General features: G+C 42.0%; 1 protein-coding gene across 1 annotated transcript; it reads left to right on the forward strand.

Moving 5' to 3' along the window:
- Positions 1–6147: 6147 nt before the first annotated feature.
- On the forward strand, positions 6148–110356 carry PRTFDC1 (phosphoribosyl transferase domain containing 1). Its single transcript, XM_070382041.1, is given in 13 exon segments — positions 6148–6177; positions 8514–8606; positions 8608–8621; positions 13958–14141; positions 75673–75738; positions 87272–87289; positions 88614–88720; positions 89205–89251; positions 93342–93418; positions 95877–96582; positions 98378–98455; positions 105697–105812; positions 107339–110356. Coding segments are annotated over 10 exon segments (684 nt in total). The 3' UTR covers positions 95925–96582; positions 98378–98455; positions 105697–105812; positions 107339–110356.
- Positions 110357–121896: the final 11540 nt, after the last annotated feature.

A 121896-nucleotide genomic window follows, 5' to 3' on the forward strand; every position in this document is an offset into this window, starting at 1 on the left:
CTTGGCCATATTTTGCGTCTTTGAACAGAGAAAGCATTGTTCTGAAAAAACTTAGAGCGTATTATCTGTGATACTGAAACTATTTAAAGACTTGTTTTGATTTTTCAAAAAGCAGATGAATAACATAATTATCTGCAGTTCCCAACAGCCTCCATTCCCTCAGGTTTGGGACACATTTACAGTGCAATTTTGCATGCACTATTAAGGATAAACCAGCAGTTCCCTCATCTCTAATTGTCTTTAATCTCAACAGTGAAAATGAACTATTTCAGACTCATTTGGAAATAGACTGGTTTGGCTTATAGAATAGTGTTTAGAGAAACACGTTTCTTCTACTTTTAAATTTGCAGCTTTAACTCAGGCCATAAGACTTTAGCAAAGAGGTTTGAGGCACTTTTTTAAGTTAATTAAAACATAATTTTTTTTTTTTTTTTTTTTTAATTTTATTTTATTTTTAAACTTTGCATAATTGTATTAGTTTTGCCAAATATCAAAATGAATCCGTCACAGGTATACATCTGCTCCCCATCCTGAACCTTCCTCCCTCCCCATACCATCCCTCTGGGTCGTCCCAGTGCACTAGCCCCAAGCATCCAGTATCGTGCATTGAACCTGGACTGGCATCTCGTTTCATACATGATATTTTACATGTTTCAATGCCATTGTCCCAAATCTTCCCACCCTCTCCCTCTCCCACAGATTCCATAAGACTGTTCCATACATCAGCGTCACTTGCTGTCTCGTACACAGGGTTATTGTTAGCATCTTTCTGAATTCCATATATATGTGTTAGTATACTGTATTTATGTTTTTCCTTCTGGCTTACTTCACTCTGTATAATAGGCTCCAGTTTCATCCACCTCATTAGAACTGATTCAAATGTATTCTTTTTAATGGCTGAGTAATACTCCATTCTGTATATGTACCACAGCTTTCTTATCCATTCATCTGCTGATGGACATCTAGGTTGCTTCCATGTCCTGGCTATTATAAACAGTGCTGCGATGAACATTGGGGTACACGTGTCTCTTTTCCTTCTGGTTTCCTCAGTGTGTATGCCAATTTTTAAGTAAACTATTGATGTTTCAGTATGTCTTACTGGTTAGCATTTATTGCAGGGCCATGTGGGAGACCCGGGTTCAATCCCTGAGTCGGGAAGATCTCCTGGAGAAGGAAATGGCAACCCACTCCAATATTCTTGCCTTGAAAATCCCATGGATGGTGGAACCTGGTAGGCTACAGTCCATGGGGTCGCAAAGAGTCGGACACAACTGAGCGACTTTAGGGACAGTGTAGACCAGATACTGATGTAAGAGTTTTATATCCATTATCTATCTTATTTAATACTTCAGTATTCTTGCCTTGAGAACCCCATGCACAGTATGAAAAGGCAAAATGACAGGATACTGAAAGAGGAGCTCCCCAGGTCAGTAGGTGCCCAGTATGCTACTGGAGATCAATGGAGAAATAACTCCAGAAAGAATGAAGGGATTGAGCCAAAGCAAAAACAATACCCAGTTGTGGACGTGACTGGTGATAGAAGCAAGGTCCGATGCTGTAAAGAGCGATATTGCATAGGAACCTGGAATGTCAGGTCTATGAATCAAGGCAAATTGGAAGTGGTCAAACAAGATATGACAAGAGTTAACGTCGACATTCTAGGAATCAGTGAACTAAAATGGACTAGAATGGGTGAATTTAACTCAGATGACTATTATATCTACTACTGTGGGCAGGAATCCCTCAGAAGAAATGGAGTAGCCATCATGGTCAACAAAAGAGTCCGAAATGCAGTACTTGGATGCAATCTCAAAAACGACAGAATGATTTCTGTTCGTTTCCAAGGCAAACCATTCAATATCACAGTATTCCAAGTCTATGCCCCAACCAGTAACGCTGAAGAAGCTGAAGTTGAACGGTTCTATGAAAACCTTTTAGAACTAATACCCAAAAAAGATGTCCTTTTCATTATAGGGGACTGGAAGGCAAAAGTAGGAAGTCAAGAAACACCTGGAGTAACAGGCAAATTTGGCCTTGGAATACGGAATGAAGCCGGGCAAAAACTAATACAGTTTTGCCAAGAAAATGCACTGGTCATAGCAAACACCCTCTTCCAACAACACAAGAGAAGACTCTACACATGGACATCACCAGATGGTCAACACCGAACTCAGATTGATTATATTCTTTGCAGCCAAAGATGGAGAAGGTCTATACAGTCAACAAAAACAAGACCGGGAGCTGACTGTGGCTCAGATCATGAACTCCTTATTGCCAAATTCAGACTTAAAGTGAAGAAAGTAGGGAAAACCACTAGACCATTCAGGTCTGACCGAAATCAAATCTCTTCTGATTATACATTGGAAGTGAGAAATAGATTTAAGGGCCTAGATCTGATAGACAGAGTGCCTGATGAACTATGGACTGAGGTTCGTGACATTGTACAGGAAACAGGGATCAAGACCATCCCCATGGAAAAGAAATGCAAAAAAGCAAAATGGCTGTCTGGGGAGGCCTTACAAATAGCTGTGAAAAGAAGAGAAGCGAAAAGCAAAGGAGAAAAGGAAAGATATAAGCATCTGAATGCAGAGTTCCAATAGCAAGGAGAGATAAGAAGGCCTTCCTCAGCAATCAATGTAAAGAAATAGAGGCAAACAACAGAATGGGAAAGACTAGAGATCTCTTCAAGAAAATTAGAGATACTGAGGGAACATTTCATGCAAAGATGGGCTCGATAAAGGACAGAAATGGTATGGACCTAACAGAAACAGAAGATATTAAGAAGAGGTGACAAGAATACATAGAAGAACTGTACAAAAAAGATCTTCATGACCCAGATAATCACGATGGTGTGATCACTGACCTAGAGCCAGACATCCTGGAATGTGAAGTCAAGTGGGCCTTAGAAAGCATCACTACGAACAAAGCTAGTGGAGGTGATGGAATTCCAGTTGAGCTGTTCCAGGTCCTGAAAGATGATGCTGTGAAAGTGCTGCAGTCAATATGCCAGCAAATTGGAAAACTCATCAGTGGCCACAGGACTGGAAAAGATCAGTTTTCATTCCAATCCCAAAGAAAGGCAATGCCAAAGAATGCTCAAATTACCGCACAATTGCACTTATCTCACACGCTAGTAAAATAATGCTCAAAATTCTCCAAGCCAGGCTTCAGCAATATGTGAACCATGAACTTCCTGATGTTCAAGCTGGTTTTCGAAAAGACAGATGAAGCAGAGATCAAATTGCCAACATTTGCTGGATCATCGAAAAAGCAAGAGAGTTCCAGAAAAACATTTATTTCTGCTTTATTGACTATGCCAAAGTCTTTGACTGTGTGGATCACAATAAACTGGAAAATTTTTCAAGAGATGGAAATACCAAACCACTTGACCTGCCTCTTGGTCAGGAAGCAACAGTTAGAACTGGACATGGAACAACAGACTGTTTCCAAATAGGAAAAGGAGTACGTCAAGGCTGTATATTGTCACTCTGCTTATTTAACTTATGTGCAGAGTACATCATGAGAAACGCTGGTCTGGAAGAAGCACAAGCTGGGATCAAGATTGCCGGGAGAAATATCAGTAACCTCAGATATGCAGATCACATCACCCTTGCGGCAGAAAGTGAAGAGGAACTAAAGAGCCTCTTAATGAAAGTGAAAGTGGAGAGTGAAAAAGTTGGCTTAAAGCTCAATGTTCAGAAAATGAAGATCATGGCATCTGGTCCCATCACTTCATGGGAAATAGATGGGGAAACAGTGGAAACAGTGCCAGACTTTATTTTTCTGGGCTCCAAAACCACTGCAGATGGTGACTGCAGCCATGAAATTAAAAGATGCTTACTCCTTGGAAGGAAAGTTATGACCAACTTAGATAGCATATTCAAAAGCAGAGACATTACTTTGCCAACAAAGGTTCATCTGGTCAAGGCTATGGTTTTTCCAGTGGTCATGTATGGATGTGAGAGTTGGACTGTGAAGAAGGCTGAGCACCAAAGAATTGATGCTTTTGAACTGTGGTGTTGGAGGAGACTCTTGAGAGTCCCTTGGACTGCAAGGAGATCCAACCAGTCCATTCTGAAGGAGATCAGCCCTGGGATATCTTTGTAGGGAATGATGCTGAAGCTGAAACTCCAGTACTTTGGCCACCTCATGTGAAGAGTTGACTCATTGGAAAAGACTCTGATGCTGGGAGGGATTGGGGGCAGAAGGAGAAGGGGACGACAGAGAATGAGATGGCTGGATGGCATCACTGTCTCGATGGGCGTGAGTCTGAGTGAACTCCGAGGGCTGGTGATGGACGGGGAGGCCTGGCGATTCATGGGGTCGCAAACAGTTGGACACGACTGAGCGACTGGACTGAACTGATCTTATTTAATCCTCAAGTTAGCCATATGTGGTAGGCATTGACTGTTTTATAGAAGAAAACCCCAACCCAGAGAGGTTAACGCCTGAGGTCCCATAGCTAGTAAATACACCCCCAGGTGTGTTAGGCTTCTGATCCATGCTCTTTACTGTTACTCCATGCTGCCTTTGAGCTACAGATTTCCAGTATGGTTTTTGTCTGTAGGTTTGATTGTTGTTGTTTTTTATTTGGCTGCACCGGGTCTTGGTTGCAGCATGTGGGATCTAGTCCCCTAACTAGGGATCGAACCTGGGCCTTTTGCATTGGGAGCACGGAGTCTTAACCACTGGACCACTAGGGAAGTCTCTATAGGTTTATTTTGTCATTTTATCATTCTTTTCTTTTTGGGAGGCATCATTTATTAAGCATTTATCATATATGGAAATGGAAATGTACTAGGAATCTAAGTACATTATTTGTTCTTTTTATCCTGAAAACAACCCTGTCTTTGGGTTTTTATTGTGTTCTATTTAAAGGAGGGGGAAATGAGTCTCACACAGAATTTTCCTCACATCCATAGTAAGTGTCAGAGCTGTGCCCCAGAACATGAACTAGAGAGTGGTCTCAGATTCAGCTGGGCAGGGGCTACCGCAGGATTTCACGGTGGGAGGAACAACCCCCAGTTCGTGCTGCCACTACTGCAAGGGCTCCAGGAGGTGGTGTATGGGTTCTGGCAGGGGAGCCAGAAGGTGCTGTGTCCCTGGGTGATCTTCCTGAGGCCAGGTGCTGCTCAGGCGTCTCTTCTGGTCTCTATCATGGCCTGCCAGCGAGTCTTCTGGAAGCTCCTCATGTTCAGCTGGTGGTTCCAGGCACTGACCAGCGGTGTTGAAAGTGAACAGCTGGCCCTAGGCCATCTCGGGGTGGAAACCAGCGTTGCTTTGTAAACAGATTCAATTGTGCCCCTAGCCGATTTGCTGGTCAAGGCAGAGCCGGTGTGACACTTGCAAATACACAGATGACACATTGTTTGACCACCCGTCTGCCCTTGGTCAGGTAAGAATTTCCAGAGCCGTGAACAGTGGTGCTCTTTATCACGAGGAGATAGACTGAGGGTTGGGTAGCACGTGGGTGGAGACTGTCATTTATTCACTCAGCATTTTTGAGCACCTGTGGTATTCCGGGTTAGTGTTCTGAATGCTGGAATTTCAACAATGCATGAGACAGACAAAGTCTCTACCAGAAGGAGCTAACATTCCAGTGCAAGGAGATAAAACACACAAGCACATGTACACATGTCACACCCAGTGGAAATACATGCTGTGAAGGACAGTGAGGCTGAGTAAGAGAAGTACATAGATGTGTGGCAAGGAAGCGGTGTTTTTTTACATAGGTGTCCAGAAGGCCTCGCTGTGGAGGTGATGTTTGAGGGGAGACTTGAAGGAAGTGAAGGGTAAGCCATGTGGGCTTCCAGGGGATGAGCGTTGTAGGCAAAAGAAAAGCAAGTGTAAAGCTCTTGGGGCAGAAGATGCTTGGGACATTCAAGCATCAGGAAGGAGAATGGTGGCTGAAGCAGGACGGGGTTAGACAGCTCCAGGGATGAGTCAGAGGCCGCCGCCCCTGCAGGCCATGGTGGCAACTCCAGTTGTACTCTTAGTGAAATGGGAAGCCCTTGAAAAAATCTGAGCAGAAGCCTGCTATGATGCACATGAGGTACGTTTTTCAAAGGAGGACTCCAGCTGCCACGTGGGGGTGGAGGATGGGCGGGATGCCAGCACAGTGGAAGCAGGGAGGCAAAATTGGTAGCCATGGCAATGGTCCTGGAAGAAGTGGTGGTGGTAGGGACTGGAAGTGGGGCAGTGGAGATGCTGAGAGGTGTGTGTGCATGCTAAGTCACTTCAGTCATGTCCGACTCTGCGACCCCATGGACTGTAGCCCACCAGGCTCCTCTGTCCATAGGATTCTCCAGGCAAGAATACTGGAGTGAGTTGCCATGCCCTCTTCCAGGGGATCTTCCCAACCCAGGGATCCAACCCGTCTTTTATGTCTCCTGCATTGGCAGGTGGATTCTTTATCTCTAGTGCCACCTGGGAAGTCTGCTGAGAGGTGGTCCTGGTTAAATTCTGAAGGATCTGATGATAGGATTTGCTGCTGGGTTGCAAGAGGGGGATGATAGAAAGGGGTCAGTTACAACTCTGTGACTTTGACCTCAGCAGCTGAGAAGAGTTGCCCTTTACTGAGAGGGAAGGGATTCATCTGCACTGGGTTTGATCTGGCCAGCGTTCCAGAGCCTGGAACCAGGATGGGAGTCAGTGGAGTCTGGACCCTGTGTGGCCCTTCCAAAACCTGGGTGGAGGAGAACTGGTTTTGAGTTCCAGGTGAGGAGGCAGGGGAAAAGCAGGGGGATATCCCAGTGTTCGATGAAGTACAGATGGGTTTTAAAACAATAGAAAACGGATGAGATGAGGGAGCCAGAGGCAGGAAGAGACAGGAGTCTTCTCAAGGAGCAGAGAGCTCTGAGGGATACAAGGAGTTTGGGCGACAATATCACACAGAGGTGGGAACAGTCAGCAATTACTGGGGCCTGTCCTGAGTTTGTGCAGATGATGTGGAGTTTGGGATACAGGTGGGGGAGTGGATTAGACAGGGAGAGGGTATAGGTGAGAGACAACAAATGAACAGAACACAGAACTAGGGAGGATCCTGATTCGACCACAGACCAATCTGAGAACAGGAGGACAAGGTATAGGGAGTTAGACTGGGAATTTAGGATAGGTCTGCATTAGGAGAGTCTTTGAAAGCATACAGCTGCATGGAGAAATCTGATGGAGGTATGTGGGAGTAAGCAGAAAACCGGAGACTGCAGTTCAGCTATGGTTTAGCTTGAGTGTCTTTCTGGATGATCTGACAGTAAAGGGAACATGGTCTTCACTGGCATTTTCTCTCCTGCCTCTTTATTGTCTTAACCATCAGACTTGCACATCCAGTCCTAAGCAACAGGGAGGCTTGCTAGCAGTCTGTCCACTATCTGAATACAACAGTTTTCTGGAGCAATCGGTTCCCAACAGGACTGACTGACGTTCCCACCACAGCACATCCTTTTGAAGTCTTTACTAAAACGACCCAACCACTCAGAAGTTTGGGTGCACAATAACCCCAGGAGACATGTACTTTTAGTAGGTAACCTTTCCTAGGCAGGTGAGGTGATTACAATGCATAGACATGTAATAGTATATATAATAATATATTATAATAATGTGGAGTGATACTGTCTGTGTCAGTGGCCAGACCTCAGAAATAGTGTGGGTTCAGTTCCAGACCACCAAATTACAGCAAATATCTCAATAATGCAAGTCACAGATTATTACTGTTTTGGTTTTCCAGTACATATAAAAGTTAGGTTTAACCTATACTGTGGTCGATTAAGTGTGCAATACCATTATGTCTTTGGCTTCCCTGGTGGCTCAGAGGTTAAAGCGTCTGCCTGCAATGCAGGAGACCTGGGTTCAATTCCTGGGTCAGGAAGATCCCCTGGAGAAGGAAATGGCAACCCACTCCAGTATTCTTGCCTGGAGAATCCCATGGACGGAGGAGCCTGGGGGCTACAGTCCACGGGGTCGCAAAGAATCGGACACGACTGAGCGACTTCACTTTCACTTTTCACCATTATGTCTAAAAACAATGTACATACCTTAATTTAAAAATGCTTTATTGCTAAAAGTGCTAAGCATCCTCTGACAATGCAAGGTTGCCATAAACCTTCAATTTGTAAAAAAAAAAAAACTATCTGCAAAGCCCAATAAAATGAGGTATGCCTGTAATTACAAAAATAATGTTACTTATATTCATGATAATATTTATAATGTAAATATACACTGTATCTTTACGTTTGTGCACTCTTACAAACAGTGCTGTCAGGTTAGCCATAGGTCGGGGTTTTATTTTGTGATACCAGAAGTCAGGAATGGCGTTCCCTGTTCACTTCAGTAGGTCTTTACCTTGTTCCACCTGGCTTCTCACAGGTTGATGGAAGACAATTTAATGCCATTATGGATGGTCAGACCTAGTCTCTTATTTTCAATGGTACTCGTTTTTACAAAGCATGCTCTTATTTACGTTTTAAAAAATAAATTTCCAATGAAAAATATTGTAACCAAAATCAGTTGGTTTGCAGATTACGGATGACTGGCCAGGGTATGATTTGAGCTTATTCACGTACCCACAGCACTACTATGGAGACTTGGAGTACGTGCTCATCCCTCATGGCAATCATTGTGGACAGGTGAGCGCTCTTTGCTGAGTCCGTTTTCTCTAGTCCTCTCTTGTGTGAATCAAACAATAGGCTCAGGGACCCTATTCCGGAGTCTCTTCTATACAGTGGTGGATAGAATGTTTATAGGACAGAAAAATTGGAGTAAAATAAATCTGTGATTTCCTTGGATATTTGTTCCGGGGAGACAGAGGGTTGTACATGCAAAAGATAGTAATGACTACAGATAGTAAGGTGGTAACGGCTGTACATACAAGATAGATAGCCTCAAAATAACCGCGTCCTATACAGGCTGATAAAAATGAGGGCCGGGAAAGCATTTGTCTCACGTTTTTCACAGACTCTTAACGGGGAGAGTTAAGAGGTGACCTTTACCTTCATTTGCCTTCACAGGCCATACCCCGGAAACCCTGGCTTTTCCTGCAATTTGCATTTATCTCGAATAAGTCCCGTCTCACAGGTTGGCCAATCTGTGGATGTTTTCAGTGGTAATGTTTTGGAAATAAGAATATGTACAGCTTAAAAATAGCAGCACGGAACTGTTTCTCCACTACTGTTTCTCGTTCTTCTGAAGCCCTTGACACAGATGTCCTCTGGCTCCTTCCTAGTCACTTGACTCTCCTCTTCTAAGCCCCTAAGTCACCCTCATTTGTTTCTTGGTTTTCAGAGAAAAGAAAGTAATAGAAAGTTAGTCACTCAGTTGTGTCTGACTCTCTGTGACCGTATGGACTGTAGCCACCTGCCAGGCTCCTCTGTCCATGGAATTCTCCAGGCGAGAATGCTGGAATGAGTAAGAGCCTCTTCCAATTCAGCCTACCACAGGCGTCAGCACTTACAGGTCTTATCCCTTCAACAAAGCTGCCTTAATGCCCCGACTCTTGCCTTTCCGTGGACTTTTGATTTCTAGCACAAGATCAAATACGTAAGCCTTCACATTTATATGAAAAGCAAGCTTCCTGTATTTCACACTCAGAAATCGGGGTGGGAGAAGCTCTGAGAAATAAGGGCAAGCTGAGACTTGGGGCTCCCACTCTCCCCTTTTCCTTCAGCCTTTGTACTTCTGCTTCTATTTTCTTAAACTGTGACTTTCTTCTGAGTAAAAATTTAACTTATAAAATAGACCTTCAGCCAAAGGAAAGTTTGAAAAGCACCAACTGGTCACTATTCCCAGGATGTTATCTTTCCATCAATGCCTGTCTGTAAGCAAAAGGAAATGTCATTCTTTCATTCAAATTCTAAGATTTCCCATTGGTTAAGATCTGCATGTTGCATGTTCTCTCAAACTATAAAATATTACTAAAATAAGATCTAGTTTGGGATTTCTCACGGCCTCAGGTGGCCTTCCATGGAGTACAAGTTTTGATCCTTAAAGGGAAAAAAGGTTCTGAGAAGAAACAAATGTGAAAAATTTGGCATCTCCCAACTTGTCAAACCTCCCAGTTGGCAATTCATATTAAAGATGCAGATTCCTAAATCATTTCATTAGAGAACGCCCGATACTTGGTATCATTCTGTTTCACTAGATTGGGAGGCAGATTTCTGAGCCCAGTGAGACTCACTGTATGGCACCAAGGAAAACAGCTGCTCAATAAATTTTTCCTTTTCCAAATGTAGATAAATATGAATGCAAAACTCCTGTTATTGATACGGTAGGGGAAAAGTGGTCTCCGCTGTTGAATAGAATATTTATCCATTTCTTTTTACACATGCTTGGAAACAAATTTCTCCCAAATTAATTTGATTCAGTGGCTGCATTAACTCAATATTTTGTTTAGTCCAACCTCAGCCATTATGATGAATGCATTACACATAAAATATGGTGGAAGGTTAGAAAACAATAAAAATACCTAATTTTGAAAAAGGGGTAAATTTTGTAAAATATATTCAGCTTCCTAAGAATCAGTCTACTGGATTTCTCCTACCAAAAAAAAGGATACAGATTCTTGCAAAGGAAAGGGGAGGGGTGGGGAAGAAATATGCTTGACTTTGATAGTTAAACCAACTTCTCTTGTGCAGTGGGCATCTTTGTACTCGATTCACTTCTTAATAGCTCTCAGAAGTACTTTGTCTTCACATGAGTTTGGGAACCCCCTGGTTTAAACAAATTCTGGCTTTTCTCATCTGAAAATTAATTTATGACTTAAGTTAATTGCATCCTGATCTAGTATAGGATTGAATCCTGGCAAGGTTACCAGTTGTCTCTACAGGAGGCTTTATGTCAAGAAATTCTGATTGGGGGGTCTGAGGTGGGGCCTCAAGAATGCCCGTCCCCACCTTTAAAATGAATTTAATTGAGATATAATTTACATACAACAAAACTCACCCATTGTAGATAAATGACTTAGTGATTTTTAGTACATTTTTATGGCTAGGCAACAATTACCAGCATCGTTTTACAATATTTTATTGTCAATCAAAAGTTTGTTGTCAATCTCTGCTCCTACCCACACTATCAGGCAATCACTAATCTAATTTCTTTCTCTATAAACTTGTGTTTCCTGAGCTTTAAATATAAATTAAATCAATATCTGATTATTGATTCATCGATTGATGGACGCTTAGATTTCTTGTTTGGGGCTACTGCGAATATTGCTTCCAGGAACATTTGCATGTAAGTCTTTGTGTGGACACATCTTTTCATTTCTCTTGGATGGGTTTTTGGAGAGGAATTCTGAGTTTTATGGTAAGCGTAAGAAACTGCCAATTATTTTCTAGATGCCTACACCATTTTTCATTCCCACCAGCAACGTTTGAGGCTCCAGTTTCTCCACATTGTTGTTATTGTTGTTTTAGTTGCTCAGTTGTGTCTGACTCTTTGCAACCCCATGGACTGTAGCCCACCGGGCTCCTCTGTCCATGGAATTCTCCAGGCAAGAATACTGGAGTGGGTTGCCGTGCCCTTCTCCCTAGTTTCTCCACATACTTGCCAACATTTCATTTTGTTTGTCCTTTTAACTCTAGCCATTCTAGGTCTTCCCAGGCTCAGTGATAAAGAATCTGCCTGCCAATGCAGGAGACAGAGGTTTGATTCCTGGATCGAAAAGATCTCCTGGAGAAGGAAATGGCAACCCACTCCAGTATTCTTGCCTGGGAAATCCCACGGACAGAGGAGCCTGGCAAGCTACAGTTCATGGGATTGCCAAAGACATGGACATGACCTAGTGACTAAGACAACAAAACAAAAACGTGGATATATAAAGGTGTTTCATTGTGGTTTAAAATTTTCCTAATGATTAGTGTGCTTTCTAGCTGTTCATACATCTTCTTTGGAGAGGTGCCTATTTAAGTTTTTTGCCAATTTTGCAGTTGGGTTGTTTGTCTTCTAAATGAGTTGTAAGAGTTCTTCGTATATTCTGGACACAGCCCTTTATCAGACATATGCTTTGCAAATATTTCCCACTAGTATGTGGCTTGTCTTTTCATTATTGATGTATTTTAAGGAGAACGTTGGGTAAAGTATTCTGTAAATGTCGACCAGGTCCAGCTGTTATATGGTGTACTGTTCCCTTATATCCTTACTGGTTTTCTGCCTTGTTGGATCTGTCATGTACTAAGAGAGGGGTATTGAAGTTTCCAACTACATCAGTGGATTCATCTACTTCTAGTTCTGTCAGTTTTTTGACACTCTGTTGCTAGGTGCAGACACATGAAGGACTGTTATGTTTTCCTGGAGAGCTGGCCTCTTTTTATTACAGTAATGTTGCTCTTTATTCCTCATGATTTCCTTGCTCTGAAGTCTGCTTTGTCTGAAATTGATGTAGCTTGTCCAGGTTTCTGTTGATTATGTTTGCATGGTGCATCTTTCTCCATCCGTTTAATCTGGGTCTTTTATCTGGATCTTTGTGTTTAAGATGAATTTCTTGTGGACAACATACCTTAGGGTATTTTTTGATCCACTCTGACAGTCTGCCTTTAATTGATGTTTTTAGACCATGTGTGCGTGCTGTGTGTGCTGTCGCTTCAGTTGTGTCTGACTCTTTGTGACCTATGGACTATAGCCAGCCAGGCTCCTCTGTCCATGGGGATTCTCCAGGCAAGAATATTGGAGTAGGTTGCCCTCCTCTAGGAGATCTTCCTGACACAGGTATCAAACCTGCCTCTCTTACATCTCCTGCATCGGCAGGCAGGTTCTTTACCTCTAGCACCACCTGGGAAGCCTATTTTTAGACCGTTCACTAAAGTCATGATTGATATTCTTGGTTTAATCTCTACCATATTTGTAACTATTTATTACTCATCACTCTTGTTGTTTGTTTCCTTTTTTGTCTTTGCCTGTCTGTGAAGAGTGTCTCCCCAGCAGTGCATAGCTGTTGATGATGTGCAATCTGTTTTTCTTGTTTTTCCTTTTAAGTTTTGCTCACTGGGGTTCACACCTGTGTCTGAATAGCCTAGTCTTCGGCCTAATATTGATTAGAGATTGTTCTCAAACACCTTGAGATAGTGAGGCTTCCACTCTCTGCTGATGAATGTGTGTGGGGGCCTGGCAAACACATTCATATTGCCAGGCGTTTTTTTCTTTTTTAATTAATTTTTACTGGAGTATAGTTGCTTTGCAATGTTGTATTAGTTTCTACTGTAGAATAAAGTGAATTGACTGTGTGTGTGTGCATGTGTGTGTATCCCTTCTCTTTTGTATTTCCTTCCCATTTAGGTCACAGAGAGCACTGAGTAGAGTTCCCTGAGTTATACAGTAGGTTCTCATTAGTTATCTATTTTATACATAGTATCAATAGCATATATATGTCCACCCCAATCTCCCAATTATTTCCAGCCTTTTCCAAGTCTTCCCTGGATTTTTACTTTTCACAGAGCTTTCTTGTGTCTGGGGCACCTTTCACATAGGTAACATGCTATCTTCAGTAAATAAAAGACAAATATTATTCTTTTGATAGTTACTGCGGGCTTGACTTTTCCTCTAGTCTCGTCTAACGTGGTCAGGTGGGTGAGTCATTCTCCATTTCCTCTTTCTTTGCTTTTTAAAGTGAATATAATATCACCACATACCATCATAGCCTTGTTAAAGCTAACAACCAGGCTCTGTAGTGATCAAATAATTGCCTTCATGATCTTTGACATCATGTTTTACACCTTAATCATTTTTTTTGTGACACAGAGGGAAAAAATGTACCACTGATGATATGGTTATCAGAAATATGTTTTGAACACTCTCTCTTTGTCTGATGTTAACAAAGCTTCTTTATCTGGAGGCTTTGGTCTCCCAAGACCTTTTCCACTTTTCTCCTGCATAATCACATATGTAGAGTACATCATGCAGTTTTTTTTTTGAAAGGAACAAATATGCTCAGAGATGTCTATACTTTAATATGTCTTTTAATCCCTTCTTTCAGAATTGAACGGCTGGCTAAGGATATTATGAAAGACATAGGATGTTGTGACATTATGGTCCTGTGTGTACTCAAAGGAGGCTACAAGTTCTGTGCAGACCTGGTAGAACACCTGAAGAACATCAGTCGAAACTCTGATTGATGTATCATTATGAAGGTTGATTTCATCCGACTAAAAAGTTACAGGGTAAGTTATGATTTACTCCATTTTCATTATGTGATATTTAGAATGAACAGTGTTATAAAAGCAAAGAGCTAATAATGTGATGAAAATGAAAGATGTATTTTATTTTAATTTGCAAGATACTACAACCTGTCATTCAAATAGTGTTCTTGATGGGGCGGAGACACCCTCCTAATCTATTGCTCATATAGGGAAAGAAGCTTCAGGAATGATTCATGCTTTCTTTTATGGCTATAAAGTTGAGTGGTTATTTCCTGGCGCCTAGTCTCATGAATAAATGTGAGGAGAAAGAGTATTAAGGAAGTCCAGTGAATACAGATGTACTTCTGCTCTGGATATCGCTCTTGGCCCCGAAGATCTGTATGAGGACGTCCCCCTGGCGTTAGTACTTGGGTGACTGCAGTCAGGGCCCAGATATGAAGAACTAAAACCTGTAGGGACAATGAGGTATCAAGAGCAGTGAAACAGAAGACCAGGGAATCTCCAACAGAACGCTCTTCTACTAGTCTGTGCTGGGTTTTCATGGCTACTCAGTTGTGTCCGACGCTTGGCGACCCGATGGACTGTAGCCCGCCAAGTCCCTGTGTCCTTGGGATTTTCCAGGCAAGAATACTGGAGTGGGTTGCCATTCCCTTCTCCAGGGGATCTTCGCGACCCAAGAATCGAACCCGGGTCTCCTGCATTGCAGGCAGATTCTTTACCATCTGAGCCACCAGGGAAGCCCAAATCACTAGCTTTGAATTGTGTTTGCTTTGCTTTGGGACAAAATAACCACAAACTTAGTGGCTTAAACCAACATATGTTTATTGTCCTACAGTTTCTCTAGGTCAGAAGTTCTCTGCTCAGAATCTTTCCAGACCGAAATCAAGGTGTTAGTTGGGGCCTTGATTACTTCTAGGATTTGGGGTCCTTCTCCAAGATCACTGGTCATTAGCAGATTTCAACCCCTGATTCCCTGCTGACTCTAGACTGGATTCACTGTCAGCTCTGAGAGGCTGCCCTGGGGTCCCTGCCTCGTGGACAACAGCATAGGCTGTTGATTGCAGGGTAGGAGAGCTGCTCCTCTGGTGGGGCCCTGCTCCTTTCTAAAGGACTCCCCTGATTAGGTCAGGTCTACACAGGATAAACTCTCTTTGATAAACTCAAAGTCAGTTGACTAATCACCTAATCATGAGAGTAAATTCCTATCATATTTACAAGTCTTGCCCACAGGTAAGTGGAGGAGATTATACACAGGTGTGTGCCTGGGGACTGGGATGGGAGGGCATCTTAAAACCACCGAAGAATTGATGCTTTTAAACTGTGGTGTTGGAGAAGACTCTTGAGAGTCCCTTGGACTGCAAGGAGGTCCAACCAGTCCATTCTAAAGGAGATCAGCCCTGGGTGTTCTTTGGAAGGAATGATGCTAAAGCTGAAACTCCAGTACTTTGGCCACCTCATGTGAAGAGTTGACTCATTGGAAAAGACTCTGATGCTGGGAGGGATTGAGGGCAGGAGGAGAAGGGGACGACAGAGGATGAGATGGCTGGATGGCATCACTGACTCGATGGACGTGAGTCTGAGTGAACTCTGAGAGTTGGTGATGGACAGGGAGGCCTGGCGTGCTGCGATTCATGGGGTTGCAAAGAGTCAGACACGACTGAGCAACTGAACTGAACTGACCCTACCGTTCTCTTTCTTTGACTCAGTTGCCTCAGCTTTCAAGCGGCTAGTAAATTTTCATTTCTTAAAACACTCTGTATTTTCCTAATGACCTCTGAGGTCAGGATAAAATTGTCTTTTGATTTTGTTTTTGGGTGTGGCGGGTGGGGGGGGCGGGCATGTGGCCATCTTAACTCTAATTTATTCGTTTCATCTCTTGAAAATCTTTCCTCTCTTTAATTGTCTCTCATCCTAGTTTAAGTAGCTGTGCTTCCTTCTTACAAGATTTTTTTCCCCGCTTGGCTCTGATCCTTATTGTAAAATCTTCTAAAATCTTAAAAAAATTAAAGTCAGGTTTATTTGAGCCTAATTTACAGGCAATAGAATTTACCTCTGTCACTTTCTATGAGTTTTAACAAATGCATAGTCATGTAAATCACCACAGTCATCGATGTTGTTATATGTCCCAATAATGCATTTCTTATTGTCAGGTAGGATTTCATTGTATGGATATGCCAGTTTTAAAATCATTCATCAGCTGAAGGATATTTGGTTTGTTTCCTTTCTGGGGTGATTATGAATAAAGCTACTAAGGGGGGAGTGGCAGAAGATGAGATGGTTAGATGGCGTCCCTGACTCAATGGACATGAGTTTGAGCAAACTCTGGAAGACAGTAAAGTACAGGGGAGCCTGGCATCCTGAAGTCTGTAGGGATCACAAAGAGCCAGACATAGCTTAGCAGCAGCACAACAAAATATTCACATGCAGTTTTTGTATGTACTTATGTCTTTGTTTCTCTTGAGCAAATTTGTCTTGAGATTGCTAGGTTATATGGGGAGTGTTTATAAGAAATTACCAAACTATTTTCCAAAGTGATTGAATAATTTTGCTCCCCTCCCAGGACTATATGAGAGTTCCAGTTGCTCTACACTTTTGGCAACACTTGTTATTGTCAGTATTTCTTTATTTTTTCTTTTTTTTGTTTTACCCATTCAGATAACCAGTAGTATCTCATCATGGTTTTAATTTGCATTTCCCCAGTGAATAATGATGTTGAGCATCCTTTTATTTGCTTTTTTGTTGTTTATACAGTTTCTTTGATGAAATGTTTATTCAAATATCTTGCTCATTTAAAAAATTGGGTTGTTTCTTATTATTGAGTTTAAGTTTCTTACATATTTTTGTTACCAATCCTTTATTAATGTGTTTTTGAGTATATTTTCCTTTCAGTGGGTTGTTATTTTTGTTTTTATTAGAGTGCTTTTTTTTCCAAAGGGTATAATTTAAACATTTTTGTAAACTCTACTTTATCATTTTTTCTTTTGTAGATCATAATTTTTGTGTCTGTAAGCAATCTTTGCTTAAATCTTTGTGTATATGAGTAATCTTTGTTTAATTCAAGGTCATGAAGATTTAGCCTCTATTTTCTTTGAGAAGTTTCCTAGTTTTAGGTTTCTAGGTGTATCTAGGTGTATAATTCATTTTTTGCATGCGTGCTTAGTCACCTTAGTCACGTCCGACTCTCTGCGACCCCATGGACCATGGCCAGCCAGGCTCCTCTGTTCATGGGATTCTCCAGGCAAGAATACTGGAGTGGGTTGCCATTAATTTATTAATGTGGTACAGATCAAGATTTCTTTTTTTTTCTTTTTGCAAGTGAATGTCCAATTTTTCCAAGATCATTTGATGAAAAGACTATTCTTTTCTATTGAATTGCCTCTGATCTTTTATTGAAAATCAATTCACTGTATATTCGTGGGTCTATTTCTGAGCACTCTATTGAGTTCAGCTCATCTCTATGCTTATTCTTTGGTCAGTATCACCCTGTTTTGATTACTGTATCTGCACAGAAGTCTGGAAGTCAGAGAGCATGTGTCCTTCAACTTTGTTCTTTTTCATAACTGTTTATGAAAGTTTATCTTTCTATGTAAGTTTAAAAATCATGTTGTTGATGTCTACAGAATAACCTGTAATTGGTGTCCTGTAAAGGAGTGTTGGAGTTACATGTTCCTTCCGGGATGCATGCTCAGAGAATGGTGTATTAGAGTGATCTGAGAGTGGGGGTTTTGGTCCTGTGATGTCAAAAGCTCATCCATCAGGTATTTCCACTAGACCAGTTTAAGGGTTGGGGATCTTGGCTGGTTTGACTTGGTTAAGACTAACTCTCTGCCCCTGAAAGAACAGCTGTACTGTAGTAATCCATGTGTCAGAGGTGTTATCTGTAGGGGGTGCTGAAAGGAGTCTTGTGATATATTTATTGTCTAAGCGATGTGAACCTTGGAGGGTGTGCAATTTTCAAAACAATTAAAGAGAGCTTAGTCAGGAAAGGCAGTTACAGGATGAAGCAAGTTATAGTTTAAGGGATCCAACTGATGACTGCCCTTGGTTTCACTATTATATATGGTAAACTTTTCCTTGAATTTCAAATTGTCTGTTGCAGGTACATAGCAATTTTGTGTATTGAACACTTGACTTTTCAAAACTCTCATTAGTTTAAATAGCTCTTTTGTAGATGCTTTTGGGTTTTTCTATGAAGATAATGGTTTTCCTTCTTTCTTTCCAGTTTGTGTATTTCTTTTTATTGCTTTACTGAACTGGCTAGGACTTTCTGTTCAATTCTGAATAGAAATAGTGAAAGAAAATATTCTTGCCTTGTTATCAGTCATGTGATATTAACTGTTACATCATCAAATTTTTGTTGTATTGTTTTCATTTTCATTCAACTCAAACTATTTTCAAATTTCCTTTGCGACTTCCTCTTTCATTCATGGATTATTTCTTACTGTTTAATTTCCAAATATTGGGGGATTTTCCAGAGATAGCTCTGTATGATTTCTAGTTTAATTCTGTTGCAGAAAGAGTACTTTGTATGACTTCAATTCTTTAAAATTTTTTAAGTCTTGTTTTACGGTCCAGAATACGGTCAATCTTGCTGAAACTAGTAATCTTGCCGAAACTTCCCTGCTGGTCCAGTGGTTAAGACTTCTCGATTATAATGTAGGGGGTGAGGTTTGATCCCTTTTCAGGGAACTAAGATCCCACATGCTGTGTGGCACAGCCAAAAAAAAATTTTTTTTAAAGCAATGAACAGATATATTCAAATCAACATTATTTTTCCTGGGGATCATGCTGTGGAGGCTCCTACCCAGGGTTCTGATGAAGGAGGAAGGAGAGAATATACTTTAAATGTTTCCCGCCAGCATCGGTTCTTAAACACAGCACATTTTAGTGTTTGTCCCACCTTTAAATCATGTAGCAACCAAGCATAACTGTGGCATCTCTCCTCTTCCCTTCTTACAAAATGTCCTTCCTCTTGTCCATCACCAAGGTGACGCAGATCATCTCCTGATCGATCACCTCACATAAAAGCCTACCTGCTCACTCAGAGCAAGCTTTGCCCCTGATTAAATACCCTCTCAGAAATGGATGGAAAACCATACTCACAGACCAGGCTCTGAGGCAAACAGCCCAGTTTTCTCTGCTCACAGCACGTAAGCTGTCCTCATCCCGAGATGGATTCAATGCCTTCAGATTAGTCTTGAGCTGACCACCCCTTTCCACACTTGAGCTCTCTCCACAGTCCCGAGGACAGAGACCTGTTAAAAGCCCAAGCTAATAACACCACCAAGGAAGAGAAACAGGACTAACTCATTTTCCTCTGAGGGTGTCTGGTGCTCCCACATACCTCCAAACCGACTCATCCCGAGCAGACACCTTAAAAACATCTTGGCAGAAACAGTGGCCACTGAGGTATTCTTTTCATTCCTTCAGAAGTTCCTGGAGGGCAGTCGGGACTCTGTAGGCTGTTGTGGGTGCTGGGCAGAAGCATCATGTAGGTTTACTCCCTCCTGTGCTTCTACTCTGTGATTCTTTTATTTGTTTGAGGAAAACGTTGGAAGTTCCGTTTACTGAGAGGCTGTGTCTCCTTGTGACAGCTGTTGGCATTCGGAGGTCACTCGAGGGGCTCTTTTTCTAGGAGGGGTCCCAGTTGTTTTACGCCCTCCGCTAAGGTTTACTAAGGAACCTTCCTGGGGTATGGATGGGTCACACGTCTCAAGGCAATTTGACTTGTCTTTGTGTTGTATTACACTTCCCATGAGACATGAAATGAATTTGCTGAATGATACCCATCTAGACAAAGATTACTTAGAACTTAGCATTAGGCTAATTCATTGGAGAGCATGGCCCACAGACTCCTGTTTTTTAAATGAAATGAAAGGCGCTGGTAGCCTGGGTTCCTTAATGTTTCGAGGTTTCCTTCCTCCTTCCCTTCTTTCGTTTTTCCTCTGTCCCTCTTTTCAGGAGTTTTCACTTAGCTCTTGCTAGATTAATTAATTTAATCTCATTTAATCCTGACTGTAACTCTGCCAAGTATCTCTCAGCTTTTTTTTTTTTTAACTGGTGAAGAAAAAGAGGCTCAGAAAGTTTAATTAACTCATAAGGTCACACAGCCAGTAAATAGTAGCAAAGGCACCAGAGGCCAGACCCATCTATTTCTCAAGCATGTGCCCTTTGCAATGTATCACATTTTCCACAAAATTTTACTGTTTCATGAGATATTAATATGTTTGCTAACATTTATTAAAGGAGTTGGTTGTATTTTTCTTCTAAAAATATATGACAAATATTAAGTTCATATATACAGTTATTATTGTCATTATGCAATAATTTGCCTTTAAGAAATGGTGACATTACTTGAGAAAATCCAGAAGTTGCATGAGAGAGAGAACTTATTGCATGTATCACATTCCATGTGCCCACAAGAGGCTATACTTTGTAGCTTCTCTTAAAAGATCAACAAAACTTGTGAGAGTATTCAGTGTTTATTTTATTTAGCAAAGAATCTAATTTCAGTTATTTCTCAAAAGAATTTATTTATCTGAGGGGCCTAATTTTTCAGCTGATCTAATAACCCAAAGATAACACTGCATTATGTGAGCACTTATTTGTGTTACACCATTACATTAAAAAAATATTTTCTTTTTCTCAAAATAATACATTCAAATAGGTTAACAACCCAGACAAAAAATTTAATTGTGGCAGTTTTATGGAATAAACAACTGGAAAATTCTCTTGCTACAAACATCTAATAATACTAGGTGAATATAATAATAAATTTTTAGTCATTCATTTACTGATCGTGGCACATGGGATCTTAGTTCCTAGACAGAGGGTTGAACCCGCAACCTCCTGCAGTGAAAACGTGGAGTCTTAACCACTGGATCGCTAGGGAAGTCCCTAAGAAGCCTTTTAAATGCTTACTGGAGTTCACAGAAGGTAGGGGATATCCAAGGCAGAAATGAAGAGTTTGAGAATCTAAGCGTAAATGTGTACCAGGGCTCCTAGGAGAGGGGTTGGGAGTTGTTTTAGTAATCTGACTTTAACCCCCATGCAGAGACAGATGGCAAAGCCTTGGACTTGTATCAGATGGGACATTAGATGAGACCCTCATGCAAAGCCATTGCCTTCAAAAATACATGCCCTTGCTGGAAAAAAAAAAAAAAAAAAAAATCCATCCTCTAGTAATGGGAGACCCTAAGTAGCTAGCTTGTCATTCTTGGCCTGCCCTAGAGGGGAAAGTAAATATCCTGTGAGAACTTTTAAACATGAATCTGTACCACATGTGAGTCTGAGGTTTTCATTTACTTTACCTGTATCATCTGGGAAACTCCAACCAGAAAACTTAATACTAAAATTGGTCTCAGACCACAAAATCCTCAAGACGCCTGATACAAGCAAGTGGAAAACCTCTGTGGAGGAAATACCTTAACTTTGGCCAGATTCCTACAGATATGCCTCACTTAACCTGAGCTCACAAACCCAAAGCACGAAAGATGCATAGAAGCAATCTTTCACAGGCAAGATCAGCGGCTGGCAAAGTAAATAGCAAAAAATAGGTAAGCAAGCTATGTGAAAGACAATATAAAATAGTTATAGTTAATTTGACTGAAGACATAAACAAAAGGATTTAAATAAAAGATAAGACAACACAAGAAGAAAAAATAAATGAGAACTTTTGGATGGGAAAGAACAGAATGTCTAGCAGTGAGAAAGATACCGATTGAATGTATAAGAAAGTGACTCACATAATAGGATAAACAGCAGATTGAAGTTCTTATGGGTATGAATTTTTAACTGGAAGATAGATCTGAAAAAACTATCCAGGAAGTAGCATGGATAGAGATGAAATATAGGAGAGGATAGGAGACATGAAAAGTTGAGTGAGAAAATACAAAAGATGTTACCTAGGAATTCCATAAGGAAAGACTAGAGACATTGAGGAGAGGTAATTTTTGATAAGATAATGCCTAATTATATTCCAGAGCTGATGAGAGACATGAATATCCAGGAAGCACATATCCAGTGAGACCACACGTAGACACAATCTGGTGAAACTGAAAGGCAAAACCCCAGAGTCAAAGAACAGATCATGAAAGTAACTGGAAAAAAATTTAAAATTCCCCCCTGTCCTATCAACAGACTTCTCAAAAGCAACAGCAGAAATCAGAAGACATGGTGTAGTAACATCGTCATTCTGAGAGAAAATACCTGGTAACTTAGATTTTCATTCGAGCTGATCTCGAACTCAAGTGTGAGGGCCGGCTATAGACATCAGGGGTCACCTTCCAGAAGAGTTTGTTGATAATAGATGCTGGCTGAAAACACCTCCTAGTTTATTTTAGTATATTTAGGGTACATTTTAGTAAAAAGGAAATTGAAGCCAGGTAAATAAACATAATGCAAATGAATTGACAGGCATGTAGGTAAATCAGCAAAGATTGGTTCAAATAATAATTGGTGAAATAATAGTACTGACTATGACCCATTTTATGGGAAAACAATCAAGATGGAATTAAATACCAGCTCATACTCAGTTTTAAAAGACCAGAGTAAAAGCATTCTAAGGTTTTCTATGGTTTAGGAGAAGTATAGAGAGGTTTATGATTTACAGAATTTCAGTTAGGTATGCCTGTTAAAGTTTAGGTGTAACCACTGAAAGAATAAGAATACAGTGTATATTATGTATACCTTCCCAGCAAATAGAAAGGATGAAATGGAATGAAGAAGACTCCAAACTTAATTGATTCAGTAGGAGAGGGAAAATGAACAATAGTTGGTAACATTGTTATACCCATTTTGCAGATGAGGAAAGTGAGACCTGGGCTGTGAGGTAACATGCCAAAGGTCAAACAGCTTGTAATAGAACTAATATTCAAACCCAAGTTCAACTCCAGAGCCCAAGATTGTGACCACTGAAACATACTGTGAATCTAGAGATGTGTTGATGTATTGAGAATTATTAGGCTGAAAGGAGGAAAATTTCACCAAATGAATCAGCTTAATTTTTTCCAAGGTTTATTTTGATATTTACATACCTAGGTTAAGCCAACTCCTGTAACTGCTGGAAGAACGGCAAAATCTATAAATAGACAACTGCTTATTTTTCTGACATGTGTTATGTTTGATATTAATAAACTATGAAATGCCCTCCAGGAAAATGAATAATAAATATTCATAGGGGTTTTTTAATAAATGATGGGAAATTATGATTTTTTTTTCATCTTTGCCCCCTATGCCATGGAGATTTTCCAAAAGCTTAGAATATTCATTCCACCTGCTTCCTCTCTGGATTCAGTTAGAACTGCTGCTCTTGGGAAGGCAGACCTAGCAGAATCTCCCAGAAACCTTGAACTCCAAGCTCCCTGCCAACTCTGGAGGCTGTAGAGGCTTGAATCAAAGAGAAACGGGCATCATTCAGCTGGCAGTTGAACTCCCCACCTTAGTGTGTTCTGAAGAAGCTCTTTTGGGGTAAGGGTGGGAAGCCTTTCAAAACATCTATTCTAAGGGGCTTGGGGGTAAAGAAATGGGAGGATATGAGAGAAGTCAGATGGAATATTCGTAGGTGCTATTTAGGGCCTCTTGAGAAATTTGTATGCAGGTCAGGAAGCAACAGTTAGAACTGGACATGGAACAACAGACTGGTTCCAAATAGGAAAAGGAGTCCGTCGAGGCTGTATAGTGTCACCCTGTTTATTTAACTTATATGCAGAGTACATAATGAGAAACGCTGGACTGGAAGAAACACAAACTGGAATCAAGATTGCCGGGAGAAATATCAATAACCTCAGATATGCAGATGACACCACCCTTAGGGCAGAAAGTGAAGAGGAACTAAAAAGCCTCTTGATGAAAGTGAAAGAGGAGAGTGAAAAGTTGGCTTAAAGCTCCACATTCAGAAAACGAAGATCATGGCATCCGGTCCCATCACTTCATGGGAAATAGATGGGGAAACAGTGGAAACAGTGTCAGACTTTATTTTTCTGGGCTCCAAAATCACTACAGATGGTGACTGCAGCCATGAAGCCAATGCAGCCAAGCTTACTCCTTGGAAGGAAAGTTATGACCAACCTAGATAGCATATTGAAAAGCAAAGACATAACTTTGCCTGCAAAGGTTCGTCTAGTCAAGGCTATGGTTTTTCCTGTGGTCATGTATGGATGTGAGAGTTGGACTGTGAAGAAGGCTGAGCACCAAAGAATTGATGCTTTTGAACTGTGGTGTTGGAGAAGACTGTTGAGAGTCCCTTGGACTGTAAGGAGATCCAACCGGTCCATTCTAAAGGAGATCAGCCCTGGGATTTCTTTGGAAGGACTGATGCTAAAGCTGAAACTCCAGTACTTTGGCCACCTCATGTGAAGAGTTGACTCATTGGAAAAGACTCTGATGCTGGGAGGGATTGGGGGCAGGAGGAGAAGGGGACGACAGAGGATGAGATGGCTGGATGGCATCACAGACTCGATGGATGTGAGTCTGAGTGAACTCCGGGAGTTGGTGATGGACAAGGAGGCCTGGCGTGCTGCGATTCATGGGGTCCCAAAGAGTCGAACACGACTGAGCGACTGATCTAATCTGATCTGAATAAGGACCAGCTCTTTTGTATGTGGACGCATTATTTGCAAGCCTTTTCCTTTTATTCCCTGTGAAATGCTGCCTTGATTTAAAGCTTCTTCAATCTGTGTACAATCCAATGTGAGGATAAAGTGTGATTCAGGGAACTATACTCTGATTTCTTCATGTTCCACCATTTCGATAACTAACCTGTGAGCAAAGTAAAATCTTCATCGAACTTCAAGTCTTTACAAACCGAGAATTTAATTTGAGGCGTTGTAGTTGCCCTGGATCCCTTCCCTGTGCTACTTGTACATGCCCTGCTTGTATTCATCCATAATTCCTGTGTGTTGGCAGCACCGAGAGGAAGCTTTCTGGACATAAAATAGAATGCAGAGTGGGCTGCAATGGGACTGAGACGTTTGCCATGCAGGGTATGTGGGCCCCTGGGGATGCTGGCACCTTTATGAAAGAGGCTCATTAGAGCAAAGAGTTGGCCACAGACCTATTCCCATGAGAGGATTTTCTTCTCTCTCATTCCCAGAGTTCAGAACAAAGGCTTTAAGTCATCCTTTGTCATCCAGGCTAGTGAGGAATGGGTAAGAGATAGATAAACCAGACCCAGCGTCCCGAGAGTTCGTGTTTTCACTTCACCTTGCAAAGCCTTTCACTGTAAGTTTTCCACATAGTAAGGGGGCCTGAATGCCTCCTTTCTTTTTTTTCAGTTTATTTTAATAAAAACAAAGATAAGAACTGTTTACTCATTTCTTCCACCTCTTACTGCCCACCCACCCATCCGCACCTCTAGTAACCACCAACCTGTTCTCTGTATCACCAACGTTTTTTTTAGTTTCCACACATAAGTGATCATGTAATATTTATCTTTTTCTGATTTATTTCACTTAGCATAATGCCTTCAAATTCCATCTACATTGTTGCAAATGGCAAGGTTTCATTCTTCTTTATGGCTGAATAATATTTCAGTATGTGTGTGTGTGTGTACCACATCCTCTTCTTTATCCATTTTTATCAGTGGGGACGTAGGTTGTTTCTGTACTGATTATTGTGAATAATACTGCAGTAAATATGCAGAAATCTTTTCAATTAGTGGTTTGGGTTTTTTCAGATAAATGCCCAGAAGTAGAATTGCTGAATCATAGGATAGTTCTATTTTTCATTATTTGAAGAATTTCCATTCTTTTTTCCATAGTGACTGCATCAATTTACTTTCCTACCAACAGTGCACAAGGGTTTTCTTTTCTCCATATCCTCACCAACACTTGCTGTTTGAAATAGAAAATCTTAACAGACCAGTTACTATTAAGGTGATTGAATCAGTAATCAAAATCCTCCTAACAAACAAAAGTCCTAAGATGTGACAGCTTCACTGATGAATCCTCCCTTTCTTTTTGAGGCAGGAAGTCCACCATTAGTAGAGTCCCATCTTGGGCTTGGGGTGATAAAAAGGACCCCAGTTTGATTCTTTAGAGATAGAAAGGTGCAGAAAAGAGGTCCTCATTTCTTGGAGATGCTGGTTGGATCCAAGACAGGCGTGTGTGTGTGTGTGTGTGTGTTTGTATCTATAGTGAATATATATTCATATATATATATATACACACACACACACTATATACATTTTTATATATATATATGTACATTTTACATATATATTATATTTTCGTCTTTTTCAAGTAAGAAAGGGCGGAAAAACAAAAGGACTAGAAAAAAATAAAGGAATAAAAGAGGGAAGTTAAGAGAAAAGAAACTCCAGAACTTAGCCATATTTTGTTAAATTCAAGATATCATTGATTGTAAAGAACACTGTTACTTTACCTACCAATAAGGGCTTCCCTGGAGGCTCAGTGGTGAAGAGCCTGCCTGCCAATGCAGAAGAGAGAAGAGACGTGGGTTTGATCTCTAGGTTGAGAAGATCACCTGGAGGAGAGCAACCCACTCCAGTACTCTTGCCTGGAGAATCCCATGGACAGAGGAGCCTGGCGGGCTACAGTCCATAGGGTCACAAAGAGTTGGACATGACGGAAGCAACTGAGCACGCATGCTGGTTTTGGGCAGTTCTGAGTGTTTGAGTAGCTAATATGTGACAGAAAACACTGTCTTTATCCTTTGGTTATTCTTAAATCTCAGGTCTTGTGATATTATTCCAATATTATTTTGCAAATGGTGGGATATTCCTTTGAGGCTACAGATTTTTTCCACCTTAGTATCTAAAATATTTTTAATATCCTCAAAACATTTTTGTAGACTTCAAAGGGAGAGTTATTTACCAAAGAATAAATCAGGGAGAAGCCTGGGTGGTTTGATTCAATCCACATAAATCCTTAAACGAAATCAAAAGCACTTATGAAAACCAGAACATAATTTCTCTGTGACCTCTGGATAGAGATGCTGAAACATCTGTCATGTTTATATGTTTACCAAAACAGGGAGTGTTGACATTACTTGTTTTGTCTTTGACCTTTGGCTCTTAAGATATATTTACTGTTGGCTTTCAGGATGCATGAATGCCAACAAACTTGGCATGAAGCAAATATCTAGTTTGATTTTAAAAGAGATTATTTACCATTGCTCTGGGGAGGTTTACTTTGAGATTCCAATTCATCAAGTAAAATACATTAAAGAAAAATGTGAAACCAAACCATTTATGTAATGTAATAAGGTTGCGTTGTGTTCAGTCACTCAATTGTGTCCGATTCTTTGCGACCCCATGGACTATAGGGCACCAAGCTTCTCTGTCCATGGGATTTTCCAGGCAAGAATACTGGAGTGGGTTGCCATTTCCTTCTTCAAGGGATCTTTTGGACCCAGGGATCGAACCTTTGTCTCCTGCATCTCCTGCATTGGCAGGCAAGTTCTTTACCACTAGCGCCATCTGGGAAGCCCGTAATAAGTTAATGAAGGAATGGCAACTCGCTCCAGTATTCTTGCGTGGAGAATTCCATGGACAGAGGAGCCTGGTGGGCTATAGTCCATGGGGTTGCAAAGAGTCAGACACAACTGAGCGACTAACACACACACAGGGATTATAGCATACATTTTTAGCTATCATTCCTAGTCTTTATCTTGTATCTGTGCATTTTATTAAAGTATACATTCTTTGTATTCAGGTTTACTTTCCCATAGAACACTGAGAGGGCAAATAAGGGAATAATGCAGAAGCAATGGTTAGATTGTAGAGGCAACCAAGTTTTCAGAGAACACTGTAGGGTCAGAGCTGTGCTTAATTCAGTGTCTACCTCAGGCTGTGTTTGGATCCGGGATAAGAAAGCACACAGAGGGGCTATCTATTTTACCCATGCAGAGCGGGGTGTACTGGGGAAGGACTCTGCTCCAGCACAAGGTGAAGTCCAGTACAGCAGGCAGAAGAGGTAGTTGAAAGATGGACTGAAGGCCCACGGCCTGTAGAGCTCCAAGCACTAGACTGGTAGTTTCTGCTGGTTCGTGTTGTACTATTGGTTCTACTATTAATAAAGCCTGATATACCCTGAATACTCATTTATGGCCAACTCTCCTTCTAAGTGCTTTATATGTACAAACTCTCTAAACTCTCACAAGATGCCTGTGAATTGGACACTACTAATACTCCCTTTTCACGTATAAGGACACAGAGGCCAGAGAGGTTAGTTAGACCCCCAAAGACACGTGGCCAGGAAATAAAGATCTGTCTAGTAAGAGAGATACTAGAGCTTTTTTTTCCCGAGGAAAATTGCTTTACAATGTTGTGTTGGTTTCTGCTGTGCAATAACGTGAATGAGCTGTAAGTATAACCTATATCTCCTTCCTCTTAAGCCTTCCTCCTACCTACTCCCTGCCCTCCATCATCACCGAACATCGAACTGAGCTCCCTGTGTCATCCAGCAGCTGTCTGTTTTACACATGGCAGTGTGTATGTGTCGGTGCTATTCTCAACTCATCCCGCCTTCTCCCACCCCCACTGTGTCCACAAGTCCACCAAACTAGAATTTTTAACCATAGTACCACAGCTGCCTCTTGGAGCTGTGGAGGGGACAAAGGACCCCAGTGCTTAAGAGGTAGACGGGCAGAAGAAGGGAGCACCCCAGTTCTTCACAAATCCTGGGCAGGTTTCTAGGAGGAGACTTGGGCAAGGAAACAGAACAAGACACAAATGCAGAGTACAGTGGGTCCTGATCTTGAGAACGAGGCGGATTGCCAAAGCCAGCAGGAAAAATGTACTACTGAGTCATGGGGTATTAGGTTCTGATTGCCTGCCCAACAGTTCCAAAGAGTTCCAGTCCCATCTGACATTGAGTTGTTCCTAGAGATGCGATGAGGCCGATGCGATGAAGTGGGAGTGGAGATCAAGTGACTAAGCTATTAGAGGCACCTGCCGATGACTCAGGGCCTGGCCTCCACAACGTGTGTGTCCTAGGAGTATTGGCAGCACATGCCCCAGGCTTCCAGTTGTATTTCATGTTCCCATGTCACCCCATGTAGTCTTCACATGCATGCTGGACCCATGAAATTCAAGTGTACTGCATTTCAGCACACTTATGTGTTAATGCTGCTGCTGCTACTGCTGCTAAGTCGCTTCAGTCGTGTCCGACTCTGTGCGACCCCATAGACGGCAGCCTATCAGGCTCTTCCGTCCCTGGGATTCTCCAGGCAAGAACACTGGACTGGGTTGCCATTTCCTTCTCCAATGCATGAAAGGAAAAGTGAAAGTGAAGTCACTCAGTCATGTCTGACTCTTAGTGACCCCATGGACTACAGCCTACCAGGCTCCTTTGTCCATGGGATTTTCCAGGCGAGAGTACTGGAGTGGGTTGCCATGTGTTAATAGTATGTGTAAATATGCTGAAAATCATTTAAATCCATTTGTACCTGACCTTTTCCCAAAAGTATGCAATGTGGTATTTTATTAATTATGTTCAGACAATTTCTAATTTTTTGGCACAAAAATAATTGCTGGCAGCAAAAATCCTTGTCCTTATTTTCAAGTGATGTTATTTAATCAACATTTTGTAACTGATGTAGAATATAAAATCTAGACCATAAAGCCTTTAAGAAATTATATATTCCATAGATATTTTATAAACCACATGGGCTTTATGTGCTAGGGAAGTTACCAAGGAATAATTTGGATTTAGATGGGAAAAATAGTTGGATATAATAAAATGACTTGGGGAAAACATTTTGGGGGAAATTAGTCTCTTTAAAAGTCCTATAAGATGGTCATTGTGCTATAACATGGTTTGAGTTTAATGTTTTGGTTTCAATTTTGGATTATAATATGGGTTACTTTTATGGCATGAGTTTGCTGTTACTAAGCACAATACTCCAATTAGGTAATTTCAATGTATATTAATATAATTTTGACATATTAAAATGCTTGAGATCCATAGCTTTAAAGGACAAGAATGATTTCACTCTGTTTTTGTTAATTTGGCATTCTTCTAGAGGCTAGTTTTGAAAATACTTCTTTTTTTGTTTGCCTAGCACTATTTTCTCCTGGAGAATAGACATGGAATTCGAACAGACATTGACAAATGAGAGTCTTCCATGAAAACAGGATGACTCTCCGGGGGGAAAGGGCACAGCAATACGTCAAGGGCCCCAAAACTCACGCCAGAGACAGAAATGACTGGTCAGAAGTGCCTCCGGAAGAGACTCAGCAGTCACTGTAGAGCAGTAGTCGCGATGAATCAGCAGTGCTTTGGCTACAGACGCTGATCTAACACCGCAGTGGGAAGCACCGGCAGGCATGTGACGCGCGGAAGCCAGGAATTCCTCTTTCCTCTCTCATGGGCCCCTGCAGAAGTGCGGGCATGGGCTCAGTGCCCTGCTAACCTCTGCGTGTTGTTTTGGTTGTAAAGTCTCTTCTAATTAGGAAAGGCAGCTGGAAGAAATGGCTTCCAGAATCTGCCCCAGTTAGAATTCTGGTAAGGGCACACGTCTGAAGTTCATCTTGGCCTGTGTTTTCAGAAATCTGAGAAGTGAAAATGTACCATTTTAGCTTCGTTCCTCCTATGAAGACAATTTAAGAACTTTTCACATTGAAGCATAGTTGCTCTGGGCTTCCCTGGTGGCTCAGCAGGTAAAGAATCCGCCTGCCAATGCCTGCCAGTGCAGGAGACCCGGGTTCGATCCCTGGGATGGGAAGATCCCCTGGAGAAGGAAATGGCAATCCACTCCAATATTCTTGCCTGGAGAATCCCATGAACAGAGGAGCCTAGCGGGCTATAGTCCCTGGGGTTGCAAAGAGTCAGACACGACTTAGTGACTAAACAACAACAGCATAGTTGCTGTGCAGTGTTACATGTTGCATGTGTACAACACAGTGATTTCACAATTTTTAAAGATTACACTCCATTTATAGCTATTGTACAATGTTGGCTGTCTTCCTCATATCGTACAATATATCCTTGTAGCTTATTTTATACCTAGTAGTTTGTGCCTCTCAATTCCCTACTCCTATGATGCCCCTCCCATGAAGATAAGTTCTTAAAAATGAAAATAGGACTTTTCTTTTATTCTACTACTTTCTGAGCCCAAGTCACTCAGGAAGGTGTTAATTATGCCTCTGTTGTTCAGTTCTTCAGATCACTTCTAACTGTTGTTGAATTGTAGGCATGGAAATACTTAACAATGGCAAGACAGGAAGGTGTGGCAATTGGGCCCTAAGAGGGAAGGACTACAGATTAGGTGGAGACCGCCTTGTCAGGAAGTAGGTGATGATGCCAAAGGGGGGTCATTTGAACACAAAATTTCCATAGGCTAGTCATTCAACAAATAATTATACTATGGGTCAAACCCTGTTCTAGGTACTAGGGAGACAGGAGTGAACAAAACAAATTCCTTGCCATTCTCCAGCTTACCTTCTAGGTTCAACAGACAGAAAACTTCAAAAAACAGATATGAAATATTTCAAGTAGTGAGAGATACTGCAGGGACAAATAAAGCTGGGTCAGAGAGATAGGGTCAGTTGAGGAGGGCCAAGGGAGAAGTAGTTAGAGAAGATGGGTTCTGATGGGCGTGTGAAGCAAAGACTAGAAGGAAACCAGAGAGCACACTATATGGATAAGGGAAGTAAGCTCTAGGCTTTGTTGGGTTTTGAGCAGAGTGACACGATCTTACTTCTGTTTTAAAGGATAAGTCTGTTATGTTGAGAACAGAATGAATGGGGTAAAGATTGAAGCAGGGAGACATTTGGAAGGCCATTGTGGTAATCTGAGAGATAACAATAAGCTGAACCATGTTTCCTGAGCAGGAAACACGGTGAGAAGTGTTTGGATTCTGTATGTGTCTTAAAGTAAAGCCAAAGCACCGGATTTACTGTCGATGGATTTGACACTGTGTTTCAAGAGTGACTTCCAAGTTTTGGGCCTGTGCAACAGTAAGAACTGAACTGCCATTTGCCTCAAATGAGGAAGAGTATGAAAAGAGGAGGTTTGGAAAGGAAACCAGAAGTTTGATTTTGAGCTGTTTTTCCTCTTGTATATCTAAAATAAGCAGCAGCTGGATGTGCCAGTCTAGAATTCAGAGAGAAGGTTGAGGATGAAGAGGTCAATGTATGGAAGGGATTTGAAGCCATAATAAAGGATGAGGTCACCCAGGGAGTAGGTAGAGAAGAGATCCAACGACTGAGCCCCAGGGCATCCTATTATTTAGAAACTAGGAGGACAAGAAGAAACTAGCACAGGAGTCAGAGGAGAAGCAGCCAAAGAATCATGTCCTGGAAGCCAAGTGAAGGTGGGGCTGATCAAAAATTCAGTTGATGGATCAAGTAAGAAGATTGAAAATTGACCTCTAGCTTTAGCAAGGTGAAACTTGTCAGTGGCCTTGACAAGAGCCAGGTGTCTTTAGGAACAAAGAGAGGACAGGTTCAGCAAATGATGCTGTCAGCAATAGCACCTAACCTAGACAGCCCGTCATTGGAAGTAGGCTGCAACATGGAAAGTGACTCCTTGTCTAGGAGGCGTGTACAGTTCTAAGACTGCCTGTAAAGAAACAGAAGTCAAATTTGGACAGTCATTAAGAAGAAAATAAGAGGTTCTGGCAAAACACCATTTGAGTAGTAAATTCCCTCTGAAGCTCTTATTCATTTGGAAGCTAGAAGACCGATTCACCTGTCCAAACGTCAGAGGTCTTTGAAAAGGCAAGCATAATAAAAAAGAATATGAAGAGAAGAAAATGGAAGCAATAAGCATAAATTTTAGAATAAAGATACATCTGATACAAATTCCAATATTCCATACTAATTTTTGGTACCAAGCTACTAAATCTTTCTGAATCTGAGTGTTCTCATCTATTAAAAAAAGGCTGTTCACGTCTATCTTATGGGAAGATTTTATGAGGAGTAACTTAGATGGCCCATAGAACACTCCTAGAGTACAGATTTATGCAAATTGATGATCAATAAATAGCAACCATGATTTATTATTATCATTATTGTTATTATTATTATATCCTAGTTAGGTCTGGTAGAGGGCCTCTGAGGTAGAGGCCCTTTGCTTTAATGTGGAAAAAAATGAAGCATTTCTTGACATGAACCTAGTTGGCTATGCCTGCAGTTTCAGTAAAATTCTCTGAAAGGCATTTCTCATAGCCTAGACCTTGTATACTGAGAAGGAAATGGCACCCCACTCCAGTACTCTTGCCTGGAAAATCCCATGGATGGAGGAACCTGGAAGGCTGCAGTCCATGGGGTCGCTGAGGGTCGGACACGACTAAGCGACTTCACTTTCCCTTTTCACTTTCATGCATTGGAGAAGGAAATGGCAACCCACTCCATTGTTCTTGCCAGGAGAATCCCAGGGACAGGGAAGCCTGGTGGGCTGCTGTCTATGGGGTCACACAGAGTTGGACACGACTGATGCAACTTAACAGCAGCAGCAGACCTTGTACGAAGCAGAGCAGGGCTCAAGGCCATATTTTCACGATATCTTCCAAAACAAATTTCACTGACTTCTCTTAAACTCTACTCTTTAAACCAGATCATAGCCTGTGTTGAGGTTAAGATAATACCACACCCCTGGGATGCTGAGGGCAGAAACCTTGAGCAGGAGAGAACACCTTTCTGCCTAAGGATGTTGCCAGACCAAGAAGTACATTTCTGTGAGGTACTCAGTGGCCATAAACTCAGCTTCATTCTCTTGTTTCCACTCTCCCTTATGTATTTTTACAATATGTACTCATGGGTGTTGGTTCTCTTCTCGCTGGTTCACAAAACAGAAAGCAGATCGCAAAACCGAGGAAATAATTTTGTGAAAGCATGTTATGACTTTCTTTTTATTTTCACAGTAACTCAGACCAAACTGGCATCTTTATAGTAGAAAGTGTCACATTCCTCACACTTGAGTAAAATATTTAGAAATTTAGCAAATGGGTTCTGTGTCCTAAAACAATGTTTACTTGTAGCTATTACTGACTTCGTTTTCTTATTTAAATATGTAATTTTGAGTCAGGCTTTTTGATTTGTTTTTTCTAACTGACTTTGACTCTGAAACTTTATGGCATTGAAACAGTTGAGCCAAGAGGTTCACAGGACAGTGTTGGTTTTGGATTTTGTTTTTGTATTACAGTTCGTGGTCATTTAATTTATCAACAGAAAAATTCAAACAGATATTCCCAGAAGTCAAGTAATTTCCCCAGAGGGCAAATAAAATGTCATTAGTTCCTTAAGTTTAAAATCTTCTAACTCCCTTTAATAATAACCATGGAAATCCTATTTCTTCACATGTGACTCAGAGAAAGATTTTTTTGACATGAACCTAGTTGGCTATGCCTGCAGTTTCAGTAAAATTCTCTGAAAGGCATTTCTCATAGCCTAGACCTTGTATACTGAGAAGGAAATGGCACCCCACTCCAGTACTCTTGCCTGGAAAATCCCATGGATGGAGGAACCTGGAAGGCTGCAGTCCATGGGGTCGCTGAGGGTCGGACACGACTAAGTGACTTCACTTCCCCTTTTCACTTTCATGCATTGGAGAAGGAAATGGCAACCCACTCCATTGTTCTTGCCAGGAGAATCCCAGGGACAGGGAAGCCTGGTGGCTTTTTGAAGCTGCTTTGTATGCTAACCCTTATGTTTTTATTGTAAGCACTCAGTTGTGTCTGACTCTCTTGCGACCCCATGGACTGTAGCCCGCCAGGCCCCCCTGTCTATGGGATTTTTCAGGCAAGAATACTGGAGTGGGTTGCCATTTCCTTCTCAAGGGGATCTTCCTGACCCAGGGATCAAACCCACGTCTCTTGCATTGCAGGTGGATTCTTTACCCACTGAACCATTGGCGAAGCCCTAAATAAATTCTAAAACTTGCTTTAAAGACATTGCCTGAGTGAGCTTTACCCTTATTAGCATCTGACTGTAATCTGAATGAAAATACATTCTAATGGGGCATTAGAAATCATTTAGGCTAACTTGAAAGGGTAATTTTGGCAGAAATGACACAAGTTTATTATAATTAAAATTTTCATTAAGCATCTCATAAACTTACCATACTCATGAAGTTACTTAATGGGTCAAGCTTAAAGGAACAGCAAGATTGATGCTGAAGCTGAAGCTCCAATACTTTGGCCACCTAATGTGAAGAGCCGACTCATTGGAAAAGACCCTGATGCTGGGAAAGATTGAAGGCAGAAGGAGAAAGGGACGACAGAGGACGAGATGGTTGGATGACATCACCGACTCAATGGACCTGAGTTTGAGCAAACTCAGGCAGATGGTGAAGGACAGGGAAGACTGGCGTGCTTCTGTCCATGGAGTCTTAAAGAGTTGGACGCAACTGAGTGACTGAACAACAACAAAGATTGCTTGATGTCATTGCCTGATAACATAACACTTCCCTCTCATTGCTAACCTAACTTTGAACTAACAAGAGGAAGCCAGTTACAAGGTTTTTTTTTGACATGAGGGCTTCCCCCATGGCTCAGCAGGTAAAGAATTTGCCTCCAGTGCAGGAGGCACAGGAGATGTGGGTTTGATCCCTGAGTCAAGAAGATCCCCTGGAGGAGGGCCTGGCAACCCACTCCAGCATTCTTGCCTGGTGCATCCCGTGGACAGGGGAGCCTGGAGGGCCACAGTCCAAAGGGTTGCAAAGAGTTGGACGTGACTGAGCATGAACATGAGCTCAGCATAGAGTTCCTCCACTGGGTGACTCTGCCTTCGAAGCTGGGCAGCCCTAGAAAAGGTAGTGTTTACTATAAAGTGGCTGAAATTTCAACAGCAAATGGTATTAGAACCATCCAAGAGGCCATTCTTGAAATCTTTTGTATTTGGTTTAGTGAAAAGATTTTATTATATTGTATTGCCAAGTCTACTTTTAAAAAATGTAAATGGGAAATATTTTCTGAAATGAAAATGTAAACATTTTGTCTGTTTTTATAACTGTAGTTTTGACTTAGTAAAGGGAAGACTTTGGAAGGTTTCAAGTGGAAAAGTGACAGGATCTGACTTTTGGTCTGAAGGGATCACTCAGGATGCTATGTTTGGAATAGAATGAAGGGGCAAGAGGGACCAGGTAAGAGTTTACTGCAGTAATCCCAGCGACAGATGGTGGAGCAGAGTGGGAGCAGTGGAGGTGATAAGAAGTGTCAGATTCTGGATACCTGTTAAGACAGAGGCAGGAGGGTCGGATTATGAAAGGAAAGAGAATGAGAGGTATCAAGGCTGACTCTAAGGTTTGGTGCTTAGGCACAAATTGGAAGAAAATATTTGCAAAATGTATCTGATAAAGGTCTTGCATGCAAACATATAAAGAATTCCTACAACTCATTAATGCGTTGCTAAGTTGCTTCAGTCGTGTATGACTCTCTGCGACCCCATGAACTGCAACCCACCAGGTTCCTCTGTCCATGAGATTCTCCAGGCAAGAATACTGAAGTGGGTTGCCATTTCCTGCTCCAGGAGATCTTCCTGACCCAGGGATCAAACCCACATCTCTTATGTCTCTTGCATTGGCTGCTGCTGCTGCTGCTAAGTCACTTCAGTCGTGTCCGGCTCTGTGCGACCCCATAGACAGCAGCCCACCAGGCTCCCCCGTCCCTGGGATTTTCCAGGCAAGAACACTGGAGTGGGTTGCCATTTCCTTCTCCCAATGCATGAAAGTGAAAAGTGAAAGTGAAGTCGCTCAGTCGTATCCAACTCTTAGCGACCTCATGGACTGCAGCCCACCAGGCTCCTCCGTCTATGGGATTTTCCAGGCAAGAGTACTGGAGTGGGGTGCCATTGTCTTGCATTGGCAGGTGTGTTCTTTACCACTAGCACCACCTGGGAAGCCCCACAACCCATTAATAGGAGGACACACACCCAACTTTTAAAAATAAGCAAGAGAGAGACTTCCCTGGTGGTCCAGTGGTTAAGAATCCACCTTCCAAGGTAGGTGACATGGGTTCAATCCCTGTTTGGGGAACCAAAATCTCACATGCCTCAGGGCAGCTAAGTCTGCAGTGTGCAACAAAGACCCAGTGCAGCCAAAAAAAAAAAAAAATTAAAAATTAAAAAAAAAATAAGCAAAAGATTTCAATAGGCCGTCCACCAAAAGAGATATATGAGTCACAAATGAGAACATGGGAAAATTCCCAGCATCATTAACCATCAAAAAAATGCACATCAAAACCTGAGTGAGATAGGACTTCCCATCCACTAGGGTATGTATAATCAAAGAATCAGAAGATGATGTCGAGAAACTGAAAGCCTCAAACTGCTGGTCAGAAAGTAAAAAGGTTTAACCACTTTTTTAAACTCTTTGGTAGTTTCTTAGAAAGTTAAATATGCACTTGCCATGTGACACAACAGTTCTGCTCCCAAGAACTTTTCCAAGTGGAATTAAAACATGTTTTACACAGAGACTTGTATACAAATATTAATGGCAACTTTATTTATAATAACTCAAACTAGAAATAATTCAAGTGTCCATGAACCACAGAAGGGACACACGATGGTACGTCCCTGAATAGAATCCTAGTCAGCAATAAAAATGAATGAACAACAAGCAAAGAGCAATCCATGGCAACATGGATGAATCTCAATGCATTATGCCCAGTAAAAGAGCCAGCCTAGAAGAGCTACACATTGTGATTCCATTTCAGTGAAATTCTAAAACAAACAAACAAAAAAAACCCAAACACCCAAACTATCATAAGAGCAAGTGGAACAACATTTGCCAAAGGCTGAAGGTAGAGAGGAGAGAAACACAAGGGGCACAGTGAGCTCTGGGGGTGATTCTTGATTGTGTTTGTGGTTATGGGAGCATTGCTGTTTACATTTGTCAAAACTCATTGAATTACATGCTCAAAATTGGCATATACAAATTAAGCTTCCAAAGAGTCGATTTTTTAAAAAAAAAGTAGTTATAAGTATCACTGTCTTTATTTTTGAAGTTAGTGTATTTTAATTGTTTGAGATTCAGTAACTAAATGCACAGGTGGAAAGTACCTAAGCAAGACTGAAAAAGCTACTGAACTCTCTGGCCATCTGTCTCCTTACCTATAAAATGAAGCCCATTGTTCCCGATTTAGTTTTTTTTAAACCTAAAAAGTCACATGTAATAACCATTTTTGTAAATTGTGTTGAATTTTAATTGCCTCAAGTTCAGTTTTTATTTAATGGAATCCAGTAGTGATTCATGTGGTCAAGTATCCTTTGGCAGTAAAAGAAGTGGGCTTGAATTTTGTAGACTTGCATTTTTGAATATTTGATTTATTGAAGCCAGATAGATCTATAAACATATTTCTGAGGGGAGAAAAAGGCTTGCTCTCACACCGACAACCAGAAATGCTAGGATTTTAGTTGATTCTCACTGAATTAACATTGATTATGGGATTGACTGTGACCGTCCATTACAGTTTGACATACATTATCTTCATCTTCCACAGCTATGATATACACTGCAAGATAAAAAGAAAAAGCTATGAGTTGCTAGATGACATGCTCGTGGTCACCCAGCTTGTGATTGGTAAAACCAGAATTAAATCTTAGGCTTTCTGGCTTTATGCCCATTCCTCAACCAAAGCTGCATTCTTCCCCTAGTCCTTAAAATACATGTGAGTTGTCAAGCTAATAATGGTCCTTAATTTGCTGATACGCCATCTTCTGCCATTGTTCAGCTCATTGGATTTGAGCTCAAACAAAACAGCTCAGGTTTGTTTTGTTTCCATTTTATTGGACTAAATCTGCATGGGAACATGGCATTCTTGACAGAGTCCGGCCATGGCACTGAGAAAGGTCCTTGTACTGCTCAACCGGCCCCCTACCTAATTTCAATGAGGTGCTAAGGGTTTCATGGACTTCTGTAGGAGGTGAGATGAAACAAAATGTAAAGAGCAATACTGCATAGGAACCTGGAATGTCAGGTGCATGAATCAAGGCAAATTGGAAGTGGTCAAACAGGAGATGGCAAGAGTGAATGTTGACATTCTAGGAATCGGCGAACTAAAATGGACTGGAATGGGTGAATTTAACTCAGATGACCATTATATCTACTACTGTGGGCAGGAATCCCTCAGAAGAAATGGAGTAGACATCATGGTCAACAAAACAGTCTGAAATGCAGTACTTGGATGCAATCTCAAAAATGATCTCTGTTCGTTTCCAAGGCAAACTATTCAATATCACGGTGATCCAAGCCTATGCCTCAACCAGTAACACTGAAGAAGCTGAAGTTGAATGGTTCTATGAAGACCTACAAGACCTTTTAGAACTAACACCCAAAAAAGATGTCCTTTTCATTATAGGGGACTGGAATGCAAAAGTAGGAAGTCAAGAAACACCTGGAGTAACAGGCAAATTTGGCCTTGGAATACGGAATGAAGCAGGGCAAAGACTAATAGAGTTTTGCTAAGAAAATGCACTGGTCATAGCAAACACCCTCTTCCAACAACATAGGAGAAGACTCTACACATGGACAGCACCAAATGGTCAACACTGAAATCAGATTGATTATATTCTTTGCAGCCAAAGATGGAGAAGGTCTATACAGTCAGCAAAAACAAGACCAGGAGCTGACTGTGGCTCAGATCATGAATCCTTATTGCCAAATTCAGACTGAAATTGAAGAAAGTGGAGAAAACCACTAGACCATTCAGGTATGACCTAAATCACATCCCTTATGACTATACAGTAGAAGTGAGAAATAGATTTAAGGGACTAGATCTGATAGACAGAGTGCCTGATGAACCATGGAATGAGGTTCGTTACATTGTACAAGAGACAGGGATCAGGACCATCCCCATGGAAAAGAAATGCAAAAAAGCAAAATGGCTGTCTGAGGAGGCCTTACAAATAGCTGTGAAAAGAAGAAAAGCAAAAAGCAAAGGAGAAAAGGAAATATAAAAGCATCTGAATGCAGAGTTCCAAAGAATAGCAAGGAGAGATAAGAGAGCCTTCCTCAGGGATCAATGCAAGGAAACAGAGGAAAACAACAGAATGGGAAAGACTAGAGATCTCTTCAAGAAAATTAGAGATACCGAGGGAACATTTCATGCAAAGATGGGCTCAGTAAAAGACAGAAATGGTATGGGCCTAACAGAAGCAGAAGATACTAAGAAGAGGTGGCAAGAATACACAGAAGAACTATACAAAAAAGATCTTCACGACCCAGATAATCACTGTGGTGTGATCACTCACCTAGAGCCAGACATCCTGGAATGTGAAGTCAAGTGGGCCTTAGAAAGCATCACTACGAACAAAGCTAGTGGAGGTGATGGAATTCCAGTTGAGCTATTTCAAATCCCGAAAGATGATGCTGTGAAAGTGCTGCACTCAATATGCCAGCAAATCTGGAAAACTCAGCAGTGGCCACAGGACTGGAAAAGGTCAGTTTTCATTCCAGTCCCAAAGAAAGGCAATGCCAAAGAATGCTCAAACTACCGCACAACTGCACTCATATCACACGCTAGTAAAGTAATGCTCAAAATTCTCCAAGTCAGGCTTCAGCAATATGTGAACTATGAACTTCCAGATGTTCAAGCTGGTTTTAGAAAAGGCAGGGGAACCAGAGATCAAATTGCCAACATCTGCTGGATCATGGAAAAAGGAAGAGAGTTCCAGAAAAACATCTATTTCTGCTTTATTGACAATGCCAAAGCCTTTGACTGTGTGGATCACAATAAACTGTGGAAAATTCTGAAAGAGATGGGAATACCAGACCACCTGACCTGCCTCTTGAGAAATTTGTATACAGGTCAAGAAGCAACAGTTAGAACTGGACATGGAACAACAGACTGGTTCCAAATAGGAAAATGAGTACATCAAGGCTGTATATTGTCACCTTGCTTATTTAACTTATATGCAGAGTACATCATGAGAAACGCTGGACTGGAAGAAGCACAAGCTGGAATCAAGATTGCTGGGAGAAATATCAATAACCTCAGATATGCAGATGACACCACCCTTATGGCAGGAAGTGAAGAGGAGCTAAAAAACCTCTTGATGAAGGTGAAAGAGGAGAGTGAAAAAGTTGGCTTAAAACTCAGCATTCAGAAAACGAAGATCATGGCATCGGGTCCCTTCGCTTTTGGGAAATAGATGGGGAAACAGTGGAAACAGTGTCAGACTTTATTTTTTTGGGCTCCAGAATCACTGCAGATGGTGACTGCAGCCATAAAAATTAAAAGACGCTTACTCCTTGGAAGGAAAGTTATGACCAACCTAGATAGCATAGACATAGATAGCAACCTAGAAAACAGAGACATTACTTTGCCAACAAAGGTCTATCTAGTCAAAGCTATGGTTTTTCCAGTGGTCATGTATGGATGTAAGAGTTGCCCTGTGAAGAAAGCTGAGTGCCGAAGAATTGATGCTTTTGAAGTGTGGTGTTGGAGAAGACTCTTGAGAGTCCCTTGGACTGCAAGGAGATCCAACCAGTCCATTCTGAAAATCAGCCCTGGGATTTCTTTGGGAGGAATGATGCTAAAGCTGAAACTCCAGTACTTTGGCCATCTCATGCGAAGAGTTGACTCATTGGAAAAGACTCTGATGCTGGGTGGGATTGGGGGCAGGAGCAGAAGGGGATGACAGAGGATGAGATGGCTTGATGACATCACTGACTCGATGGACGTGAGTCTGAGTGAACTCCGGGAGTTGGTGATGGACAGGGAGGCCTGGCGTGCTGTGATTCATGGTGTTGCAGAGTCGGACAGAACTGAGCGACTGAACTGAACTGAACTGAACTGACAGTCTATGGGGTCAGTCGGACATGACTGAGTGACTAAGACTAAAGCATTGGAAGAAAGGGACATTCTACCCCTATACAAAGCTGTCAAAATTAAGAAGAAATATACACAATATTTTTAGATTCATCCATTCAACTAACATTCAGTGAAAGTCTGTGCATCAGTGATTCTGCTAGATCCCGTCAGTTTGCGAAAACTTAAGCCCCAAATAATCCCTGTCCTTGAAGAGACCACAGCCCAAAGGGTAAGTAGTGCGATCACAGATAATGGATATTTTTATAATAAAAAGAGTGTACATACCAGCTACTTATTTAAAAGTCCTGCAATATCTCTCTAATCTTTCAGGTAGATGGTCTTTTATTTAATATTTATTTATTTTATTTATTTATTTAGTGGTCGAGTTGGGTCTTAGTTGCAACATGTGGGATCCAGTTCCCTGACCAGGGATGGATCCCAGGCCCATTGAACTGGGAGCTCAGAGTCTTAGCCACTGGACCACCATGGAAGTCCCTGAGGCAAATGTTCTCATCCCCACTTAACATATGAGGTCACCAAGGCTCAGGAAGTTTAGGCACTCTGTTTGAGATTGATCTTCCCAGGGTGGGAGTTGATGTTTCCAACAGCCGCCCTCTTTCCTGCATTCTCAGTCCAGCCAGAGATCTGTTTTCCTTGAGGTAGATGGAATCAAAGGGGCTATTTGGAAGAGAGGTTAACTCCTAATGTTTATCTCTTGCCTCCATACCCCACCTCGGTTACTAGGGCCCGAGTGGAAATAGGTCTCAGATCCAGTGAAAGAGTACAGTTGCACATGGAAAGTTCTAGCATCCAGCCCTTCCCATCTCCTTCCAGCCCTGGCTATGCTGGCAGTCCTTAGAGAAAAGAAACCAGATACTTTGTCACTTAGTATATTTCTTCCTGCCTGAGACTGTGAAAAATAACAAAATATGTAAAGAAACACTGTTTAGGCATTAAAAAATGTTGCCTTAAAATACAGCTTGGAATCTTTATTCATTAAAGTCCTTTATTCATTAAAGGATAGAAGGCATGTTCAATTAAATTCAACTAATCAAAAATGCACTGAGGGTATGTTATGTGGCAGCTTGGGTGGGAGAGGGGCTTGGGGAAGAATGCATATATGTATAGGCTTGGCTGAGTTGAGTCCCTTCGCTGTTCACCTGAAACTGTCACAACATTGTTAATCAGCTGTACTCCAGTACAAAATAAAAAGTTCAGAGGTAAAAAAATAAAACACTTTTATTTTTTAAAAAATGCATTGAGGGTCTTCTGTTACGACAGGAGTGGGCGTGTAAACATGTGATGTAGCCCTGGGCCTTGGAAGACTTTGTTACAGATGAAGCCACGGTCAGTGAAACTTTACTCTAAAAGGCTCTATTCAACATTCATGTTAAATGTCTTGGACCATATCCTAGAAAGCAGTGTTGCCCTCAAGTAAAATTTTCCCACATTTAATGCTCAAAACAGTTGGTTGCTAGAAAACTCTGTAAAGAAATTTTACTGAAAATCAAACTCTGAGGGCAAAGGTTATGACATTTTGTTGCCTGGCTTCAGAATGAAATAGCCTTTTATTCTGTATTCTCTATTTACACTGGGTTAGAATACTTCCCTTTGAAATGTATTTGGATATAGTTTTAAAATGAGAAAGGACAGAAAGAAAAAGGAAGAAAACAATCATTCAAAATATTTTTTTATTGTTAAGACATTACATTTGAAAGAGTAGAATTTCTTCAGTAGTGTGGATGAAGCTGTTATAGATTTTCAGACTCAAGTGAATTTTAATTAGCTCCAAAACTATCATGTTGCTTTTTTCATAGAAATGATTTTTTTTTCTTCTCAAGAATTTGCCTAGAAGTGATTCAAGTCAGATACTTTTATCCTGTGGGAATTCTAACTCATAAGCTCACCATCTCTCCATCTCCATCTCGTGAGTCATTTTCCATTTTTATTCATATCTACACTGTCCCATTTTTCCATAATGTGTTCATGTGACTTTTATATTCAAGAAAGTTAAAATGTGAGCTGCTTTCTGTTATGAAAGGATAGAACTATGACATAACTGTATGCCCGTATTCCAAAGAAACCCATTAAAGGAAAGATCAGCTAGCAGCAAAATCAGGAAAAGTGCCAGAATTGCCTGACATCTTGTCCATTTCTCTATTCTTCGGACCTGTGCCTCTCAGAACCAGGGCCTGTGATGCTTGAGTAGGAGCAAGCAGCCAGTAGCCTCAAGACATCTCTGAGGAGCAGCCGAGGCAAACCTCTTATGTGTGTTGCTCCCTTAAAATGAGGTCTTATAGTAATCTCACTTTTATTTCTTTGATAAATAAAAATGTTCCAGTTCACTGGCCTCTTAGCAGAAATGCCAAGGATACCAAAGAATCAAAGACAGGCTTTCATGTTCCTTCTGTGTGGTCTATATTCTGGCCATGTATCAAGGGAGATATTATTCTGTTTGTTCCACATGATCAGGTAAACTCATTCATTCATCCTTATGTCATTAGTTCCAGGTATCAGCGAGGCCCATCAGCATCTAGGAATTAGTAAGTGTGTGTGCACACATGTACACATAAGCTAGTATTATGTTAGCATTCAAATTATACCACATTATGTTTATTCTTAGTATTTCTTCATATGCAGCATCTACGGATCCTCATATGATGGGTGACCCAGTCCTCTCTTGACTTCAGAGGGGACCTGGCAGCCACAGTGTCATGAGAACTGCAATGAGGCATATAGCACAGAGAGGCATACAGTAAGAGATGCGGGTTCCATCCCTGAGTCAGGAAGATCCCTGGAGAAGGAAATGGCAACCAACTCCAGTATTCTTGTCTGGGAAATCCATGGACAGAGGAGCCTGGTAGGCTATAGTCCATAGGGTGGCAAAGAGTCGGGCACGACTATAATGACTTGGCATGCACGCATGTTGTACACAAAGCCTGGGAGCAGAGAGACCGTGGAGAGCCTCCTCAACTGAGTCATGAATGCAGAAGAGGGCTCCCTTTGAAGATAAGGGGAGATGGGACTCAGGCTGAGGAAGCGGCACCTCCCACTCCAGAGGAACAAGAAGAAACTTGATCTGGGATGGATGGAGGCCCATGCGCTCAGGGTGTGATAGGAAGCAGGTCTGCAAAGATGGGCCTGGTCACCTCTGAGAAGTTGCCCCTGACCCTCTGGGCCTAGAGGATGAGTGAAATGAGCCGGGTAGAGAAAGACAAATACTGTGTGATGATGTCACCTAATGTGGAATCTAAAAAACAAATGAATGAATATTACAAAATGAAGCAGACTCACAGAGAACAAACTAGTGGTTACCAGTGGGAAGAGGGTTGGGAAGGGCAAGATAGGGGTAGGGGATTGAGAGGTTATACTGCAAAACATAAAGAATTAAGCCCAGATTTTTTAATAACCATGAATGGAGTATAACCTTTAAAATTTTTGAATCACTGTGTTTTACATCTAAAATGTACATAATATTGTAGATCAACTATGGAAGTTTTAGTTGCTCAGTCGTGTCCAACTCTTTTGAGATCCCATGGATTGTAGCCCGCCAGGCTCCTCTCTCCCTGGAATTCTCCAGGCAAGAATACTGGAGTAGGTTGCCATTCCCTTCTCCAGGGGATCTTCCTGACCCAGGGATTGAACCCAGGTCTCCTACACTGTAGGCAGATTCTTTACTGTCTAAACCACCAGGGAAGCCCGCTAGATCAACTAGACCACGAGTGTAATTACATACAGAAACGTGCTCAAATTGTGAGTGTACAACTCAATGAATCTTTTGCCAAGTAAATATGAATACACTTGTGTGATCATTACCAGTTAACTACAAATAGAACGTTACCGATGGCTTCTTAACTAGTTTTCAACTTTTTAATTGGAGTATAGTTGATTTATAGTGTTTCAGGTGTACAGCAGTGATTCAGTTATAAATATCTATTCTTTTAAAGACTTTTCCATTATAGAGTATTACAAGATATGGGATACCTGTGCTATACAGTAGGTCCTTGTTTTAGTTTTCAACTTTTACGTGATGCTCAGTAAATAACAATTTACTTAGTTTGTGAAGATGATCCAGTCGTCTTTTCTCACAGAAGTCTCTGTCCTGTGTTATTCCATTCATAGTGGGGAATTTGTGTCAAACAATCTACTCAGTCTTTTATGGTCTTAGAGAAATCAGTAGGTATTTGTTGAAAGAATAAATGATTATCCAAACCAACCGTTAGGGTAGAACACCAAAAAAATGAAGGAGAAAGAAAGTTAGCTAGACTCTTTTAATATATATATGTATTTATTTATTTGTCTGCCCTAGGTCTTAGTTGCAGCATGTGGGATCTAATTCCCTGACCAGGTATCAAACCTGGGCCCTCTGCATTGGGAGCACGGAGTCTTAGCCATTTAGAGCACCAGGGAAAAGTGAAGTTGCTCAATTGTGTCTGACTCTTTGCAACCCCATGGACTGTATAGTCCATGGAATTCTCCAGGCCAGAATACTGGAGTGGGTAGCCTTTCCCCTCTCCAGGGGATCTTCCCAGCCCAGGGATCAAACCCAGGTCTCCTGCCTTGCAGGTGGATTCTTTACCAGCTGAGCCACCAGGGAAGCTGTAATTTTGATAGATGACATTTGCTTGCTTTTGCTCCTAGCTCTCTTCCTAAGACCTCGTCACTGTGTGGCGGGAGGAAAAAGCTCTCTAAGTTTCAGTGTCACTCTCTTTGGTCTCAAGTGTGAAGAAAACTGTAAAAAGTAACTTCCTCCAGGACTTCTAGAAAGAGCCACAGAGGCCATTTGCACTGGATTGCGTTTACGAAGACTAGATCCTCACCCTGGTTCTGATGTGACCTACTGAATCACACAGTCTCAGGCAAAAGCTGAGTGGGTCTCTCCTCTGTGAAAGGACAGAAGTAGACAATTGCTAGAAATTATTCCTACTCTAAGATTCTGAGGGCTTCCCTGGTGGCTCAGAGGTAGAAAAAAATCTTTCTGTGGTGCAGGAGACACAGGTTCAATCCCTGGGTCGAGAAGATCCTCCAGAAGAGGAAATGGCAACTCACTCCAGTATTTTTGCCAGGAAAACTCCACAGACAGAGTAGCCTGGCAGGCTACAATCAAAAGAGTCACAAAGAGTCAGACACAACTGAGCACGCATGCACCACTACTAAAATTCTAACGACACCCACTTTTTTCACAATGAGTAGCTGGGTGCAGCCTCTGGCCACAGAGGAGATAAAAACGAACTGGGCCTCGCCAGTAGTGAGCCATTGACATGGCTCTGTGAATTGGTCAGTCATACTAACCAGGCAGAGAGAGATCCATGCCTAACTAGGACGTGAACTATCACTCTGCAAAAGAGCAATTTAAAGACTAAGGGGGAAAAAAGAAAAAATCCCGGGCAATCTTATCCCTCTCCCATCTAGCCAGACGGGCAGCTTTGATGAGTAATCCATCGATCGCTCTAAACCATCAGCCTTCTTTCATCCAGATTTGCTGCAGCAGAATTTTCACTGCCAAAAGCGACTCCGAGTGTGCAGGCTCGGGCCGTCCTAATGGTGCAAGAATTGCAGTGATACTCAATTGGGGGAGATTCTGAGGCTTTGGACCCTGTGGATAAGCCTGTGACAAGTCATCTGGGCTTTCGACTGTCTCATTTTGGGGAGTTGGATATTCATAGATGTTCAGGAAGAGAAATTCACTGAAGTACAGTGGTTTAACACAACAGGAAGCTGTTCTTGGTGTGACTAGTTCCACAACATGGGAACAATTAGAAATGTTCTGTGGCAGCCTTTTTAAAAACACACTTTCGTGTGTATTAGTGAGGTTAGGCAGTGGGGAGTCGTCTCTGTTTAAAAGCAACTTTCCTTTGGTAACATCTGTTTTTCCCGCACTGTGACAGCATGCACACGCTCTGACCCTTGCCGGTTTCTTGACGCTTCTGATTGCTGACATTCTGCCAGAAAAGAAACACCCACTTGGTTTCTTCTCACACAGTCGCAGGTTCCTTTTTTCTTACTGACTTGATGTTACCCTGCTCGGCCATTCAAGAAACAAGAGCCTGACAATAGAGATCTTAATTGTGGCCTGCAAGCCACTACATGTGCATAAAGGAATGGTGATACAATTTCCTGTTAAATTGTGTGATGATATTTGAGGCATATGATTTTGAAGAATTTTAGAGGATGAAACTAATTTTTGATGCTAAATTATGATTTCCAGGTTGTAAGTACTTTGTACTATGGTAGTTTGAAGTTCAGTTTTCAGATTAGAAATTTCAAACACCCATTCTTGACAGGTGACCATGAAGTAATTTCCTTTCTTAAGGATGTGCACAGGAAGCAAGGTTCTTCCTTTTTAATGCACCCTTTATGCATAGATTTTATTTATATAAAATGTGCATCCTGAGTCTTTGTAAATAGTGTTCAGCCCAGTTATTTTTTTTTTAAATTCTGAAAGCAAATGTACAAAATTTGGCAACTAAAAATCCAGACTCATTGGGCTTGCAAAGTGATGTTATATAGATTCATTGATTTGGTTTGTAGGAGAAAAGACTGATTAAAAAAAAAAAAAATCAGTGAATGGATTTGAGGAAACTACCTAAAATAAAGAGCTATATATCCCAAAGAGCATTTTCTTTTGGTCACCCAATTAGCACCTTCTTCTTTCATTATCCTCACTCAAAGTTCTAGAAGATTCTGAGATGTTGCCTGTGTTAATTAGCCAGAGTAAGGGGACAGCTTCTTAGGAGCTGTAGAAGTTGGTGGGGAAAATTCAGTTGCAAAAATACTAAGTTCCCTAAAATTATATAAAAAGTCAGCTGCAGAGATGCAGTTTCAGAGTTTCTGTTTTTTCTGGTTTACTTTCCTGTTTGAGCTGAGACATGAAATGGTGTGTAACCTACTGATCCAGGGCTTCAAGGGACTCTGGCCCAACACCACCACCATCTCTCCATGTCTTCTAAATACTTGTTCAGCTTTTCATAAGAATTTGTATTTGGAAAGAAACTCTGAAGAGTCAAATGTTTTTAAGTTCTCTCAGTTTAGCAATATAAGAAATGATCAAATAAATTGTATGCTTTTCAAAAGGGAGGATTAGGTTGCATCAGGAAATTAGGTGAGGTCTGAAATTCTGCCTATTGATGGGCAGTAGGCAGCAATTAAAGTTTTTTTTTTTTAATTGATTTTCAAACCTTCACCAGCTAGCAATCTCAGTAGATTTTTTTCTCTTCATAAATAAAATCTGTGCACTCATTTCCAATTCATCTTCAATCTGCTTTTTAAATCTCCCAATTTTAGTGGGTAAGAATCTACGGATATCCACATCTGAACAATAAAGAAAATCCATAACAGGCAGCAATATTATTTAATTTGAAATACTTCCTGCAACATTGTTGGCTGTTCTCTAACAGAATTAGAGCATTTCACTGTTGTGGTAGCATGTTTAAAATGACCATCATTTGTCATGTCATCTGTCTCTATTGTCTTGAAATCTTGGATTTTTAAAGACTCATGCTGGATTTTTCTCTCTGTTTCTAAGCTATGGGTTTCAGCATGACATCTCTAATGATAGCATGATAGAGTACACTTTCTGGTTAGTTAGAAATCAGTGTGTTTTAGAAATGCTAGATTTCAATGGAATAGATAAGTTGTTGTTTCCCATAACCAGTTCTTACCCACTTTTGTGGAAGTGGGTACGAATTTCTTACGAATCTTTTGTGAAAGATTTGAAGTCTTTCGTCAGTGGTGGCAGCTCATCTCTGGTCCCATTCAGACAATGAGAATGGGGACAGTCATGCTCAGGGTAACCCCTGTCTAGTGCCCTTTATCCCAGACCACTTCCCAACCACCAAGGGAATTCCTCTACATGAAATAGAGTAAGACATATTTCTTCTTTAATCTCTCTCTCACACACACACACAAAATTCGGTCCAGCTATTGGAAAGGAAGCAGTAACAAATAATAAGAGCAACTGAAGTTGCCCAAGCGTCCCTGACCATGCTGTTCCATCCTCCATGCCTCTCACAGGGAATCCAAATCACCCTGTTGATCACAGTGGTTGATCTCAAGTGGTTATTTGACACAAAGCAGACAAATCTTTCCAGGTCACAAATACAATGATTGGAGTAGAGATGCGATCCAAACCAAACCAACCAAGTCTTCCTTGGACTTTATCACAGGGAGAAACTATTTTCTCTTAGGTGATGAGGTTATTAGGATGAGCCCAGATATGGAGTGGAAGCAGACACACGAGAAGGAGAGGGTCCTGAGACCATCTGAGTCTCTGGTTCAGGATGCCCTGTATTCATCCTGCCTTCCTAAGCTTAGCCATTCAGCTCTTCCTTGACAGTCACCTTTCTGTTTAAATTAGTTCAAATGAGCTTCCTATCACTTGCACTTCAGAAAATCCTGAGTTTCACATGTACCAAAAAGAATTTCAAACTCATAGAAAAAGAGGTTGGGTCTGTGATTACCAGAGGCAGAAGTTGGGAGGTTGGGAGAAGGGGGATAACTGGATGAAGGTGGTGAATAGGTACAAACTTCCAATTGCAGAATAAAAAGGTACTAGTAATGGACAACATGATGAATATAATTGACACCACTGTCTGTTGTATATGAAACTTTTTAAGAGACTAAATCCTGGGAGTTCTCATCAGATGAAAAAAGGTTTTTGTTTATTTCTTGAATGTTACATCTATTTAATATGATGAGTGTTCACTAAACTTATTTTGGTAATCACTTTATGACATATGTGAGTCAAATCATTATGCTGAACATCCTAAACTTATACAGTGCTATGTGTCAATTTCAATAAAACTAGAAGAAAAAACAATGAAATATTTTTTGGAAGAGCAATTTATGATACCAGTTTTAACCACTAGTAAGCAATGATAATCACGATGGTGTGATCACTCACCTAGAGCCAGACATCCTGGAATGTGAAGTCAAGTGGGCCTTAGAAAGCATCACTACGAACAAAGCTAGTGGAGGTGATGGAATTCCAACTGAGCTCTTTCAAATCCTGAAAGATGATGCTGTGAAAGTGCTGTACTCAATATGCCAGCAAATTTGGAAAACTCAGCAGTGGCCACAGAACTGGAAAAGGTCAGTTTTCATTCCAATCCCAAAGAAAGGCAATGCCAAAGAATGCTCAAACTACTGCACAATTGCACTCATCTCACACGCTAGTAAAGTAATGCTCAAAATTCTCCAAGTCAGGCTTCAGCAATACGTGAACCGTGAACGTCCAGATGTTCAAGCTGGTTTTAGAAAAGGCAGAGGAACCAGAGATCAAATTGCCAACATCTGCTGGATCATGGAAAAAGGAAGAGAGTTCCAGAAAAACATCTATTTCTGTTTTCTTGACTATGTCAAAGCCTTTGACTGTGTGGATCACAATAAACTGGGAAATTCTGAAAGAGATGGGAATACCAGACCACCTGATCTGCCTCTTGAGAAACCTGTATGCAGGTCAGGAAGCAACAGTTAGAACTGGACATGGAACAACAGACTGGTTCCAAATAGGAAAAGGAGTCCGTCAAGGCTGTATTTTGTCACCCTGTTTATTTAACTTATATGCAGAGTACATCATGAGAAACGCTGGACTGGAAGAAGCACAAGCTGGAATCAAGATTGCTGGGAGAAATATCAATCACCTCAGATATGCAGATGACACCACCCTTATGGCAGAAAGTGAAGAGGAGCTAAAGAGCCTCTTGATGAAAGTGAAAGAGGAGAGTGAAAAAGTTGGCTTAAAGCTCAACATTCAGAAAACGAAGATCATGGCATCTGGTCCCATCACTTCATGGGAAATAGATGGGGAAACAGTGGAAACAGTGTCAGACTTTATTTTTTTGGGCTCCAAAATCACTGCAGATGGTGACTGCAGCCATGAAATTAAAAGACGCTTACTCCTCGGAAGGAAAGTTATGACCAACCTAGATAGCATATTCAAAAGCAGAGACATTACTTTGCCAACAAAGGTCTGTCTAGTCAAGGCTATGGTTTTTCCTGTGGTCATGTATGGATGTGAGAGTTGGATGGTGAAGAAAGCTGAGAACCAGGGAATTGATGCTTTTGAACTGTGGTGTTGGAGAAGACTCTTGAGAGTCCCTTGGACTGCAAGGAGATCCAACCAGTCCATCCTAAAGGAGATCAGTCCTGGATGTTCATTGGAAGAACTGATGCTGAGGCTGAAACTCCAGTACTTTGGCTACCTCATGTGAAGAGTTGACTCATTGGAAAAGACCCTGATGCTGGGAGGGATTGGGGGCAAGAGGAGAAGGGGACGACAGAGGATGAGATGTCTGGATGGCATCACCGACTCGATGGACATGAGTTTGAGTGAACTCCAGGAGTTGCTGATGGACAGAGAGGCCTGGTGTGCTGTAATTCATGGGGTCGCAAAGAGTCGGACACAACTGAGTGACTGAACTGAACTGAGGCAATGCATCATTTTTTTTTTTTTTGAGGCAATGCATCATATACATATGTACAGACTTCTCAGGCAGCCCACTGTGATTGGATACTTGGGTCTCTTAAAGTGTTCCTGCACTATAAATAAGGCTGTGATACACATCCTTATTCACAATGCATTGTGCCCATCTCTGATTGTTGCGGTAGGCTTGCTACTAAAACCATGTGTACTTTGAAAGCTTATTTTTTTTATTGGAATATAATTGCTTTATAGTGCTATGTTGGTTTCTGCTGTGCAACATCGTGAATCATCCATAAGTATACATATATCCCCACCCTCTTGAGCCTTCTTCCCACCCACCCCTCTAGGTCATCTCCGAGCAGAGAGCTGAGCTCCCTTTGCTGTACAGCAGCTTCCCACTAGCTCTCTTATTTTACACACAGTAGTGTATGTGTCGGAGAAGGCAATGGCACCCCACTCCAGTACTCTTGCCTGGAAAATCCTATGGATGGAGGAACCTGGTAGACTGCAGTCCATGGGGTCGCGAAGAGTCGGACATGACTGAGCGACTTCACTTTCACTTTTCACTTTCATGCACTCGAGAAGGAAATGGCAACCCACTCCAGTGTTCTTGCCTGGAGAATCCCAGGGACGGGGGAACCTGGTGGGCTGCTGTCTATAGGGTCGCACAGAGTCAGGCACGACTGAAGCGACTTAGCAGTAGCAGCAGCAGTGTATGTCAGTGCTACTCTCTCAGTTGGTCTGTCCGTCACTCCCCCTCCCTGTGTCCACAAGTCCATTCTGCATGTCTCTGCCTCTATTCCTGCCCTGAAAATAGGTTCATCGGTACATTTTTTGTTACTTGTTTTTCTCTTTCTGACTTCACTCTGTATGACAGGCTCTAGATTCATCCACATCACTTCAGTTGACTCAGTTTTGTTCTTTCTTATGGCTGAGTAATATTCCATTCACACTGGCTGAAATGGTCATGATCAAAAAAAATCTACAAACAATAAATGCTGGAGAGGGTGTGGAGAAAAGGAAATGCTCTTACACTGTTGGTGGGAATGTAAGTTGGTGCAACCAGTATGACGAACAGTATGGAGGTTCCTTAAAAAACTTAAACATAGAACTAACATATGACCCAGCAGTTCCACTATGGGGAATATACCCTGTGAAAAATGAACTCAGAAAGACAGATATGTGGCAGTGTTCACCGCAGCGCTGCTAAACGATAGCCAGGGCATGGAAGCAACCTAGATGTCCAGGGACAAATGAATGAAGAAAGAAAATGTGCTACTTTGAAAGCTTTTGATACATTATTGCCAGATTTCCCTGTCAAACAATTGCATTTAATATGTACTGTTTGTGGAAGTGTTGGGTTTTTTTCCCCCACTCTGTCACCACCTCAGGATCATCATTCTGTTTCTTTAATGTTTCTCAATTATACAGGCAAAACCAACTCATTGTTTTCTTCAGTTTGGACTTCTTGGGAAAAACAGGTCATTCTTACAAAGAAGCCCGGAATTTCCTTCACATTTTAGAGTGTCATCACCATCATCACTCCCCTGGGCCTCTGTGGCCACCTCACTCACTCTACCAAAATGCTGACACAGTTTCCTGCCGTCAGAGGGTTCTGTCAGAACATCACGTTGCCTAATTTTGATCCAAAATACCAACAGCATTCTTCATTCTTAGAGACAGGGAAGAGAAAGCATCAAATACACATCCTGAGAGATGATAGCAGATGGTAGGAGCATTTCTGCTTTCATTTGTCTGGATTTGTTTAGATGTAGTGACTGAAGGAAAGGTAGGAAAGCCCTTTCATGGACAGAGAAACTGACCTTTCCCAAACCACAGGCAGGGAAAGCTGAGCACTGAAGAATGGATGCTTTTGAACTGTGATGCTGGAGAAGACTCTTGAGAGTCCCTGGACTGCAAGGAGATCAAACCAGTGTATCTTAAAGGAAATCAGTCCTAAATATTCATTGGAAGGACTGATGCTGAAGCTGAAGCTCCAGTACTTTGGCCACCTGATGCAAAGAACTGCTGCTGCTGCTGCTAAGTTTCTTCAGTTGTGCCCGACACTGTGTGACCCCATAGACGGCAGCCCACCAGGCTCCCCCGTCCCTGGGATTCTCCAGGCAAGAACACTGGAGTGGGTTGCCATTTCCTTCTCCAGTGCATGAAAGTGAAAAGTGAAAGTGAAGTTGCTCAGTCGTGTCCAACTCCTAGCGACCCCATGGACTGCAGCCTACCAGGCTCCTCCATCCATGGGATTTTCCAGGCAAGAGTACTGGAGTGGGGTGCCATTGCCTTCTCAGGATGCAAAGAACTAACTGATTGCAAAAGACTCTGATGCTGAGAAAGATTGAAGGCGGGAGGAGCAGGGGATGACAGAGGATGAGATGTTTGGATGGCATCACCAACTTAATGGACATGAGTTTGAGCAGGTTCCTGGAGTTGGTGATGGACAGGGAAGCCTGGCGTGCTGCAGTTCATGGGGTCACAAAGAGTCGGACACGACTGAGCGACTGAACTGAACTGACTGAAACCAACCTTAAGGAGACTTTGAGCCAGCTCTTGATTTTTTAATGCACCCACAATAGTTTCTCCTTCTGGTATGGAGTTGGAATGACCTTGGATTTCACAGAGACACAGTGCCTCTCATTGCAGACTGAATGACTCATGCTCTGTCTTTCCTCTGTCTCCATTCCAAACAGGGTGCATTTGCTCTTGTCTTTTTCTCCCCTTCCATTAGAAACAGACTAAATCTACCGTTATACTCTCAGAAGTTGAACTTAGTGAACTCTGGGATTCTCATGAAGAGGCCTGAGTGGAGAAAGGCCAGGTCTCATAATTAAGGGCTTTGAGGAGCATCCTTTTGGGCGAGTGCCAGTGGCTTCTGGACCCTGTTGTCCAGCCAGAGCCCCTTCTCTTCGTGTTGCGGTGTGAGTGTGATGTGGCCAGAGTGGATGCTTGAGACTTTTTTCTCTGTGACAGTGCAGAATACGAAAGAAGGGGGAGACACTATATTCATTTCATTTTTAGGTTAAGTTGATGTTGACTTTTAAATTCCATTGGTCTAAGAATTACTATATGAAAAAAATTTAATAAAGTTTGTACTGTGCTGTGCTTAGTCATTCAGTCGTGTCCAACTCTTTGCAACCCCATGGACTGTAGTCCTCCAGGGTCCTCTGTCCATGGGTATTCTCCAGACAAGAACACTGGAGTGGATTGCCATGCCCTCCTCCAAGGGATCTTCCCATCCAGTGATCAAACCCAGATCTCCCGCATTGCACGCAGATTCTTTACCATCTGAGCCACCAGGGAAGTTTGTACTAATGTATCATTATTATTGATGTAATGGGTTTAAAAGATTGCATTAAATCATATTGATTTTCATTTTAATCAGTCTATTATACGCAATATATATAGTGGATTGACCAGTTTGTTTGGGATTTTCCATAAGATGCTATAGAAGAAACTGAATGGACTTTTTTGCCAACTTAATATGTTAAATATTAAATACAGTTTTCCTATTTAAATACACATGTGTATGTATATATTTGGGTATCCCTGGTAGCTCAGCCAGTAGAGAATACACCTTTAATGCAGGAGATCCCAGTTCGATTCCTAGGTCTGGAAGATCCCCTGGAGAAAGGATAAGCTACCTGCCTCGAGTAATCTTGGGCTTCCCTGGTGGCTCAGACGGTAAAGAATCCACCTGCAGTGTGGGAGACCTGGGTTCGATCCCTGGGTTGTGAAGATCCCCTGGAGAAGGAAATGGCAACCGAACCGACTCCAGTATTCTTGCCTGGAGCATCCCCATGGACAGAGGAGCCTGGCAGTCTACAGTCCATAGCGTTGCAAAGAGTCAGAAACAACTGAGCGACTAAGCACACAGGTACATATTTGCCCAGCTTCAACTTTACACCCCTCCTAGGTTTTAAGGCTTTCTTTCACTTGTTCCAGAACTGCATCTTTTCCCTAAGCTCATGGCAGGTCCCCTCATATATAGAAAACTACTTTGTGTATTTAAATAAGAAAAATTTAGAGATTTGCAGAAGAAAAGCTGCATGGATATAGAAACAGAATATAGAATATACATTTCTAATTCAACCTTGGTGTAAGTCACATCTTCTCTGGGCCTCAGTTTTCACATTATGTAAGGAGAGTTTTATCATTAGAAGAGGTAACACAAGTAAACGCCTCTCTTTACAACTCAGACCTGTCTGGGGAGCCAGGCCCTGAGTCTTTCACAAGCCATCAGCTCTTTCCCTCCCTCCTCCTCCTCCTAAATTTTAGCGCAATTCCCCTCTAGCTCTTCACCTGCTAATAAGGCCAGTCCGTAGGGTTAATAACCACCATTGCTTCTTACTCGGTTGTCAGAATAAGTTTGAGGTTCAGAGGCTGGAGTAACTTGCTCTGTGAGGCACATAAACCAGGAGCAGTTGAACTTGGAGTTGAACCTATGTTATCAAGCTCCAGAGCCATGAGCTTAACCACCGAATTATGCCGTCTCCAGCAGCCTGATGGTTCTCCAACTTTTTTTCAGCACTGAAACTTTTTAAGTGATATCTTCCATAAAACCTCAAAATTGGGGCTGCTCTGGGTCAGTGGGAACCAGGGTCTCAGCCGCTTGGCCTCATCTACAAAGTCAGGTGGGCCCCATGGTGCTGCCACAGAACTCTGAGTGGCCGGAAGTGGAAAAGAAACCACTACACTCTCATGACTACACGTGACCACGATGGATGGAACAACACCCACCTTGCCTCCTCTCCAGAGTCTCTGGGTGAAGACCAAGCAGTCAGGGTCCGCAGAGGCAGAGGCCAGCGCATGACTCACAGCCTGAGAAGCAGCGCCAACAGCCAGAGGGCCTGCAGAGCTGCCCTATTTTCATACTTCCTTTGAAAGCCGCAGAAACATTATCAGGAGACAGGCGGCATCTGCACTTCCTCTGCCTTGATCCCCCCTCACATTCCAGTAGATATGACAAGGGAGGTGCCCTCGGGCCTTCATTTTGGAGTACAGCTGCCAGTAGCATTGCCAAGTTGGTTAATGGTCATTTGTATCTTTTTTTTTTTTTTTTGCCACATCTTGTGGCTTGCAGGATCCCTGACCAGGAACTGAACCCTGTCCCCAGCAGCGAAAGCACCAAGCCCTAACCACTGGACCACCAGGAAATTCCCAAATTTGTATTATTTTCATGCTGTTCACCATAATGGTCAAGTGTAAGAACTCTGCCATGGGTGGACCTGGGTTCCCATTCTGGCCCTGCCAGTGAGTGGGCTTGGATCAGCTTTTTAATTAAGATGCCATTTTCTCATCTGAAAAATGAGATAAAGGGACTTCCCTGGGGGCCCAGTGGTTAAGACTTAACGCTTCTGATGCAGGGAGGGAGGGTGCAAACCCTGGTTGGGGAACTAAGATGCCACGTGCCCTACAGACAATAAATAAATTTTTTTAAAAAAGAAAGAAAATGAGATAAAGCAAGTAAAACCCAGCACAGCATCTACCACAATAAAGGTTAGCTATTAATAATATTGTAAGTTAACAAGAGATATGTTTCTAGTTATAAGAAAAGTCAGTGTTTTAAAAAACTTTATTAATACATATAGTTATATAATTTTTAAGAGATGGACCCATGAGAACTTTTTTTTTTTTTTTAGTTTGGATACTTCCCTTCTGAACTGCATTTGAATATTTTTTAATGATTTCCACAGTAAGTCTAGTTAATATCCATTGCCACATATAGTTACAAAACTTTTTTCTTCTTATGAGAACTTTTAAGATCTACTCTCTTAGCATGATGTAAGATATACCCTGTTGACTATAGTTAATAATACCAGTTACAACAGTATTGTGTATTTCAGAGTTGCATTTGAATTTTAAGTGAGTTTTCTCTCACTGTGTAATTTAGGTAGTGCTACTTCCATTTCATGGCACTTCAGTTAGAGGTGCCCTTAGAAACACAGATATTATATGATCAGAGTTTGGGAGTTTTTATTATCTATTGATTAGCTAAATCCCAGGGTTTTAAGAGAATTTGGAAACCTCTTCCAGTTCTTCTCAACCAAATAAAAACAGTTTTATAAAAGTCAAACATCCTGTGTGGCAGGTTTGGGAATCATGAATACATCCTTCATATCTCACCATGTTAACAGTGGTAGCAACATTGCTTTTAGGTCTTTAATGCTTCAGAAATAGCTAAAGCTTTACTAGAATCTGAATTGTCAGTTTTCTAGTGAAGAAGAATATGGTTTTCATTGCCACTTGCCTCCTGAAATACCTCAGTCCCTTTCTACTGCGGACGAGTGTATTTATAGTACCCACAATTTGTTATTACATTTCAGCTGCTGAGTTAGATGTGCTGGAAGGGTATGTGAGCACAAAACCAGGGCTACACTACCTAATTGGGCCTGGCGGCACTCGTCATCAGATAAGTGGGGGAAGAAGAGAATCTATTTTGACTGTAAGGGTAAAAATCATAGTGTAAGAGCCAATCTGAGCAGATGAGGATCAGGGGTGAGCATGCAGAAGAAACAGATGGTGGTGAGTAAAGAGAAGCAGGAGGCCAGGAGTTTTACATAAGAAGTGTGACCTAATCAGAACCCTGGCAACTTGAATGTGATTTAAAAGCACATCTGAAAGAAGTTTGCTTTACTGGTCTCTATGGTGGAAATGGAGTGAGAGCCCTTGGAGCAAGTTTCTAGAACTTCTGGCCACAGTAGAGTGTAAATTATGTAACATTAATCAAATCTGTTTATTGGTATTTTTTAAACTGAGTTTTTAGTTTTGAGTTTAAAATTTTCAAATGTTGTTGTTCAGCCACCAAGTCGGGTCTGACTCTTTGACCCCATGGACTGTAGTACACCAGGTTTACCATCTCCTGGAGTTTGCCCAAGTTCATGCCCATTGAATTGAATGCCATCCAACCATCTCATCCTCTGTCGCCCTCTTCTCCTTTTGCCTTCAATCTTTGCCAGCATCAGAGTCTTTTCCAATGAGGTGGCTGTTCGTATCAGGTGGCCAGAGTATTGGAGCTTCAGCTTCACCATCAGTCCTCCCAGTGAATATTCTGGGTTAATTTATACTTCAGCCAGATATGAAGTTCTCTTTGAAAATGGCCAGTCCACAAACATTGTTAGAGGCACATGTGGTCACAGCATGCTTAGCATGGGAGCCTATATAAACATCCACTCATCCACTTATTCACTTGCCAGTGTGAGGCATTTCTGTTTTCTAGTGCACAGCACCCTGCTGCCCGCTTGGTACCTGTTGGTGGACATAGACGTTTTCAGTTTGGGGCTATTGCAAGTACAGCTGTTAGGAACATCTGTAACAGGTCTTTGTTTGGAGATAAGCTTTCTTTTCTCTCGGTAAATACCTAGTGGTGAATAAATACCTGGACTTTGTAGTAGATGCATATTTAATTTTCTTAGAAACTGCTCAGCTGTTTCCCAGAGTGGCTGCACCTTCTTATATTCCCCTCAGTGTGAGTTCCACTTGCTCTACATCCTCCCCAGCATTTGGTATGGTTGTTAATTTCAGCTATTCAAAGGAATAAAACCATCTTATTGTATTTTAATTTGTATTTCTTTAATGAATGGTGATGTTATATATTTCTCTTTCCTTTTACTTTTAACCAATTTGTTCCTGAACATGCAAAGTTGGTGTCTGAAGGCAGCATATATCCAGATACCATCGTACTAATCTGTAACTGTTCTGTAAGTCTGACATTATTCCAAAATTAAAAGTTTATGTTTTAAAAAAGAGTTATACTAAGAAAAAAATATTTTATGTTTACTCATGTAGTCACCATTTCCTGTGCTGTTCATTTCTTCATGAAGATCCACACTCCCTTCTCATATCATTTTCCTCTTCTCTGAAGTTCTTCCTTTAATGTTTTCTATAGTACAGCTCTGCTGGTGATGAATTATTTCAGCTTTTGTTTGTCTGAAACCATCTCTATGTCACCCTCAGTTTTGGAATGATAGTTTTTCGGAATATAGAATTCTAGGTTGACAGTCTTTTTTCAGTAATTTAAATGTGTACTTCCATTATTTCCTTGTTGTTGTTCAGTCGCTAAGTTGTGTCTGACTCTTTGTGACCCGTGGACTTCAGCACACCAGGCTTTCCTGTGCTTCACTATCTCCCAGAGTTTGTTCAAACTCATGTCCATTGAGTCAGTTAGTTCCTTACTTGATTAGTTTCTAATCAGAAGTATATCATCATTATTTTTATGCTTTGGTGTATTTTTCTTTATGTTGCTTGTACTTGGATTTCATTGAGCTTCTGAGGTTTGTGGATTTATACTTTTCGTAAAACATGGAAGTTTTTCAGTCATTATTTCTACTAATTGTCTTTTCTCCACTCTTCAGTTTCAGGTACTCTAATTACACATGTATTCGGTAATGTCTTAAAATTGGCCGACAGCTAATTAATGATCTTTTTACTTTTTATTAAGTTCTTTTTTCTCTGTTCCATTTTGGATACTCTCTATTGCTGCCATCAAGTTCACTAATCCTTTCTTCTGCAATGTCCCATCTGCCATTAACTCCTTTTCATTGTATGACTTCTCTGTTGCTGCATGACATATTACTACAAATTTAACAGATTAAAACAACACATGAGCATACCTCATTTTACTCTGTTTCACTTTATTTAGTTTCATGTATTTTTTTCATACATAGTTTCATACCATTTTTTTGCAAGTTGAAGTTTATATCATGCCATTTTCAAGCAAGTCTGTTGTCGCCATTTTCCCAAGAGCATTTGCTCCCTTGTGTCTGTGTCACATTTTGGTAATTCTCACAGTATTTAAAGCTTTTTTTATATTATTATACTTGTTATGATGATCTGTGATCTTTGATGTTACTATTGTAATTGTATTGAGGCACCGTGAATCATGCCCATGTAAGATGGCAAAATTAATCAGTTGTTGAAATGACAACAAAGGATTTAGACTATCCCATAAAATTAGCTGGTAAAGGAGCAGCAAGCGTTTGAGAGGATTGTCTCCAATTTTGAAAGAAGTTCTCATTCTACTGTGGGTAAAATGCTACCAATCAACATTGCGTGCCCCAGAGAAATTGTTCTTGAAGGAAAGAGTCAAGCGATGCAGCAAACTTCATTGTTGTCTTATTTGAAGAAGTTGCCACAGCCACCTCAGCCTTCAGGAAATATCACCCCAATCCATCAACATTACAATAAAACCCTCTACCAGCAAAGAGATTTCAATTCACTGAAGGCTCAGATGATGGCTAACATATTTTAGCAGTGAAGTTTTTTTTATTGCTGTTGTTAAAAGTATCAATTCATTGTTTCAGTGTTAGTTACTCAGTCATGTCTGTCTCTGCAACCCCATAGACTGTAGCCTACCAGGCTTCTCTGTCCATGGAATTCTCTAGGCAAGAATTCTGGAGTGGGGAGCCATTCCGTCCTCCAGGGGATCTTCCCAACGCAGGAATTGAACCCAGGTCTTCTGCACTGCAGGCAGATTCTTTACCATCTGAGCCACTAGAGAAGCCCTACAAGTATCAATAGTTGTTTCTTTAATTCACTCATTCATTCCTTTTTGGCTGCACCGGGTCTTCATTGTTATGTGTGGACTTTCTCTCCTGTCGGTGAGTGGGGGCTACTCTCTAGTTGCAGTGTCAAGGCTTCTCATCGTGGTGGCTTCTCGTTGCAGAGCGTGAGCGGGCTTCAGTGGTTGCAGCTTGAGGACTCAGTAGTTGGAGCTCACAGGTTTAGTTGCCCTATGACATGTGGTATCCTCCTGGACCAGGGATGAAACCCGTGTCCCCTGCATTGACATGCAGATTCTCAACCGTTGGACCACCAACAAAGTATTTTTAAATTAAGAAACATACATTTTTTATGTATAATGGTATTGTGCACTTCTCGGACTACATTTAGTGCAAACACAACTTTTATATGCACTGGGAAACCAAAAAGGTCTGCAAGAGGGTAAAAGGACTTGCAAGAGGGTAAATCTGGTCTTTGTTATTCTGTCTTGGCAAGAAACAAGTCACAGAGACTTATCCAAAGTATAATGAAATTTTGAAACTACCACAATAATAAAAATCATTGCCTTAACGTTTTTTAAATGAAAAAGCAAGGTATATGAGAAAGTAGTTTCACGAGCTCCATTATGTTAAAGACATCGTGACTTCCACTGCAAATGAATTTGGTGTAGGCAGAGGAAGATTACCTAAATGCCAAATGAGTACCTGAAATTTCCAAAACTATATGCCATTTTCTGTGTAGCTTTGACCTTTGGCATTACCAGTTGGTAAATACAAAATTGGATCCATTTATGAGTAGGCCCAAAGTGCATTGAATTGGGGTTGGACATTTCCCCTCTAGCCAGTCAAAAAAGTATTCTTCAGTTATTTCTGAGGGTCCCCAAATGGGTCCTCACATGTGTCTGTAGATCAGTCTGTCAGCCACAGTTAGCACAGCACATCTGCCTCCTCCCTGGCCAGCCCCCACTCCATCTGCCTGAGAAGCCTCTTGCTAGCATCATTAAGGAAGCCTTCCCTAATGGGCTTTATTATGAGAGAGCCAGCCCTCCGGCTCTCCAGGCTGGACCAGGTTTCTCACAGAGGCAGGGGCTCCAGGCAATTCTGAGCCTACCATGCTTCAGACCTATCACCCCTGTAAGGAAAGCAGTTCAGTCCTCCAACACTGGGGCTCAAATGTAAACCAGCGAGCCAGACAGGGAACAGAGACCACATCACACTCCAGCCTCCTCTTCTCTCCCCACCATGTCTGCGTCAGTCAAACATCCTCTGTTCCGCCCCTGACAAAACAAAGGCCCTTGTGCTCATCAGGCAAAGACAGCAAATATTTGATGGGGCAGAGGGGGAGAAGAGCAGGTATTTCGTGTGTTAGCAGTATCTGGATGCAAAAACCACATAACCCAGGTGCCCTGTTCATAGTTGCTGGAGCTCATTAGCCCACGTCATGTGGACATTGTGACCTTCAGGACATAGAGGTCATCGGGTCTGAAGCCTCAGTTGAATGCCTCATTGAGTTGTTCTTGGATCATCCAGAAAAAGCTGAGGGCGAAAGCCACCCTCCTAGAGTGATCTGGCATTCTCCTTGGCAGTCTAGAATAAGGTACCCTCCTGGAAGGCACGACCTCTCCTGCATCAGGCACAGCTGTGGACTTCTTCCTCCTCCCACTCCTCCTCCAGGCTTCCGCTGACAGATCGGCCCAGCAGAGTCTCATTTCCTTTGGTGTCCTGGACCTTCCTTTCCACTGCGATTATACAAACATTTATTAGAGAATAATTTATTCCTCAGGCCCATTAATGGAGTCCAGATTCCATTTGTCTTATACGGACGGACAGATGTGCAGTGTTTTGTGCTACTTTCGATGAGCAATGCTGTTTACACAGAATTTTCCCAAGACCACCCAACTCAGTTTGCATGTCATCTTCAGCTACTTCCAAACCCTGGTTTCCAGAGGAAAAGAAAAAATTTAATAACTCAGCACCCCACCCAGTTTTGAAGACATGACTTCATACTGAAGGAATCTGCAAGCCTGCACTGCCAATCAACATGCCTACATCAAATAAACCATCTCTTATTCTGAAGAAGGGAAGGTGGCTCTAGAAGCATTCTGCTCTCTGACCTCCTCACATGGCTCATGGCTCATTTAGGTACCTGGAGCAGTTGGAAGCCAAGACCATAAATCTAAAAAATAATAATAGATGAAACACTTAATAGTTGGACCTCCCCAAGTCTTCCACTTTCTGTAGGTTTCACGTAAATTGCCTTTCCCCTCAGCTCTGGATTATATCTAAAGATACTGCTAATGATTTTTTACACATAGAAAGTTTGCTGGATTTTTATGGTGTTTCCATAAATTGGCTTTTTTTTTTTTTTTGCTCACTCCATGAACTCTGACACAAGTAAGGCGGTTGGTAGTCTCTGTGTTTTTGAGATAAGTAAATGAGAAGTCAGGTGAGTTTGCCAAGGTGTCCCAGTGAGTAATCCATAAAGGCAATCATTCTGGTTGATCATAATCATTTATTTTCTTTTGAACAATCATGTTTAATCTGGAACCATTTCCTATTTTTAAATTTGGTTGTGTTGAGTTTCATAGACATGCCATTACATTATAGATGGATATGAAATATGTTACTTTATTATTTGCCAAGATGTAAGGATACATCAATGCCTTTTATTTGTAAGCCCTGTCTGAATTTTAGCCAGCGATTTGTACAGGAAATGTGAACCAGGAAGCAATATTCTGGGTTTCTTCTGTAAACACTGATGAATTTTAGTCATATGAATGACTGGGAATGTTACTCACATAAAGTACAGTAGAACTTGACAGAGTGGAAAAAATGACTGGAATAAAGGTTAAGATCCCTGGCACTAGGCCTGGATCTATCATTAACTCAATTTTTAAAATCCACATCCTTTCCTTATTTAGATAATAAAAGAGGAAAATCCAATTCAGTACGTATTTATCAGTGGCTTACTGTGGGTGAGGTATTTTACATATGACTTTTTTTTAACTTTTGGCTGCACGGAGTCTTTGTTTCAGCGCATGGGCTGAGTTTCCCTGCAGCGTTTAGAATCTTAGGTCCAGGGTCAGACCCCCATCCCCTGCATTGAAAGGTGAATTCTTAACCACTGGCCGCCAGTGGTTAAGAAGTCCTTACACATGATGACATTTAATTTAAACCTCACAACCATCCAAATGGGTAGGTGTTATTGTCCTATTTTACAGAAGAGAGGACCAACATCAGGGGGCTAAAGAAGGGGGCAAGGTGGGGTCATGTTCCTTTCTGCATACAAAGTCCCACTGGGTGTAGAGGAGCCTGTAAAGATGAAAGGGATAGAGTCCCTCTCAGGGTGCTTTCAAAATAGCAGAAGCGAACATATGCACAGCCAGTGAGCAGAGAGGTGCCAGTTACGGAGAAAGAAGCAAGCACTGCCTGAAATGGTGCTGAAGGCCAGGGAAGCCCATCAGAAGGACCAGTTGATTCTGGCTGTTGGTGGGGGTCTGGGGGTTGAAGAGGGTCAGGTGCTGACCTATCATGAGAGTAGACTTTAATTTGTCTATCTATATTTTTTACAAGCAGAGATGTGGCAGAAAGACATTCTGGGTGGAGGAAGCATCAGTAAGACACAGTGATGGCTCAATCAGCGGGTTGGTATGGGCAGAGCACAGACCCAGGCAAGTGTGTCCCCTCTGGGCCTGCTCCATCCTTGTCGCCCAGAAGCTTGTTGGAAATGCAGACTGTCAGGTCCCATTGCAGAGGAGATCACAGTCTGCACAGATGAGTCATGTGCAGAAGGGGTAAAGGGTCAAGTCACATGGAAAGGTAGCTTCTGATCAGACCCAAGAGAGAAGTATAGGACTTATGGGTTAGATGGAGCAAGACAGAGGGTCGGTCCTGCTCTGTCTTCAGCTCCATCACTTTTCAGCTGTGGGACCTTTGGTGAAGTTTGTTGTTATTGTTGTTGAGTCACTAAGTCGACTCTTTGTGACATCATGGACTGTAACCCGCCAGGCTCCTCCGTCCGTGGGATTTCCCAGGCAAGAATACTGGAGTGCGTTGCCATTTCCTTCTCCAGGGGATCTTCCTGACCCAAGTATCAAACCCATGACTCCTGCATTGGCAGGCAGATTCTTTACCACTGAGCCACCTGGGAAGCTCTCGGCAAAGTTATTAAAAAAATTTTTTTAAGTTACCTGTTGCCTCAAGATTTTTTTAAATGGACTTTATTTTTTTAGAGCAATTTCAGGTTCACATCAAAATCTAGGGGAAAGGACAAAGAATTCCTGTATACCCACTGCCCTCACACACCCTCAGCCTCCCCGATTATCAACATCTCCGACCAGATTGGTAACCTGTGTTACAGCTGATGAACCTACATTGATTCATCATCACCCAAAGTCCATAGTTTACAGTAGGGTTCATTCTTGGTGTTGTACACTCTAATGGGTTTAGATAAATGTATAATAATATGTATCCATCACCATGGTGTCATAGAGTATTCTCACAACCCTAAAAATCACTTTAAAAATGTGCCCCATCTTTTCATCTCTTCCTCCCCCAAATTCCAGGTAACTACTGATTTTTTTACTGTCTTCATAGTTTTGCCTTTTCCAGAAAGTCATATAGTTGGAATCATATAATATGTAGCCTTGTCAGATTGGCTTCTTTTACTTAGTAATATGCATTTAAGCTTCCTTTCATGGCTTGACAGCTCATTTCATTGTAGTGCTGAATAATATTACATTGTCTGAACGTATCACAGTCTGTTTATACCTTCGCCCACTGAAAGGTATCTCGGTTGTTTCCAAGTCTAGCAGTTGTGAATAAAACTGCTTTAAATATCCAAGTACAAGTTTTCCTTAAGTATTTTTTAAGTTTTAATATTTTTTATAGAAGTATAGTTGATTTACAATGTTGTGTTAATTTCTGCTGTACAGCAGAGTGATTCAGTTATACATATATACATTCTTGTTTTAAATTTCTTTTCCATTATGGTTTATCATAGGATATTGACTGTAGTTCTCTGTGCTATACAGTAGGTCCTTGTTGTTTATCCATTCGGTATATAAAAGCTTGTATCTGCGAACCTGAACCTTCTATTCCATCCCTCCTCCAGCCCCCTTGCCCTTGGCAGCCACCAGTCTATTTGCTATGTCCATGATTCTACTTCTGTTTCAATAGGTTCATTTGTGTTGTAGTTTAGATTCTACATGTAAGGGATATATATTTGTCTTTCTCTGTCTGACTTACTTCACTTAATATGGTAATCTCTAGTCGAATCCATGTTGCTACAAATGGCATTTTGACTTTTTTATGGCTGAGGAGTATTCCTGTGTGTGTGTGTGTGTGTGTGTGTGTGTGTACATATCATGTCTTCTTTATTCATTCATCTATTGGTGGCCGTTTAGGTTGTTTCCATGTCTTGGCTATTGTGAATGGTGCTGCTATTAACATTGGGTTATAGGTCTCTTTTTGGATTAGAGTTTTGTCTGAATATATGCCCAGGAGTGGGATTGCTGGATCATATGCTAATTCTATTTTTTGTTTCCTGAGGAACCTCTATACTGCTTCACAGTGGCTAGGGTGTGAATTTTGGTATGGATCCAAGTGTTCTACTCTGTGGGTAAATAATAAGGAGCATGATTGCTGGATCACGTCTTACAGGATTCTGTTTGGACTCATGTAAGCAGTGGCCTTAGCATTCTAGCGCCTAGCATTCAGTAAATGGTTCTCAAAGTCAGACTTGCCCCTTGTATGTATGGAGTGCAGGGCAAGAGAACAAATGGAGATTCACCTATCATATGCCTAAATAGTTAAGGTTTTGAAACTTTATAGATTTGTCCATGGCCAGGCTCATGTTTCCAGCCAGATCACCTGAACTGGAGGCTGTAGGAGCTGTGCTTGTCCAGGCAGTGGACAAGCCTGGGCAGAGCCAAGTGCCTTCTGGGCAGGGTGGGGCACCAGCTGAGCCCAGCACCTGGGTGGTGACCAAGCCTGCCTGAACCCCGCATGGGATTGGCAAGGTTAAGCTCTCCAGGGGGTTGGGGCAGCTAGACTCTTCATGCCTCTCTTTGCTAACTCAGATGCCCCCAAAGACCCTATCTCTGAGCACAGAGGGAACACAGTTATCCGGGGACTCCAGTCTCTGAGGCACCTGCTTTGGGTGATTTAGGGCAGCCAACTTGAAAACAGACCAACCCCTCTTTGTCTGGTTTCCCAAGGTAGGCCACTGCCACCTTCCCTACAACAACCTAACTTGACCCTGCAAGGGTCGGGGGTGAGGCACAAAGCCCAGTTCAGCACACATTTCCCTGTTGCATAATTCCCATTAGCTCTAACTGCCCCAGAGTTTCCCCCAAAACTGCCTTTTAAGACCAAAAAGAAAACAAATGTCTTTGTGTTTTGGTATTTGTGATGTGCAAGACTTCTCTTGCCTGACTCTAAGGATGGCCCTGCCCAACACAATGACAAAACGAGACTCCTTTCTATAGGCATGGGCAACTGCAAACATATTTTGAGCTGAGAGTTCACACGAGGAAGCAGAACCTTGTGGTCCCAGAGTACAACCGGGTGGGAACAAAAGTGGATTCGGTCTAATGCCAGAAAGCAGTGTGTGTTCTGGACGTCTGCTCAGCTCAGGGTGTCCTAGCAGCCCTCGCCCTCCGCCCTTCGTGTTTACCATCCCAGCCCCTGGCAATCTTAAAATGGGTCTGTAAGAGCTGCTTTAAGATTTCTTTAGTGTTAAACAACAATGTCCATTTGAATTCTTTTATTTAGAATTATAGTTATAAATCTGCCTTGGGTTATCTAGGAGGAAAAAACTGTGTGGCGAAAATGACCTTTCAAGAGATGGTTAGGACTTCCCTGGTGGTCCAGTGCTTAAGAATCCACCCTGCAATGCAGGGAATGCTGGTTCGATTCCTAGTGGGGGAACTAAGATCCTACATGCTGAGGAGCAACTAAGTCCATGCTGTGCAACTAAAGAGTCCTCCTGCCTCAAGGGAAGAGCCACATGACACAGTGAAGGTCTTGGGTGCAGCAACTAAGACCTAATGCAACCAAATAAATAAATATTTTTTAAAAAAAGAAATGATGAAGTTTATAAGAAAAAAGAAAGAAAAAAAAAGTTACCACTGGGATATGGTCATCCACATTTGAACACGTAGATTTTACTAAAGTCCTTTGGGGTCGCTGACATGTGTTAAGGGCTCAGTTTGTTTTTTCCTTCTGATCCATAATTTAAAAACATAATTTAAACCAAAGCAACAAATCCATACCAGGTTTCAAAACAGAAGGATAGCCTGCTTCAAGGTTTCAGAGTCCATGTAAAGCAATGTCACTGAATCTGTTTTTAAACTTAGTTTCCTCCTTTCTGGGGTCTTTGATAACTAAATTGAAGTAAAGGTCCATTTTTCTCCTTTTCCCTCCCTTTTTCCTTTTTCTTGGTGACCCTTCATTATTCCTACCAGCCTATAGCTTCTTATTATTGTGGTTGCTTCTTCTGTCCCAAAATTGCTTTATTTGTCATAAAGAAAAGAGCCTTTCTCTGTTGGGTAGGGATTACTCTTAGCTAACCAGTACCTCTCTTGGAGAATGGGTGGTATGGAATACCAGTCACAATAGAGCAATAAATCATTGTCATTAAACAGAAAGCCGTTTTGTCCTCGAATAAAGTCTCAACCGTGCTTGCAAAAGCTACACACCAAATTTAGAAAATGTAAAATGTATGTGTCCCTTCAACTGAGCTAAATTGTACATGCTGATATATACATATTTTTTTCCTGGTTAAATGCTAGTTTGGCTTTAAAATACATCCTTTACTCATCATGAATGACTGATCTTAATAATTCCTGATACATCTTAATAATTCCTGTTTTATTTTTTATGTTCAGAATTCACATGGATTTTTGCATTTATATTTTTTTCAAAGTACTGAGAAGGCTCTTTGGATACCAGTGTAATAGAATAGTAGTAATAATAGTAAATAAACAGTTTCTTTATGGGTGGGAATCACTCAGACATCACAGAGGAAGGTCTGTATTCTTTCAGTCTTAGCATTTTCCAGGTTGCTCAAGTCCGCTTCCTTTGTGTCCACTTTCAATCAAACTTTACAGATATTTTCTCACTTGTTTGTTTATCTGTAGTTTTTATTTTTTCTCTGTCTCCATTGGGCAATAAGCTCCTTCCAGTTCCTGGACAGCTGGAAGAAGAACTTAGAGCAAGGGAAACCAAGTGCTGCCTGAGAACACTTAGTACTGTGATGTGGGTAGTGGAAGAGGTATTAAAAATATAGCGAACACATGTATGCAGATACTTCAGTGTAGCTCAACAAGCACTGGATGCCATGGTGTGTCGGCCACAGCGGGTGTAATTAGGGTGAAAATCAGGCGGTTTGTGCTCAAGTTTGCACGCCACTGGCCATTGCTGCATTCTCAGAAAATTCTAGTTGGACGTGACCTGTTGACATTTAGAGAGTGTTATCAGACACAGATCAAGTCCAGAGGACTCCAGGAAAACTTCCTAGAAGAGATCATGCATGAACTGAGTCTTGAGGAAAGAGTAAGAATTACTGCCAGGAGTAGCCACCAGCTAAGACGTGGAGGAAGAAGCAGTACATCGTGTGCTGGGGATGCCTAGGATCTCATGCGGCACGGTGATGCGTGATGACGTGTCATGAGTAAGTTGTCACTAATCATGCTTATCAATATTTGCAAATATTGAGTTCTCCTGTAAATTGGTATGAAATCTTAGTCAAGGTTCTGTCATTGACAGGTAGTGTAAATCTATTTTAAATTACCTTAAGTGAAGATGGTGAATCAAAGGGAAGAATTGAAGCAGCTCATGATCCCCAAGCAAAAATGCAGCCAGGGTTGGGAAAATTATCAGGAGCCTAGCCATCCAGTCTCCTGTTCTACAGATCGTCACCTGCCATCTTGTGAAGCAATTTCAAGGTTAACTCTTGCTCTGCTGACTGTAAACGGCTCCTACAAAGAATAGATGAGAGGTGATAAGGACAAAAGAGGGTACAAGCATGGTTTCCAGGTGGCTTCTGTCCATCGGGAGAAAGATGAAAACAGCAGAGTGGAGTGATGTGGGTAATTATACCCACAAAATGGTCCACTGTAAAGATTCAGACACCACCGCTTGGGAGCTAGGGGATCACTGAGAAACCCTGAAGGAACATACAGTGGAGCTTGTTTTTAACCAAGACTGTAGCCCTGATGCACAGTTGCCACAGGACAGGAGTCCTCCTTAACCACACGCCTCATGGGTGGCCGTCAGCCTCAGAAACCTTAACCCCAGAGCACGAGACATTCATGTATCAATGATGGACTCAGTGAACTGTGCAAAGAATCATCACGAGGTCCAAGTTGAGAAACTTGGGTAGACATGCAAATTTCTTAGACTAAAAGTAGATGATGATCCTGGGGTAAGCCAAGGCTTTAGGAACTGCTTCTTGTTATGCACCAGGTATTCCGTGCTCAATTCATATTAATTCATTTACTCCTCCCAATAATCCTAGGAGGTAGGAACTATTAACATTGATTGACACTCTCTTTTTATAGATGAGGACACTAGAGTACTGAAAGGTTAAGTCGCTTCCTCGAGGTTGGACAGCTCATAGAAGGTGGGGCTGGGGCTGGAACCCAGGCAGTCTGGTCCCCAAGGGCTTGTAGGGACCCCCCAGCTGCCTGTTTACCAGTCGCCATGTTTTCCTTTCTCACAGCTCATCCACATATTGTAAGAATGAGATTCTAAACAAAAATGACCTCAGAAACAAATGGATATTTAAATGAGCAAGAACCAAAAAGATGGCAAGTCTGTTTAAAAGGAAGCAAAAATATTGACATAGGAGTTTTCAAACTTTTTGGTTCCCACCGTCTTACCTTGAGGGAAGATTCCCTGGAGGAAGATATGGCAACTCACTCTAGTATTCTTGCCTGGAGAATCCCATGGACAGAGGAGCCTGGGGGGCTATAGTCCATGGGGTCACACAGAGTTGGACATGATTGAAGTGACTTGGCACATCTTACCTTGAACCCAGTTAATACAACAGAGATAAGTGGAGTTTCTCTGGGTGAAGCAAAGGGCAGACATACAAGCCACTGCCCTGTGACCTCCACTTTGACCCTAGGTGGCTTAAAGGACTCAGGGACCGAGTTAAGGGTCATGTCCTATATCCACCACTGGTTGAAAAGGAAACACTGGAACTGATTCATCTCTCCTTGTTATCTGACTTTGTACCACATGTTAAGAGTTTTTGAAAAATTTTTCAACCCTGCAACATTTTCATAAGAAACTGTCCACTTTGATCATTAAAACTTCTTATAATGAACTGTTTGTGTGTTTTAAAAAATATTTCCTTAGTTATTTTGTTATTTTTGGCTGTGCTGGGTCTTTATTGCTGCACGCGGGCTTTCTGTAGTCGAGGTGAGCAAGGGCTACTTTCAAGTTGCGGTGTGCAGGCTTCTCACTGTCGTGGCTTCTCTTGTTGCAAAGAGCGGGCTCTAGAGCCCAGGCTCAGTAGTTTCAATACACGGGCTTATTTGCCAGCAACATGTGGAATCTCCCCAGAGGAGGGATCAAATGTGTGTCCCCTGCATTGACGGCAGATTCTCAACTACTGATCACCAGGGAAGTGCTATAATGAACTGTTTTGGTTGGGGGTTTGCCTTTATTTGATATAGTGCCGTTGACCTTACTGAGCACAGGAGAATAGCTGAGAGGAAGGATGAGGCTGAAAAGAAGAGGGAAAAAAGCAAAGTTAAGGCATCTGTGGCGGCTGAGAATGTTGAGAAAGTCTGTGTGTGTATGGATTCTGAAGCAAGTCTCTCTGACTTTGGAAATGAGTGGCTGAGAGAGTGATTCTTTTGTTTATTTGTTTTCTTTACTCATCCCCTTCCCGTTCCTCAAAAGGAATTCAGGATATTATTCTTACTTGGCTATGTTTTTTCCTGAACATTATCTAAACAGTCCAAATTCTCTTTTGTACCAGCAGTCACTATATATGCTGAGCTCTTTGTTGTACCTGGAGACCAAGTCACCAAAACTAGTAATTTCCAATATGTTTGTTTCTGAGGGTGCCTGGACTAAATGTCGGAGACTTCCTTTGCTCTTTATTCATTTGGTTTAATGTTTTTAATTGGAGTATAATTGCTTTACAATGTTGTGTTAGTTTCTCCTGTACAACAGCGTGGATCAGCTATATGTATACATATATCCCTTCCCTCTTGAGCCTCCCTCCCACCCTTCCTTTGCCATTTAAATAAATCCACACAACCGTTACCAGCATTTCTGCCAAGGTGTGTATTTCTCCTAGCCATTTCAGCTTATATATTTTACTTCCTTAGTACAACCAGGACCCAATTCTTCTCCCTGGTACTCTCAAAGATACACTGTTATTTCTACCTTCTAGGAAAGTTGTGGGGGATGGGGCTTGTTAACACAAGAATAATGCCAAGCCAGACAATCCTAGAACTGAACTGGTTTCCCTCACTTACTAATAGTGCCTTTTTTGGGCAAGCTACTCAGACTCTTACTGCCTCCAGTTCCTCATTTGTAAACTGGGGATTAAATAATACCTATTCTGAGCTCTACTGAACCTTAGCAAAATAGATAAATTCATTCATATACAAACTTCTAGCATACAGAAAAAAGACAAAGACCCACCCAACTCATGAGGCTTGTATAACTTGCTTTAAAAATCCACAGAGGTAGCAAAAGAGAGGAAAGTACAGGTCAGTCTAATTTATGAAGATCAGATGAACAATCCCAAGTAAAATATCTTCAAATCAAAATCAATGATGTTAAAAAAAAAGAAAGGATACATCAATCCTAGGAATATCGGGATGTCTGTGAACCACTGTGCAGAGGGATTGCATCAGTGACCCTGATTAAATGGCTTCCCTGTGTCTATGTACTTTGTTCTGTTACTTGATGATTGCATCTCAGATTAATGCTGGGCTTGTTCATGTGACTTGCTTTGCTAATGGGACAGTAGAAACTTGACTCAAGCAGAGGTGTTTAAAAAAAAAAAAAAAAAAAAAGCCAAAACAGCAAAAGATCAGTGGATTCTGGATAGTCTTTGATTTTCTCCTTTGGCTATCAGTTCCCATAAGAAGAAAATGATTGGTTTTATCTAACTTATGGGGCACTTTCAAACATTTCAAGCATTTTTACCACTCCTTTGCAGTTAGGAATAAATGCTTTCAAACTGGAAGTAAGAACATTTTAAGGTCATTTTTTTTTCCTCTTGAGCAGTAAGGTGAAAAACAAAAGGCTGCTTCATTGGTAAAACTATTATATTGGTTGATTGGCTTTTTTCTTTTTTCCTTTCTGATGACCAGTGCTGTGACAATGTACTTCTAGGTCTAGACTCTGAATTGCAAGTGACAGAATCCAATTCAAACTAACCCAAGAAAATTCCTTTAGGGGAATGACCTCCCTCCCCAAAAGAGGCAGGGCCTTCTTGCCAGAATAAGGGAGAAAAGCACTGAACTGGCCAAAGCAACAGCAGTAACCGAAGATACTTCCTGGCTCAGCACATCATATGTCTATTCCCTCTTTTGGTGTCTTCTCACTTAGGTTATCATTCGGATGAAGGGACTGCAGTGTCACCAAAGTCTTGCTTGATCATGAAACCAATTGCATATAGGATGTCCCCTTCAGTTCCTCTAATGCATCTTTGCAAGGAAACCAGAAAATAAGTTGCTTGCCTTCTGTTACCTGTTCTGCCCCCATGTTATTCTATTGTGATATTTACTAAGAAACAACCCATATTTTATTGTGTGTGTGTGTGTGAGGTTTAATTGAGGCAGAATGATGTCCCGTATATAAATACTGTGAAAAGGAATGCTTATAATCTCTAATAGGATTTAAGTGAAAAGTCTCTTTTTTTAAACTGAAGTATAGTTGATTTACAATGTTGTGTTAGTTTCTGGTGTACAGCAAAGTGATTCAGCTATATGTATACATATATGTGTGTGTGTTAGTTGCTCAGTTGTGTCTGACTCATTGTGACCCACAGACTGTAACCTGCCAGGCTCCTCTGTCCAGGATTCTCCAGCCAAGAATACTGGAGTGGGTAGGCATTCCCTTTTCCAGGGGATCTTCCCAACCCAGGAATCAAGCCCAGGTCTCCTGCATTGCAGGCAGGTTCTTTTACCATCTGAGCCACAAGGGAAGCCCATATATATATACACACACACATATGAAATATTCTTTTTCAGAGTCTTTTCCATTATAGGTTATTACAAGGTATTGTGAAAAGTCTTCTAAATGGGATTCTAGTCTCATATTCCTGAGTTCCAGAAAGTTCCTGAGGCTTCATCATCCTTTTGTCACGATCTAAGTGTAATAGTTCTTGATCTGTAGCCTTTTAGAATTGCCCTTGATACAGATAAGGGATTGGACCCACATTGGTAGTGAGGAGAGGGGGTCTCTAACCCCTGTGGGAACCAAGTCTAATTGTTCCCCATTGCAGGGCTGTAACTGGGGCTGTTGGCACAGCTGACAAACGCTAGGCCCCCTCCCCAGCTCCCCCCGCCGTAGCCCTAACCACCCCAGGGAAGTCCGGGAGCATGACTGTCTTCTCCAATTCCATCTGCCTCAGAATAGGCTCGGGCACCTTCCATGGTTTTATTTTGTTCCAAAATTAGATTTGCTTGTCCTCTCCCCACTCCCTCCATCCCCTCTCCACACAGGCTCGGCTATCAGCCATTAGGATGCTTTGTCTCAAACACGATGGCAGGAGACTGGCTCTTGGTAACCATAGGCAACCATGAATCAGGACCAGCTATTTGTGCTATATTTGCAAGGCACAATCCAGCTCCTGGCTGGGTAGATGGGGAAACGTGCTGTATACAGCTTTTCTTGTATAGTAAAATATTATCTCCCCCTTTCCGCTTAGAATGACCAGTCCATGGACGAGATGCAAATCATTGGAGGCGATGATCTTTGGACTCTGGCTGGAAAGGTTTGTTCATGTGACTCTGCTTTGTGCCCACTGAGGCCTGGGTGTTGTGGGGAAAACAGTAACCTCCATTTCAGGTCAGCGCTGCAGTCCATTTCAGACACTCTCCTGGGTTTGCTAATTCATGCAAATGAATGTGTGGATCCTTTTAATGATTCCTCCTTTTATAAAACACTCCTTTTATAATGCTTCCAAGGCCTGACTCAGACCAAATCTTTCGTCTCCAAGCTTCCTTCCAATCTTATTTCAGACAACCTCACATTACAAACCCCCCTTAACACTCCTTCTTCTCTTTCCCATTTTTTTTTTTCCTACTCACACTTTCAGGTACCTCCTGAAAGGGAATTCTTTTCCTTTATTTGTCTGATTTTCACCCTTCATCTCCTCCTGGGCACCAAAGCACTTTAGTAAGACATTTAAACATGTTTGTTGAAGTGTTTAAAATTTAGGCAGGGAATTAAAAAAAAAGAATATCTAAAGACTTTTTCATTTTTCAACACTTTGCCTCCCCCCCACCCGGCGCTGTCCCCCATTAAAAAAATGTATCCCATGAGATTTTGAAGCAGCACCTCCGATATTAACTTGGAGATCCAAATCTGCCAAAGCTTAGTAATTACATGAAAAACTCTGGATTCTGACAGAAATCCATGCATTGGGAAGGAAGAGTGTTTCATCAAGCAGATGGTCTGTGCAAGTGTGACCTGAAACGCGAGTTTTGCCATGAATGAAAGCAACACAGAATTTGTTTTTCTTCAGCTCTCCTGACATTATCTAGTATTCATTATCCCTGAGCAACTTAAGCTTTCTAAGTGAAATGAAGCAGTCTGTTACACAAGCTTAATCTCGTATCTGCAGTTGTTACTGGTTTGCAGTGCCCACCTGGGGAGGGGATAGTAGCCATATTTAATAAAAATGTGTATAATAACACTAGGAACATTGAAGAGCCACAAGGGCTAACTGCAGAACAGCTTCCTTCCTCTCCTCAGAAGATAGCTTAGCATCTGAGTGTTAAATTGCTACCTAGTAGTAAACTGCGTCCTACAGAAACTGGAATTCACTAGTTGGTGTTAATGTATGTATCACGAGGCCGCCATTTGATGTTACTACATCACTGTATAATCCTGGAAAGATTAAAAAAAAATCAAAGCTATTTCCAGAAATTCATAACTTTTAACAACCCTGGGGGTTGTCTTTAAATGATATCATTGTAGTGCTTTGTTGTATGACATTGCCTTGAAGTTTATCACATAGGAGAAATCGTGTGCCTTGTGCATTCACCATGGAGTCTGTCAAAGTGGCAGCTCGAAGAACCCCAAAGGAACGCCAGAAAAAAAATTGCACAGAAAAAGGGCAGTGTTTCTCTCCTGCCTTCTAAAATCATCTTGTATTTTGTTTTAAAGTCATTTTTCCTCTTATGTGAGCACTGGATAGTCCCTTCCTTTAGGAGGTAGAGAGAGGATAATGGTTCTAATTTTTTCAAGGAGAGACTGAGAAGAGATTGAAGAAAGGGGAGTTTCTTCCTGGGGGTGGAATGAGCAAGAAGGGGTGATAAGGCTGTGCCTCAGTTTCCCCTTCTGCAATTACTGCAAAGACCATCCCCTCATGAGAAAATAGACATCGTGGAAGTTCAGGCTAGGAGAAACAGCAAACCAGCCAAACAGTAAGTCTGAGCAGAGGTTGGCTTCAGTTTTTTGCTAGCATGACGAATGATTTGTCCAGGTCACCAGGTAATGTTATGTGGTATCTTTCCAGTCGCTGTGTGTGCAGAGATATATGCATTCAAATTCATGTCAAGTAGAACCCCCTGGGCTTCTTGGGTAAATATTTCTAAGATGTATTTAGCCAGATTCTCAACTGTCATGACAGCTTAAGATTCTGCAGTTCAGGGTTCCTAGGCTCACATCAGAAGTCAATTAATGAACCAGTATAGACCACACTCTGTTCTCTCAAATACATCTTGAATCTGTCCATGTCTCTCCATCTCCATGGTAACATTCCAAGTCTAGACCTTGCTACTCAAAGTGTGTTCTAGGGCAGGTGTCAGATAAACTTTCCAGGTTGGGGCAGGCAGTAAATATTTTTTCAGTTTTGTGGCCCATACAGTCTTCTGCTGCAGCTATTTCACCTTGCCGTCATAGCACAAAAGCGGCTATTTGCAATAGATGAAGTGCAAACAAATGGACACGGCTGTGTTTCAATACAATTTTATTTACAAGAAACACGCGGCAGGCCAGATTTGGCCAATCAGCCATAGTTTGCTGACCTTTGGTCTAGGAACCAGCAAGGTCGGCAACTCCTGGAGACTTATTGAAAATGCAGTACCTCAGATCCCACCCCAGATTTGCTGAATTAAGTCTTCATGTTAACAAGGTGCCCTGATGATTCTATGCACATTAAAGTTTGAGAAGACTGGTCTCTAAGGCGAGACAACCTCTATCCCTTTTCTGGGCAGCATGAGCCATGCCTAACTAGTCTCCCTGAACTTCTGCCTTCACTTAACTCTTGTTAAGATGCTCAGTTGTGTCCGACTCTGCAACCCCATGGACCAGGCTTCCTTGTCCTTCGCCATTTCCCGGAGCTTGCTCAAACTCATGTCCATTGAGTCAGTGATGCCGTCCAACCATCTCATTCTCTGTCGTCCTCTTCTTCTGCCTTCAGTCTTTCCCAGCATCAGGGTCTTTTCAAATGAGTTTGCTCTTTGCATCAGGTGGCCAAAATATTAGAGCTTCAGCTTCAGCATCAGTCCTTCCAATGAACATTCAGGATTGATTTCCTTTAGGATTGACTGGTTTGAGTTCCTTGCAGTCCATGGCACTCTCAAGAGCCTTTTCCAACACCACAGTTCAAAAGCATCAACTTAACTGTTGCCACCTCTCAAACCAGTCTCCAAGAAGCAAAGGGATTTTCTTAAAATACAAATTGGATCCCATCACTTGCCTACTGAAAACCTTTCAGCAGCCTGTCAATTAGGGTTGTCAGACTTAGTTTAAAAAAAAAAAAAAACAAGATGCCAAGTTAAATTTGAATTTCAAATAAACAATGACTAAATTTTCAGTATAAGTATGTCCCATGCAGTATTTGGAACACACTTGGACTAAAATGTTGTTCTTTATCTGAAATTCAAATGTATCTGGATGTCCTATATTGTGCCTGGCAACCCAGTGCTCTGAGATTATAATCCAAACTCCTTATCACAGCCTAGAAGACCCCGATGATCTGGCCCTGTCTCCCCGACATCATGGCACACCGTTCACCACCTCCTCTCTGGCCATCACCACACCGGCTAAGCTCCTTCCTGCCGAGACCCTGGACAAGCTGTGACCTCTGCCTGGAGTTCACTTTCCTCCCATCCTTCAGATTTCAGCCTAAAGACTTTTGTGTCAGAGAGAGGCCTTCCCTGAGTCTCTAAAATGAGCACAAACTCCTCCCCACTAAGCCCCTGTCCCCCTATTCTCCATTAGCCTCTGTATCAGCACCCTCTTCCCACTGAAGCCCTTTCCGTAATTTCTGGTGTTTATTTGGGGCTTATTTTTCATTTGCCTATTTCCCCACCAGGATGTGGAAGGAGTGGAGGAGTGAAAAAAAAAATTCACTTAACTTTCCTTCTCCTTAAAAGAATAAAGGCTTTAATATAGCTTGCCCTCCCTACCCCTTCTTTAGCTTTTCAGAAATAGGCTGTCCATGAGGAGTTTGAGAGAACTATAAAAACAAATTTCAGGAATTTCCCTGGCAGCCCAGTGGTTAAGACTTTGCGCTTCTGCTGCAGGGGGTGTGGGTTCGATCATTGGTTGGGGATTAGGATCCCCCATGCTGTGCAGTGCTGCCAGAAAAAAAAACTTCAGAGGCCCTCTAGCATCTTCCCATCACGTAGAATTTATACCAGCTGGGGAAAAACTTGAATGGCACATAGCAATGGGCAGGTCCTTTTTTAAATGGTGGTAGAAGAAAGTCTGAAACTGCAATAAATATCTGCATCAACACATCTGAAGATGTGTTGGATGAATATCTGCATTGGAAGGTTTGGTACAGGTCATCATTTAACTTTTCCCTTCTCATAGAGTAATCACATGATTTCTCAATTAAAAAATTCACACTGAAGTTACATTTATCATTATATTACTACTCTACCATGAACTTGTTCTTGTGTTCTCTTTTTTAATGCTCAGCATCCAGGGAAGAACATTTAGGGGGTAGGGGGCCTTTCCACACGAGACTGTTCCTTGAGCTTAAAGAAATCCAAAGAAGGAATGATTTCTTCGGATTATAATTGTCTTAGAAGAAGGTGAGGTTTTATTTGGGACCAGAAGGTCAGGGAATAGCGCAGAAGAGGGAGAGAGAATAAATAGCATGTGGAATCGGGGAGGAAGAGAAGAAAACAGCAGAGCCAGAGAACAGGAGTGGCCCCGTGTGATTGAAGGAAATTCATCAAAAAATAGCAAAATAATAATTTAAAGAACTGAAATTGGATTTGGTTTATAGACTATATCGGGGACTTCCTTGGCAGTCCAGTGGTTAAGACACCTCACTTTCACTGCAAGGGATGCAGGTTTGATCCCTGGTTGGGGAACTAAGATCCCACATGCCACACTGTGTAGCTAAAAAAGCAAAAAGCCAAAAAAAAGAATACGTTGACTAATGAGTGTAACTTGCTCAGAAAAGCAAAGAGGAGCCACAGAAGTTGTTGAGCTGAGGTGAAATCAAGAAGCTGTGTTTTGGGGAAATCACCTGACAGGAGGGCAGAGGTAACTGAGAGAAGAGAGAGACTCCAGGGAGAGAAACCAGGGAGGAGATGGTGTGGTTTGAGCACTTGAACTTCAGGAGTGAAGTGGCGTGAAGCAGAAGGAGTAGCTGTCTCCGAAGGAGCAGGATGAAGTCAGTGATTCCTGAAGGAGGGAAGGTTAGAAAATCACCTGTCTAATTTTCCATGTGTTAGAAATCCCATAGATTTACTGTGTCACTTAAGTTCTCAGCTGCTGCTGCTGCTAAGTCGCTTCGGTCGTGTCTGACCCTGTGTGACCCCATAGACGGCAGCCCACCAGGCTTCCCTGTCCCTGGGATTCTCCAGGAAAGAACACTGGAGTGGGTTGCCGTTTCTTTCCCCAGTGCATGAAAGTGAAAAGTGAAAGTGAAGTCACTCAGTCGTGTCTGACTCTTTGCGTCCCCATGGACCGCAGCCTACCAGCCTCCTCCGTCCATGGGATTTTCCAGGCAAGAGTACTGGAGTGGGGTGCCAAAGCCCTCTGTAGATGCTCAAGTTAAAATATTTAGGAAATGGAGACTCTAGACAGCCCACATTCTCCTTTCTGTTTCTGGGCTTCTTTTATTACCTCTTCTTCCTTCCTTTGTCACTTCCTTCCTTCCGGCCTCTCTCTCTTTCTCTCTCCATCCTTCCTTCCCTCCTTCCTTCCTGCCTCTTTCTTTCTTAAAAGCAAAAGGAAGAAAGCTCCCCAGAAAGGCTGGCTGAATCATGGATCTAAATAGGTCAAGGCGGCTGAATAAAGAGAGCCTGCAATGATTCAATAGTTCCTTCAGCTCCCAGCGTTAAAAGCGTTTCGTTCGGGTGTTTAAGCTGCCTGCACAACGCACTCTCTGGCTGATTTTTTTTTCAAAGTTGATTTAATCCTAGCACTTCATAAAATGTGTGTATCCATTAAAGCAAGGCGATTTTATTCATGTTCAAGAGAAATCTCTGAAAGGGTGGAATAAAACCCAAAAGCACAGAAAAAGGCCCAAATCCGGCAATGGGCAAACATAGATGTGCAGGTTACGTGTGAGATTTCAGGAGACCTACCACTGCACCCACCCCCCACCTCAAAGAAGTTTCTAATCAAATGCCGGAAATGAAGCATCAGAACCTGCCGAAATTTCCTCCTTGCCTGCCTGAGCTATTTAAATCATTCCTTTCTATTGCATCTGACTAGGTTGAGAACAGTCATGGAAATGCCCAGCGACTGATGATTCTGGCAGTTTTGTGAATTATCACATAAGATGAAATGCTGGACTGCATGCCTTTCTCCATGGGGTTTATAGTCACACTCCCACGCAGGCTCAGGATCCATGCTCAGCTCACCATCACTCCTGCCATCGTCCCTCAGCGGGGCGCAGCCACAGCCACCAAAATACATTGCTGCAGATTAGACTGTGGTGTGCTGGTCGCTTTACATTTTAAAAGACTAAAAGGAATAACCTATTTAAGAAAACCATTCTGATTTTCATCAGTCTGTCCTTTCTTTTCTTTTTCTCTTTTTTTCCTTCCTTCCTTGCTTTTTCTTTAGGAAACCCAGAGGGATGAGCTTCCATCAGGATCATGAAATAGCAGAGATAGGACACGCTGTGGAGGTTCCCCATAGGATTCTTGCCTGCAGCTCCCAGGCTGCAGATTTCATTGGCTTTCTGGGAGGAAATGAGCTAGGTGTGATGAGATGACCACGACAGTAACTGGCGAGCATCTCAGATTCAGTGATGGGAGTCAGCAGATTGGAAGTGTTTAAAGAGGCACAGTGTGTTCTGGAAAAAAAAAATTCCCAAGGCAGCCCACTCAAGAAAATGGGAACTTTAGAAGATTTCTAAATGCAAAATTAAAAGCAAAAGACATTTAATGATAGCTCAGTTAAGGAGGAACTGTATATCATTAAGGAGAAAGATAGAGGGGGTATAGGATGAGCTAGAGACAGAAAGGAGGTCAGAATTGTTGAGTTGTTCCACAGGCATTTCCTAAGCACCTACTACATAACAGTTTCCATGTTATATACTGATAGTATAAAGATGGGTTAGTCTTCCTCTCTTAGCTTGTGTTGCTAATCTTGGTCCACTAAAGCGTAAAGAGATGAGTTTTCTTAGGTAGTATTGAAAAATGCTTCCATAGTTGGGGTAGTCACTTTCTCTCTACACTTGGGCTACTTCTTGTTTTGCAAGGCAGAGCCAGTCTTCCGAAGGTATTAAAGTCGTTGCTCTTGTTCAGGGTAAGCTTTCCACACAACAGGCAGGCCACTGAAGGTCCAGGAGTCAATTCATGTAACACTAATGAAAGACTTTGAAAACATAACTGATGTTCTATAAAGGAAAATAAATATGTATCTGATGGTTGCTCTGTAAAGCCAATAAAAAACTCTTAATTTTCTGCTTAATCCCCTTTCAATAGCAGATGGTTTTTCTGTATTAGTATTCTCTTGCTCATCATTTTTGATCCTACTAAATAATTTTACTTTTTTAGTACTGTTCCTAACACAGGGTTGTTACAGATTTTATCAACCTGTTTGCTTTCTTGATCCTCCAAAAATCCTTTGAGAAAGACAATTAAACCATAACTAGTCAATGTTTTCCTCATTATAATCCTTCTAAGAAAGAAGAGCTTAGAATGGGACTTTCCTGGTGATCCAGTGGCTAAGACTCCATGCTCTCAATCCAGGGGGCCGAAGTTCAATCCCTGGTCAGGGAACTAGATCCCACATGCCCCAACTAAGAGTCTGTATGCCTTAACTTAAAAAAAAAAAAGAAGAAGAAGAAGATACCACACTGAAAATTGAAGATCCTGTATACCACAACTAAGAACCAGTGCAGCCAAGTAAATATTTTTAAAAAGATGAGCTTCCTGGGGGAAAAAAAAGGGGGGCAGGAAAAAGTAAGGGTTATTCCAGTATTATAAGACAATGGACTATGATAGGAAAAACAATTAAGAACTTCAAGAAAAGTAAACAGGCTCTAAAAAAAGATATAGTACACTACTTGACTTATTAGTGGGGAAAAAATGTAACCTGTATGAGAAGATACAGTCATAACAAGGTAACATTGGGGCACGGGGAAAGGAAGGGAGATAGTGTGAAAGAACATAGTAAATAGATGGTGTATCAAGTTGTGAGAGTGAGAAATAGAAGTACAGAAAAAGAGACTCTTCTAAATTAAAGGACATTAAAGATCATTGCATGTTCTTAGATTAGACAAGCCAGCTACAACAAAAGCCATTTGAAATACATATATACTTACGGCTGATTCATGTTGTTGTACAGCAGAAACTAACACAATATGGTTAAGCAGTTATTCTCCAATTGAAAAAAAAAAAGCCATTTGAACGACAACTGGGGAAATTGTCCTGGGAAATCTAGTGAATGTGTAATAAGTTTATATGATATTAAGAAATGTGGGGAACTTCCCTCACAGTCAGTGGTTAAGACCCCAACTTCCATTGCAGGGGGCACGGGTTGGATCCCTGGTCGGGGAGCTAAGATCCTGCATGCTGCCTGGTGCAGCAAAAAAGTAAAAAAATAAAAGAAATTATTGTCAAATACAGAAATGTGGTATACATACACAATGGAATTTTATTAAGCCATTAAAAAAATAAACCAAGGAAATCCTGCCATTTTCAACAACATGAATGGACCTTGAAAGCATTATGCTAAGTGAAATAAGTGAGACAGAGAAAAACAAATTCTGTGTTGTCTTACCTCTATGTGGGATCTAAAACATAATAAAACCAAACAAAAACCAAAATCACAGGAAAAAAGACTAGTTTTGTGGTTACCAGAGGCAGGGAATGGGAGCTGGTCATAGGTACAAATTTTCAGCTATAATAAAAATAAATACTACAGATGTAATGTATAACATGATAACTAGTTAACACTCCTGAGTAATATAGGTAAAAGTTATTAAAAGAGTAAACCCTAAGATATGGCAGAAACCAACACAATATTATAAAGCAGTTATCCTCCAATTAAAAATAAATTGATATTTTAAAAAAGAGTAAACCCTAAGAGTTCTTATCACAAAGAAAAAGTTTTTGCCCCTTTTCCTTTTTCTTTGTATTGTGTCTACATGAGAGGGTGGATACTGACTAAACATTGCAGTAATCATGTCACAGTGTATCTGAGTCAGAGCATCATGCTGAACCCCTTAAACTAACATAGTGAAGTATATCGGTTATATCTCGATAAAACTAGGAGAAAATGAAAAAAAAATGAAATAGATTGTTGTCATTTTTGTGTGTTGTCGTTGTTGCTAAGTCATATCCGACTCTTTGTGACACCATGAACTGCAGCATGCCAGGCTTCCCTGTCCTTCTTTATCTCCCAGAGTTTGTTCAAACTCATGCCCGTTGAGTCGATGATACCATCCAACCATCTCATCCTCCATCGTCCCCTTCTCCTCCTGCCTTCAGTCTTTCCCAGCATCAGGGCCTTTTCCAATGAGTTGGCTCTTCACATCAGGTGGCCAAAGTATTGGAGCTTCAACTTCAGCATCAATGCTTCTAATAAATATACAGGGTTGATTTCTTTTAGGATTGACTGTTTTGATCTCCATGGTCAAGGTATTTTCAAGAGTCTTCATCAGTATCACATTTCAAAGGCATCAGTTCTTTGGCACTCAGCCTTCTTTATAGTCCAGCTCTCATATCCATACGTGACTACTGGAAAAACCACTGTTTTTGTTAGATGCACTGTTTTGCTAGACGAACTAATATTTTGGATACGCATAGTATAAAATGCCATAACTTTAGTATAAACATATAAGCATTTTGAAATACTTTTACCAGTTAGAAACACATCAATATCTAGAAAACTTTAGACTTCTCTATTTTATTTTAAACGTGTATACATTACCTTGATTTTAAAATGTGTTTAATTAAGTTTGACACTCTACTTCTGGATTTATGTCTCTCTGAATTCTAATTCCCAGATATCACTATGTCTTGTAGTTGAAGCTAATCTCCTCAAGAATGACTCTTGTTTTGCAAGGCCCTGAACTTTCAAAAACCAGATTTAATTATGTTCAGTGCACTTCATTTAATTAGGCAAGAATGCGGACTAACAGTTGTAAAAGGTTTTTCATTGTAAGATTGAAACAAAAAGAGATTGTGAACTAGGACGTTAAATTAACCAAATATTCTTCCAGTGTTCTGGTTGGCTAATAGGCCTCAATCAAACTAAAAATGCACATCCTAACTAGTTGTGATGGATTGATGGTTAATAATATAGCAAACGCATTGAGGATACCAAGGGGACTTCTCCGTCAGTGTGATCCATGGGGTATACTGTGGGCATGACCTATTTTTAAAACAGACAAAATAATCTTATATTTTAATGATAAAATTAAGATTCTTTCATGAATTTAATGAATAAAATACTAGAAAGAAAAACACTTCCAGAAAGATATTCCACCTAAGAATGCAGTTGACACATAAGGTAGTACAGTTCAGATTTAACAGAGTGGTTGGTTGGTTCACGTTTCATTATTTAAATCTCTTTTGCATGAGAGATAAGATAGCCAAAGTGTATGGTTTGATAGAATTTTTAAAGTAGTGTATGAATCATAGGGATAAATGAAAAGTTATCTAAAGAAAGACATCATTACATTGAGGAGAATATATAGCATGTTAACACAGTGGTATTTTAATTTGATGGGGCAATATTGACATGTGACTACAAATCCACTTATTGGTTAATTTTGTCATTAATAAGTATAATTAGTTATTGTTCCTTCATTCACAAATAATTACTGAGCATCTGTTTACAGTATTTGTGCTAGTGGCTGAGACTATGAAAGTAAGCAAGAAAAATGTGATTCCTTCCATTCCTTGCAGAGTTGGTAGTCTAATAATAGGTATCATTCAAGAAGTTAAAATGAAACATAATCTGTTCCTAGGGGAGAAGCAGAGGGATGCCTTAAAAGCACAGAGTAAGGAGTGTAACCACATCACTAAAAATATAAACCAAGCATCTCCCCTTCCTTGGGATTGAAAATCCAAGAGTAAATACCAGATCCCTGGTGATTGTGGTGGCTACACTGGTGTAGGGGTGGCCCCACTGAATATAGGATCCTTCTGCCCAGTGCTGTCTCCATTAACAATGCTGTTTATCTGGGAAATTTGGTGAGGTTTGTATCCCGAAGGACTCAGAGGGGTCACTTGCCAGGATGATGGCGGTCAGATGACATTATGGATAGTTCTTCAGACAGGTAAAGGATCTAAAATCAGCCGGCTTCCCTGGTGAATCTGGGAATTCACCAGAATTCCCTGGTGAATCTGCCTTCTATGCAGGAGATCCTGGTTCGATTCCTGGATGAGAAAGATCCCCTGGAGAAGGGATAGGCTACCCACTCCGGTATTCTTGGGCTTCCCTGATGGCTCAGATAGTAAAGAATCTGCCTGCAGTGCGGGAGACCTGGATTCAATCCCTGGGTTTGGAAGATCCCCTGGAGGAGGGCATGGCAACCCACCCCAGTATTTTTGCCTGGACAGTCCCCATGAACGGAGGAGCCTGGTGGGCTACGGTCCATGAGGTCGCAAAGAGTCACACATGACTGAGTGACTAAGTACGGGACAACACTAACCTGAATATAGACACCAATATTGCAGCATCCATGATTCCAGCAAAACTGGAAAAATAAATCTGGAAGTCCTGGATTATCTCCAAGCATTTGGGTTAGATGGATGGTGGACGACCAACTAAGTTAACTGTGAAATTCTAACTCCAAGCGAAATATGTGTTTATCTTATGAGCCAGATTTGCATCATATTCTAAATAGTTTTTTTTTTAAATTTCAGAATGTCCTCATTGTTGAGGTAAGCTGACTTTTCTTTATCCATACCTGGAAGTTGAAAGAATCTAATGTTGAGTTTCTAAATATAGACCTTGTTATCAAATTGGCCAAGGATTTATTGAATGCCCACTGCATGCAGGCTTCTCCAAATTTACAGAATAGGAGTTAACTAGAATTTGACTTGAAATAACTTAGAATGGAAGCTTTATAATAATAGTTGTGTGGTATTTTATCCTTTTGTATCTAATGCCACCCATGTCTAAATTGGTTCTTAGATCTATTTGTAAATCAGACATTTTCACGGAAGAGAAAACTAGCCCACAGAACCAAATTTTTTTAATAGAGAAACCAAGATTGGCCTCTCACCCTTAATTCCGTGTTCTTGCTAATGACCTCTAATGACTTGAAACAATCCTCCCTTCAGCATCTAAATCATAAATAGAATCAGTGTAAAAATTTGCTATCCAGGGGAAAGATATAATTTAATTTAATTTTTCTTTTTTTTTTTTTAAAGAAGAAAAGAAAAGAGAAAGAAATAATGGGTCCTTTAGCCCAGCAGGCCTGTCTTATCAGCTGGCAAAAATTCAGGGGAGCTGTTTTTGTTGCGCTTTTGTTACAGTCGCCTGGGTGTGCCATATGTATGTGCCGTTCTGGCTCAGACAAAACCCTTGAAGTAGACCCTCCAGCGAAAGGCACTGCCCGACCCTGGCTAAATTCAGACCTGTTGTTTTGATAATCAGCTCCAGACAGCTGATTTCTGTCCCACAGACAATCAATTTCGCCTGCCCATTGTGCTCTAATTGTGCAGCAGCTCATCAGCCAGGGTGAGCCTCTGCTCACGGTAGCCTCGTGCCCTCAGAGCTCACAGGCTGTCACCAGCTGCTGTCCACATACATCTCACTTCCCAGCCATCGAATCTCCTATTAAGTGGGGAGAGTATGTGAAGGGGGAGCGGGGGAAGTGTTTATCTGTCCATTCAGCATACTCAGATGTGCATCCCATGTCCATGAAAATTCATGCGCCCCGCGTTGTGTTACATTACCTCAGGGCCAAATTTAGTCCTTGAATGCGCATGCACGAGACCAAATGCACTCGATAAAGAGCCCCACATGCTCTCCAAATGCTGAATGTAGCCTTTTGACACAGCTCAAGGATTCTAGGAGGAAACAGTCACCAACATATTCCCCCCAAACCCAGCTTCCAGAAAGATGCACCTGTCTAAAAAATATAACCAGCTCTGCCTCCTACTTGGACTTCTAATTTGATGGCAATTCTAATTATGATACATTATTAATAAGGACTAGACTCATCTGTCTGGATGAAAAGCCTTTTAATGCAGCCCAAAGGCATCTGGTTGAATTTGTCTGTCCTCTTCTATTGGAATTGGGAGAACCATAAAAGCCTTGCTCAGTAGCATAGAGAAGTACAAGCCCAACATGATCAAGGTAGCCAGGTGAGTACCACATTCACGTCATCACTGCTATGTCTTTCCAAATCTGCCCAAGAGGGATGCTAACACAGGATGCTGGTTCCAAAGAATGCAGTCCATTCCAAACCACTAACCCTTTGCCCTGGGGCATTAGGGTTTGACCACACTGAACAAACAGCCCATTTGACAGCTAGCCTGAGAGAAAGGAAGGGGGAGAGGGCATGCTTTGCTATGTATCTGAGCCCCTTTTTCCAATGCCTCTGTTAGCTGTTTCCAGGAGCAGCTGGCTGAGCCCCAGTGCCCACGCCCCTCTCCCTCCCTTTTATCCAGAATCTCACTGATAAGGAGACATAGGAGGGAATTCAAGGCTGTGCTGATGTCCCACATGCTTGAGGGGGAAAAAAAATGCACGTTTCAAATATATATTTTAATGATGTTCAATTCTACTTGTAATTCACAAACATGTTACCTGGATCACTGAAACATTTTTTTTTTCTTTTAATGGTAGTTTGTTGGTGAAGAGAACACCTAGAAGTGATGGCTTTAGACCTGACTGTAAGTGTTTGAGGCGGGGCACGGTGGTTGTCGGTTGTTTATTGGCTAGTGGTGGTGTTTTGTGTTTAAGACTCTTTCCTTTCCTGGTTGTCAGCATTCCATGTGAAACGGAAGCTATAAAAGATTTGATGGCTCCATAAATGCTCTGTGTCTCCAGCAATAGAACCCTCTACAACCAGGGGTTTTCATTTTCTAATTACACCTTTCGCAGGAATTCTGTTGTGTACATTCGATGTTTTTATTTTTAGGTTTTTCTAAAATCTTTGCACCTTCATTCCTAAGAACTCAGCTAAAATGGGGTTTGGGGGTTGGAGGGAGATGTGACCCTCCAACCCTGGACTGACTTGGATGCATGGGATTCCTGCCTTGGCCTCTGTCCCCACCTGTCTGTCCTCTCTGTGTCTCTGCTGGACGCAGAGAGGCACTGGGAAGGTTGAGGGGTTCTACCATCTCTAGGAACTGTGAGCAGACAATGCACAGTGCTGACCTTCAGCAAATCGGAATTTTAGCACACAAAGGGAAATCCGAGACTCTGCCCCACCATCTCCAAACACAAATATAACCACACAGAGAATTAGAGCAAATATCTCTAGATACCATCTTCACACTTCACTTCAGACATGTGTTCTCAAGGAGTTTTCTCATCTAAAGCAGTTTCCTCCATCCTCCCCAGGATACGAATAGTTGTAATGCCAGAAAGGATAAACAAGCTGCTTGATTATTTATTATTCTAACACTAGAGGCGATTTTTTTTTCACTTGCATAGGCAGACTTCGGCTGGATTTTTATAACTTACATTTGCACTGGGATAATTTGGCTACAGTTCTCATCAGCAAGCTGAACAAACATTAGCACGAGAAGCATGCTATGGATGGGTAATGTGCCAATGACATTGAACCAGTGATTCTTTATTCTGAAAACAAGTTGCATTCCTGGGTGGATGTCTTAAATCTAGACAATGTTAGCTCTGGCCAGATAGACCCAATAACATGTTCCTGTCTAGTTATTGGTTTGGGGAATATAATCTGAATATAGTTAGGGTTGGACAAGGTTAATAAACAGAAATCCCCCAAGGAAATAATCTAAGATACTATATAGAGAAAATTTCAACTGAAGTTGAAAGACATGCACTTCAGAAATATCCAACTAATTACAAATTTCTTGTGTCACAGCAACAGTATTAATAAAATAATAGCTAGCACTAGTAAGAGATTTGGAGAAGGTGATGGCATCCCACTCCAGTACTCTTGCCTGGAAAATCCCATGGACAGAGGAGCCTGGTAGGCTGTACTCCATGGGGTCGCTAAGAGTCGGACATGACTGAGCAACTTCACTTTCACTTTTCGCTTTCATGCATTGGAGAAGGAAATGGCAACCCACTCCAGTGTTCCTGCCTGGAGAGTCCCAGGGACAGAGGAGCCTGGTGGGCTGCCGTCTATGGGGTTGCACAGAGTTGGATACAACTGAAGTGACTTAGCAGCAGCAGCAGCAGCAGCAGTAAGAGATTAATTTTTTTAATTAAAAAATTAAAGTGTAATTGATTTATAATGTCATGTTAATTTCCTGGTGTGCAGCACAGTGCTTCAGTTATATATTTGGATACACGCATGCATGCTTGGTCATGTCCAACTCTTTGCCACCCCATGGACTGTAGCCCACAAAGCTCCTCTGTCTGTGGGATTTCCCAGGCAAGAATACTGGATTGCCATTTCCTACTTCAGGAAATCTTCCAGACTCAGGGATCGAACCCACCTCTCCTGCGTTAACAAGCAGATTCTACCACTGAGCTACCTGGGAAGCCCATTTGTATACATATATATTCTGTTTCAGATTCTTGTCCCTTATAGGTTATTACAAATTAATGAATATAGTTCCCTGTGCTATACAGTAGGTCCTTATATATGGAATCTAAAAAATAAGTTACAGGTGAACTTATTTACAAAATGGAAGAAGACTCATAGACATAGAGATTTTGGCGTGTCTGACTCCGTTTTAAGAGCTGCAAAGCGATGAACATGTTTAATCCTCACAGCTTTCTCTAAAGTAGGTGCTATTGCTGTGCCCATTTTACAGATGATGAAACTGAACCCAGCCAGGTTAAAGAGCTTGCTGGGTCACAAAGCTGTACGTGTACAGTCACTGTTGAGCCCAGGCAATCTGATTACTATCATGGCTCTTACTCTTGCATTCCATCTGTAAGTAGCATCTGCAATCGCAAATATAAGGGTAGGAACTGCACTCACTTACCAGCTAGAGACCAGTCAACTCTTTCCTGGCTGTTCTCCTGACCTGCTGGTTCAAGATTCTTTACTCCATGACAGCTTTGAAGGCTTGACCTTTGGAACCAACTTTTCCCAGTCTGAGTTGCCCATGCCCATTGTAGAGATTGCGTTACTCACTGTAAAGTCATCATTATCTTTACAACCAGGGGTTCCTGGGATTTGCTAATATTCTTTTAGCTAGCTCAGAATCTTTGTTTTTTTGTCTTTCTTCCCTATTTCTGAGGCTTTGTACTTTTTGGTCCTTTTTCATAGTTGACTTTCTCCTCTGTGCTCAATGACACTTGTATCTTCTGACACCTTTTCTTCTGCTCTGCTTCTCCTCTGATTATTTTTCTCAAGAAACCTACAGTTTGGAGGGCTCAAAAGGGCTTTCTAACAGTGACACACAATGCAATCCTTAGAAAAACAAGTCCCTCCCCTCTAGCACTTTCTGCGAGCAGTAACCAGTTGGTTTCTCCATGTGAAAGCATCCTTGATCAGCAGGACCAACGAGGAGGTGAGTAGTCAACCACAGAGGTAACTTTCTCTGTGCTGTAAGTCCACTGGCTATGCCAAAGAACTGTTGTGTAAAAGTAAGCAAGTACATCTCTCATTTGTAATACTATAATAAACTAACAGAGGATTCCCCAACACTGGAAAGAATTTGAAAAATCACTGGGCTATAGGCACATTTATTCAGTTTTAAAATCTGAGGAAGAAGAACTATTTCATGCTCCTTAAGAATCCTTTTCAGGGACTTCCTTCGGTCTAGTGATTAAGAGTTTGCCAGGTTAGATCCCTGGTTGGGAATCTGAGATTCCCACATGCCTCATGGGCAAAAAACCAAAACATAAAACAGAAGCAATACTGAAACAAATTCAATAAAGACATTTAAAATGGTCCACATTAAAAATCTTTTTAAAAATTCCTTTTCAATAAAAATCATCTTTCAATATATTCATTTTTTTACTTAACCTGAGTACCTTAATGGGCTGTGGCTCAGTGGAAAAGAATCTTCCTGCAAATGCAGGAGACGTGGGTTCGAGCCCTGGGTTGGAAGGATCCCCTGGAGAAGGAAATGGCAAACCCACTCCAGTATTCTTGCCTGGAAAATTCCATGAACAGAGGAGCCTGGCAGGCTACAGTCCACGGGGTCCCAAAGAATCCGATACAACTGAGCGACTGAGCACACATGCACAGTCTCATCCTGCCTGCGGTGGAGACAGAGAGTTAATTGCTATCATCTGCATGTGGGTTCAAAGACTAGCCTTGGAGCAACCCTCAGCATGTCTTCCTCAAGCTGAACGGTCCTCTCTCCTTTCACCTTGTCTCTCAGGTTTTGCTTTCTAGCCCTTTATCCAGCTGAGGACACTGAGTGCAGTGGGAGGATGGCTTCCTATTGCAACAGCCTGTCCCTATTCACATATTACAGCATTGGGATGCCTTCTGATTGAACTGCACTTCATGCTTTTTGCAGTGTTTTTTTGCATGATATCGTTGGATACTGCTTGCTTTGAAAAAGCAGCACTATATGCCTGACTCAGGCATACTTCTTGTTTTCCACGGGGCATCCTGAGCCGTTTCTCAGCTCTGTCTACAAGGATTGCAGTCATTTTTCACTGTCTGTTTATTAGTTTGTCCTGTCTCCCTGAGTAGGCACTCTGGCCCAGGTCCTGCTGGGTTCATCTTACGCGTTGTCTGTCATTTTTCTCACTTACTTCTGCCTAATGGAAGGTCCTCACACGTTAAGTGCCAACAACAGCTTATGGTGGCTTTATTTTTATGTTATTTAAATTGTGTTCTTTTTTCCCCTCCCTCTCTCTGTTCAGATGCTGGATTTGAGATTCCAAACTTACTTGTGGTGGGTTATGCCTTAGATTACAATGAATACTTCAGAGATCTAAATGTAAGTCTTGCATGCAAATCCCTAACTCCGTTTTCACAAGAACATTGCAATGATACCAATTTAACAGATTTTAAAAATAGCCATAATGATGACTGCCATTTATTGAGTGTCTTCTGTGTCAGGAATGTTCCGGGCACTTGGCATTCTTAGTCTCAGTGAATTCCCACCACTGCCCAGCAAGGTTGGTATTAGGATGATGGAAGCAGTTATGATTGTCTCTATTTTGTTCGAAGGAAATAAGCAGAAAGACAGCTTGCTGCAGAGTTTTCTCCATCGTCATCAACTGTGTCTCCATTGACCATACTAACAGTCAATACTCAATGAACTGTTTAGTGTCAGTGCTTGAGCTCTAGAAGCCTCCAATTACACTGGCTTGTAGCTCATAACTCTTTCCCCTTGGGAGAAATGGCTATAGACATGGACCCTCAGGTGTGTGACCCTGACCACTGCTGAATGATCTGGAGATAAACATCTAACCCAAAGTGGACCAGTCTGTCTCTCTCCCCTAGGATTTAGAAACTTAAACCAAGAGCCACAGAGACCAAGGGGTTTCGGGCCTAGGCCTGGGTTCTGGAGCCTGTTTCTGGCTTCCAGTTGCTGCACTACTCTGCTCTTCCTCTGCCTTTGCGAGCTACCCCAGTCTCCTACCAGTAATAGCCCCCTGAACCCCCCACCGCTTTGCTTACGTTAACCCAGCGCCATTTCTGTTGCTTGCCATCAAAATACTTCTGACACATTTCTGGCTACCCAAAAAGGATCAAAGGAAAGTCAGTACCTGTGTTTACTACAGCTGTTTCTCTGTTCACTGTAGAAGCTGTAACTTCACCAGTAGGATATGCTGTCTCCACCACTACCTATATTCCACAACCCTCAGCATATATCTCGTTGTTACAGACCTACAAAGCCAGGTTCAGAAAACAGCTCAAAACTCAGTGAAGAAATTTTTGCCTTAGTGGGTCTCTTTAGATTTTACAGATATCTGCATGTGTACACATATATGTGTATGTGCATATACATAATATGTATATGTATACATAATGCATTCACATACAAATACATACACATATAAATAAATACATATTGGGTTGGCCAAAAAGTTTGTTCATCTTTTTCCATAAGATGGCCCTGGTAGTGCTTGGTTGTTTTTAACTTCATTCAGAGCAGTTTTGTTAGATTGTATTGTGACAGCTGTCATATCAATGTGCATCTTTTTTAAAAAAAATCAAAATTGGTGAATTTTTGTGTGACCATTTTAATAGTGAAGATGGAAGAAAAAAGCAACATTGTTGACATGTTATGTTTAATTACTTCAAGAAAGGTAAAGACACAACCGAAACGCAGAAAAAGACTTACGCTGTGTATGGAGAAGGTGCAGTGACTGGTGAAATGTGTCTAGTGCAGTTTGCAAAGTTTCGTGCTAGAGATTTCTTGCTAGACAGTGCTCCATGGTCGGGTAGACCAGTTGAAGTTGATAGCCATCAAATCAAGACATTAATTGAGAATAATCAATGTTATACCATGTGGGAGATAGCCAGCATACTCAAAATATCCAAATCAAGCATTGAAAACCATTTGTACCAGCTTGGTTTTGCTGATCACTTTGGTGTTTGGGTTCCGCATAAGTTTAGCAAAACAAAAAACCTTCTTGACCATATTTCCACATGTGATTCTCTATTGAAACATAAGGAAAATGTTGTCTTTAAAACAAATTGTGATGGGTGATGAAACGTGGATACTGTACAATAATGTGGAATGGAAGTGGTTTGGGGGCAACCAAAGTGAATCATCACCAACCACACCAAATGCCAGTCTTCATCCAAAGAAGGTGATGTTGTGTATATGGTGGGATTTGCAGGGAATCCTCTATTATGAGCTTTTCCTGGAAAACCAAACGATTCATTCCAACAAGTACTGTACGCAGTTAGACCAACTGAAAGCAGCTCTCAAACAGAAAATGCATTATCTTCCATCAGGATAACGCAAGATCGCATGTTTCTTTGATGACCAGGCAAAAGCTGTTCCAGCTTAGCTGAGAAGTTCTGATACATCCACTGTATTCACCAGACATTGCATCTTTGATGCCCATTTATTTTGGTCTTTACAAAATTCTCTTCATGGGAAAAAAAAAAAAAAATTACAATTCCTTGGAAGGCTATAAAAGGCACTAGCAACAGTCCTTTGCTCAGAAAGATAAAAAGTTTTGAGAAGACGGAGTTATGAAGTTGCCTGAAAAATGGCAGAAAGTAGTGGAACAAAACAACAAATATGTTGTTCAATAAAGTTCTTGGTGAAAACTGTATCTTTGATTTTTACTTAAAAACCAAAGGAACTTTTTGGCCAGGCCAATTCATATGTATTTAAATGAAGAGTAATGAAGTAGGAGATATTACTGCATCCCATTTTCTGCACTTCTTATTTTGTTAAGAGGCTGATGCATTTAAATCCTTTATTGTTTCAGCACATATGTGTGATCAATGAACACGGCAAAGAAAAACATAGAGTCTAAAGAAGTAAAATTTTACCATCGCATCTCCAGATAACATCCTACTTAATGACTACACTCAGGAAGTCAGCATGTAAAATATGTCTCCCAGGCATCTTCACTCAGCAGGACTTAAAATGGAAAAAAAATTTTTTTTAATGAATGAGCTTTCTTTTCTGAGATTATAACATAACATAAAGAGTCCCAAAGGTTTTTAAGGAAAAGAAAGCAATGCTTTTATTTGACTTGTTCCAAATTAAACACTCCACCTTGTGACTCACAAGTTCAGTCCACCTTCACACCCCTGAGAAACTCCTTCTTTTGTTTTGATAAAGTCATTATGGTTGATTACTATACCCGCACCTACTTACTCAAATATTTTTCAGTTAAGTTTTTTTTTTTTTTTTAGTACTTCATTTTGGTGATATTTCACAATCTTAAAACCCAGAAGCCTTTTCAGTGAACCTCTGAGCCCATATACTAGAAATGCAACTGGATTCCATACTAATAAAGAAGGAAAAGGACAATTTAATATAAATTTCTGTTTGCAGACTTCTGACAGGCCATTATGATCTGCTTTGACAAAGCCTCTCTGAACAGCAGCGTTCAGTGCATCTTAATGATGTTATGAAATGGGCCTTTGCCCAGTGCTCTTGATTGGAGCTTCCGGTATGTGATAACTGTATGTCATGTATGCGTGGATGTACTCAACTGTGTTTAATACTCTGAATTTTAAATAGAAAAAACACAATGGCAGCAAGGACCCTGGTCTCTCAGCAGCACTCGTTTATGCGCTTGAGACGTGAGCAAATAGCAAAATTGCGGGGAGGGGAAGGTGTTTTCAGTGCTTGAAACTGGGCAAGTATAAATTGTGCTTGTATTTCCGTCAGAGGGCCAGGCACTATTATGTATTATCCTAAAGAAGAATACAGAGGCTGAATACTTTTTTAAGTGGCCTTATGAGGCTGATCACATAACCCAGTGCGCTACAGAAAACTAGGATACTTAAAAGTTTTTTTCTGAATAACATTTTTTTCCATTTCCACTGTTTTATGAGAGGTTGTCTAATTTATGGGGATTTTAATTGAAAATAAACTTGAGTGCCAGTAGAGCTGTTTTTTCCTCACTTCCTAAAAGGAGCAAATGCAAAATAAATAACTAAGCAGCCTTTGTTTGGTTCTGAACTGTATGTGGTGTATTGTTATCGGGTTCCAGCTTCCTTTAAAGTAATAAAGAATAAGAAAACTTGTTATGTCTCATAACTGCTTACTGTTTTTCTTCCGCCTTCATATCTTTTATATACTTGCAGCCAGTAAACTGTGTGTGAGCCAGTAGCTTAAATATACGGCTGCATATGTCTTCCCTGTGGCTTTATTTTTGTTAACCTGGAAAAAATCCAGTATATGCACCAATATAAGCAAACGATTAAGCCAGGCTTGATCTGCTGCTTTTTTTTTTCTCTCTCTCTCTTCTTAAGCTTGTTTGTAAGAACAAGGAATTTGAGTTGTAGAAAGAAGATTTTCCTGCATATCTTTGTTCCAGTCAGAGAAGAAAATAAACCACACCCAGCTATCCCAAGGGGCCAGCAGGCAGAGGGAATTCTTTCTAGCTTTGTTCTACAGAAGAATCGGTATCCAAGTTATAGGTTGAAAATTCGGTCTAACTGGCCAGTTTCTTGAACTATCAACATGAATCTTCTATATATAATTTCCCACTATGCCACATTTATATCAGAGGACCTAGGAAAATCTAAAGACATTTGATTTTAAATATAAAATTAGCCAGAAAGTATGTATGATTGAAAGATTTTCTTGAAAATGTTGAATTTTAGTAAACATCAGTATCATGTTTGAGGACTGTAAGTTTATTCAGATTAGAAAGGAAATTGATCTACATCACAAGATTTTGAGAAGGAATTATCAGAGTTAATAGTGAAAAAGAAAAATTCATTAAACACACAAGAAAGGTAATCATTCCTGAAATGTTTTCCAGTCAGACAACATTTTAACAGTGATATCCAAGAACGTCATCTTGGGAAGAATATTATTTTCTTTTCTCTTGAAAACTCTAATCTGTTTAGTACCACTGAGTTTATTCAACCTAGACCAAAAATGTAAAAGCTTATCATCTGATTAACAACCATTGCATTTATTAATTTAGTGTCCCAAAGCTGAGTAATAAGGGGGAAAAATGTGTGGCATGTTTCCCTAGAAAAATTTGCATTTGGTTACAATCAACATAGTACTAATACTTTGGGATCTTTGAAACAGATCAGAAACCTTTGGTATAAACTGGCCCTTACTGAGCTGGAACATTTCACATACTGAACCAGGTACCCCCAAGCTGAACTATGTGAGGGTCATATCCTAATGTGTCTTTTTAACTTATTTTTTTATTGAAGGATAATTGCTTTACAGAATTTTATTGTTTTTAACCTTTGGATATCTTTGGGTATCACTTGTTTTGCCGTGTCTCAGGCCTGCGGAAACTGTGAACACAGCCACCTCCTCAGCCTCCTGTGCCATGAACTTCGATCTGCCCAGCGGAGACAGAAGGTAACCCATCCCACTTCTGAAGACCTGCTGTCATGGAAATATCGCCCCATTTTTGTAATCGAGTTACTGTGTTCTAGGAAATTGAAACCCTAAACCACACTCTCCACCCAGATGTCTGGCTAATTTGGGAAAAAAATAGCATTTGGGAGTTTACCATCATAAAGTTCCTTTGGGTCCCCTGATGACATCTGAGGCCTGGTGGGCCAGCGAGCTTTGTGAAGGGAAAAGAGAATCACAGGAGGGACTCTGGGAGTTGATGCTGGGACGTGTACAGAGTAAGGAAGGAGGATGTGGTAGGGAGGGCTGTGTGGCCCGTGGCCCCAGTCATACCCCGTGAGTGGATCTGACGCCAGCAGGAAGAGCTGTTTTCCTAGTAGTCTTCATGCTACACAGTGGGGCAGCCGGGTGGGTCCCTGCATTTCACCGAGGATCCTGGTGCAGCTTTACCACAGGGAGGAGTCCTAGGAAGACATTTCCCTTTGAAGATCCCAAGGATTTTGATCTTGGGATGGGAAGAGTTGGGGGAGCTCTTGGGCTGGGAAGGGGGTCCACATCCAGGGTGCTTCATGAGATGTCCCCTCAAGAGACTTCATGGGCCACAGGTGTCCACAAGGGGCCAGAGCACCCCCATGAGATGAGTGTTGATGACCATGTGTGAGAAAGCTCTGGGTGCCCCAGAAACATAGCAGTCACCTGGATCATGCCGTCCACGATGCTGGTGCCCTGGGTGAGGATGGCTGGCCCTGGGGCAGGGGGTGGGGGGAGGAGAGGCTGAAATCCACCCACACTCCACTTGTTCAGCCTCGGACTGTGTCAGGCTTCAGGTAAGGGTGTCTTAAAGGGGTATCTTTTACTAGTCTACCAGAAAACGGTGCATTTTTTGTTTGTTTGTTTTTAGCAATTTCTCATCCAGGAGTGCTGAGTGCTGTGCTTAGTTGCTCAGTCATGTCTGACTCTTTGCAACCCAAAGGGCTGAGGCCCGCCAGGCTCTTCTGTCCATGGGGATTCACCAGGCAAGAATACCGGAGTGGGTTGCCATGCCCTCCAGGGGATCTTCTCAACCCAGGGATCGAGCCCAGGTCTCCCGTATTGTGGTGGATTCTTTACTGTCTGAGCCACCAAGGAAGCCCAAGAATACTGGAGTGGGTAACCTATCCCTTCTCCAGAGGATCTTCCTGATCCAGGAATTGAACTGGGGTCTCCTGCATTGCAGGCAGATTCTTTACCAGCTGAGCCACCAGGCAAGCCTGAGGTGGCTTTTTCTGCCAGAGTGAGATTTACTCAGAAATAGGTAGGGAAAAAGACGGGATGGATGCTGGAGTACCACATTTTCCAAGTGAGAGGAATAAGCCTGAACTAGTGTTACTGTGACCTCATCCATATCCAGATCCTAGTGGGTGTTGACTAATGAGTAAGCTATGAGTAAGGATGGTGAAGTGTAGGCAACTTGTTCAAGAAATCTGGCTCTGAAGAGAAACCATAGCTAGATGGCTTTTGAAAGGTGGAAGAGGCTTGTGGGGACTTCTCTGGGGGTCCAGTGGGTAAGAAGCCTCCTGCCAGTGCAGGGGACACCAGTTGGATCCCTGGTCTGGGAAGATCCCACATGCCACAGAGCAGCTAAGCCTGGCCAGTCCAGTGGTTAAGACTTCTTACTTCTGCCCCAACCACTGAAGCCTGAGCCCTAGAGCCAATGCTCTGCAACAAGAGAAGCCACTGCAATGAGAAGCCCTCGAACCGCAACCAGAGAGTAGCCCTCACTTGCTGCAACTAGAGAAAGTCCACTCACAGCAACAAAGACCCAGCATAGCCACACACACACATGCACACAAGATGAAAGAGGCTTGCATATCTTTATTTGCTATAGAGAACAAAAAAATCAAGTGAAATAGAGTGTATTCATTATCAACAGCTGAATAACAAATCACCCCAAAACTGAGTGGCTTAAACCAACAGTAATTATTTCTTATCTTGCATGCTTCCAAGATCTAGGAGTATGGAGAGAGCCCAGTAGGGATGGCTCGTTTCTGCTCCATGATGGTGGTTGCTTCTGCAAGAAGATGCAAAGGCTGAGGGCTAATCTGTCCAGTGTGGCAGCCATTAGCCACATGCAGTTACTTGAATTTAAATGAAGTTAAATTTAAAATTTACTTTTCATTCACACCAACTACATTGTAGTTGCTCCATGGCCTCATATGATAGTAAGCACAAACAGAAAATATCCATAATTGCAGAAAGTTCTGTGGGTGGCTGTGATCTGAAGGCCTGTCTTGTGGTTGATGTTGGCCTTTAGCCTGAACCCCAGCTAAGGCTGGAATTCTGTGTGGTGTCTCCATGTGGTGTGGACTTCCTCACAACATGGCGGCCGGGTCCCCAAGGCAAGTGCAGAGACAGAAGCAGGTGGATGCTGTATCGCTGCTTATGTGACAGGCTCGCTACTATCACGTTCTGTGAGTCAAAGCAGATACAGGGATTTTCCTGCATTCAAGGGGAGGGAACACAGATTGCCACCACTCGGGACAAATAGCAAGATTTCCTGCTTTTACTGCAGGAGTTCTGGGTTTGATCCCTGTTGGGGGTACTAAGATCCCACAAGCCATGAGATACGGCCAAATAAATAAATAAAATGTGATTTCTTTCTTTAAAAAAGGAAAAGAATAGCAACATAATATTGTAAGAAAATCAACTGAGGGACTTCCCTGTCCAGTCCAGTGGTTAGGACTCCTCACTTCTGATGCAGGAGGCATAGATTTGATCCCTGGTCAGGGAACTAGATCCCCCATGCCACACGGTGCCACCAAAAAAAGAGAAAATCAAGTGAGATGGCATATGTATTGCTGTGGCCACTTTCAGAAACCAGAAGATGAGATCTGCCACAGAAAGACGATGTGCCCTCATTTCCCTACTAATAAGATTAGTGAAGGAATTGACTATTCAGTCATCATAATACATAATTGAATATATGCCTGCTTGCACAGATTCTTAAAGATTACAAAGTACTAGCTAGCCACGTGGGAAAATACGAGATGATGAAAAGAACAGCAGGCAGTAGCACACCTTGATTACAGAGATAGAAATACATGTCTTCCCACTGACAGTATCTGGAATAAATTAAGAAGACTTTGAAAGAGCAGTTTGATTTCTGTTAAGGTGCTTTAAGTTTGAAACATAAAAAACTAAAATAATTTTTTCTTGACAAGCATCCTATAGATAGATGTAAATTCATTTTAGTATTTCCATTTTTATATGAAAAAATTGCATAATAATTTGGCCAAGAAAGTGATTAAGGATGGGGCCCTTAAAAACACAATAAGATTTAAATGTAACAAGATATCCAGTTACATATATATATATGTAGTTTTATATATATATATAAAACAGTTACATATATATATTACATATATTATACTAGAAACAATACTCACCAAGTAAATTACAAAACAACAGATAACTCAGTACTAATCTATAAGATTTTTCAATGAAAACTGCTCTGATTTATCTAATTTCCTAATATTGAAAGACAGAACTGGTTGACTGGAAAAAGAAATCAATGTAATTTTTCTTATCTTTAGTAAGAATTTTGGCTCTGTTATGTGAAGAATATCATCAATAGCCTGAGAAAATGACTAATAGTATATAGCTACTGAGTGATTGCACAAATCCTTGTAATTGAATTCAAAAGAGATCTGTCATGAGCATAACAAAGCATCTCAGGAAAGATTTAAGCCCAGACATTGAGAGTGTTGACATTTCATGAAAGATTTGGCTGCAGCTATCGTGGGGCTTCCCAGGTGGCAAAGGGGTAAAGAATTCACCTGCCAGTGCAGGAGACGCAGGAGACTCAGGTTCGATCCCTGGGCCACGAAGATCTGGAGGAGGAAATGGCTACCCACTCCAGCATTCTTGCCTGGGAAATCCCATGAACAGAGGAGTCCATGGGGTAACAAAGAGTTGGATGTGACTAAGCACGCTCACACACACACACTGTGATCAAGGGCTATGTGAGAACTTAACAGTAACTCAATGTAATTATTTAACACAAAACCCAGAGGTAGGAATTGGCATCTCCACTTCAGAGATAAGGGAATGAGTATCAGAGAGATTAAATCGCTTACCCAGGGTTACACAGCTTTGTTCAAAGCCCATAAAAAGGGCTTGTGCCAACAGAGGACAAATAAAAGAATTTTGATGTTGTATCTAAGCTGTAACTTAAACAAGATAGACCTGAGAGGTTCCACTCTTTCAGTTAGAGGCAAAGGCATGAAATGCTGAAGCCAAAATTCCAAACCCAAGTAATTCTGACTTCTGTATCACTGAGCTCTACCTCCAGGCCCAGCTGGTCCTTTCCAGGCCTTGCTTTTATTCATCTATAAACCCAGAAGAGACAGATAGGCCTCCTCACTGTGTAGCTATGAGGAAAAATTCATTAATAGGAAACTGGTAAACGTATAGGCAATAGCACACATCGAGATGCTTATAATTAACTTGAGAAGAAGAGATGGCTTGAGATGTTTACTTGCATCAAACACTGGGCTTCTCTCTGGGTCCAGACTGCTAAAGCTGCTCCCATACAGAGAGGCCGCTTGGTGAAGTCAAATGTCATTGAATGTATAGAAGGTTCAGGGCAGAGGTGTTCAGTAGGAAGACAATCTAGGCAAGGTCACATGGTGAGCAAGGGCTCTAGAAGGAAGTGCTGATGTCTGTGCGATGTGCAGTTCATCTGTTCCTAGTGCCATCAACAGAACGATGGTCCCCCAAAGATATCCACACCCTCACGTGAGTACATTGCCACACGTGGCAAAAGGGACTTTGCAGCTGATTTTAAATTAAGGATGTTAAGACAGGAAGATTATCCTGGATTGTTCAGGTGGACCCATTGTAATCATAAGGGTCTTCATTAGAGACGAGCAGAAGAGTCAGAGAAGGATGTGATGGCAGAAGAAGAGGTCAGAGGCAGAGAAATTTGGAGATGCTCCACTGTGGGCTCTGAAGGTGGAGGAAGAGGCCATCAGCCGAGAAATGGAGGATGTCTCTAGAAACTGGAACCAGCGAGGAAATGGATTGTCCCCTAGAGCTTCTAAAAGAAACACCTTGGGGATTTCCCTGGTGGTCCAGTGGCTAAGAATCCACCTTGCAATGCAAGGGACTTGGGCTCGATCCTTGGTCAGGGAACTAGGGTCCCACGTGCGACAAGCAACTGGGCTCGTGCGTGCTGCAATGAGAGAGTCTGTGTACCACGATGTAAGGGCCCACAGGACACAATGAAGATCCCAAGTGCCACAGCTAAGGCCCGAATCTGCCAAATGAGTACATGTGTTTTTTTTTTTAAAAGAAGCCTCTTAGTCTGGTCAGAGTTGTCTTGAACTTCTGGCTTCCAGAACTGCAAAATAACACATTCGTATTGTTTTAAGTCACTGAACGTGTAACAGTTTGTTACAGCAGCCACCTGATACACCTCCTGTATGCCAGTGCTGTATGGCAGGCGAAGTTTTTCTTCCACAACCTCTACAAGGAGGCCGCACATCTAGAAATAGGGGTATCACACAAGACGGCCACCACACACTACCCCACTCCCCACTGACAGAGCAGGAAGAGTGACGCGTGGAGGCCTGTCTCTCCACTGGAGTCGGTGACAGGGCAGGATAAACCCAGAGCATTTAAACATCCATGAGATACATTGATTATTTACTGCAGCTGAGTATTGCTAGACCTCCTTACTTTTGAATGACATAAAAAGTGCTGACTTTCTGCTGAACGCCTATGACTCAACACACCTGTGAAAAGCACACACCCCATCAGGGCTGTGTCTGTCTTACTCAATGTATCGTGTAAGCCCAGCATCACGCCTGGATGACAGTGAGAAGCGCCATCACCATTCCTGACACCATTAGGTCACTTCCTGGTTGCTACGGTAGTGATGTGTTGGGAAACGATGCATGGACCCATCTCGTGGTATTGCCTACGACTGGTTTGTTCCTCAGTGCCATGAAAGCAGGGCAGGTTCCTGAGGGCCAGCTGCCTCATGGTGTAACAAACGCTTTTAATGCCAGTTTCACTTCATGACATCATTTCCCACCACTTGTAGACACGCACTCTCTATGCCCGCCAGACAAGCCTGTTTGCTGCCTGTGTGGGTGGCTCTCACTGATGGCTCCTTTGTCCTTTGGCACAAGAGGTATTTATTTCCACGTTGCATGTTTTTTACTTTCTCTCTACAAATTCACAGCCCTCTTGTCTACCTCAGTAGGAAGCCAGGTGCACTTCTATTAATAGAAGCCCTTTGCAGGTTCCGCTGCTCTAACCTGATCCTCCCTTGAACTCATGTCTCCTCTGTTCTTACTGTGACTGGATTCACAAGTGAAGAGCTGAGGAAAGAGTCAAGTGGTCTCTTTTGACCAGTGGTCCATTTTATGGATCGTGTGTATCCCCAGGGAAATTGTAAGCCTTGAGAAGGGAGGAATCGTGTCTTCAGTCTCCTTCCTGTTATATTTTTGCCAGGACATCAATTAGCACAGCATTTGGGCTTCAGTGAGTATTTGACAAATAGTTCTAACTTGTTTTGTTCTCTTTAAGATTTTTTGAGGTGGACTATTTTTAAAGTCTTTATTGAATTTGTTATAATACTGCTTCTTTTTTTTTTTTTAATGTTTTGGTTTTTAGGCCACAAATCATGTGGGATCTTCACTGCCTGACCAGAGATCAAACCCAGATCCCCTGATTTGGAAGGCTAAGTCTTAACCACTGGACCGCCAGGGAAGTTCCTGGTCTGTTCTTTTCTGCAGGTGGAGATAGCGGACCTTGGTTTTGCTGGGGTTTCACCCTTGAGCCTCCCAGCCCTTCACTTACAAAATGAGGCAGTGGCTGGACCATGTCTAAAGGCTCTTTCAGGTCCAGAGTCCCACGGGCACATTTCTGTCTTAAGTGATGTCCCCCAGTCTGCCCTCTCCTTTCCTGCTGCCACTATCTGAGCCTTCTGAAACCCTCCTACCGTCATCAGCAGTCTAGAGGCATATTGGATGCTCACGGTCAGCCCGGCCAGCCGCAGCACTCAGAAGCACTCTACGTGTGGGGCATGGCCTTCTGAACGGATCTATGGAGGGTCTCCTTGTGTTTGAATAATTGGCAGACATGAATATAAGCAGCCTTTTGGGGTTGCCGCTCCAAATGCCTTCCCTACTCAGATTAACAAGGCTTCTTCCCCCTTCCTCTCTTGTATCTCCTCAAAACACTGCCTGCCCTGGAAGCCCTCTCAATGCCCCCTTGAGACGTGCCTGTCCCATGCAAGAGCTATGGATGCCATTCCATCACAGACATGGGGAGGAGGATATTACCTGCACAGGTGGCTTCACAGAGATGCTGGGTATGTATCTGATAAGGCAAGTTATGAACTTGGGCAAGTTAGTCAACCTCGGACTTCCCTGGTGGTCCAGTGGTTAGGACTTCCCGTTTCCCCTGCAGGCGGTGCTGGTTTGATCCCCGGTCAAGGAACTAACATTCCATAAGCCATGTGGCATGGCCAAAAGGAAAGTTGTTCACCCTCTCCATGCCTCAGTTTCCTTATCTGTAAAATGAGACCAAGAATGGTACTTACCTCACAAGGTTCTGGTGAGGGTTCAGGGAGTTAGAACTAGGCCTGCTACTTAATAAGTGCTTTAGTACCTGTTGGTTATTGTTATTATCATCGTCATTATTGGGGAGCTATTTCAAGTTAAGGCTTTTATGGTGGCTCAGAGGTAAAGAATCCATCTGCCAGTGCTGAAGACTCGGGTTCTATCCCTGGGTCAGGAAGAGCCCCTGGAAAAGGAAATGGCAACCCACTCCAGTATTGTTGCCTGGGAAATCCCATGGACAGAGGAGCCTGTAGAGCTACAGTCCATGAAGTTGCAAAGACTCAGACATGACTTAGTGTTCAGTTCCGTTCAGCCACTCAGTCTTGTCCGACTCTTTGCGACCCCATGAACCGCAGCACGCCAGGCCTCCCTATCCATCACCAACTCCCGGAGTCCATGCAAACCCATGTCCATTGAGTCGATGATGCTATCCAACCATCTTTTCCTCTGTCGTCCCCTTCTCCTCCTGCCCTCAATCTTTCCCAGCATCAGGGTCTTTTCAAATGAGTCAGATCTTTGCATGAGGTGGCCAAAGTATTGGAGTTTCAGCTTCAACATCAGTCCTTCCAATAAACACCCAGGACTGATCTCCTTTAGGATGGACTGGTTGGATGTCCTTGCAGTCCAAGAGACTCTCAAGAGTCTTATCCAACACCACAGTTCAAAAGCATCAATTCTTCAGCACTCAGCTATCTTCACAGTCCAACTCTCACATCCATACATGACCACAGGAAAAACCATGGCCTTGACTAGACGGACTTTGTTGACAAAGTAATGTCTCTGCTTTTTAATATGCTACCTAGGTTGGTCATAACTTTCCTTCCAAGGAGTAAGCGTCTTTTAATTTCATGGCTGCAATCACCATCTACAGTGATTTTCGAGCCCAGAAAAATAAAGTCAGCCACTGTTTCCACTGTTTCCCCATCTATTTGCCATGAAGTGATGGGACCGGATGCCATGATCTTAGTTTTCTTAATGTTGAGCTTTAAGCCAGCTTTTTCACTCTCCTCTTTTACTTTCATCAAGAGGTTCTTTAGTTCTTCACTTTCTGCCATAAGGGTGATGTCATCTGCATATCTGAGGTTATTTTTATTTCTCCTGGCAATCTTGATTCCAGTTTGTGCTTCTTCCAGCCCAGCATTTCTCATGATGTACTCTGCATATAAGTTAAATAAGCAGGGTGACAATATACAGCCTTGACGTACTCCTTTTCCTGTTTGGAACCAGTCTGTTGTCCTAGAACTAACACCCAAAAAAGATGTCCTTTTCATTATAGGGGACTGGAATGCAAAAGTAACAAGTCAAAAAACACCTGGAGTAACAGGCAAATTTGGCCTTGGAGTACAGAATGAAGCAGGGCAAAGGCGAATAGAGTTTTGCCAAGAGAACTCACTGGTCATAGCAAACACTGTCTCCCAACAACACAAGAGAAGACTCTACACATGGACATCACCAGATGGTCAACACTGAAATCAGATTGATTATATTCTTTGCAGCCAAAGATGGAGAAGCTCTATACAGTCAGCAAAAACAAGACCGGGAGCTGACTGTGGCTCAGATCATGAACTCCTTATTGCCAAATTCAGACTGAAATTGAAGAAAGTGGAGAAAACCACTAGACCATTCAGGTATGACCTAAATAAAATCCCTTATGACTATACAGTGGAAGTGAGAAATAGATTTAAGGGACTAGATCTGATAGAGTGCCTGATGAACTATGGACAGAGGTTTGTGACATTGTACAGGAGACAGGAATCAAGACCATCCCCAAGAAAAAGAAATACAAAAAAGCAAAATGGCTGTCTGAGAAGGCCTTACAAATAGTTGTGAAAACAAGTGAAGCGAAAAGCAAAGGAGAAAAGGAAAGATATAAGCATCTGAATACAGCACTGACAAGCAGAAAAACCCAGAGAGCTTCACACCCACATTTTTATCAGAGATAGTGAATCACAAGCATTTCATGTCAGAAAGACTTAACACTGAAATAGCTTCTAACATCTCTCCAATGTTTTTATCACACTGTTTTATCTGGGCCTAAAAAAAAAAAAAAAAAGTTTAGATCTTGCTTTGCAGGGGGGAGAAAAGAAACATCCCAAATGCTTGTCATTTCTCTTCTTTGTCTGTGTGTCTGTCGTGCCTGATGAACAACGGGCTGCTCAAATGATGGCTCTTGGTGAGGTGGAACCAGCCTACCAAGCCTCATTCAGCCCAGTGTGAGGACAGGAAATGAGTGCATTGTTCTGAAGGCTGTTTGTTGCCCCATTGTTTCTCCGGCCCAGGCCTGTGTGGGACGGTTTGTACTCTGGCGCACACAGCGGCCATTATGCCCCCTGCGGCGCCCTTCATACAGCTGTGAGCGTCTGTGCCCGAGCCAGCAGAATTCACTCAGAAAGGAGCCACACCGAGTCAGGGCCCTCCTCAGCTCTGGGAACGATCTGGGCTCTCCCACGTTCCTCCTCCCACTTGGCCAAAAACAGGAAGCAGATTGAAGCCTGCTTGGATGTACACCCTTCTGGGCTCTTCAGAGGTGGGGCTTTTAGGTAGCAACTTCCAGTCTCCATGTGGAATCTCCATTCACAACTTGCCAACCCGGAGTAGGGACAATGATACCCAGTGACTGGAGGTGCCTTTCCCTCAAGCTGAGGGTCTAATCACTACAAAGCTCTGGGTCAGCAGTGGAGGGGCATCCAGCCTGGTCATTCGCACCATGATGGCTGTGAGTTTAGCCTGGTGTGTGGCTCGACAAAACTCTGGTTCTTTCAGGTTCCCTTGGGCCCACCTATCAGAGGACACCGTGTGGGTCATTGGAACAAGAAATACCGGCTCCCAGGTTGAACATGGGCAGCCAGGAAGACTGGGGCAGTGAGCTCCCAGACAGACATCCAGGCTTAGCAGCTGCAGCCACCCACTCTGTGTAGACGTGACAGCTTGTGGGCCCTCACATTGAGCCCGGGGTCAACAAGGGCAGCCCTGGAGACTTGATCATTCCGTCTTAGTCACAACGCCTGCGTTGTTGGTTGATAAACACTGGTGCTTGAAGACTTGCTTGTATAACATGAACCAACCATCTGGGCTGTTCTTGGGACTGCAGTGCTGATCGTCAGAACATCTAGCACAAGGAGCCAAAAGGTAAACATTCCCATAAAGCATATGTGTGTGGATATGTATGTAAAACTGTGTGTATAGACTTATCAGTATCAATCACTAACAAACGCAGTTTCTCAGTCTTTGCCAACAAATTTCCAAGTGGGATGTAATTTAAAACGTGAGTTGAATAAATACAGATATGTAGATGTCAGTTCAGTGCCGCACTGGCTACATTTCCAGTTTTCACTGTTCGATGTCACCCTGTGGTTCATTCCCAGAACAAAGAAGGAAGTGAACTTGCCCACTTCCAGCCACAGAATGCTGCTTCTCTTGTTCACCAATAGAACAGAGTGTTAAGATATTGAAGGAAAATGCTACCCTGGGAAGCATTTATAGGAGTCTGTCACTTTCTCCTGGGACACTTATTCTTTTTCCAATCAAGCAAAAGATTCTCTTGATAATCAGCTTACCCATTTCTTCCCCACTCTTCCCTCCCAGCTGTTATTTGGAGGTTGGAAGGACAACAAAAATAACTTCACAGAGAAGACTAAGGATTACTCACTAATTATGTTCCCTTCCCACTCATCCTTCTTGCCAATCTTGAGTTTGGCCAACTTTTTTTTAAACATTAAAAAGCAGAAGGAGGAGAAGGCAGCAGAGAATGGAAACAGATGAGGCCTTAAATCAAACGTGTTAGCGTGGTCCCAGCAAGGTGTGTTCTCTCATCTAGTGATTGGCAACCTGAGGTCTACTTGCTTAAGACCAGTGTCTAATAGCAGTAGATGGATCAGCCCCTTCAGGATGGAGGATGCACCAAACTAACATTAACTCTTCCATGCAATTATTGTTCTTCAGGGTTTCCAGTGAAAAACAGATTTGAACAAACACAATATAAAAACCTTCAATGAAAAGAAATCTGTGAAACAAAATTCATAGGAATGAGTCACTTGTTGAGAGCATCTTTGCAAAACACTTGGGACTTCCTTGGTGGTCCGGCGGTTAAAACTCCCGGCTTCCAATGCAGAGGAACACAATTCCTGGTCGAGGAATTAAGATCCCACGTGCGGTGCGGCCAAAAAAAAAAAAGAACCACACTCTAAAGTGGAGGTCTTCAAACATTTTTGCTCACAGCTCACCTTTCCAAAGAATTTTGAAAAGCTCTGCACTCCCTCACCTGTTTTAAAGATAACTTCCACAATTTTTCCATGTAAGTATCCATGGTTGCCAAGGGTGTAATTTCCAGCAGATTGCAAATGTTAATGTTTTAAAGGAAGAGTACACATCACTTTGAAATGTGTCTGATGGAATCTAAACATGTAGACAACTTGATACTCATTTTCATCTGTTACAAAAAAAATACATGAAAATTCTTATGTAATATCTGGAGATTGTATGTCCTTTATTTTAATTTTTTCCATCTGCCATATAATTTTGTCCTAATGAAATGTACTTTTATCCTTGAAAGTCTTTGATTAGTCACACTGTTAGGCTTCTCTGCAACAAAGTAGGTTTACAAACTGTGCTTCTGGTTGGAATTTGGGAGGAGGATTGGAGATAGATTTATGGTCCAAGGGAGTGAAGCACCCCTAGGAAAGTGCTCACCAGGTTGCTTCAGCATCATGCTCAGTGTGAGAGGAGCAAACAGCATGGTGCCCAGGACCCAGGAGTTCCCGCCAGTCCATCCCCTGTGAGCAAACGGCGGCTTCTCAGCAGGTGAGGGGAGGAGGCAAGTAAAATTTGGAAGTGCAGCAGCTGCTGCTGCTGCTAAGTCGCTTCAGTCGTGTCCAACTCTGTACCCCATAGACGGCAGCCCACCAGGCTCCCCCATCCCTGGGATTCTCCAGGCAAGAACACTGGAGTGGGTTGCCATTTCCTTCTCCAATGCATGAAAGTGAAAAGTGAAAGTGAAGTTGCTCAGTCGTGTCTGACTCTTAGCGACCCCACGGACTGCAGCCTGTTACCTCGCAAAACTCTCTGTGAGACTTCAGGAACATGGACTTCCCTGGTGGTCCAGTTGTTGAGAATCCACCTGCCAAAGCAGGAGACACAGGTTCAATCCCTGGTCTGGGAAGATCCCACATTCCATGGGGTGGCTTAGCCCCTGCACCACAACTGCAGAAGACTGTGCTCTAGAGCTGGTGCTCTGCAACAAGAGAAGCCACCCCAATGAGAAGGCCACGCGCCGCAACTGGAGATTAGTCCCCCGCTTGCTGCAGCTAAGGAAAGCCTGCTCATAGCAACAAAGACCTAGCGCAGGCAAAAATGTAAAAAAACAGACTTAAGGCCCGTAAAGCAGCACTAGTTTGGCCTGAAGTGTGAGCGTGTGGCCAGAAAATGGGAGAAAGGTCTGTACCTGCTTTAGTGAGGCCGGTCCAGGGCATCATGGATTCAGTGCGCCCTGGGAACAGCCTGCATACCAGCCTCTGTAGCCCGGTTTTGGTGGTGGCTGCCCCATGGGTGTGGGAGAACCCACCCTGGAAGCAGCTCTAGGGCAACATCGCCTGTGGGCAGCAGCCCCATTGGCAGGCCCACAGTGACGGCCCTGACTGGGCAGACTCACCCCAACATCAGGCGCTGCTTCCCCAGAGCAGCAATGCCTTCAGCGGCTGCCTTGTGTCAGTGGCAGCTAATGGGAGCGCCCTCAACCAAGTATCAGGTCTTCTGCTCAACTGAGGTTGAGGGGCTTTGCTGCAACTTCATGGGCGATGTCACAGATGGCCAACACAGGAAAGACTTGTTTGCAAACCCATGTGAAATACCATCCAGGTCCCCCTCAAAAACATTGGTATGAACTTCCAAGAGTCCCAGACAAAAGTACTGCTTTTCACTCAACACAGCCCTCTTTTGGCCTTATAGATACTTGTGGCCTGGGCAGACTTGAGGTCTGACAGAATTTCTCCAAAACTTCCACTAGACCTGTCCATCATTACGTGATGAGAAGCAGCTTGGAAATAGAAGATACTGAGATGGAGGGTATAAAGATGGCATCTGAGTACAACCCAAAGTGCCCTCCAAGCTATGAGGGTTTGCCTTTACACAAACTGGGACTTTTCCATTATGGGCGATGACCCGATCTAATTAAGGGAAAATGGTGTTAGTGTAGGTCAAATCAATACAAAATAGTAAAGAAAAACAGAAGTTAGCCTGTTAAGGCATCCCTCCCAAATCTTACACAAAAGGAGAAAGAGAGGGGCATTTGTTGATAATCAACTAGAAGCAGAGAGATCCTGCCTGGAAAATAACCATGACCGTAATGGAAGGGCACTAAGCTGAGCTTAGTTTTATTTTCGGAGTGTCTGAAGTTCTCTGAATGAGAAGTCATAGAGGTGTGCCAAGTATCTTACTAATGCCAAAGTCTCCATCCTCTCTGCACAAAATACAGGGGGCGGGCAGGAAGAGAATCTTTGTGCTCTAGGAAAGATTTCATGCTGTAAGATTGAAGCCGTACTTCTAGCAAATCACCAGAGATTCAGAATCAGTAAGCAGCTGAGCCTGGCCAAGAATGTGTTCTGAAGAGAACTTGCTGTATCCACTCTTGAGCTCCCTTTGGTTTTTTCCCAAGAAGCTGAGAAAACCTTGCACTGTAATGGTTCTGGGCTGGGAAAGCATTCGGGTTCCTGAAAACAAGTCAGCATGGGTGTGTTCACGTTCCCAGAAGCCCCCAGACTCTGCCCCCCATGGACAGGTGACACCCTCAACCCCACTGAGCCTGGACAAGGCGATTCTTTGACTCTATGCCAGCGGTCCCCAACCTTTTTGGCACCAGGGACCAGTTGTGCAGAAGATAAGTTTTCCATGGACCAGGGCAGTGGGATGGTTTCAGGATGATTCAAGTGCATCACATTTCATTCAGTTCAGTTCAGTTCAGTTGCTCAGTTGTGTCCGACTCTTTGCAACCCCATGGACTGCAGGACGCCAGCCTTCCCTGTCCATCAACCAACTCCCGGAGCTTGCTTCAGACTCATGTCCCTTGAGTCAGTGATGCCATCCAACCATCTCATCCACAGCATTACACTTACTGTGCACTTTATTTCTGTTATTATTACATCAGCTCCACCTCAGATCAGCAGGCATCAGATCCCGGAGGTGGGGGACCCTGGTCCTACAGGATCATCGCCAGGGCCTCGCACATCCTGGTGTCACTCAGAGCCTGCCTGGCGAGGGGAATCTGGGAGAGGGGGTTTTGGACTAATAATCATGGGTAGCTGAAGAAGGAGGGAAGAATGGGAGTATAGGACTTCTGTGATCGGCAAAACAATTTTGTATGTCCTAATGTACTCATCTGCTCTGCGTTACAACACTGAGAAGTGTTTACTTTACAGATGAAGAAACCAAAGTTTATAAAGCTGTGAGAAATTGAGTCGGGGTAAAGTTGGAACTTGGATCTGACAGACTCTTGCTCCTGGGTGCTCTCCAACCCATTGCAGTCCTCCATAGGGAGAGGAGTCAAGGGGAGGTCCCCTGTTCCGTACGCTGGTCTCTGGCTGCCACGTGCAGGTCATCCTGCCCGCCAGCCCCAGCCTTGAGCAAGGGCTCAGGGCTGCAGAGAAGCCACAGTGAAAACTCATTTCTCATGAAAACTCCTCGTCCAGACCTGGAGCTGGTCATGAACATGTTGCATCTATTTATAGAATCAGATAAGGAAGGGGATTTCCTGAAGAGAAGGAAAAAGGAAACCTAAGGATGTCACGTGGGCACCCAAGGAGTCCCCTGGACCCTTTCTATTCACGTGTGGAATACTAGCTTCATCAGGCCAACTCGAACTTTCACCTTGGAAATATTGACAACAATTTACATAGAAAAGGAACAAGGTGGGGTCTTCAAATATGAGTCTCTCATTTGTCATTTGAAGCTTGGTTGCTAAGGAATCAGTTCCACATCTTGTGTTTGACCAACAGCTGTAACTCCAGACTGTTCAGTTTTGTTTTTCCTCTACTGAGTCTCTTTAAAACCAAAGTAACAATCCCAACGTCTTTCTATTTGTAATAACAACAAGCCATAATCATAGCTGCAAATTATATAGTAATTACTTGGTGGCTCAGTGATAAAGAACCCACCTGCCAATGCAGGTGACACAAGAGACGTGGGTTTGATCTCTGAGTGGGGAAGATCCCCTGAAGGAGGAAATGGCAACCCACTCCAGTATTCCTGCCTGGGAAATCCCATGGGCAGAGGAGCCTGGAGGGCTACAGTCCATGGGGTTGGAAAGAGTCAGACACAATTTAGTGCCTGGGCACACACACTACTGAATCTCTTTAAAACCAAAGTAACAGTCCCAACATCCTGCCATGTGAAGTAACAGCCATCATCATAACCAACAATTATAAAGTACTTACAACGCATGAGATATTATTTTAATTTTATTCCCACAATGACCCTATGATCTGGTTACTATTGTACCCTCATTTCAATGTATCCCCATTTCAGCATTTCATAGATGAGGAAACTGAGACATGAGTATCTTGCCCAAAGTCACAGGAGTAGAACCAGGATTCAAACCGCTGAGGTTTGGCCCCAGTGTAGGTACCTAACAAGTCTACAAGAGATATACTACAGTTGTCCTTCAGTATCCACGGGAATTGGTTCCAGGACAACATATCCCCCAACCCCTGCCCCTGCAGGTACCAAAATTTGGAGATGCTCAAGTCCCTCATATACAATGGCTTAGTGTTTGCATATAACCTGCACTCATCATCCCATACATCTTAGGTATCATCTCTAGGTTTCTTGCAATATATAATACAATGTAAATAGTTGTAAATACAATGCAAATGCTATGTAAATAGTTGCCAGTGTGTGGCAAATATTTGCTATTGGAAATTTTTTCAAAGCATTTTTCATCCACGGTTGGTTGAATCCACGGATGCAGAACCTGGGGATATGGAGGGTTGATTTTTCTCTGAATTATAAGGGTTTCCCTAATGCCGCATCAGTAATACAGCACAGCTGTCTTAGCGTCATGATATCAGCATCTTCTTGTGCTCACTCGTGTCCGACTCTTTGTGATCCCATGGACTGTAGCCCATCTGTCTTCTCTGTCCATGGGATTTCCCAGGCAAGAATACTGGAGCAGCTTGCCATTTCTTTCTCCAGAGGATCTTCCCGACTCAGGGATCAAACCTGCCTCTACTGCATCTCTTGCATTGGGAGGCAGATTCTTTACCACTGAGCCACCTGGGAAGCCATCTTTCTTGCTTTTGTTTAAATTGTAAAGAAAGAAAGAAAAGAAAAGAATTCAGAATCTAGTGCCCTTAAGATGAAGTAACATCTGGTCTCTACAGTTAACTATCCTAATAATCTGTTTAGGTCAGATTTGCAGACTGACACTCAGTGTGACTCCTGGCTCCGTACTCATTGATCAAAGTATGTAAAATAGTAGATGATTTCATTGTTAGCAAGCAAGTAGGCACTGGTGAAGATAGCAGTGGGTAAGACTTCAGGCAAGAGGGAAAGGCTGGACTTGATTGCTATCATTTATATCACTTGCTGCTGGCAGGCAAGGAGTTATGTTTACTAAAGAAAAGAGACAGGATATTCCTAATTCTTTGCTTTGTTCGGAAATGTTTTCTCAATAACTCCTTCCATAGCAAACTATCGCCATTTTTGTTTCAAAGACCCACTCTAAAAGCTCTTTAGACTTCTGGTGAAATATAGTGAGTTTAACACAAGCCTATACACCTAATAAAATGTCAGTTCTAGAATGTCAGGAATAAATATGTCAATGGTGCAAAAGACCAAATGGATCATGTAACATCTCTTTAGATTTAAAAAAAAAAATGGGTAAAATGTGATGCAGAATGGAGACCCAGCCACCTAAACACCTACCTGCAAGAGTAAACGACAAAGAACAGAGCATCGGTTTGCCCCCAGGAGCCCTAGAAAGCCTGGTCTTGAGGTTATCGAGTATTGTGGAAGGTTGGTGAGGCAAGGAACTGAAAACATGGATGAAAGACTGCGTACACAGTGCGGCCGCTCTGCTTTTCTCTGTAACCAGACAGACTATCTACCCCCCATACACACACACACACACACACACACACACACACGAAACAAGAAATTATCTTCAATCTGAGTCTCTTGATTTAAAAGGCCTAGGGCTTCGCAGGTGACTCAGTGGTAAAAGAATTCGCTTGCCAACACAGGAGACACAGGTTCAACCCCTAGGTTGGGAAGATCTCCTGGAAAAGAAAATGGCAAGCCACTCCAATATTCTTTCCTGAAAAATTCCATGGACAGAGGAGCCTGATGGGTTACAATCCATGGGGTCGCAAAGAGTCAGACATGACTGAGTTACTAAGCACACAGCACAGCACCTCCCACAAAGGACCCAGACCAGAATCATCCCTGAGAATTTTCTGAACATCAAAAACCAAGAGAAATTCCTTAAAATGTCTAGAGAGGAAAAATAAAAGCATTCACATAACAAGTATCAGGAATCAAAATTACATTGAATTTCTTCATAAGGATAGTAGAAACAAGGGGTCATTACCTTAAAAAAATAGGGATTTTTTTTTTTTTTCTTGTCAAGAAGTACTATGCCCTATCCAAATGATCAGGGTCTTTTTAGATCTTGAAATCCTCAAGTGTTTTGCCTTTTGTATGTTCTTTCTCAAAAAAATGTTAAATTCTGTTTTTCAGAAAAACAAGGGAGAAAACCAAGAAACAGAAATTATAGGAACCAGAGGATCCAACAGAGGATGACAGCTGGACAGACCTAGAAAGAAGTGACCTGGGTAGGAATAGGAAGGTGGGAAGGCTCCAGGGAAAAGATCTGAACTTAAACCACAACGACAGTACTGGATTGTTTGGAAAATATAATCTAGAGGCATATTACAGACCTAATGGAGTAGTTAGAGTTCACGATCGTAAGAATTAAGAAAATAGTCAATAACTCCAGGAACATTTTAAACATTTGAATAAGAAGGGGAATATAATGATGCGATTCTACTTAGCTCAGCCAAAAAAGAACCACATTTACATAATCATAATAACAAACTCCAAATATTGATTTACTTAAAAACATAAATAGGAAGATATAACTCAGATATAAGTTGCATTATAAATTAGGAAGAATGGGAACTGCCGTTAGATTTCTAAAACTGGGTTCATAAGTTTTTTTGTTTTAGTAATTTTATTATTAAAAATTTTGTTTAGTTTTTACGTCGTATTGGGACGTAGCTGATTAGCAATGTTGTGATGGTTTCAGGTGAACAGCGAAGGGACTCAGCCACAACTATACCTGTGTCCATTCTCTCTCTAGCTCCCCTCCCATCCAGGCTGCACATAACACTAGACAGGGTTCCCTGTGCTAGACAGTCGGTCCTTGCTGGTTATCCATTTTAAATATAGCAGTGTGTACATGTCCATCCCAAACTCCCTAACTATCCCTTCCCCCTGTCCTTCCCCCTGGCAACCACAAGTTCCTTTTCTAAGTCTGTGAGTCTGTTTCTGCTTTGTAAGTAAGTTCATTTGTATCACTTCTTTTTAGATTCCATGTATAAGGGATATCATACAATATTTCTCCTTTTCTGCCTTATTTCACTCAGTATAAGAGATTGTCCTCATAAGTTCTTTTACTAAAAGTTGAAATTAAGGATAATTCCTTAAAAGGCAGTGCGGATGTGTCATCCCAGACATCTAGAGTGGCAAGTGCCATGTTTTTGTGTTCTTAATCTCTGCAGGGGTTGCTACACAGAGTAAAATGAATGAAGCAAAAGACTAACACTTACAAGACAAAATGCACAAAAATTAGAAAAATCAAAAAGAGTTCGAAGACAAGAAAAGGTAACCTGCAGTTTATACTTGGCTTAATTACTGAAATAATAACAGTCTATGAGGGATTTCAAGAGATAGTTAAAGTAATTTGGAGGGTTTATTCTTATTCCATTTAAATATATCTATGTATAAAGGTAGCATCTTGTATATGTATACATATGCATATATATTTATAATAAGCTATTTCTGCTTTATTGACTATGCCAAAGCCTTTGACTGTGTGGATCACAATAAACTGGAAAATTCTGAAAGAGATGGGAATACCAGAACACTTGATCTGCCTCTTGAGAAATTTGTATGCAGGTCAGGAAGCAACAGTTAGAACTGGACATGGAACAACAGACTGGTTCCAAATAGGAAAAGGAGTTCGTCAAGGCTGTATATTGTCACCCTGTTTATTTAACTTCTATGCAGAGTACATCATGAGAAACGTTGGACTGGAAGAAACACAAGCTCGAATCAAGATTGCCGGGATACATATCAATAACCTCAGATATGCAGATGACACCACCCTTATGGCAGAAAGTGAAGAGGAACTCAAAAGCCTCTTGATGAAAGTTAAAGTGGAGAGTGAAAAAGTTGGCTTAAAGCTCAACATTCAGAAAACAAAGATCATGGCATCCGGTCCCACCACTTCATGGGAAATAGATGGGGAAACAGTGGAAACAGTGTCAGACTTTATTTTTTTGGGCTCCAAAACCACTACAGATGGTGACTGCAGCCATGAAATTAAAAGATGCTTACTCCTTGAAAGGAAGGTTATGACCAACCTAGATAGCATATTGAAAAGCAGAGACATTACTTTGCCAACAAAGGTCTGTCTAGTCAAGGCTATGGTTTTTCCTGTGGTCATGTATGGATGTGAGAGTTGGACTGTGAAGAAGGCTGATTGCCGAAGAATTGATGCTTTTGAACTGTGGTTTTGGAGAAGACTCTTGAGAGTCCCTTGGACTGCAAGGAGATCCAACCAGTCCATTCTGAAGGAGATCAGCCCTGGGATTTCTTTGGAAGGAATGATGCTAAAGCTGAAACTCCAGTACTTTGGCCACCTCATGCGAAGAGTTGACTCATTGGAAAAGACTCTGATGCTGGGAGGGATTGGGGGCAGGAGGAGAAGGGGATGACAGAGGATGAGATGGCTGGATGGCATCACTGACTCGATGGACGTGAGTCTGAGTGAACTCTGGGAGTTGGTGATGGACAGGGAGGCCTGGCGTGCTGCGATTCATGGGGTCGCAAAGAGTCGGACATGACTGAGCGACTGATCTGATCTGATCTGATCTGATGTGTGTGTGTATATATGTATATTTTACATATATTCCAGAATGTTCACAGTGATGGATGGGTATTATGGTGTTGATACTGGTATTGTGAATGATCTGGAATTTCATCTATGTGCTATTATTGGTATAGTTAGGAAAAAACAGTTTTTAAATGAGTTCTTTTTATATAGATTGTGTTTTTTGTTTACTTTCCCTTTTGCATTTATAAAATTACAACATTTAGAATTGGAAGGGACAGGAGAGTAAATTAAGATGGTAAGCTGAGCACAGATTTCTAAAAATGACAGAAAGGAGATGACATGTTTAAAATAACAAACCCACAATATAACGGAAAAATAAGACGAGATATTCTTGGTGGACTAGAAATAAGGAATTCCTAAACAAGAGAAGGCAGGCAGGATTGGAATGATACAGGAAGATGTTTTTAAAAAAGCAAAAGTCTATTGTAGAAGGAAGAAGTCATTGGGGAATGCTCCAAGCCTCCAACACCAAGCTTGGAGGTGGCAGTTATGAGAAGCAAGAGGGGAGCCCAGAGGCTGATGGAGAGGTAACTGGTTACCAAAATAGAGTAGGAGTGGTCAGAGGGGATCAGCCTTGATCCCCTCCCTGCCTGTAGGCAGGAACAATGAATGAGAGCTTTGGAAGAATGCTTTGGAAACATCCAGAATGGGGAATCTCTATGCCTAGAACATTGACTACTGGCACAGTGTGTCCCATTTCTGCTAGAGAATAGTTGGAAGCAAGGAAGTATTCATGGGGGACTCCCCTGGTGGCCCAGTGGTCAAGACTTTGCACTTCCACTGCAGGGGAAGAGGGTTCAATCCCTGGTTGGGAAACTTAAGATCCCACATGCCCAATGGTGCAGCCAAAAAGTAAAAAATTATAAAAGAAACCATTCGTAGACAGGATCCAAGGAGATTCCAGCTACAAGGATGAGCTTCCAGCTAAGAAAGGTCAATCATTTGAAAACAAAGCAATCCTGCAGTATCCTGAATCATCGTACCAAACTCAAAAAGTGAAAGTACCACTAGAAGAGTGTCCTCTTCTGAGGACAGGGACCTTCTTCTGAGGGTAATCTTGTGAGAGAGAACGGGATATAACATCCCTGAAACCAACAGCACTTTTTTAAAATGGAAATTATTAAAGGCTTGGAAATAAAAACTATGATGGTCAAAACAAGAATCTGCAGGATGGCATCTGTATCTTCCTTTCTACTGATTTCCTGACTGCCTCTTCATGGACAGGGAGCTAATCTTATCAAGCAGTCTATTCCATTGCAAGCGAGCTCAAATTTAAAAGCTGAGCAGTTCTCTGTTAAATTGAATCTTGTCTCTTTGCTCTCAAACCCTTTGGTCCCAGGTCCTCCTCTGGAGCAAAACTAAATTGACTTCTTCGTCTGCAAGAAAGCCTTTCAAATATTTGCAAGCATTTATTATGTCTGTCTCTTTAGTCTTGTTGTCTCCAAGTTAAAACAGTCAATTCATTCAACTGTTTTTATCTGACCGTTTCCAGATATTCTTCTCCTGCTCTTGATTATTCTCAATACCTAGGATAGAGGCTACTTAAATCAGGTCTGGAGTCACACAAGATGTTTCAGATGTGGCCTAATTTTCCCACAGCAATATTATTACTTCCTCTGGTTACTCAACTGCTATTAATAACATCTAAGCTGACATGAGCATGGTGCTTTCCTTGAAGAATTCCAGGAAATGAGTAAGTAGGTCTGTTTCTCTCATGTTTAATATCTGGATCTCTCTAGTAAATATTTAATAACCAAAAGTTTGGCTTCAGAGATTATACTAGATGCTGTTGGGATTTCAAGAATGAATGCCACATAGTTGCCCTCTGGAAGCATACAGTTTAGTAGGAAACTTAAGACACATGTATAAATAACCTCCAATGTAGAAAGTGTAAGAAATGGTGGAATAGGACAGATACGGAACTAGGGGATCCAAAGGAGATATATAATCTAGAAACAAAAATCTTTCCTGATAAAAATGTATCTCAGGAAGCTGAGGGCAGAGTTCTCATTGCCCAGGTTCCTTGATCAGACTTTGCCTTGTGGTCTCTTCCAGGTACCAGCTCAGTTCAGTCCTCGGTAGGGAGTCCTTGTTATTCATTTTCTGTTTTTAAAGTTTTTATTGGAGTATATTGTGCTTGTGCTCAGATGTGTCCTACTCGTTGCGACTCATGGATTGTAGCCCACTAGGCTCCTCTGTCCATGGGATTCTCCAGGCAAGAACACTGGAGTGGGTTGCCATGCCCTCCTCCAGTGGATCTTCCCCACCCAGGTGTCGAACCCGCATTTCCTGTGTCTCCTGCAGGTGGATTCTTTACCACTGAGCCACCCGGGAAGCCCTTATTAGAGCATAGCTGCTTTACAATGTTGTGTTAGTTTCTACTGTACAGCAAAGTGAATCAGCCGTAGATTTACATAGATTCCCTCTTTTTTGGATTTCCTTCCTACTTAGGTCACTATAGAGCATTGAGTAGCATCCCCTGTGGTATACAGTAGGTTCTCACTAGTTACCTGTTTTATACACAGTAGTATATATGTGTCGACCCCAATATCCCAATTCATCCCACCACCCATTTTCCCCCTTGCTATCTTTTTTTTAAATTTGGGTTTTTTTATTTGGAGGATAATGGCTTTACAATACTGTATTGGTTTCTGCCATATATCAACATT

The sequence above is a fragment of the Bos mutus genome, chromosome 13, assembly GCF_027580195.1.
Source record: "Bos mutus isolate GX-2022 chromosome 13, NWIPB_WYAK_1.1, whole genome shotgun sequence".
NCBI classification, from domain to species: domain Eukaryota; kingdom Metazoa; phylum Chordata; class Mammalia; order Artiodactyla; family Bovidae; genus Bos; species Bos mutus.